Source organism: Styela clava, chromosome 10 (genome assembly GCF_964204865.1).
Source record: "Styela clava chromosome 10, kaStyClav1.hap1.2, whole genome shotgun sequence".
Taxonomy (NCBI): domain Eukaryota; kingdom Metazoa; phylum Chordata; class Ascidiacea; order Stolidobranchia; family Styelidae; genus Styela; species Styela clava.
Window position 1 is genome coordinate 11,480,766 of NC_135259.1, and position 143,266 is coordinate 11,624,031.

The window sequence follows — 143,266 nt, forward strand, 5'->3', positions numbered from 1 at the left end:
ATGTTGGATACGTATAGGGTTATACACATTCCTTGTTTGGAGCGAAAACATCGTATCATTGCTGTCTTACCAGAAGTAGAATTTGACCTTTTTCTCTCTTGGAATTTCGAATCGTAAAATCCAACTATCGCTCTGAAGTTTGAACCAAATTTTAGAACCTACATGTTGAATAAGTTCCATCTCAATTTCGACTCTAAATGCTTGGACTATTTCTGACGAGCGTGGCGTATAGTTTAATCTTCACAGTTGAAAAATTATATAAACTATTAAGCACTATTGTTAAAATGCGTGCATTTGTTCTGATTTCATAATATTTTAACTTTCAAGAATTGTTTCATTTTCATTCACCTATCTGTCTCTTCGTATTTTCGAATGTTGTTGGTCACAGTTTTTATACTACTCTCTTTCTGAGAGTTACCTATATTACAGTAAATAATAAAACGCCATATCTATAAGAATATCCAACAAATAGTGCTGAAATATAATAATATTCTGATTGTTGTTTCTGACGATACATCGGAATAGATCCAAGTACAGTTATTAAATAATGAATGAGAGCGAAATCTGTTATGCTAACCTGATATAGATAATTCATATATATACAACTTCAGGAACGCTTTTCTTTTGTTGGAATCAGGATGTGACCTTTTATACGGTATGGAGTCGTGGAAGGATTTTGCACAAAGTTCAATAAAATCCTTCCAATTATCTTCGTTGTCGATGCAAAGTTCTAATTTCAATTTCATTACTTGCGAGTTTCCATGAATATACACAGCTGCACAGTTTGTTCTACTCATTGCCTACCTACAGAAATATAATCCTGAATATGTTTACTCAGAATATGGTGTAGGTAATAAACGGTGCTAGCACCTAACTATAATGTGGAGTGATATCGTGTGATCCAATGTGCGAGTAACACCAGAATAACTTATAAAGCCCGATCTCAAATAGTTCATCCAACGTTTGTTGCTTTGACTTTATTGCATTATCGCAGTAGTAATGAACATCGATGAGTCAGTTTATTCCAGTAATTACATACAATTTAATCTAATTTATGAACATCACTCCAAATACTGACAAAATAAATAAAAACAAACATGAAAACATAACTTACAAAATAGCAAATTCCAAGAGCTAAACGATGGAAGTGCGCTCACTAAAACCACGAAAAAAAGAGAGCGGCGTGGGAGAGGATTCACAGATGCCAGATTATTGGTCAGAATACAAAACCAAGTTGGCTCAATAAAATATCTATTTGGGACTCCTTATGTATAACCATGGGGATAATACTAGAATTAATTATTAGTATCAAATTTTGGATATTAATCACTTCATTTAACCGAATATGAATGTACTAAGCTTATAAAATTGAACGTTATCGCAAGACTGGCATGATTGCGAAAAATGTATATTACGAAACCCTTTTCTGGAACACAACCTAGTGCCCATAATTAAAATGAGGAAACATTTCTTATAAGGGGTAAATAATTATTTATCTATGGTGCTTAGAGTGGCGATGGATATTAGTTGTATGCAAGCAGATTTTGTGGTCGTACCAAATAGGAGCAAATAGACGCCATGTAGTATATCTACAATAATGTTGTTAATCCAGAAAACGTTAAATGTAAAGTAAGCAACTGAACTCTACGCTATCATTCAACTCTTACAAATTTGACTTCACACATACCAAAATTTCAGGCATATACATTAAATAAATTTGCATAAACATAATGACTATATGAGCCTTGACCTGACGGGGTAGCGTGTAGGACCGAAAACTAGGCTGTCCTATGCTCCGTATACTAGTAGATGCCTGTGCAGCAGTAAACTACTTATTTGTTGGAATCGAATATCTGAAATACTTCATATTAACTGTATGTTAATATACTGTCTGGAATTGAATGGAGGTGTTAAAAGGTACTATATCGACATTTCAGTCATTATGATTTCAAAAATGTTAATTTTTATCAAATTTTGTGTGACCGACGTTTTAGCTTGACGAAATATCTACTCAACCATTGATGACATGCTTATTTCATATCCTGCTAATCTGCGTGACTTGAATGAACTTTGAACCGATCGTTCGACGACCTTTGAGTTCACCCATATATCTGATATTCTACTGTTGTACATTCAATTTAATTATGTGGAATAGGTAATAACAGTTTTACATCATACACTTATGATTCGTTGAAAACGAGTGTGGCTTCGTTTCCCAAAGCACCCATTCCTAGAGTAACTAATGGTGTTGTCATGGAATAGAAAAGTAAGCTCCCGAGAAATGTAAACCATGTATATCCATGCCAATGTGGGCTAGGCAATTTATCGACAACTCCAATTGCAAATATATATACCTTACAAAATATTATTACACTGATTTCAATGTTAAAAAAAAGAACGTCAAAATATTGTTTATTTTAATCAAATGCATAAATGTACCAGGGGTTGAGGGAGGTTGTATCCGAATTCCCCTTTTTTCAGGCATTTAGTAAATACTTCGTTTTGGAAACAACTCCAACGCGTGGGTGGTTTGACACGAGCATTTCGCTACAGCTTGAGAAAGCGTGTACGGCTATAATCATCGATTCTTGTGGAAGTTTTGAATATTATATTGACGATAAAAATCGATTAAGCAAATTTGGACATCCATTTCCATTGATTTTGCCTATTTAATGCAAAACAAACTAATGTAACAGTCATTTTAAACAAAACAGGTAAAAAAGCCACCCAAAACATTTGTTTTAAAACTTTTTTTTTGAACAAATCGACCTTAATTGCGAAAAAAGCTATCAGGAACTCTATTCAAAGAATAGAATATATAAAAAACTAGTAACGAACTTATAACTTAAAATGTTTTCAATTATTCTATCGTTTGAAAATGTTCAGGAGAACAAAACCGAAAGAGAAACCAAATCACACATCTCAAACAACAATCTCATAAACTCCTGCATTAAGTTCTTCATATATTTTATTCATTTCAGTCATATATATTTATTGTTAACGGGGTTATGTCGACCATTTCTTTCTTCTTCCGTTTGTTTATGCAGCAAACAAATCGTTAGTTGCTTGGATAGCAACACCATATTGTCATAAGATTAATGCACGCGTTCTGGTATAACCTCCATCCATCTATCTATAATATTAACATCAATGATTCATCGGAAATTTTTCAAGTGTTAGTTAGTACATGATGCCCATGTATGTATTGCAAGTGAGGTGATTCACGCTTTAGACAGAATGGGTACTTTCTATGGGATTAGTGCAATATAGGTAAGAAAAAATGAAATAAAATTGTGGGTATTCCAATACAAGGCGTTCTTTATTAAAGAATATCACCACGTCACCGATAAATATTATTTGGACGTTCCAGTAATCTCACATCATCTATTGTTATAAAGCATTCATGATTTAACGGGTAAATTTCAAGCGTTTTTCAGTACATGACGCCCATGTACAATATAAGGTCAAGTAAAGTCATTTCTTCGAGAAAAAGTCGTCCAGTGGTTTCCAACCGGCGTTCCCGGTACCCTGGGGTTACGGCGGTACATTCCAGCAAGGTTCCAATCAAATCCGAGAGTCTATATTAATAAGTATATATTTCAAATATGATCAAATACCAATTAGTTTTGCCACTATTGTTAAACTTGCTACTCCTTACCGATCATTTTGTTTTGCCAGTAGTAATTTACTTTTGTAGAATTTATAGTTTGTACAATTTAGATGATAAACGACAATTAACCTATTGTACAAGTGTACTTCGAGCCTTCATAATGTCCTAATGGTTTAAATAAATTGTAGTTGAATCGCGAGTCGCTTTGACGGTAGCATTAGGCGAAATCGCTAACGTCAACCTTTTTTCTTTTCAACCTTATATTCATGCTTGACAGTATGAATTTTATTGCATTTAAAAATACGTAATAGCTATCATATCTATGATACACGTTATTTTGAAATCTTCACGTAATCTATTAGTCATTCTTATCCTAATTAAAATTATTAGTTACATGAAAATCATAAGCCAGTTAGTTGATCAAAAAATCTACCTGAAGCGGGACGACTAAAGACGAAAGAGATATACATATATTTAGACATATCGACAAGTTGAATAATATATATATCACAACGAGGTTCTGATATACAACCATTTGTTAGTTAGCACACCTTATCATATAGGCTTCTGACCGAGAAATTAAGTATATAGCGAATATAAGATATCATGTGATACAACACATAAAAGTAATAGGGAAGTTTATCGTCTCAAGAGCATAATATGAATTTTGTTTTGTACCAATCAGTTTGACTCGTGCTATGATATTATGATTCTTCATTATGAAAATATAAAACGTGAACTGAATTTGACGAAACAACGGATATAAATAAGCTCATTAGCCTTGTTGTTTCACATATTTATGCCTATATTGTTCCTAAATATTTGATTACTCACATCTGCCTATAGGTTTGCAGCTTCGATAGAGAGCATTCACTCATCAGCGAGGGGATTCTGGGGATAATCAGCAAAAACGAAACTTAGCAATACTTAGCAACATACATACTAGCATATGGGATCGGATTAATATGATTTTATTTTCATACTTATAAATAGAGTGTCTTTGTAAGTATTATAATCAACTTATTGATTAATTGTGAAGACTAAGACTGGGGAATTTAAAATTTTTTGAATATATGACTTATTATCACTGGGTCCTATTCAACGTTTGATATTTTGAGATATATTTTCTTATTTGTGAACGGCGGAAGTGAATGTTTCCATCATATAGTAGAAGGACGTAATCGGTTGCGCGTGCGTAAGTAGTATTGTCTTCTTGGTGCGTAAGTATTTTCAAAGACTATTAATATCATAGATTTGACTCAGTTACCAGTTGATATTTTTATTATAATTGATGTCATTAAGAGCTTTTCATAAATAGGAAAGTTTGGCTGACCTGAGGATAGTTCGACTCTTTGCCACAAGGGCGTGAAAATGAAGACAATCCACAAGTAGACAAACGCGAACTCAAAATTAAATGACAAGCTTATTATAACAAAAATATAATAGACATAAACGTAGTCAGACTGTGCGAAAAATGTATTCTCTGGTATCCCCAATCTCAGGAACTCAGCAATGGAGTAATCCAAAACAGTTAAGCTTTAGTGGGACTGCAAGAGCTCAAAGAATATCTGTTTCCTTACACGCGTCATGTATGTTTTAGATTTTTTTAAAGTGCGTGTGTGTGTGTTTTCTATATAGTATAACTAACTTTGGTTAGAATGTAAAGTTTCAATTTATTACATTTTACTGTGTGCGGTGAAATTGAATTTGCGACAAAGGAAACAGAATGAAAGTCGTTTTGATATTATTGGCAATATTGCATGCCACGTCATACGCAACTACTAACGCTCTAGTATGTAATGAGGGTTTCAACGCATCATTGGGAGGAATTCCACTTTATCACTGGTCTGAACGAAACTGTACGAGTTCTAGCAAATGCTTTGGACAAGATTTAAAAACCAGGATTTCCGCACTTGGAAATGTGGAGTTGAGATATGGCGCGTGTATTACAAGTTCTTATGCCAACCTGCTGAATTGTGAAGATATGTTTGGACCAGAAAGTACCGTTGACCCTTCTCAGCTATTAAATTTGGTTCCAGACATTGAGAAACGCTTCACTGATTTATATCTGGATTTTGTTTATGGAGGAATAAATGAATTCACAAAATTATTGTCAAGAGGGGAGAATATAGATGAATTTGTATCGGGTTTTGTCAAGTTTATGGAATACATTGGTTTCAACATGACCAAGTTTAAGCCTTTACAACCATCTTTGGGCAAATTGATTACTGCGCTTTTCAATGCGTCGGATAGAGTAACAATGAATTCAACAGCATATGATTTTTTCATTAAATTAAGCAATCTTGACACGGACAACGCGAGATTTTCTCGTAACATTTTCAAGTTTATGGAGAATTTTTTCCCTAAAGAATACTACATATTGGTAAAAAAAGATATTATTGTAAAAAATTCCGTCGAGAAAGTTCCAGGACTATTAGAATCAATGTTCCCAACTAACTCAAATCTATCATTATGGTATTATGTGATTTTTGATGTTTTAGGAAACATTAACATCACCCATCCAAAGAAAAGTGTAGCAGATTTCATATCGATCATAAGATCAGCCTACAATATTCCTGAAGAAGTGACAAAAGTCATAGATCCAGTATTAAACGCTTTACCAGATTTATTTCATCAATTGTCTTATCCAAATTCCACTTCTCTCATCACTTGGTATCTTGACTTGTTGGAAGCCTACACTCAAAGGAATAATGCGACCGAAGCTTTGGGGGTAGCACTTACAAATTTCATCATCAAAGCCGCTCATTGGACAATACCGTATGAACTTAAAACTACACTAGAGTGGATGCCAGGTTTTTTCTATGAATATGTTCCATCGGATAAATTGCTTCTAGAAAACACGTATCGCAAAATAGAAAACGGGCTCAAATCATTCAACTTCAGTAATCTGGATGACACAGCTAAACCTACAAAATTGAGTAACTTTGTCCTGAGCTTTGCACGAGTTATAGGAAATGGCTTCTTTAATACATCAAGGGAACGTGCATATGTTATTAACTTATCAGCAATGTTTTATGACATATTTTCCAATTATACGACTCAGTTAGATGATTTCTTTCAAATTCTCACTGATGGATTTCAGCATTTTCCGAATTTTGATGCCGGGAAAATTATTTCAAATTTAACTATCGCAATGGGTGGACAAATTCCTCAAGAAGTTCAGCCATTTCTGGATAATCTACAATTTGTCATAAATAAGACTTTCTTCGAAAAATCTATCAATGCAACAAATATAGTCAAATCTTACAGTACGTTCATCAAAGCATATACAAAATCTTTTCCTGATTCCGAATTTCCTTCTATTTTTCAAAATCTTATCGACAGTCTGGTGAACATTTTATTGCCAATCCAATCTCAGTCGAATCATGAGTACATGAAAATTCTTACTTTGAGGGTGTTATACTTCACGATAGACGTAGATTTTGCGTTGTTTAAAATTTACAACATTAGCATTTCGATTTCCAAAACCACATCTGCTAGTTCACAGAGCCATGGATTGTACCTTCGTTTAATGTCGGTAATAGACGCGAATGACGTTAAGCAACTCGCCAAAGAAATCCTTGAATGGAGTTATAATTTTAGTTCAACAGCACCTAGCCTCACTTCATTTGTCGATGCAACCCGCCCCTCTATCAGTGCTATAATATCGAAATTTACCAAAACCGTCATTGGAGATTTTCGGAGTATATTTTCTCCCGATATTTGTAAATTTGGTGTCTGTAACTCCGATTTGTGTAACACTCACACATACATTGACGAGCAAAATGAGTTTATCAAACCCACGCAGCCAACTACAACAACAAGTTTACAATCTACAACAGTACTCGTCACAAAAAGTAAGAAAAGTCATGTTCTAATTGACAGGTAATTCAATGTTGAATGTGAACATCTTTGTTAATTGATGCTATACAATTAATCTTTTTTTAATGTGATAGTATTATGTCGCTAATTTTTCAGAGTTCATATTAATCCACTTGACCCAATTATATAGTTTAAATATAATACAAAGTTGTTTTTAGCTTCACCGTGTACATATAAAGCTATCATATTTATACCTAACACGTTTATCGTTTTAGGAATAATTTTATCGAAATATTAACGATTTAAGATGAAATTTTTTTTCAGGTCCTCAGTTGAAATCATACTGCTTTCAAACGACTATTCAATCCTTGAATTATTCTACAATGGTATACACTTTTCCAACTACTGAAGGAAATACACCGTCCCGTTCTCTAGAGACTTGTGCAAATTCTAGTGAGTGTAATAATTTTAAACTCAATATTCTAGATCCAGACATCAATGAAAAAATTAAAAATGATTTAGACCAGGTCGTCCCACCAAGTATTCTAGAACATTTAAATATCTTTTATGGTCAGTTAGTGGTGACATAACAGTGAATACTATAGAGTGATAGACAATTGATAATTCTGATTAAATAATATTCTAAGATTACTCCGCTACCGTAAAATGCATCGCCACAAATAGAAGTTCATCGGGTTCGTTCGACATCAAGACATTAGAAGAGTACGCCTGCGAAGTTGACGTAAACAGTCTAATTGAAACGGTAAGGCAGCCTATTCGTGCCAGTTTCGATTGCTATTGATTTTATTTTATTAAACTTAGTCTAGACCTATATATTTCATTTATTTTCTGATCAATTCATAAGTTTTATCCACAAAGATAAGTAAATGATAAAATCTTAGAATTTATGATTGGGTTTAGTATTTCAGTAGGAATATTCGCATTATGTATTCATATCGGGTCGGATGTATTTATACCATTGTTCGTAACATATCTAATTATATGTTGAGTCACTCACCGATTAAGTAAATTAGGTTCCATTATCATTTGAAATATTATTATTCCCATTTCTCCTGTTCATTTGTTACAGATTCCAATGCAATTCATCTTTCCCATATTAAATTTGCTTTAGCGTAAAATAAATAAAACTATTCTTTAATGTTTGACACTGATGTAAGGCTAAAATGCCGGGCCTCACATCTGCTCGTCTGGAGTCAACTATGGGCGAACTCAGTTCTCTATCTTCGAAACAAACAAGCAAAAGTATCAAAGAAACAATTCAAGTCCTGGATGTCTTGAAGGAAGCTACGAAGAATGACAACATTAATGTACGTGTCATAAAACAATGAAATAGCAAATGACCCCTCTCACTAAACAGAATTATGCGAAGAGAAAAATATTTCCGTTATATTTATTCTTGTTATTAATATTGATCGATTTTTAACAGGATTAAACTTCTCAAAAAGATTATTTATACTTTCTATCGCTGTGTAATATTTATCAAAATCCCTAATTTTTGGGATAACTACAACACATTGAGTAGTATGAATATGATAGTAATTTTATTAACAATGACAGATATTTTGTGCTTCAATGTACGTAAATTGAGACGCAGTGGTATACGAATTCTCGACCTTTTCATATAAGACGAGGATTAGCGACCTTACGCGGAAGTAATTTGCATGAAGTAGAAACAGGATTGACTCTCGAAATTTGAAACGTATCTAATACTTATGTTTTGGCAGTAGACGATTAATAGTAAGCGAATTTGAAAAGGAAGTGAATCACCATTCTCCATAACCACCACTTGCTGTAGTTTTGTTTTTTCTTCGGAATGATTGTATCATTGAATCATTTATCTAATCTGTTGTTTTCTCGTTTCACTGCGGGAGTGAATTACTCCCACTTCCTATGAATCATATATTCTATAAATCATGGAAGATATTAAATCATAAAATTACTATGTAAATATCTGTGAACATTTTATATTGCTAAGTAGGTAAACTGTTTTACAAATTCCAAATAATACCCAACTTAGTCCTAATTCAAATAAATACACGAGAAATGTAATCTCAATATTTAAGTTTTTATCACAATTTTGTTGAAAAACGGATTTATGTTGTCAACGTCAATGCAATATTCAGATTACTGAAGAAGCTATGGTGTCCTTATTATGGATCATGGATGATATACACAGTACCGTGGAACACCAAAAACCCGGTGATCAATTTGAGGTTTTGCAAAATGAAAAACTGTTGCTTTTGGGAACGTTGGAAGTTTATGGCTCAAATCTAGTACTAGTTGATGAAGTGTTTACAAAAATGTCAGAAACTAATCTGTTTCAGGTAATTCAAATGCATCGTTATTCAGTGTCGTTTTATTCCTTGTTCCATTCTTTAACTAAGATTTTGTTTGCATTGCAGGCTCAAAAGATCAACTTTTTAACTGATAACCCAATTGTCTTTCATGGTACAATATCAAACAACGGCACCTTCCAACCAAGTGCCAAATCCTTCATTCCAAAATCTGCTATACCAAACGGTGTGGAAAAGAAAAATGCAGTGTTTTATTTGCACAAAGACGCTACGCTGTTTCCAACTCCGTCTAAAGATAATATAAAAGTTAATCAAGTAAGACCATCAATATTCTTTCTTTTCGGACACGAAATGTACACATATTTGGTGGTCAAGCGAAGTCGTGAAGAAACTGCAGTGCCGGAGCTTTACTGTGGAAGATTTCTTAGCCAGACTGCTTGGATTTGGCTTTTGTGTCTATATATTTGAGCATTGATCTAATGTTTCCTATTCATTTTTTTTTTATCTAAGAAAGGCCATAAAAATTGTGTTTATCACGTCACAGTTGTTTTATGTATTATTTAATTTGTTCAGGATAACTCACCATTTTCACTACTAGCAATTTATAATTTAGGTACTGAGTTCACAAATTTCAAAATCAACACTTAGAGATTTAAAGGAACCTGTTATGCACTCATTCACTCTGCCTTTGAGGAATTTTAGATCCAAGAAGGTGAGATGATTTGATATCTTCATCCACAGCTAATAATGCAAGTCGTGTCGCGAAATTTTCCTCTGAGAAGGTTCTCCTCGCTTCGTTTTATTTATATACTATATGTCGAACCGCTTGATTTGATTTTGACTCGGAATGATAAACATGAAAAATGAAACATGAAAGTAAACTAATGGATATGTCGATTTTAATGTTTCATAAAAACTTTTATATATTCAGTCTTACGCAGCGCGATATTTCACCAATAATATTACTTTTTTATTTTATTCACTCATAACTTCCAGTTAAGTTGGATTAAAGAATAAATATGACTACTTACCGTGAAAACATAACTTTGATTTTCTTTTAGAATTTCATCACGCAAAGATGCTCTTATTTGAATCTTTCGACAGGCGATTGGGAGTTTAATGGTTGCAAAACAATAATTATAAATTCAAATATTACATCTTGCACTTGTGATCATATGACGAACTTTGCAGTACTCGTGGTAAGATTTACTTCAGATATAAGTGTATATCAGTATATAGTGTAAAGGTATAGGTATGCAAATGATCGGTGTTAATTGAAAATAGACATTTTGTGTAATAACACGCATGGAGTTTAGAAATCATGACATTGGCAAAATACAAAAAAAAAAAAATTGATAGATGAAACGTAGAACTATTACTTTACTGCAATTATAGCTCAAATCAATTGTTCATATCTCTTTCAGCACACAAGTCCCAAAACGATTTTCATATTTATTTCAGCAAACACACGATGTGATGTCTAGCTATGCAATTCAAATTGTCGGATATATCGGCTGTTCCTGCTCAAGTGTTGCTTTAATTCTAGTACTGATTATATATCTGGGTTTCCAGTAAGTCTACGCTGACCATCCATGTAATGTTATAACAGACTGTTGTTTTTCTAAACTGAGAAACTACGAAATATTTCAGATTATACAAAATTTAAATGATAAATGGTCATTTTGATTTCATCGTTTTGCATTTTTAGGTTTTGGCGCCACAGCACTTTTTATTATTATTAAAGTGTTGAAATGTATTAAAACAAATTTATTTTGAAAATCAAACAAGGATTTAATCAAGTATCGCCAACATTTGTCTCTTCAGCAACGCTGACATTTTACTTTAATGTAAAATTATGCAGGAAATTGTGTGCATGGATTCTAATAACTGTATTTGTATTATCATCATCTTTATTAGAAAGAAAATGTCTGACGATAATCATGATCGTATAGTAAACCTTTCTTAAACAACAATCATTACATTACTTGCTGGCCAAAAATTTGCGAGTTTTTATCATAGAAGTCCAAAACATTTTTCAGGGGTCCGTCCGATTTTTGATTCACGAAAAGAAATATTCATTCGAAGAAATAACAGAGCATGTTGTGTTTGGACTAGACTGTTGTATATTTGTGTTAAATAAAATGCATATGCATTTTTATATTCATAATATTAATTATGCCATGTTTCAGGAAACTTCGCAGCAATCAAGTCAATCAAATTTTAATTCATCTCAGCGCTTGCCTGCTTGTTGGATATTTGACCTTTCTCATTGGTGTAGAACGACCACGTGACTATATTTCTTGCATGGCTGTCGGTGCCATTTTACAATTTTCATTTTTATCAGCATGGGGATGGATGTTTTCTGAATGTGTAACAATGTACAAGTGAGTTTCTTAATTTGGTTAACGATATACGAGCTTTGAAATGGCCAGATATGCATGCACATATTAGCAAACAGATTTTTCCCGTTTCACAAAAGCAACAACCTTCTCAACCCTTGTTTGTGCATTTGTTCTTTGGCATGAAGATAATTTGCTAATAATCACGAATCTCATAATTACATTCCCATCAGAATATAATTATTAAGTTATATCACTACTTCAATTTGAAAGATACTTATTGTAAAGTAAAATGGCCAATGAAGAATACTGAAAAATCAAACAACCATTTCTCTAAACCTACAATTTTGTGCTTTTTGTTTAGAAAACTTGTGACAGTATTTAATAATATGTCCAAAAATTACGTCATCAAAACAGCAGCTATTGTTTACATCGTGGCGTTCATCATAACTATGGCAACTTCAATAATAGCATATGTTATTGGAGATTCTGAACAGTACGAAGACTGGGAATTGGATACCGATAACGGTAAGTTAGTGACGTTTGTGAATTGTTTACTCTTTACAAATATAATGAAATTTGAGGAGTTGTATTTGTGACTAATTTGAAGTAATTTAGATCAGTGTTAAGAAAATAAATTGCCGTTTATTTTTACATCTGCGCATCTACGCACGCATCTACGTTCAGATGTGGAGACCTTTTGTTGGCAGATTTGACAAGAGTGCACCATATCCTTGTTATCAATGCCAAGTATCGTATATATAAATATATATGTATACGATTACGTCTTGGTTTAGATAAGAAATATTTTAAATATGTTTTTGTCCTTCTTTTTACGTGTAGATCCTTTGTTCTATCCATCCTACTACGTCAGTGATCGTCTGTGTTGGTTGCATGGGTATTCTCTGTACTTTGGTTTCCTGACTCCTGTTGCCTTCGCTTTTGTTGCAAATTTATTTGGATTTATCAGAATCCTACGAGTGTTGGCAAAACCTAATCCTAAGGTATAAGCGATTTAAAATATTCATTAATAGAATTCTAAAAAACGAAAACTTTTTTATGATTATTGACTTATTGTTCAGATTCGTTCCACAAAGGTTGAGAAAGATATGAAAGATCACGCACTACGAATATTGACAGTTTCTATTTTACTGGGTGTCACATGGGTTTTCGCTATTCCAATGACGATGACAGATGACGAAACGCTCAATGAAATATTTAGTTGGCTGTTTTCAATCGCGAACGCATTCCAGGTAAATATTGAATATATACATAAAAATATATCGGCTTTTTATATTGAAAAAATATATGTTAGTGGTAATTTGTCGAAGTTTTAAACGATGAATTATTAAAATGTAATTTCAGGGCGTCTTTATCTTCGTACTGTTCTGCGTCAGACGTGAAGACGTTCGCCAAATGTGGATGGAGATACTCCCTTGTACCGGTCAAAGTTCATCAGATTATTCTCAATCATTACATACCGTGTCTATATCGACATCTCATGGTAAGTTTAGTTAGTCCACGATTACTACACTACTTTAGAATTATATATAAGATGTTTTTCCATAATACCTGATATTTTGTCATATTTAATCTCAAAGTCGCAATTACTGTTGATATAAATTTGCATTAAAATAAAATAAGCAGCTATCGCAAATATCACGCCCATTGTCACTTTTACAGTGTGATGTAACAGTCAGTAACTATCTTCTTTCAATACTCGCCGTCCACTTCCTATTCAATTTTTTTTCTTCCATTTTGTAAACCAAATGAGATTTTTTATCTGACCAAACAAGGGATTTTACCAAGGAATTTTATCGAAATAACTTTATCGAAACTTTTTCCTTTTATTGTATAGGAACTTCGCAGAAAACTGACTTGACATCAATGGTGGAAGAACCAAATACTGTTGAGGAAAAGGAGCATGGCTCAATCGTGTAACAATCAAAAGGAATTTTTTTCATGGAGTTAGATTCCCATATACTTGTTATATACCCCAAAATAAACTGCACTGTATAAAGCTTTATTTTATACTTATTGTTAAATATGCATGACTATCTATTAAATCGTGCAACAGACAATGCTCAGATAAATCCGTAGACAATGTTATAAACAAATAGCCAACTACACTGTAATAATGAAGGGTAGTTTATACCGAAATCGGCCTCGCATTTTCAGACTTATCCGTGGCAAAGACTGTAAATTTCATAAAGATTAATCCTTTGGAAACTTACCTAATATTAAGATTTGATACTGTTATATTATGTTTATTTTCTTTTACAAATATATATTACCAGAATTATAATTACAATCGACGGTATATATGAATTTTTAAATTGTATTCTTTTACTGGCAAACTGTTAAATAATGAGAATGTTGTAATATTTAGGTTTGATTAAACCACAGAGTCTTTTCGCACCCAAAATATATTAGGTGTCTTATTGCACTTTTTATTCGATTTGTGATTCTATGCATATTTTGTATGAACGACGTATTTTTTCTATTATTCCGTAGACTTTTGATGTCATAGCTTGTCAGGGAGCTTATATGACTTTCTCCAAAGTAAGCTATTAGGCCGCCATACAGGTTGATTTATTTCAAAAAACTGTTAACAATTTATTATGTTGGGTATTGCTAATTGTGTGTGGGTTTCAGTGAAATAACAAGAGACAAAAAAATACTATGGACCTCTATAGATAATATAGTTTTTGCTTCGTTTTATTTCTTATATTTTTATCTGTATTAGTTGTAGTGATATCGTGATAAACTTTGTGAAAATGCAACATTTATTCAAACTATTGGCCTTCGTTGACATTGTATATAAAGCAACTGGATTATAATCAAATGCAATTGGGTGTGTGTATTTTTCAATATCAATTTTTAAGGCTGTCGGAAATGAATGCAATTTCCAGATCAATAATAATTGCTACTATTTCCGTAGTGCGTGCAACTAAATCTGTAAACTGCATTTTGATGTTCGGATACGTATTTGCGGTTCCCATGGCTTGATATGTTGAGAATACGCTGTGTGATGTATAGCGTTTAGAATTTCTCATTTCCAATGAAGTAGTATTCAGCAGCTTATGAATACGAAAACTTTTTATCCATAAATGTTGATAATAATATATGGAACAGGCTTGAGGGAATCTTGAGAATATGCATAGAGGAAAAAACAGAAGCTTATTTTGTTAGATAATTTTATTCCCACACATCGTGCTATTACTTATTAAATTTTGATAAAAATCGTTTTATATTGAATTTTGTAAAAATAATATAGGACCATCAAGAGATAGAATAGAAAATTTAGATTGAGTACAATTCGTTTTCCCGGTGCAGTTACTTACAATAAATACATCGTTCGTACGCGCGACGGTTTAGTGCAGGGGCGCACAACCTTTAATACCAGGGAAGTGCCAGATACAATTAATGTGTCACAAAAATTTTGGTTACTGATCCTACGACGTTCGTTGTCCCGCTGGTACAAATTAGCTATTAGGTAATGTAACGTCATAGCCATAGATAATAAAATGGACTCAGCTATGGACTCAGCTATGAGCTTTGCAACACAAAAGGATTGGAATTACTCTCACGTGCCAGATCAAACCAAGATTTAAAGTTGGCACTTCTCCGCGGGCCACACAATTTCTGCTTGTGCCAACATTTGGGTCCCCTGGCCGCAGGTTGCACACCCCTGGTTCAGTGGGTTATGCGTTGAAGCTAAATATGTTGGCGCCACAAGCTTTTGATCTCGTGACAATATTTTGTAATAAATTGGGCAAGTATTGCTAAACGAATGAGCTTGCCGTCCTTAATTACCAGTATAGTATTTTCTTACTTTTGATTAACTACTTGTCTAGTCTGGAGCCATTTTCAAAATGAATGTGCGACAACATTCCGCACAAATTACATCTATATGTTAATTAGCAGTGACCAATATCAGTTAAAATTTTGAGAGCTTGAATCTCTTTATAATGCGAGAAATTCAGCATAATACAGTATACGTGGTTGGGTATAAAGTATGGATTTTGTACTTCCTGACTTCATGGTATAGCCATAATTAGTTGTAGATTGTGGCCTAGATTGTATTTTAAGATGAATGATAACAGTAATATTATTGCATTTCCGCGCGTTTCCGGTGCAGTTTCCTCATTATACTATGAAACCCCGTTATCTGCTATTAACCGTTCTCTAACTGACTTTGGAATCTTACCTATGGTATTATACACTGTACTTTTTGTACTGTTCTCCAAGTCAATTTATATCAAATCAATTATATATATTTATATAAAAATAAAGTCCACATGTTTTTCGATATTTTTTGAGGAATTCTACCTCAAATATTCATAATAGGAAAATTAACGAAAATTAAAAGTTAACGGACAGGTGTGCAAAACTCGCTGTGGTTTATTAGCAATTAATTTTTAATAAAAGAAAGTACATTAACCATTCTTTAATGATACATGTGTGGTCCTAATCCTTAATGCACGTGTAATTGATAATTCATAAGAATTAGCAAAAAAAATGAAACTTTTCTGAAATGGAAAACCGAACACACAAATTGCTACACATTCCAATGGGTAAATATATCTTCATATTATGCTAGTGCATGCATGCTAGTGAAAATGCATGTTGGCTTATGTCATTTATGAGAAGTCATGATTCAAAATAGCACTCCTGAAGGATAAAATTTATTTATCAATATTAATATGAATTACAAAAACTGTCGACATTTTCGCACGAGAATTTGTTACTTTATTGTACTAATTGATTGTTATGCAATTAATAAAAGTTAATTTAGTTACGGTATATTATTATTTTTGAATACTTTTTTAGATATTTGAACTGTATTGTGTAGCCAAGAATGTATGCAAAATTTTGTATATCCGTCCGTCGAGTGGGTTCTGTCTGCTTCATGCTTCTGTGCATAAAACTGATGGCGAATGATTTCTTGTCAAATCGGGTCAACAGGATAAATGTGATTAAAGTACACAATATCATTTCTAAGCGTAAAACGGGTACTTTAATACTATATATGTTTTCTTCTTGCATATTCATGTTACTATTTCTTCGAAAACTATTTTTATTCGTATCTAGTTTATTTTTGACGCGCCAGGTGACAGACTACTCTAACGTAAAATGAGTTTCTGCGTTCAAATATAGTGGGGTATGCGAGCATGTTTAAATAAAATATTAGATCATGTGATTTTCGTAATGAAAAGGTCGTAAGTTTGAGGTTCCCCTCTTTCTATGCTTGATATATTACACACATCGTCATTATCAAGCATCTCTCTTTCCGTATAATGGTGTGACTTGTTGTAAATTCAAATGCATGGCTATTGCAAATGTTGTTCCATGCTTTTTTCTTTAAGACAACTTTTTTTCGAAATGATGCTTAAATTCTACAATTTCAGATAACAGGAATATCAAATCTACCTACGTTATTCTTAATAAGAATATTCCACGTGATGATACGTATAGCAGATACGAGACTATAACATCTTCTCCATCAATCACACACAAAATATCGCCAGATGATGCCAATTATGAGGATATGCCAGGACTTCGAAGTATGGATGAAGCTCTCGATCTTCCTCCACTATTGCTTTCCGCTAGTGGGCAACAAACAGCTCCAACAATTGAATATTCTCAAAGAAGGGATCATGATTCAATTATTTCACACAATGATACTTGCAATTCGCAAAAATCTGCTCAACAGAATGATGTGTTTCTAGTTTTAGCAATACGTTCTGTCTGTGAGTCAACTGATAGGAGAAAAGCCATTAGAATGACTTGGGGTAATACGACATACAGCACAAAAGTACTGGGTGTGCGTATCGAAATAGTATTTTTGTTAGGAAAATGTAAAACTGATAAAGCGCAAAATCTTCTTTTTGGAGAAGATAGCATTTATTCAGATATACTTCAATGGAATTTCGATGATGCTTTTAACACACTAACTCGGAAAGATTGTCTTTTTATGCAATGGTTTGTGAAACATTGTCGACATATTCCTTATGTTTTCAAAGGTGATGATGATATTTTAGTTAACCTTCCAAATATTCTTCAATATTTAGTGACTTTACCTGCAGAAAAAAGGAATGAACTCTTCGTTGGATCAAAATTAGAATACAGTCCAAGAATTACCAATCCAAATTCCAAATATTATGTGAGTTCTAATTTATATTCCGGAGAATATTATCCTCCATACGTATCAGGAGGTGGATTTCTTCTTAGTGGCAATTTGACTTTTAAATTTTTTTTGCAATCACTAAAAACTCGTATTATTCCGATGGATGATGCGTTCATGGGAATAATGGCAAAGACATTGGGCGTCACACCAGAAGATGACAGAGGTTTCAAAAATTGGGGCCTGAAAATCCTAGACTCTTGTCGACTTGCCAAAATAAAAACATATCACAAAGTTTCTCCACGGCAAATGTTATTGACGTGGAAAGCATTAATTCAAGTTGATTTATCACAATGCGGATCTGACTCAGATGACGTTTATGTTGATAGAATGTGAAGATAGAAATTCTAACATGCAAACCGAAGTAGACGGAATAGCCAAATAGACGAAAAAAAACGATTCATGCCAAAATACATTCGATATTTTTTGTTCATGTAACAGAACAACTTGCAATAACAACAAAAACAAAATGCAATCAAAGAAAATTAAATTGAATTTTACTAAAACGTTTCCGTCAGCGATTTACTAAGCATGAGTTATAACCAATTTGAATAAAATTAACTAATGTGTGTTAAGTTCATTTGACCGTTATTTAAAGTGTACACATATTATTTTAAATTACACAGATTATTCAATGTAACGGCTATTTATTTATTTGGTTCAATGAAGCAAATTTAACAGTAATTTCAATTATGTTTTTAGGAGGAAATGTTTATCTACCATGGGTGTATGCCAAATAAAAGTTTAATGCACAGAGTATATAATATTTTGCAGAAGTAAGTAACAAAAGGCCATAATTGTGTTTTTGTTTATGTAGTTGGAAATAAGTGATGTTAGCAGGCTGGTTTTAAATGATCAATTTAAAGTTTTGTTCTATAAAAAAACTAGTATGGGTAAATGGTTGAACACCACCATATTTTTGAATAAACGTTTTATTTGTTGGTTACTCCAATATGCACCAAGCGAAATCAAATGTTTTTTCTCGTAAATGAATATGCTTGCTTTTTTGTTAATGGCAACAGCTGTTGTGGATCGACTTCATATTATTTTTATATGTGTGAAAGTAAACAAGGATATCAGGAATTCCTGGGATAGAAATGATATGAGAATCAACATTTTATATTCAAACGTGAAGAGAATATTCGATTAAACTATATATCCACGCGTTAACCTTATAACGAGTATGCGCCATTTTATGGTGTGTCAAGAATAAAATCCTATATACTAGATTAACGATGTAAATTTTTCGATGATCTCACCTTACAACTCTACGCCTGTTTGTTGAGCTAATTCAATATTGCTTCCTATTAAGATACGCTCACTAAAACGCTAGAACTAAATTATTTCCACTGAATTGTGCACTTAATAGTCATCCAGTTCTGTATTTTATTCACTAAAGTAAATGAAACGATTGAACTCCGAAATGAAAAATAAATAAATCAAATATTCCGCACTTGAAAGATAAAACAAAAATTATATATTACAAATTGCTCATGACATAAAATGGAAAGCATGATATATATTAATAAATATAAAATTATTTGCAATGTTGAGTCATATAGAGATGCCCAGGACGATTCTGGCGCAAATTTGGCTGGCTTCTGACTAAAGTTTTGGTGTTTGTGAAAAGTTCAGTTTTTAAAAATTGAGTGCACTCACAAATATGTATCTTTATAAATACATAAAGCAATTTTCAACTAATTTCTACTTAAGTAGACATAAAAAAACTGCTAACGAATTATGTTGGATAGGAAGGATGGCGTGTCTTATTGAAAACTCGATTGCCCTGGCTATAAACCGGGTCAGTACTGCATACATTGTACCGAATATAAATGTGCGAGAAGGGATTGTATGTTCATAAGTTTTGATACAGATCTTCCTTAGACTTAAAAAATTCTTACAAGCTTATGACATTTAACAGTAATGCAAGATTGAAGCAATAATATTTTCTAAACACCTTTGGATTTTTCCCATTTTCTAAAATTTGCGAAAACAAGCCTGTAGTAATAATGGTATTATAAATTAAATTACCAGAAAAGCTCAAATACCCAAAATCTTGATTATATCATTCTTTTTTTTATCGAAATATTTGTTAAATATTCATTCATTGTTGCTTTTATTAGTGTTTCGATCAAATCAAATTGCATCATGTCATGGGATGCGATGGTATTTGATTCAATGAGATCGGCATCCATTTCGGAATTCCATCACTTTAAAATCGACGAAGATTATTTTTTGTAACAAATAAAAAACATTCTTCAATTTTCTCAGGACTGTGTTTTTCCTGGCTTATTCCTGTAGAAGCAACTCAGCAAACACAGTGCTGAAAACGCAAGAGATGATATCACAATGATATCTGATGTACAGGTCATATTACCCAAAAAAGGGCGGGTCGAACTTTCATTTTCTTTGTCTCCAACCTGTCTTTGCATCACGAGTCCTTTTGTTCTGATAAACAGTTTGCATTCATGTTCAAAATGTCCGTGAACAAAATTCCCATTTGTTGTTGGCACTCGATGTCGTGTTCTAACTGGAGCACAATATGAATTTCCCTCATTGACGGTGGTTATGGGCGTAGACGATGAACATATTCTTCTTGTTGCGACGAACGGTCTAATTGAAATTGTGCGACTTCCAGTTGAGGAACGGAATGCTGTGTACAACTTATCCGTTCTTTCTACTGTAGGGCATGGCTGTAATAAAACAATTCACAATTAACACAGTGTATATCGACGTCTGTGATATGAAACAGGTATGTGTTTGAAGACACCCAAATGGATTGCTTCAATAAAATTCTATCGGTTTTCAAACCACAGCACGAAAGTATGAAAATTGCTTGGTAAGAAAAAGGTTTTGTGCTGTAATAATTTTTGCTTATACTAAATTGATTGATAAAATAGTAATTATGCCTCGTGCTTCTTCCAAATATGAAATTTAAATCAAAATGACATTTTTTATCCAGGAATTGTATTAAAAACTGGGTAAAAATTTATGAACAAAATGGCGAAACTCATGGTCGCCATTTTTCTCTCGTTCCAGTTTTGGAAAATCAATTTTAAAATTGAGTTTAATTGAGAAAAAAAAAATTTATAGATTTGATTATAAATTCTAGTTAGAACAATATTTCGAATCAACAAAATGAATATGTTTTCTCTTTTATTTGACGTCCTGATTTCAGTGTTTTTTTACTGAGGAATTGCGGATTCTACCAGTGATTATCTGTGTCATGTGCCTGACAATGGCGCAATTTTGACAGTCATTTGTTTTTTAATATATATCTAATACTGATGAGGCGCATTGAAGTGAGAAGTTAAGTATTATATATACTCCAGTAAGACTTTATACCAACTGCTGCTTTGTTGTGAACTCTATAAATAAAATATCACAAAAAAACTATTTCAAATTTTATACGTCCAAACTTACGTCAATTCCAAATGCTTGACGAGAATATTCAAATCGTGGAATTTTTTCGTCGACATCGTCAGTTTCGTTCTTATTTCCTGCTATGGATCTTCGATTTTGTTGATGAAGTAGATTTGGTTTACTTCGTAATAAATTAATCCATCGGTTTCTGTCTTGTTCATTGGAAATTTCTGGCTCTTGAGAAGGGATTTTTTCGGGTAATGTACTTCCAAAATTTTCAGAGCCAAAATCATCTTTTGCTTTCTCTTTTGGAAATTGCGATGGTGCTGGATAAACCAAGTCCATACTTGCAACAATCACAGCTATTTTGAAATAAATAGCAACATTCATTTTTATATTACAAATTTATGGTATTTTATTGGGCAGAATGACAGTGTATCTGGAAATTGAAGAAATTGGTAACGTAAAAATTAATAATGTACATCATAAGAAAGCTTTTCAATCTAGAATTACCTTGTTGGAGATACAATATAAACCGTTTATGTTGTATTGATCAACGATCAAAGTTTTAAAAAAATGGTCTACGGCAACCTCGAAGGTAATCCGACCTAGTACCTGATTATCTGAAAGTGCATTTTAAACCCAAATTTTGTGGCCGCCTCAAACCTTATTCAGGAATTTAATTTTTGCAAGCTATCCATAATCGCGTTTTGTTGCTAAATATAGCACAGAACAATACACTCTTTTCGAATTTCACAGCTACTAGTAAAAAGTAAGAACATATTCACCCAATATACACAATAAATAATATTGTTGTACGACTACTTGTAATACATTCATAATTCGATCTTATCAAAGATAAATGCCAGACAGTTTGGGCAAATATTATAATAGTCTACAATTACTGAGATATTCAAGTCAAAAGCTAGTAAAAACTCGTTTACGGAGATTACATAGACAAAGCCACGATCAAAACAATGTCCCGTCATTAACGCCGTATTTCGCATTGTCACGCTAAAACCCTAGGCCTAGTCCCTCCTAACCTTATACCTGTGGTACTTGAGTGTCATGGCTAGGCCTAGTCTATCACATTGTTTTGCAGTTTAATAATTTAGATGAGATAATTAGATTGGATAAATATATTTTCATGCCAATATCCAAATAGGAGGCCTCGTGAGCAATATATCATTTCTGGTCTAAAAAACTGTTTCCCTTTTTATAGTAATAATATTGTTGTACATTGTCGTGTTTGTAAGACTGATAAAAATAAAATAAAATAGACTGCATTTTGATATAACGTTCACTTTGCAGAAACGTACGCTCCCATGTACAAATAATTTAAAGTGTCATAATAGGTTCGAGCTTATTTCTAGCGTCACGCCTGACTGCTGTCTAAATATCAGGTATCACCATTTTAACATTTCTGAAATTACCCTTTGCCCTGGATCTAAATTTTCAACCTCATAGATGTCACGACGTAAACTCATTAAAATCGATAGAGTTTACCATATTTCATAGTAACAAGATGATATGCATGAAACAATTTTGCTATTATTTATTATAGATTTGATCTAATGATGGTCGTAATACTTCAAGTTGGAGGCGGTCACTGAAAAGTTAAAATTCACAAAAATCCTAATTGAGATTAATGCTTTATAGACGAATCTGAAATTATTTTCAAAATCTCTTCCAATTGTAGTTCTGACATTATTTTTTGAAATTTCCAACTTTGCCTACTATACCTATATCTACTTCCAATAACTTTTATCCTCTAACGTTAAACGAAACGTCTTAAATCAAGTGCTTAGTAAAATGGCAGAGCCTGTCAAATTTATATATTTTCCATCGCGGGTGATGCAAACTAGTTTTATTTTCACTTCAATAAAAAGGGGATATTGCTTTTCTCGGGTAAATCGCTTTCGCGAAAAAAGTACAAACCCGTTCGGGGGATAGTACCACGCGGTATAGATTTCATCAAAAAAAAAGTAGAACAGTGGGATTAGAAAAAATGTAGAAGAACTGGAAAATTTGTTCTGCTCTTCTATAATGTCATTACAATATGATTCGCCGTTACAAAATTCAGAAAATTGATTACCAAAAGTGTGGAATATACTAATTTTTCATTATAAAATGTGGGACGGTGGGATTAGAAAAACATGTAGAAGAACTGGAAAAAATTTTCTGCTCTTCTATGGTGTCATAACAATATGATTCGCCGTTACAAAATTCAGAAAATTTATCACTAAAAGTGTGGAATATACTAATTTTTCATTATAAAATCAGTTATTACATTTTTGAGATTGCTATATATAATGAGCTGAATGACTTAGCGTTTTGTAGGTCATTAGTATATTCCTCGACCATTTGAAAACCAATAAAATGCAGTGCATGCATATTGATTCATATTAGAGCTGGATATATGAGTCTGCAAATTTTTTATGTTTTTTCAAATTACTCTGCGGTCGACACACTGGAATGGTGGCTAGTTTATTTCCTTCGCCGCAAATTTAACGGAAAAAATATATAGTCAGTTTAATTTAGAAACTCAATTTTTTGTAATTCACTCATCATTTTTGTAATTTCGACCTGTAATATTTCCCAAACAATATCTACTAACACCTCTCTCCAATATGTATATCTCTTTTCTACCAATCTAAGCTATTGCGTTTGCGATTGACAACTTTCTTTGAAAAAATATAAATCAAAAATAGAGAATACACCCTTTGAGAGTACTGTGTTATTTTGCTATTTCTTTAAATCAACAAGTATTCATAATAGGTTTATTGCGGTTCACTCTATCTATACCTGATACATAATATACTGCATACGAAGTAACAGATATTTTATCCTTAGTTGGTAACAATTTTTATTCCATTGTTAAAGATGTCATCTCTTGGTCACTACATATGTAGCCTATGTTCTAATTATTGCTGACGCAGATATTTTTAGTTCGCTTCAAATTGAATGCACATTTACCAATAACAGTCCATCTTGTTTAAATTAATGTCGTAATTTATTAAAAATGTTTTTATAATTATTTTGCGTGAGTAATATATTTGGACTCTAGTATTGTTTTCTTGATTTTGATAAACATTTATAGTACATATTCTAGAAATACAGGACAATATGATTTTTTTTAGTTCAAAGACACATTTGGCATCTGTATTCATTATACGGGAATATTTTTGCTACTGGGTTGTGCCATTATGTAATGTTTTTGTAATGTGAGGTATGTAATAATAGCAATTTGAAACAGAATTCGGGAAAACACTGAAAATTTCCTTTTTATATTTATGATAAATCAAAACTTTTTGAAATAATTTTTTATAACTGATGCAAGCGTTAATAATAAGACGTTTACTATCAAACAGTAGAAGTTATTTCAATATTCCATCCGCTACGGGACAAAATTGGTAGAGTTGATGTAACTTGAAGAGAAATCAGTGTCAAAATTATATAAAAGTATAATTGTATAATGATATGGTGGTATAATTTCATATCTGTGTCTATCCAAATTTTATAAAATTTTTAAATGCGTTATATTATTAGAAATAGCATTTCTGTTCGACTCAAAATTGCAAAATTTGCAATCATTATAGAATGTTTCTATTCCATTTTTGTTCATTAAAAAAGAGACTATGAATAAAATTTAAATATTGCTAGTAAAAAAAAAATTGTTTTTTCAAAATCAACTTCTGAACAACGCAATATTTTTATGTCAAGCATTTATATTACATGCTCATTTATAAAACATGTTCAAAGAAATAGTATAAAGGTTAACAATGTTTGGATAGGTGACAAAGTGAATTGATGCATAGATTATGGAATTTACAATTTTTATACCATAATATGAACCATAATATGAAACTCACAATTACCTCTCACTCAAATGTGCCTGCGCTATTCCGGTAAATGGGTTCAAAATACAATAAATTAAAATTAATTAACATATTCATCGTCGTCATCAATTTTATTCATTAAATGCTACAAAATAGATACGCGAGAATGATAATCTCCAAACTTAGTGGAAAATATTTCGGTTTCATTTGTTTCGTCTCTGGTAACATGCTGTTGCTTAGTCATAGATGAGGATGTAAATAAGGAAGTAGACGCACGGGAAAATACATGTTCGTTTCTCAAGGCCATTTTCGACATTTTTTTTTATATTAAAGTGAAGTAGACTTAAACATACTTGACGTCTATGAAAATAGCTTTCCTTTCGGGACTTTGTTTTCGATTCGCCAGCAAAAATAATATTTTTATTGATAACATATGATATTACTAAATGAAATTATTGTAGGGAAATGTTGAAGTAAATTCGTAACAATGTGTATAATGTATATTAAAGTTTAGAAATTACTTTTGGTTCTTATTTACCAATGAAGTATTTTTCAGCAATATTATTAATTATGGGGATTTTCTTGAAAAACATAAGTAGAATGAAATTTTTCACTGAACACACGTCACAATAGTGGCAAATATTTTGTCGATTCATAGTATGGAAAAGACCTTTTGGTTGACGTGTGTGATACATTCATATATTGTGGCATCAAGACCTTATTATTAGCTGAATCTGAATTTGAATTTTTTTACAATAATTGAAATCGTTAGCACTTTGTATAATATTCAAAATAGTTTGTGAAACATTACAAGTTTAAAAAGTTAGATTCTCAACCATTTTGTCATGGTAACTAATCAAATCAAAAAGTTGCGAATACTGGCCTGTTGAAAAATATACACATATATATATATATATATATGTTTAATGATTTTTTTTGTCTTAATTTTTGCAAGGCTGTTCTGCATTTTGTAATATGGTTGTGTAAACTGTCAATAAAAATCCGAAATTAATTTGGTAGTTTCGTTCTGAGTTGTTTTCGCACAAAAACGAAACAATATACACTATAGTTGTTCCTTGGAAAAGTTCGCTTTTAGATTCCCAATCGTATCAAAGTCATGGGAGTTGGGTAATCGATATGCTAGGAACAAAGTTGGGTTGGGGCCAGTTGAAGATGATATGAAGGAGTCCGTCTACTTTATCCATGCTGGAAGTAAATGAAAAGTAAATATAGGAAACGGTACCCTACATCCACAATCCTGGGACGATACTCGATAACCCTCTAGGTACATCGTTTCCTCACCAGATTGTGGAACATAGCGTATTATACGTAATAGGTTATGTATAATAATATAAGGTTCAATAATTCTAGTTCCAGTACAAATGGAATACTTGATTTATTTTGTCTAGTTATTATTTATTTCATATAAATTTTTGTGTTTATATTTGTAAGTTTATCAATCATCATAGCAAAAATTTGTTTTACCTAACTTGAGCGTTATTATTTATCCTAGATTTCGTTTTTCATTAAATTTGATTGATGACAACACAAATCAACCAACAGCCAATTGCGGTCGACGAAAATATCTTGAATGAAATTTTCTGATTCAATCGGCAGTTTTTACTAAAACATCGGGATTCGGAATTTTTAAATGTTGTTTTACATTCAAAATTTATTTTGTGTGGCAAAAGGATGACATGCGAATTACCTAAGCCTATTATATGATTTTGATATTTCTAGATTCGTATATGGATTCAGCCAACAGGTTGGTTACTTGAGTCAACGCTAGCGTAAAAGCTTAAAAGATCGTAACATTATTCTAAAAGCCTAGCCTTTAAATGAACTCAGTTTGTAAAAATCGGTGTCAAATATTGGTTTCAAATATTTAAAGCGCTTATCGGGAATCAATATCCTACCATGAGTCTCCGTATCAAGTGTGGAAATTATATATAGTTTCTCTCACAATCCCGTTTAAAGCGATAGGTAAAGGAAAATAATATTAAAGTATAAATAAAATTAATAACTAAATCATCCACTGCGAAAATACGGAATCTAAAATATTTCAACAGAACAAGGTGTTCCATCAATAATATATATCGTATCGTGTAAATAGAATAATATATTTTGAATTAAGGCTGATGATCACTATTGAAAATCCTGTAAAATTTGTGGGAATTCTCGGACACTTTCTCAATGTACTCAATCGAAACAACTGCGCTATTTAACATGTATTTGTCAACACACAGTTTGGTGATCCATCGGTGGATTGGATGTCTTTATTTTAAGAGCAGTGTTGGATAGGCGTTAAATTATAAATCGTTTCAATTACAAATTACAGTCCCAATTACAATTGAGATGATGTTAATATAAAAACTTGATGGGGGTATTTTTTGAAAATTGATACTTTATTTCACTTTCTAGATACTGTATCTCACAATATACCACGTAAATCCATTCTCATTGATAATCGCTCGCGTCCGCACCATTTTGGGTCCGAAATAATTCACTGATTTTGTTATCTTGCCATTAAAAGAAAACGAATAAAGTACTTTAATGTGGTGTTGGTGTCGCTTTACACTTAAATTCAGAGATTGGGATTAACGCCATAAAACGTCAACAAGCCTATATAACTCGTGCTGATTAAATAAAGATTTCTTCCAATTGTTTCAATTTATTACCGCGAGACCCGACTATATTAATTAATTGAAATATTTATCAAAACATTGACTTGTATAAAATGGCATCTTTCGGACGTTTAAAGTGTGGTTGTTGATAAAATTTGTGGAACCAAACACGTCTTGTGGCAATATTGCATTTGCACATGCCTTGGTTGACGGTACGTAACATACATATCAAAATTCTTTGACATGGCGTAACAAGTCTATAAATAGCTCATGGAGACACAGACATTTTGAACCGAAATTACCGTAATACGCCGTATGTTCATATCTTGAAATAAGATACAATAGAGAATGCGTTGCCACTCAAGCGTACGGGATACAAACGGGAAAATTTTCTAACGTATGGGGTGATGTTTACAAGGTGTTACGTCCAATTTCAAATATGTACAACGCAATTTCAGCTGCTAGAGTAAGAGATAGAATATTTCATGATAAATTCCCCATTACAAATTATTTCGAATGCCATACCATGGAAATATCTAATTTTATTAGTATACACGCCAAGTCTGATGGTGACGGTTTTTATGAGGAATTTTTTAAAGATAAATTGCTCGAAGCAAGGTTACACGCTCTCAGATGTGAAGAACGTATCTTCAATCGGAATTACGTGCGACTACTGAGGGAAACTTAATAGATTAAAGGTGATGTAATACACGCCAGCAATAAAACTAAAAACGATAGGATATTATCATGTCGATTTGCCGTCGCATTTACCATCTTGCCAAATGATCTAATCTGATTACGATTGTAACGGATTTATGTTCAATGTGTTCGAAAATTGGTTTTGCAGTGTAGTTACCGTGTTTTAATTTTTCATAAAAATTTTATTTACAATCTATTAATTGTTATGCTATGTCGCCAATTATATAATGATCTTTACAATAAATAATAATCTTTTACTTGCTAATTGTTGATTGTGCGCAAAGTAAGCTTACATTTACAATGCAACAATTATGGTCTATACTTTCACATAACTTGGTGCCACTCGGACTCGAATATATATTACAGAAAAATTTGAAACTTGCATCCAAAATAATGCATTTTGTTTAGTTGTGCGTAGCAAGTGAAAGTATAAATTTAGGGGAAATCTGGCAAAAGAAATTTTGCTGCGGAATGTAACTGCAATCGTATCTAATCAAGTGGTTATGTTGTGTCTAGATGGAAAGTCCGGAACTTTTTAATTCCAGTTAACCTAAATAGTCTATTATTCAAAGACTTGATGAAAAAAATTTAAAACGATAATTTGTGATATTTAAAAAATCTCCCCCAAACTTTTGAAAGCAGCTTAATGCGAAATATTATATTTTTACAAATATAAAATGTTTCAAACAACAATCTTACTTAATTAATAGATTGTTTTTGTGAGTTACTATTTCATGTTTTCTTTTATAATAAAAATATTAATTGTATTTTTGTTTAAATCTGCTCAATGGAATGAACAATGTCCTGTTAAGAAAGTGGCAAAGAATAATAATTTTTTGATACATTGTTGGTACGATAGAGTGGTTATAAAATGTACAAAACTAGATTTAATGTTATATTTGTCTGGGCATATGATCTGCCTGAAATGAGCTACAGTAATCATTTTCTGATGAAGCATGCAATGAAAAGTATCAAGCTTATGTATTAATATTTTAATATAATCCAACCCAAATGAACAAAACAGGGAAAATTTCAATAAACTTCGTTAATTGAACAGCCGAGTAATTCAAATCTGATTCCAGGATGATTCTTCCAGTCAAGAAGAACGACTTTGACAAAACGGACTTTATATACATCATCAAATATTATTCTTTTGTGAGAAGTTGAATCGTGATTTCCCTCAAAGGCCTGAAAAACATTTCTGCTTTAAAGATGTTATGTATAAACGTTTGCACAAAAATAGTATCGGGCACTTTGCCTCTTTTTAGCTTTGGCTTTGAAGTAAGCATACAAGCATTTTTAAGTATATTTGTAGAGCAGATACCAGGAATGAAAGCAAAATGATTTCAAGTCTTGGGTTTTACAAATTTTGTTCTGATTAATTGGGCATAAAAGGAAAAAGTTTTTTTTCAGACGATTGTCTCATGTACTGACAAAAAATACCTTTTATTCAACACTCAATGCCAAAACTTTTCAACCTCTTGCTTCTCTGTGAACCTTGTGGGCAACTTTTGTTATCTATATTACATTTAACGATACAACAAAAATATATCATATTGCAAAAAATTTTGATGATATGCATTGTCTGTAGTTTTTTAAAAAGTAAAATTTCAACCACAGACCTCTTCAATTGTTTTCCATACAATATTGTCCAGACTATATTTTACTTGGAATAATTTTGTGTAAACGGAGTATCGATAATAATTTCCCCCTGAAAGAAAGATTGAAACTTGATAAAAAAAAATTATCCATTTCAATTGCCCAATGTTTCATTGTTAAACCAAAAAAAAAATGAAACAGAAAATGAAAGCAAGCATATGCAAAGAGTACAAATGTATAAAATAAAAGAAACAAAAATGCAAGTAAAAAGACTTATTATACATTACTGTTGTCCCTAATCCACTGGGAAACCCCAATTGTAGATATCGGGTTCATTTTATATTATTCACCTTCAAAAGTCCCACTCCCAAAGTATAGAAAATTTGTGAAATTTTTATCCATACATCAAGTAGCTTCGTTTAGAGATTTGTTCCATGCAATTATGGAATATCGTGGATAATTAGGTTGGTAGTATAGGAACGAAGTGAAAAGTTCAGAACATAGAAAATCACTTAAAATGAGACAATTTAGTATTTGAGCAGTAATTTTGTGGAAGAATACCACAGGCCGATAAGAGACAGAGTTTTAGTGACAATGATTTTTTTCAACATTGCAAACAAAAGATATACCTTGAACGATGATTCCATTTATGTATTGTTCTATTAGCAGATCAACCGTTATCCAAGGTTCAAGATCGTTCTTATCAGCCATCCATAAATTAAAGTCGGCGTATTTATTTGTCGGTCCATCCAATCTTCCAAACCGTGGCCATGCTGCTGTGTAAGAGGAACATCGATCACAATTCAATCCGTGGACGGAGGAGGCAGTGATTTGATCGTCGTGAATATAAAAACTCTCCATTCCTAATTCATTGCAACAATCTTAAAATGAAAATAGCTTTTCTAATGAACTTGCAATTTTATATAAATATTAACTTTAGCTTTTATAAATATCAGTTCAATCAACGTTATAATAAAACGCAATTTCCAACACTAATTACTGTCTGCGAATTACGGTTCGCAACAATGTACTTTGAGTCACCTTAGAAGAAATGACAAGATAACCGAGAAACAAAGAGTAAAATAACTTTAATATTCCAAAAAGATATGTTCAAGAAATTATGTTTGTACGAAAATTTTACAAACGAAACGTCTAAATCGGAGCGCACTGCAAAACTTCACAGTAGCTTCTCAAAAGTCGAGGCGAAAGAGGTATATTTACAAGCACCATTGTCTTGAAAGAAAATGCAGACCTACTTACCACAAGAAGAACAACCATATAGTTCTATTCTTACGGCTGGTCTAATGTGATACTTTTTTGGGTGTATTCGGAAGTAACAGCCTTCTACATATTGTTTGAATATAATTTTTGAAGACTTCATTGCATTGGTATTTCCTTCATATATTTCATTTTGCTTGTTCCATTTATTTCCATCTTTGCTCGTGGAAATAGAAAATTCGGTTGTCCAGCTATTGTATCTGTTCCAATTTGCTCCCTAAATTAAGTAGTATTTGAATGTAGGCTAAAAAAAGGGAAAAGTTTTAAGGTAAAATTTTAACACTTACTTGAATAGAAATACCAGTAATACGCATCGAGTCCAAAAACAAAATTTGTAACCATGGATTTTTGTCATCATCTCGCGGAACCCAACTACCACCCCTGTAAATAAAGGAAAAAGAAGCTCATTTATTTCACTTTTATGCATACTTAAGAGTACATTTTATCTGACATTATAACATAAATCTATATTTGAACAGATTTCTTATAAACCTAACACCCAGTTCCTTAAACGCGCAATGGGTACCGAGAGAATCACGGTTGAGGTTGGCAACCGACCGATCTCAAATTTAGCCTTATTACTTTTTAAATAAGCAATGATTTCAAAACCTAAATATATCATGTAGCGGGTACGTTTCAGTTTGCTCTTTTAAATTGATTATTTGATTCCCGTTCACGAAATCGGTATGTAGTCTACATCTTGTTTTTTTCTTCTTACATTTGAATAACAGTTTCACCAAAGATGATTGAAAATAAGAAATTCGTACTAACCATCCACGTTGGTTGAGCCTTCCGCGAGTAGCAAGATACGATATGTACCAAGGCATACCAGACTGATATTCCGAAGAAGCAGTTATTTGAGAATCAGATATGAAATGTGATTCAAGACCAAGTGGAGTAATGCATTCTGAATTGTATCAAAATATATATAACTGTGCAAACTTCAGATACGCTAAACTAAACAGAGCATGGTGGAGACATAAAAATGAGCGGTTGGCCTACTTGATACAATATATCTACAGAGACTCTCGGATAAGTTTTTTATCTAAAATTTCTAATCTGTTAAATTAGAAATCAGAACCTTGGGTGTAGCTGATCGATAACAAGATTTGGTTCTTCGCGGCTTCTCTTCCCCAGTAAAACTATAAATATCATTTCCTCGTAAATTGTGTACGATTTTTTTTACTGATTGGAAAAATCGGAAAATTAAACTTGACTTGACTCATTACTGCTAGAAAACAAGGGCTTACTTTTTTGGCAAATATTGCCAACATAGCCTTGTGGACATTCGCAACGAAAATTACAAATTTGGTTGACACATATACCTCCGTTTGTACAAGGATTATTTTCACATTCGTCTGAAATGAAAACAAAAAAGTTAGACTATTTATATCCCAACGAATCAGTGAATAAAACGGCGACCCGACCAGACATGATTAAAATTTTGATTAATATATAATCCGCTCGACCTGCTCGAGTTAAACGAAAAGGGTACCAAATATTAAGTTATGTTAACTGTAACTGTAATGTACAGTATAATATCAACCAGTATTTCAAGGACAAACGTATTTTCACACACCAACAGATACCATAGTTTAATTCTATATCTAGGAATAAAAAAATTGTGAAAGGATGCAAATAAAACTTAATATAATTACTTATATCAATTTCACAATTCTTTCCTGTGTATCCACACTTACAATCACATCTATATTCAGTTCCATCAACTGATTCACAAATTCCATCATGTTGACATGGACTGGACATGCACGGATCATCAAGATCCAAGGTAAATCTAAACAAAGGTCAACAAAATTTCGGTATTGTTTAATTGATTGTATATGATATAATACATTTGACACAACCAACCTACACAGTGAAGCATACGCGCTTTTCGCTGTGTCAACTTCCGCGGTAGAATTTGCTCTTAAAACATCTTCTATGCATTGCAGTAGAATTATATCTTGATTGTTTCCAAGACCTTCTTTGCAGACTTTATTCTGGAACAAATTTTCTAGATGTATTTGGCATGCTTTCTTAGCCCAACTGGTTTGAGTGTCATCAGCATATGAAAAGTATGTAAAATCCAGTAAGCTGAAAATATAAAGTGGTACAAAATGAGTTAGAAAGATTTTATTAATGTTGAAACGTTTGGAAAAAGTCAAATATTGTGCAATGTGCCGGTAACAATGTAGTAGACTAGCATACGCTCCTTTATTGTTACAAACCCAACTGCAAGGTATTGTCTCAATAGATACTTTTCTACAAATTTTCAGTGTTTGGCCAATTGTGTTTATTAGACCTTTATATATGTTTTTAAAATACGGAATATGTGAAACAGTCTATATTTACCTGTTGAATTCACATGAATCTGAGAATTGTTGGCATAATGGAATCACAGGGGCGTTTGAAGGTGTCCAAGAGATTATTCGATCTTGTTTCAAGAATTCGGAGTTTTCCGTTTTTATATGAATATCAGGACCGCCTGTTTGCAATATTGGATTAAATTATATTGATGCTTTATTATTTATGATGTGATTTTATTGAATCGTTGATAAATCATATAAAGACGATACAGTTTATGACAAGCAGCGTTAAGTATAATTTCCCTGAACCCCGAGTTTCGAGTAAAGTTTGAATCCCAGAATAGTCACAAGTATAGAGTATTTTATAGAAAGGAATGAATATGAGACTTGAAACTTTCATCTTGTACCCGGCCAATATAGTATTTTACAGCAAACCAGGATATACTCTTGTATTAACAATATTTACTCGGAATTAACACGGCCTATTTTACGTTATTGCTACAACAAGCAAGTCAATTTTCAATTTTTTCAATACAACACTAGACAATATCGTATTTTAAATTTTCTAATAAAAGCCCCTTTTGTTAAAACATATAACAGCATTTCATAAACGATTCATGTCAAATCTGTCATTCAACAAAGTTTTTGATATCGTTGTTGTATAAATAGATATGAAATCAATTATTGAAAATATTTAACAAACAACGGTAATGAGTACATATGGTATTGATCAGTATACTGATATACATATAATGCTTACCGGGTATTAAGTTATGTATGATGTCTCCGTGACCTTCATCAAAATTCCATAAGGACAATAGCTTTGGTTCGTATGAGTTTTGATCATGTCGTATACTGTTAACTCCAAAATTAATTCCGAAATTTTGTAAGGTTTGAAACTTGGTTAAAACCCTATCCCATATTCTGATTTCATCTATTGTTCCACTGAAACCAATCAGATCTTTTGAAGGGGTTTGATTTGTATCTGCAAGAAGAGGAAAACCAATATATCACTTCAAGAATAAATTAATACCTCGTAAATTTTGCTATTTTTTCCTGTATCCATGCATCATGAACCAGCATGCTCAAGGAAGAATTACGACGTTGCACAACCATATTATAATTGGGTCATATTTTAAGAGCACATTCAATAAAATGTACTTTTTCAACCTTACATATATATACCTCATTGTTACAGAGAGCCGTGCACATACATACCTTCGCTTCCTCCGCCTATTGTGATATATCCAGAAGGTGTGAAGCAATCTATCCCAGTAAATATGTTACTTTCATAAACGATTCCCGTTCTAGTTGTATAATAAAACCAAATGTATTTGCCAACATCTTTACAATTTATTGATAACATTATCCAATCAGAACTTGCTTCGTCTTTGAGTATACCAGTTTCCGTCCAATTCTGACCGTTAATTCGAATTTTGATGATGCTCGCGTCAAAGGAAAGATCAAATTTACCTCCTTTATCAGAACCTACAAAATAATACACAAATTTTTGGGTAATATGTTTCTCATGAAAGGATAAGATGAGATCGTTTTGTAATATTGGTGGAGAAATCGTCGTCAATTAAAAAAGAGAAGAGAAATTGTCTCAAAAATTTTTTTGGCGCTTTCATATCAGTTACATTATAATTTAGTCATAATTCTGTAGACATTATGTTTTTTATACCGTTATTCCGTAAATCTTTTTGTTGCATTTTTCTGTTTGTTTGGTATTTTGTGATAGAAGCGAATAAAACTTGGGATTATCAACGAAGGTTGGAGTGACGTATGAAAATAAATATATGTAAAAGTTGATAAATATAAAAAACTTTATTTTGTCACCTGAATGATAGGAAAAGAAATTTCCATCAGATTCTTTCTTAACATACATTTCATAAGTGATTCCATCATTGTTTCTCGATTTCACATAGTTTTCTATTTTACCGGAGTTTACCAAAATGTAGCCGCCTTGTTTCTTTGTTTCTAATCCCTGATGTTGGGCGTGGATTCTAATAATTATTGTATCAAGTGATTGTTAGTCAATATTAAACGTTAAACCAAGAAACATCCAGTACCGTCAACAAATTTCCTTGATTCGTAATTAATATCTGCACAAGTGTTCTTAAAAGTGCTTTTTATTTTTCTGAATCTTAAATTGAAAATACCTCAAACTATTTCCAGCAAAAGTAAGTGTTCTCGACTCCACATCGCCATTTTCTTTGTTGTAAATAAAACCTGATTTTTCTTTGGCTGATAGTGAGCACGACTTAACGATATCTTTGAGAATGTTACGACGTGAACCGTTTTCAAACTTATTAACATTTAAATTACTCAATGTATAGTTTCCATTGATATTTGCAAATTTCACGTTGCTTTTGTCACATGTGACGTATAGAGCCAGTCTATTGTTAACCATATGAATCCTGACATATTTGCAGAATAACTTTTTTCTTGATGTAATTTTCTTCGAATTACTTGCTTCCAATTCAATCCACGAATCTGAAATCCTCCATAACAAAACATCGTCATTGATGGGGATGCCCTGTTCTTTCCCAATTTGAATATCAACTGATTTGCCACCAATTTTAATGGTTGGTTTGGAGCGTTCAATTGATGCATCAATAGTGATATCAAGCCCATTGAATAGTATCCAAATTTGATCAATGTAGAATCGCAATTCGCCTCGAATATCTGAACGTGGAATCTAAATATGTTTCAATGTTGCGAATAATTAGTTTGTGATTTTTGCACAGTCAGTCACGTCGCTGCTTTCCGCGACATTTTTCTGACACAATGTCATAACAATTTCTGGAAGGTATGCTGTAAGGCAGGGGTCGGCAACCTTTTGTCGCTCGCGGGCCAAAATCAAAGGTTGCAAGTCATTGGGGGACCGCACATGTTTTTAGAAAAAAAAAATTAAAAATTGAATGGATGACCAATGAATCACATTTTATCACACAGATCAGAAGTTAGCTTTTGGGGAAGGCGCGAAGACTGACTATTTGAATATTTTTTGCACAATTCAATCATTCGCACTTAGCATCAACTTTTCTGCTTTTTGTTGCCATTTGTCTAAATTATAATTAAATTATAGGCTCATTGAACGAGTTATTGTGAATTATATACTTGGTACGTTATAATATAATTTAGTCTACACGTAAATTCTTTTGCGTAAAGAACATAATCGACAAAACAGCTATAATTTGTTACTATAATTCAGTGAAGCGTCGCGGGCCGGATTATATTGCTCCGCGGGCCGGATCCGACAGGGGGCCGTAGGTTGCCGACCCCTGCTGTAAGGTATTGCTGTAACGATATTTCTGCGCATTTTCCAATAAGGGAAAAGCTGGATTACTTCGTTGACATATATATTCCGAGTTGATTTATGGTCGAATATTTTATGATGATCAATTGATTATAATTAAACAACTAACTAAAAATTAGCAGTCAGGTATAAAAAAAGATAATCAGATTCTTATTTGATAAGTTGTTCAAGTTTAGGGAAAAAATTGAAAGGAATTTTAATAGAAACCACATAGATCGGGCAAATCTAGTAATAACCTAGAAAATAAATTTGTTAGAATACACAACTTACTCAATCACGGTTGTATTTGCACCAAGTTTCCTTATGTTGGTATTGTGTTTTGAGCATTGTACACTCATTTTTTATGGGAATGATAATGAATTTTTATGGAATAAGTCACATATATAGATGGCAATTAACGATCTCTATATAGTGATAGAACAAATAATAGCTAACTAGTTTACATTTTAAGAAGTCATTTACAGTAATATTCATCATATTTAAAGCTTACCTGCCTGACATACACAACGAAAAGTTCGACTTCAACAAATTTGAATTCACCGTAAATTGGTAGATCGTATACAACTCCATCAAATGTAGTATAGTGACCATACCCATACCCTGATGATGTCACATATTTTAATTTTTTATTGAGTTCCAAAATATACAAGCTGCAATCTTGCCCGACATATGCAAGAGCACATCTAGTACAATTGCTCGTGAAATCATAATTCATTGGACAAGAGCACTTTCCAGTTGTTTGATCACAAACGCCAACGCCTCCACATGGACGATCAACTCCTCCTGGACAAATATATGTACATGCGTTGCCGAACCAACCCCGGTCGCAAATGCATTTGCCTGAAATAAGATAAAGAGTAATAAGGGTAAATTGAAGCTAAAATTTTTTATTTTTATTTGCCATACCCTCTTCAGAAGTCTTCCCTGCGTAGCATGGATGGTCAGCATCCTGATGACACAAAGGTGGTGCCATGTCTCGAGGCATCGTGTCACAGACGAGATGTATCGGTGAAAAACTCGAGCACAGAGACTTTTGACAATAATTAGCATACTGTTTAAGTGAATTCACCGCTTTATACACATCCCCACTTCTGATACAGTCATTCAAACACGTTATAAAGTAATACTGTAGCACAGCAGGAGCAAGCTTATTGCCACATTGAGATAAAATGCCGTCGTGGTAAATAATATCCTGGCACATTGATTCTGCTTCGTATAAAAAGGTAATGTTTGGTTCGTAATATTTCGTGGCAAATTGCGCTCTTTTTGAACTTTTAGGGCATATTTCCCAAGTTGGTGCTGATTCGTCATATCCAACCAAATACAAGTAGTTTTCAGAAGTCAAATCAGCAGCAACATGACCTTGACCTAAACATATGAAGAAAGAAACTATGTTAAATAGGGTTTGTAATTTGCAACTTTGTATTGTTCAATATTTGCATTTGTGTGCGCCTGTCAAGCAATAACTTTTGTCTCGTTATCTAATCCAGCAAAGTGTTGCAAAATAGTTGTAAAGTGATCCGTGATATATACTTTTGCACGTAATGATTTAGTATTTCACTGATCTTTTTTACCAAATACTTTCGATTTTTGTTCCCCTAGTACAATTTAAGGTCGTTCGTAAATTCAATAATAAGCCAAATCTTATTTATTTATACAAGTAGCAAATTTGCGGTTTACGGAGGTGTCTTTCAGTTTGAATATACAAATTTCACCTTCAGAAAAATAAAAAATCGAAAATATATCTTCGTTATTTTCCTGATTGCTGTTGCTCTCGTCAGAAATCACATCTAGAGCCTTTTTCCATATTTTAATTTCGTCAATCCAAAGTTGTATTTCTTTTGAATAAAATCTATTTTGGTTTATTTGATTCAAATCTGTTCCAAATGATATCAAATTGATATCATTTTTCGAAACAGAGTCGCCGATATCGTTTATATCTACTCCTCGACGAATTGTATCCCCATTTTCTTCAAGAGTATAGAGCACGAGCTGAAATATTAGAAAATATAAACATCTTGTTATCAGAATTTTGTAGACATTAAACGATATCTAACCAACAAAGATAACTGATTCAGTGAATTAACAAGATCGAATAGAACATGGGGGACAAAATACAGTAAAAACAAGCAATAAAATATCATAATATATTCAATATTTGAAGGTTTCTGGCAGTTAGACACTAAAGTCTATAGATGGAGCAAGTATTTCTATTTTGATATGTATCTTAAATACGCACTCATATCGTAATGAGAAGATCTACACGTTTTATGTGTACAATGAAGTTTAGTACGAATCATTAGTTTGTGGTAATATTCAAATATACGGTGTGGAACATCAAATAAAAACCTGCTGCGAGTTATCAACTTAGAAATTTTTCATGCCACACTGTAGCACCAGAATATCACAAACCTGAATAAGCGATTCAGTTTTCTTCCATACGATAGCAGCGTGGTACCATATCAAAAATCTCATCGGGTGTTCGAAAGAAACACGCTTATCCTTCAATCCAAGTTTTTCAGTAATTACTAATGTAATCATTCCTGGGACGGGATTTATTCCATTTGTAGAATTAACACAGGCTTGTAGACGTAATTTAAATGCTGCACATTCATAGGTAAATATATTCAGGCAGTTAGGTGATGGAACACGCAGTTTGAAGTAGAACTCGATTGTAATGTCTCCTGGCGGCAAGGACAAGTTCTGAACACATATATATTTCATTATTTAATAGTGTTAATTCATGTCCAAACGATTTTCCACCATTTGGATGGTATTACTGTAGATATATTTATATATATACACCAGCGGGATGCAAAATTTGAAAAACAGATTATCTTTTGTGTCGGACCGAAAGTCATGCCAAAGGCAAACAAAAACAAAACAAGAACGGGTATAAAAAACTAAATTTTAAATAATTTAAACGTTGTGGAATGCACATTGTAAATTTGATACAATAAAGAGGGGTGTGCAACCTTTAATACAGAAGGGCCAGATACAAATAACTAGGTGAAACTTTGGTCCGTATCTTCATTTCACATAGGCTTTCTAGTAGTTGCAAGCACAAATATTTTGGTTACTGATTTTATTACATGCTTCCTTCGCACTTCGCTGTTAAACCATCATAGACCTATATATTTATTAACTTGAACTCAGAATGAGCATTAGAAATAAACTAAACTTGTTTTGCGGACCATTCAAAAATTGCACTTCTCCGTGGGCTGCACAATTTTGAGTGGGTCATTGTGCCCGCGGGCCGCAAGTTGCACCCCTCTGCATTAAACCACCCATCTGTTTACAAATGTGTGTTACATGATTTGGGATTTTCAGATTACTGCTTTTATTCAAAAAATTTGCAAAATTCTGATACATGAGATAAACTTGTCACCTTGGATAAAACAGAACCTCTTCCTTCAATCTTTGTGCAGTGGTCAACCCCATCTGCAACTGTTTCAGGTAATTTACGATGTGGACTTATGCATTTTTCTCTCAAATCGTTCATGACCTGATTACCCCATAATTCAGAAATTTTTCTCTTTTCTCCTGGAATACTTTGGACGACTGCGCTCTGTAAAAATTGTCGAATTAGTTAAAATAATATAACTACATCGCTAAATTTCACCAAAAGCTTTGATACTCAATCCAGAGATTCAGTCAGCATTAATTTTTAGGCTCATTTTATTATATGTTAATGGCATATGCGATATGCAATCATTCTGACAAACCATCTATATAAACCTCAGATATCTAAGATTCGGCGATACATCGCGCTTAGTCATGCAGTCGCCCTCACAATAACTTAAAATAGAAAAAGGGTATACAAATCACAAGCCACTCACCATTGTCACTATTCCGATTAGAACCACAAAACAGCATTTGAATATTACAACTAACGAAAACATCACTTTAAACCTATTGAATGTTACCTGTAACTATTTTCTACACAAAGTTACGTTTGTTTTTATGGGGAACTCCCGTGAATCAATGGATTAAGAATTATCACATAGCCCGGGGTGAAAACGAAGCAGAGTACAAAATGTACATTTTCGTAGATTTTTCGTTGGTATTCGTATTAAATTAAAGCATCCATGAATATAACTTTGATCATGGTTTGGTTTTCTCTTTTGGATTAAAATATTTAGCATAGTTACAGAGATGTGGTCAATCACGATGAAAGAAACAAAACAAATATATCAAAGAGATTTTTTTCATCCGAGTTTGATACTATTTTGATTATGAATAATCATGTTACTATCTTTTCGTCCTTGATCAAGACAACAAAACAGAAGCAATTAAAGTGAGGAACGAATCCAATATCACCTATTGTTCTGTGTTATTGACCCAGGCAATGCGAATTCAACCTGATCACTTTCAAGCTCATACGACCATTCTTAAGCAGATAATAGAGAAAGTAATCTGTTCTGAATAAGTTAAGTGCTTCAAAAGCCTTTTTTGCTATAATAAATATAATTTGAATTTCAAGTTCCTAAAAAAGTAAGTTACCCATTTTTGAATGTTATCCAACAATCCGACGAGTAAAAGTACTGCAAATAATTGAACGGCTTCTCATATTTACTGATCGATAATACAATATATCCGAGCTATTGACAAAACAATGTTGAGTCGCTGTGCGAGATCATTATTTTTACATAATATCTAGCATCTATATAATATTAATCATAACATAACTTAAGTTATTGATACATACTTCAACTAGTACATAATGACATTGATTATTTGATTAATGCTTCGCTTCCTAATTTGAGAATTCAAATCGTAATTAAAAATATTGTCACTCCATTTTCAGAGTTCATTCGGTGTGATGTACAGTACACGATACATCTTCTGAGGGCTCCGTGCAGGACGAATACACATAACTTAGATATGGACTTGAACAAACTTTTGGAGAGAATAAATTATGTTGGATCTATCGACGAAGTGAGTCTTGAGCTGTTGAATGAACTTTGTATATCGATTGTGTCTTCAATACCTTACGAGACTTTGGATAACTTTGGAGGCAAACAGCAACAGTTTGGCTTACAGATCATTTATGATAAAATTGTAAACGACCATAGAGGGGGCAATTGCATTGATCTCAACATTATACTTCACTGGATGTTGTCAAAAATAGGATTCAATGTGGAAATGTGTATAAGTTATGGTATAGACAAAAAAAGTAACAGTTTCATAGAGAATAGCCCACATATGTGTTTGCTTGTGACTTTTGATGACGGTCAGCGTTGGCTAACAGACGTAGGTTTTGGTGGAATGGGATTTGTATTCCCGCTTAAAATGAACCAACTCGCAGTGGAACAGTATCAACCAAATGGAATATATAGGATACGCAGATATGATGATGACATTTTCTTCGCGGAGAAAAAACGACAAACGCAATTAGATTTACATGGAAGTGTCATCTCATCCCGACGCTTCTCAACAAATCGGGCAGATAGCGAATGGAATATACTTTATGGATTCTCGACAAAGGCAATGCAACTAGAAGACATACGAAACATTTATTTATTACCGGGAAGAGAGCATGCTTTTACAAGTGTCAACTGCGTGGCAATATTGCAAGACACACATCACAGAAGATTTCTAACTGGAAGTACTTTTATAAAGAAACAATACATCGACCCAATGACGATACAAGTTGTCCATTTACGTCAGTTAGATAAAAATGAACTGAATAAAATTCTTCAGTCTGAATTCGGAATTGTCCTAAACTTTGAGCTTCGGCCCAGAAGCGAACTTACATGGATTGCGGGATGAATGTAATCTCGATCAGTGCGCTGAATTGATATTAAACTACTAACTGATTTCCGTTTCCTGATAATTTATGTAGGTACATGTCCTGTGCTAGCGCAAAATATGTTTAACTTTAAAGTAAGCGAATGACGTACTTGTTTATTGTCTATACTATAGTAACCTACGATATTTGGATATAGACAATATAGACAATAAATATATATATTTATCTTAACACAAACAGTATTTCTGACATTTTTTTATAACGTATGGTGTGCGAGGATCACCATATGGAATTAACCTGATTTTTAAACCAGTGTAACTTGTGTTGAAACGTGGATTCCCAAGGAACCGTATCAATGTGTGACCAAGCTTAAATATTATGACGTCTCCACATGACTTATATTGCCAATAAAACGCAAGTATGCAGAACCCTTGCTTGATGAATTAATTAAATGCTACATGCTATAACAGAGTTTCCCCAAAACATCCGTTCATAAATACCCCTTGGAAAATTTATAGATCGCAATTTTGTTCTTATTTTGATGGCTAAGCCCAACTTGCTCGGATGCGCAACTTATTTTTTATAGCTAAGTTAATATATCTTTCAAATAGGCTAAGTAACTTTAAAATTGATTATTCTAATTGAATATAAAAATCTGTGTGAGATTAAGCAAAAACTACAATCAAACTAAAATGATGCCGGCTGAATCAATACTAGCTTTGGCGATGAATGAGCCATCATTTCAGCAACAAGCTAATTAGTGCCAGGTGAAACATTAGCAATATTTAATTTGATTGTTAAAAAAATCCCAGCAGTTCTTTAAAAAGCTTGTATACACATTTAGTAACATTTTCTCTGGAAAATAGTAATTGATTGGCAAGACTAGTGCTCTGTTGATTTTATTTTCAATATGGAGTAGAGACGTGAATGTTGAGCAAAGGGGCCCAAACGCACATTTAACACATTTTTCTTGCTCGTTTTTTCATCAAACATTTTTTTGGTCTGTTTTCTGTCGTCTATTATTTAGCTAAGGAGTCTATAAACTTAAACTTTCGATGTTATGTTCAACTACGTCGTATTAAGAAGAATGGTTGTCGTTATGTTCACTTTCGCGGATGCCGTCTGCATTTTTGGGGGTTTGAATTACAAAAATCAAAACTATCTGTATGATCAATTGGATTTCAATAAATGTGTAGTGAGAAAACTTTATAGAGAGAAACAGTGTTCTAGGATTCTTTGGTATATTAATGGATAACATAGACATCATTAATGATAGCACTAAGCGGCATGCAGAACAGCAAAATAGATATAAACTAGAGTGAGAGCTCAACAGTGACATCAATCGACATGAGTAAACGTTAAAAATTACATCATAAAAACCATCCTAAATAATGCAATCACAGAAATTAAAATTAAAATTACGACCAACCAGAAACGGTACAACGGTACAAGAAGAACAAACAACTCTTGATCGAGAGCAGCAATACGTCATCAACTTTTTCGGATAAAAAGCTGCATGAAAACACTAAATATGAAATGAAATCGGGCAACGACCTTGTTTATGCCAAATATCATTAGGTATTAGAAATAAGTGGTTAAAAGCATTGAAATTCATGGTGCCGTACCTATCAGTATGTACTCGCTACGTTGTTTACTTGTTCAAATTTTATGAATGCCGAAAGATCCCGGGATTGTTAAGTGAATGATAGAATAAAACCATGCAGATAGGAACTCACATTCACTCCAGTATTATTATACATACGGAGTAAACCCAAACTGACTCCTTCAGAGGTCAATAAGCATACAATATATTGTGATGCCAAATATTCGTATATTGTAAAGTTGTACGATTCGATGAAAATATACTATTTTGCCCACCCTTGCGATCTGTAATCACGCCAGTAATCTAGCGAAACGAAACACGTGGTAGTCCAAACACTGATGCAGCGAAACTTAATAAAATCATCATTAGGAAATTGACTAAACTGCTGCAAGGGTTCAGATCTACTGTTACGTAACAAAGGTAAAATGAAGTTATTGATTCATATACACATCGTTTGAAATAATGATAAAAAATGAAGCATTTAGATTTAGAATAAATAAACTATGTAAAATATTCAATCATATATTAGTTAATATTTAATACAAATCTTTTAATTTTCGAGGCACACTTAGCAATTCGTCTTCGGGGACCGCTGGCTTAATGATTGAAGCCGGCATTGTTATGCAAGCACGCGCAAATCGAGTTTCGCGACCAAAATATTATTGTGTTGTTAGGCAAGCGCGATGATTCTACCCTGTTTGCCCCAAAATAAAACAAATCCCCCAAACATAAGAAAAGTGAAGACAATGTGTTACTTAAAAAAACACGGTATGGTGAATATTTACTCAGAATCGTGAGGTTTTTGTTTAAAACTAGTTCTAAGCGTTTCGAATCGAGTCTAAATATATAAATATATATAGTAGTTTTTTTAAAATTGGTGTTTTTTTTGCGGCCCCTAAAAATCGTTTCGCGGCTCTTTACCGGGCCATTGAAATGGGTTGAAGTGGGGAATTCCCCATCTATATTTGTTTATATGGCTCATTCACCTCTACTATATAATCTCTGGTAAGCGGTGTTGGTTAGATATTTCATACGCTACCCACCGCCAAAATTAGTAATATCAAAACTCTAGAATTCTAACTTTGGAATTGGATATTAGAACCTCGGGTGTCGCTGCTCGATAATTGCAGCTTTGGTTCCCCGCGACATCCTTTCCCCAGTATAACTTTGTAAATTATCATTTTCTTGTAATTTGTGCTTGTGATTTTTTTACTGGTTAAATTTTTTTTTCTAAAAGCTGTAGCGCAATGCTCGTGTCAAACCACTCAAAAGGGAAATTTGGATACAGCCTCTCTCAACCTCTGGTACACTTATCAATTTGGGGAATATATAAATATTTTGAAATTATTTTTTTTATAACATTGAAATCAGTGCAATATTATTTAGTAATATATACTAGCAATTAGAGTTATCGATAAGTTGCCTAGCACACATTGGCATGGATATACATGATTCACATTTCACGGGAGCCTAGTTCCCTATTTCATGACATCATTAGTTTAGTCTCGGAATGGGTGTATGCTGCTTTGGGAAATGAAGACATATTCGTTTTCAACGAATCTTAAGTGTATGAAATACAACTATTAATACGTATTCCACATAATTTAATGAAATGTACACACGATAGTAGAATATCAGATATATGGGTGAATTCAAAGGCCATCGAACGATCAGTCCAAAGTTCATTCAACTCACGTAGATTAGCGGGCTATGAAATAAGCATTTCTGCAAAAGCAAACGCTATCACATGGGAATGTCGTTATGCAAAGTCCACTCCGAGAGATTATATTTATAATTTCATCCCCTATCATCAGTGATTAGATAGATATTTCCGTCCAGCTAAAAATTTGGTCACACAAACGTTTGATAAAAATGACTAAAATGTCAATAAGCAGGCTACATTTTCGATTTTATTTATAAACTCCAATGCCTCCATTCAATTCCATACAGTATATTAACATACAGGTATTATGAAGTGTTTCACATCTTCGATTTGATTCACATCCACTGGTATGGGGAGCAAAAGACAGCACTGTTTTAGGTCAGTTTACTTCGTCAGACCAAGGATCACATTATGTCATGTAAATTGATTTAATGTCTGTGCTATTATTATGTTCGAGCACTATTTGTTGCTAATTTCTTATAGATATGGGGCTTTGTAATTTTGTTAATGTTTTTATCGTAATATAGGAACCTCTTGGAAATAGAGTAGTACAAAAACTGCACACAAAAAGATCCGAAAATACGAAGACACGATAAGAGAGCGAAAATGAAAACAATTCTTGAAATCTAGAGTTTTATAAAATCAGAACGAATGCACACATTTTAACAATAGTGTACACTGTACAATATTTTATATAATCCTCCAACTGTGTATACGTCACGCTCGTCAGAACTGTTTCTACGACTCATTGTCTAAGGCTAAGCATTCAAAGTCGAAGTTGGAATGGATCTTATTCAACATGTACGTCCTGAAATTGAGCTCAAACTTCAGAGCGATAGTTGGATTTTACGAGTCGAAATTCCAAAAGAGAAAAGAAATATATTAAAAACAATTAAGTATTCTTAGTAAAAATTCGTTTTACCTGCGTCATGCTCCTGAGTTGACTACAAAATGCTTCGAATTATAATAGAATTCGAAATAATTTAGAAGGATTTTGGATAGGTTAAATTCTACTTCTGATAAGACAGCAATGAGACGATTTTTAACTACAAACAAGGATTTCATATGCGAAGTTTTGGTAGCGGACTCTTTTCTCACCGGCGAAAACTTTTGCGGACTCAAGCTGCGTTTATTGCAACCGTAATCTCTGTGAAGTAGCAATAAAACCAAACATAACAGAATTTTAACAAATTTCAAAATCGGAAATTCGCCGCAATTCACGCGTTCGTTAAAATAGTGTATAATGGCCTTTTCCGTCGCACAATATTCAATCCATGACAACGACGAGAGTTTAAAATGTCTTGCTATTTTAATTTAATCGTGGTAACTCGCGGTTGCGACGACTTACGAAAAGATGAAAACATTACTTCTTTAAAATTCCAGGACAATCTGCGAATATACTAATGTGAGAATATGTTACCAGATTATATTATAAGTTTTGATACATATTTTTTGCGAACTTGCAAATTTGTTATCGCTGTTGAAAAAATCCTACTATCTGCTATAAATTTCCAGAAAGTACAACTTGATTTAGTACTCATTAAAAATATATTTAAAGTATATTAGTTAATCAAAGGTATATATATTCGTCGACTTGCTTTATTATTAATTTAATTGTGATCATTTTAATCTGCGGTTGTGTTGACGAAATAAAAGCAATACTAAGGAAATAACATGACAATCCGTAAACACAAAATGCGTAGTAAATTGCCCGGTTATATTTTGTTTTGATTCCTATATTTGTGAATTCGACAAATCTGAAACAAAACTTACGGCGCTCCAGTACTGTAGCCTACATAGCAATGTGGAGGCAGTAAACAAAACTTATGGTGTTCTCCGTGTTATTTTTAGTATTTTGTATTGCCGCTGTTCAATTTAGAAAATTGCGGTTGCCACCATTGACACCTACCAGAAAAATATTTATTCCTGGTTGTTTGCAGCCGCGAAAAACACCACTCAGGTAACTATCGACGCGCGTGCGGACTGGTATTTTCGTCGAAAATCCGCAAATGAGTTGTGAAATCAAATCGTTTGATTAGGCGACGCGCAAGTGACCTGTCACGCCACTTGTTGACAAATTTTCGAAACGCAAATTGCTATTCCAATAGTTGAATATTGGAATATATGCCAAGCTCTACTCGATAACCAGTAATTATTGACTGGATTAAGTTATGTGAATAAACCTATTTTTTTATGTTTTATGTAAATTTTAACGTAAATCGTAACTTGGCTGATAGTTTGGTCTCGCAAAAACGTTTGCGGCTCGCAGTGAATTTCTGGCCCGTTGCGGACTCATTCAAACGCTCCGGGGACTCATTTGAGACCGCGGACTCAGGTTTGGAAACACTGGTCCAACCTAAGGTAACCAACAACACTTTACCCACTACCTGGAGTAAGGTAACAGAGTATGAACCGAATGACTTTAATCAGCGAGTCCATCATATTTTGTTCTAACGCACTAACCCACAAATCATTTTGAATATGTGGATGTTTTTAATTTGTCATTTCAGTCTGAATTGTCAAATGGACAGGCTGGTCTGGTATGTGAAAATATTCGCAATGCATTTGGAAAAGATGAAATGATTTATGGATGCTGTTGTCAATATGGCTTTGCACAGCACAAAGGAGATGACCAGACATGGTATAGTTTCACCTTGATATAAAAGTGTTTTTGACAGACCAGCATTCCCATTTGTGGGGGCCCATATTCTGGTATACATACTAGAGATGTACCAATACCACTTTTTTCGCCGATACGGTTACCGAACCGATACCAACGAAAAAACGCTGATTTCAAAAAGCTGATATTTTGTAATTATCATCTTAATTGTGAGGGTCAGACGGAATAATATAGTTGTCTGCCAATTTTATTTACAGTGAACATTATTTCAAATTGAAAAAGAGTTATTTAAAAAAATGAAAAAATTATATTTGATTACGGGTGAAAGGAGGATACATACTAACGGTTTGCAGTACTCGAATCGCTAATTGCTTCGCAATATATTGCGCATGCAAAGGTGGGTATCATGTGGCGGTTCCGCTTTCGAGTAAGTATATCGAGTGATCAGGTCAGCTGCAGTACGGTACCGGCAGTCTACTGCGACAGATTGCATCCGCTCTACTTCGGCGTGATCTTCGCGTAAATATATTTAGACATCGCTCTCTTGTTTTAATAATAGGAATAAACCATCATTTGTCTCTGGAACTTTGAAGCAGTGAGTTTTCAAACGATTATTCTCCATGAGATGTTTTTGTCTCTCGTTATTCCATCAATACCTAGTAGCAATAGCCAACATAATAAATGTTAACATTCTCATGACATGGATCAAATTTGTATGGCGGCCTAATAGCTTACTTTGGAGAAAGCCATATAAGCTCCCTGGCAATCTATGACATCAAAAGTCATTGCAATAATAGAAAAAATACGGCGTCCATACAAAATATGCATAGAATCACGAATCGAATAAAAAGTGCAATAGGACATTAAATATCACTTGGTTGCGAAGAGACTCTGTGGTTTAATCAAACCTAAATATTACAACATTCTCATTATTTAACAGTTTGCCAGTAAAAGAATGCAATTTAAAAATTCATAGATACCGTCGATTGTAATTATAATTCTGGTAATATTTGTAAAAGGAAATGAATATAATATAACAGTATCAAATCTGAATAACAGGAATAAACTATCTTATCTCTCTGTTTCATTGCGATTATTCTTTATGAAATTTACATTCTTTTACCTATATATACAAGTCTAAAGTCCGATTTCGGTACAGCCTACCCTTCATTATTACAGTGTCGTTGGCTATTTGTTTATATCGGGGGTGTGCAGCCTTTAATACAGCAGGGCCAGGTACAAATACAGGGCGGAACCGCGGGCCGCACCTGTATTAAACACAGGCTTTCTAGTGGTGGCAGGCACAAAATGTAGGTATGTATTAGTCATATGACACGCGTTGTTCGCTTCGCACAAGCTAGCTTTTTAGGGCATTGTAACATCATAATCACAGATAATGAATAGGGCGCGAGTATGGCTTTGCAATATAATAGAATTGGAATTACTGACATGTACCAGATTAAACTAAATTGAAAACTCGTTTCACGGAACGCATATCATTCAAAATTGGCACTTCGCCGCGGTCCGCACAATTTTTTCGTGTGGTCCGCATTTGGTTTATATCATTGTCAACAGATTTATCTGAGCATTATCTGTTGCACGATTTAACAGAAATTCATTCATATTTAACAACAAGAGAGCTATGCTCAAATATATGGACACGTAGAGTCACATAATTTTTGATGACGTCATAGCGAAAAAAAAAGTAATAGCCTTCTGGAGAAAATTTTTATCTTTAACCACTGAAAATTTCAAAGCAATTGGTCCAGTATTCGGAGAGAAAAGCGACTTTTTAAAAACGTGTCAAAGAACAAGAACAACAACAAGAACAACAACAACAACATAATATTGAAACGATCGTTATGTCCACTACGTGTCCAATAAGTATAAAATAAAGCTTCAACAGTGCAGTTCCTTTTAAGGGTAAAAATTAGTACACGAGGATATAACTCGAAACTGAAAAATTCATTTTGATTGTTATACGATTTTACTATGCTTCTGATCCTCAACAGTATTTGGTTCTTCCATCATTGATGTCAGGTTAGTTTTCTGCGAGGTTTCTATAGAGCAGGGATGGCGAACCACTGACACGCGGGTCACAAAGTGACCCACCGCGTTTAATTCGTGACCCGTCAAGGTACAAATAAAATAAATGCAAACATATCAGTGACAGAAATTAATAAAACCGGCCTTAAGTTAATCTAACAATAAATTTTATAATGTACCGTCAATTGAGCAGTCAGGGCCGCGATCGTTCCTATTCAAATTGGTAATTATTGGAGCCGATACGGTAATTTTCAAAACCCCTAATCCTGGAGCCATGTCTGCACCCATGTCTGCACCGATATGTAACGTTATTCTGCTATTGACTCTGATATCGCTCATGGCATAACAACGCAGTCAATATGTTCATTTGTCGCTACGTCTGGTCTCTTTCTGAAGTGCATCTAAACTTTTTGGAACCTTAAAATAATTTGCCGCATTGTTCTAAACGTTTTTGGTAATTCATATGCGTGTTTTCGTAAAATTGATTGCCATAAAAAATTCCGAATCGCCGGATCGAAGTGCTGCATAAGTAAAGCCCAAACTACGCCAACACCAACAGAAGCTTATAAGATTTGTTTCAGAAGTTTCTTATAGATAGAAACATTGATCAAATATCTGTGACCCACTCTCTTCTGTTCCGCGATAAAAATATATTTTTTGACACATTCATTTAAGAAGGTTCGCCATCCCTGCTTTAGAGAAAAAGAGAAAGTCGAGACGAAATTTGTAAAAACATCTTAATCATTATTGCCAAAATTCAGCGAGGCACTTTAAATGCTATCAATGCTCTTTATTTGGTAATTAAGAACCTCAATACTCTGACAGACTGGTCATAGTCAAATAAAATGTCTTAAATGCTATTGCAGATATCATAGCAAAATCTGCTCTGTATTTGATCAGATAAAAAATCTCATTTGGTTCACAAAATGGAAAATACAAATATAAATAAGAAGCTGACAGTATTCGGTAAGTATTATTAGAAGATAGCGACTGCTACATGACACTATGAATGTGAAGATGGGACGTGATACTTGCGTTAGCTGTTAATTTTATTGGACACGGTAGTGGACATAACGATTGTTTCAATAAAATGTTGTTGTTATTGTTATCATTTTCCCTCAGATATAAAGTTTCAAGACTTTGAGATATCTGATGAAACTAGGTGTTCGTTTGTTTATTATCATTTGTTAACAACCCGGTATTTATTTAAACTTATTTGGTCCTTTCATGGCATATGGCTATAAAGAAATATATTATGACATAACAACTGAGTGAGCTCTTGACAAATTTTGTCGAGAAGAGCGTAGCATTCATTCGGCTACATTCTTACATAATATATATAGTTCGTCTGTGTATTTTCTCTGTTTCTACTTCATGTATGGAGTTTCACATCTTATGTTGGTTAGAGTTACTTGCTAACTTACTGTTATACATTAATTTAGAAAGAAATATAAACGATTACGAAAGGGAATACAATAGAGAAGTGCAAAAGACGACAAATTGCGTGATTGGGACGTCATTCCCGAACATATTTCGTGCCCTCAAAAATCTTTGCTACTACATTACTGTCCGTGTTTTGTGGTACATAAGTTTGTTGATATCTGTTCTCAGCTATGAACTTTATTAAATCTCGTAACAGAAGTAGCCGCGTAACATGAAATCAGTATGTTGTGTTTTTCTTCGAAATTTACAAAATATAAACCCAATGTCCAATCTCTATTAGCGGTAATGCAGCTGCAGAAGTCTCACTGATATAGAATAAGAAAAGTAATCACATATATTTGTCAGACTGATATTTTTCCAAATAGTGAATCTGTCTTTACATGTTTAAAGGATTTATTATTGTGTATTTTTGCTTTGAAAGTAGCAAAGCGTTGTTTTTAATTTTGGTCGGCACGCGAGAGAATTTTGTAATTAAATTTAGCCGATTTTTGCACGCAAGCCATAAAAGGTTGCCCAGGCCTGTTTTATACCTTGCACAAAATTGACTCCCCTTACGTTCTGGTTGCACCCCTGGTTTCAACAGTTCAAAACTTTGGGGTTTGACAAAATCCCCTGAGTAATAAAAGAGTTCTCTGATGGCTCGAAGAAGTTACGAATCACTGATATAAGAGTTTGCTAAATCAGGGCTTCCAAAACTTTTACAATTCGATGCAAGCCCGGCGCTTCTCAGATCCTATGCAATTTTTCAAAATGGTGAGATTTATACGTTTCACTAGTGTTAATAGTTGTGTTTTGAATCAAAAGTATGAAATGTACATTAGATATACCGGTAGTACTCTGTGTGTGAAATTCGAGTATTCTTTTCAACCCCAAAGCTTCGTTGCTGCGTCTCACCTGCGGCGTCGATACCCCAGTTTGTGTATCTCTGCGCTAAATATCTAGTTTTTATCAATTGTTACTATCGGTCTGCACTTGTCTTGAAAAATTAAATATGATTTTCACATGTAGCTCAATTATATTGCTATGAATGTTATGTCTCCAACGTTTTGTTTGGACGGAGAAATTAGTGCAAACTGGACATTCAAACAATCACAAGTAATATTAAGCAAATGCCGACTGTCATCTGCATTGTTTATATTATTTGTGATCACGTGTCAGAAGCGTGATCGGCTCATGGCGATCCAGAGTTGACCTGGAATACCTGCACTAATTAAAAACGTAGATTACTAATTAGCGTTTTCGTCCACTCTTCACGCGGAAAGCCACAAGCGACAACGCCCCAGTAGCAAACGTACTTGATGGAGTGCGGTCGATTTTGTGTGTGGCTGGTGCTAGAATATTACGCCAATTCTTTATTACGTTGTCTCTTCGGAACAATATTCAGGTGAGCTTAATTGTAACTAATGTTTCTACTTTCTACTGCTTTCATTTTTTGTCTGTATGAAAGATCAACTTTTGGGGCCCAGTACAATGCTGTTGCTCGCTGTCTCAATTTTTGTCCGTATTGTTTTTATTAAAATTGTTGTAAAGTCCTGTTGATTTAGGGGGAAATCTCATTTTACTTTTAAAGTGGAATACGAATGTAACCCAATCTGAGATTCATTCTAACTTGATGAGTTAGTAAAAAATAAAAAGTTGATAGAATAGCTCTGCTGTTTCATCCATAAGGTCATGGATATTTTTGCAGGAGCATTCACATATTATATTCTAGAAAGGAGATCATCGCGTCGCTGCACTCCCCACGTATACTAGTACCCGAACGCCATGATCATCACTTTTATTACATTTTCAAATCCATGGATTTATATATACTTACCATTGCTTTTATATTTTAGCTATTGTGGCTAGATTTAGTCTCGTTTCCGCCATTAGAAGTGCTAAAGTTCTGCAACAGTTTATTATTAATTAATATCTCAACTTTTCATATGCAGAATTTCAAAAGTGGAAAAAGTAATGAAGATGAGAAACCGAGGAAAAGTCTACAAGTAAATAATATTTAAACATTTTTTAATTTATATAGTAGGGTACAATATTACAATATTTGAGGCGATGTATCTATACGCATTTATTTTCAGCTTTCTTAAACACTTGTTGAAAGTTGACAAAGCATCATACTACTTTATCAATAAGAGAAATTCGTCTGAGTGAGATGGAAGCCTATCGAGTCTGACCAGCAAAGCAAGTATGTAATTTAAAATATTTTGATTCTTTCGATTTAATTTTCATATTTAGGTTAAATCTAAGAACATTTCGTACAAACTCCCATTGTTGAAAACAAAACGCCTCCGATAACGATCAACATAACAAATTAGTAATTTTCTGGATTGGGTTTGGGTTAGGAATGCAGATTGCGCTGGATATTCAGATTTTCAAATTGTCCTTTAACCACAGCTATAGATAATTACGTATTTGTTATTTTGAAAATTGGTGGAGGTGTTTTTATCAAGTCTCATATTTTGGGCTACACCTGAAGTACGCGTACTATGATGGCGGACAGCCGAACGTAGTATGTGTACCAGGTTAGGGTTAGGCTATAATTTTATTCTAATTTTCCTTATGTTAGTTTTATTATGAGTTCGAGGACTAGCCAAGTGACTCCCGTAGTATTTCTATCTAAAATTATGGCCTAACTGTAACCTTGTATACATACTACGTTCCATTTTTGCATTATTGTCGAGTGATCCTTACGAAATATCCCAATATAGTATGCTAAAACAGTGCTCTTCAATTTTTCACTACATGTTACACCTGTTCAATTTTTTATTTTATTCGTATATAACTCGCAAATAACAGAGGGTATTTAATAATATAAAGTAGAAAAAGTTGTTTGCTGAAGTCATGATAGAAGTCTTACTCTGTTCACAAAATATTATGTGTGCTAAATTTATAACTATAGCTCGTAATCGGAAATTTGCGAATATCGTAGTCGCAGAGTTTCCTGCATATCTTTCCACCAATTATTTTTTTGCATAGTATGGTTCTATTTGCTCATGTAATTCATCTCGCAAATTTTGTGGCCGGGGGCACCCAAACACCCGTTGAATTAGTAAATCCCGGTGTACACTGCCCGAAAAATATATTTGAATTTTGCTATAGCTGTCTACCGCGGGTGGGCAAATTACGACCCGCGGGTCGGCCCAACCTTGCTGAAAATCACCGTATACCAATAGTTATTTGCATGCTCGGGATCCGACTTGGTATACACTGGGGTATGGGTATATTGTATTCTCGGTTAAATATCCCTGCAATGAAAGATCATTCCAAATAAGCACTATTTGTATATTTTGAGGAAATCTGCGACAAATTATCTTTTTGACAACGATTGTCCGCCTCGTGGCCCATCGTTGTCGCGCGTGTTTATTTTTAGAAAATTTGATGCTGCTTGGGACCAACGTTGTCAGGCTTAATCCTACACGCACAAATGTGTTTCCTGGATTTCTAACTCACTACTGACTTTTATTAGCAATATCCAATAAATTCAACATGAAAATGTTCTATAAATTCTCCATGCTACAAGTTCAACCACAAGCAATGTATTTATAATAATGATAAGAGAATATAGAATTGAATAGGAAAATTTGTTTTTACGTGTAGAAGGTAATTTAATTGGAAAATGCTGCTTAACTGCTCAGTTGGCTGGACACTCGTGCGATGCAGGTACGGTACCGTCTGACCGTACCGGTACCCATGCAATCACTCATGAAAGAATGGGAGATACGGATAATCTCGTAGAATATAGACTACTGAAACACTCTCTGCGCCTGCCCCATACCGTACAGCCGTAACGTACCGATCCAGACAAATGATGAATCGCCCGTGCTCAACCATTTATTTCAAGCCATGCCTCGACTCACTATATTCTACTAGGATCGAGGTATGGATTGAAATAAATGATTGAGCACGGGCGATTTATCATTTGTCTGGATCGGTACGTTACGGCTGTACGGTATGGGGCAGGCGCAGAGAGTGTTTCAGTAGTCTATATCCTACGAGACTATCCGTATCTCCCATTCTTTCATGAGTAATTGCATGGCTACCGGTACGGTCAGACGCAAAGCGACTATAACCGACTACAGGTATTTGGTAAGACGGTACCGGCATCGCGAGTGTCCAGACAACTGAGTAGTTAACCAGCATTCTCCAATTAAATTACCTTCTACACGTAAAAACAAATTTTCCGAATTTTCGTATTCAATTCTATATTCTCTTATCATTATTATAAATATATTACTTCTTGTTGAACTTGTAGCATGGAGAATTTATAGAACATTTTCATATTGAATATTGCTCGAGAAAATCAGTAGTGAGTTGGAAACCCAGGGAACACATTTGTGCGCGTAGGATTATGCCTGACAACGTTGGTCCCAAGCAGAAGCAAATTTTCTAAAAATAAAAACGCGTGACAACGATGGGCCACGAGGCGGACTATCGCTGTCAACCTTTTTATTTTCTTTTTATTCAATTTTTTTTTTTTTTTCTCCAATTTTTTTTTTAATTTTTTTTTTTTTCCTATTTTTAATTTTTTTTTTTTTTTCAAATTTTTTTTTCATTTTTTTTTCAATTATTTTTATGTTTTTTCACAACTATTTTTTTATTTTCGGTTTTTTATTTTATTTTTATTTTCAATTTTAAGCGTGACAACGATGGGCCACCATAGAAGTCTTACTTTGGTCACAAGATAGTATATGTGCTAAATTACTGGTAACCAAAAAAAACGTAAAAATTGACGTTGATTTATAACTATAGCTTTTGCTCAGAAATTAGCGATACTAAAAAACTATTCCAAATAGGCAATATTTGTGACATTTGGGCAAAGCACCACTGCGAGGTCATAATTTTTATGGCAAAGTCCATAGTCTATTGGAACCACACCGTTTTCATTTCGTAGAATCGCACCATCGATTCAATTAGTCTGCAATACTGTTATTTGGAATTTAAAAAGGTAGAAATAATCATTCTGAACAACCCACTGACCGGACCAATAAACAGAGAATATGGTGTAATGAGTATGGCAATGTCAATAGCGGTGTTTCTTAACTTGGGTTCGATTGTACCCATAGGGTTCGGGTGAGCTGTAACCGGGGGTTCGATGAAGGTTCTCTGAAATAATTTTACGAAATCTTTTCTTTACTCTTGCTTTTTACTTAATATGTAAAATTTACTATATTCCACTGCAGATAAGCAAACTTCCACGTTTAGCTGCTTAATTGGGAATTCGTGATAGGCATAACAATTAGAAATTTTTATTATTTTTGCGCCTCAATCCAAAGTCGCCAATGGTAGGAGCTATAGCTGTCATACCATCGATATACGCCACTGATAATTTGAGAATGAACTAAAATAACATTTATTTTCAGCTTTCTTCAACACTGATTGAAAGTTGGTATGGCAGTACATCATTTCACCAAAAGAAATGCCTCGTCATTTATCTGGTATTCATCACTGAGTGAGATGGAAGCCTATCTAGTTTGATCAGCAAAGAAAGTATGTAATCGAATTCTTTTGATTCTTTCAATAAAATTTGCATATTTGGGTTCAATCTACGAATCTTTTGAACAACTCCTATATATTGCGCAGGTAAATACCAAAGTTTCAATTTATTCTTAACTCTAACTAGATAGTTACTAATTTAAAACTTGATCTAGGTGTTTTTATCAAGTCTCAGTCTTGCATTTTTGTCGAAGGCTCTAAACGAAAGATCCCAATCTAATATACTAAAATATTGCTCTTGAACCTTTTATTACATGTTACTTAGTTCTTAATTTTTATTTTTTTCTTATGTACCTCGCAAATAACAAAGGATATTTAATAAAAAAAAGTAGAAAAAGGTTGTGAAGTGAAGTAATGACAAAAGTCTTAGTCGGGTCGCAAGATATTATGTGTGCTAGGTATATTAACAAACTACGTCAAAATTGAATTTCGTTTATGACTTTATCTTGTGCTCAAAAATTAGCGAATAACGTAGCCATATACTTTTCTATATATTTATCCGCCAACAATTATTTTTTGCATAGTATGGTTTCTACTCGCTCATTTAATTCCTCTCGCTGAATTCGTGGCTTAAACAGACAAACACTTTATGAATTTATTGAGTCCCAATGTTGAACGCGACTTATGCGCTTTTATAAACTCAAAACGGGCCGTGATATTTCATCGAATCAGACTATAGCTGTATACCAATTGTTATATGTAGGCTATACCCGGGATCTGACTTGGTATACATTTGGGTATATAGTATGCCCGGTCGAATATCGCTGCTCTAAAAGATCTTTTCTAAAGAGCAATATTTGTATTTTTTTGGAAATCGGCGTCAAATTATTTTTTTGTGTATACTGAGTATAAGTTTATCGTCTAGCAGAAAAATTGCATTTATTCGTTCCCCTTTAGGCCAATTAAAGCACCAATGCGGGCTCATAAATTTTTATGGCAAGGTCTGCCCAACAAAACCTTAATTTGGCGTTAAAAAAAGGTAGAAATAATCATTCTGAACAGCTCACTAACGGTACCAATTACCAGTGAATATGGTGTTATGAGTACGGCACTGTCTATAGCGGTGTTTCTTAACTTGGGTCCGACTGTATCCATGGGATTCGAGGGAGCTGTTCCGGGGGTTCGATGAATGTCGTCTGAAATATTTTTATGAATTTTTTTCTTTATCCAGCTTTTTACTTATGTGATATTTACTATATTCCGCTGCAGATATGCAAACTTCCACGTTTAGCTGCTTAATTTGGAATTCGTGATAAGGCACAAATATTTTATTGTAACAATTTACGATTAGAACTTTGCCAATGGTAGGAGCTATAGCTGTCATACCAATTGTTATATGTAGGCTATACCCGGGATCTGACTTGGTATACATTTGGGTATATAGTATGCCCGGTCGAATATCGCTGCTCTAAAAGATCTTTTCTAAAGAGCAATATTTGTATTTTTTTGGAAATCGGCGTCAAATTATTTTTTTGTGTATACTGAGTATAAGTTTATCGTCTAGCAGAAAAATTGCATTTATTCGTTCCCCTTTAGGCCAATTAAAGCACCAATGCGGGCTCATAAATTTTTATGGCAAGGTCTGCCCAACAAAACCTTAATTTGGCGTTAAAAAAAGGTAGAAATAATCATTCTGAACAGCTCACTAACGGTACCAATTACCAGTGAATATGGTGTTATGAGTACGGCACTGTCTATAGCGGTGTTTCTTAACTTGGGTCCGACTGTATCCATGGGATTCGAGGGAGCTGTTCCGGGGGTTCGATGAATGTCGTCTGAAATATTTTTATGAATTTTTTTCTTTATCCAGCTTTTTACTTATGTGATATTTACTATATTCCGCTGCAGATATGCAAACTTCCACGTTTAGCTGCTTAATTTGGAATTCGTGATAAGGCACAAATATTTTATTGTAACAATTTACGATTAGAACTTTGCCAATGGTAGGAGCTATAGCTGTCATACCCAAAATCGAGAATGAACTAAAAATACATTTATTTTCAGCTTTCAGAAACACTGATTGAAAGTTAGAAAGACAGTACATCGTTTTATCAAAAGAAATGCCTCGTCATTTGTCTGGTATTATTCACTGAGTGGGATGGAAGCTGGTCGATTCTGGTCAGCAGAGGAAGTATGTAATCGAAATCTTTTAATTTTTTTTTTTGTTTGATTTGCATATTTAGGTTCAATCTAAAGATCTTTTGCACAACCCTATAGATTGCGCAGAGAAATAATAAATTCTCAATCTGTTCCTAAAACTAACTAGATAGTCGCTGATTTGAAAATTAGCGTCAAAGTTTTTGTACGAAAGACCCCAATCTAATATACTAAAATAGTACTCTTGAGTCTTTTACTGGATGTTACAAATTTTGCGATATTTATTTTCTTCGTATATACCTCGCAAATAACGAAGGTTATTTAATAATATAAAATAGAAAAAAAAGTTGTTTAGTGAAGTCACGACAGAAGTGTTACACTTGTCACAAGATATTATGTGTGCTTAATTACTGGTAACAAAAAACGTGAAAAATGGCATTGATCCATACCTCTTTTAGCGAATTAGCGAATAACGTAGCCGCAGACTTTTCGGGGTTCTCCCGTAGTATATAACCAAGATGGCGGACACCGGATTAGGGTTGGGCCATAATGTTGTTCCAATACCCTTATTTTAGTTCTATTACGAGTTCGGGGACTAGCTGAGTGACTTCCGTAGTATTTGTAACAGAAATTGTGGCCTACGTTTTATCGAATATCACATATTTGCATCAGTTTTGACGGCTTTGTACGAAAGATCCTAATCTAATACACTAAAATTTGGCTCTTGAACATTTTACGACGAGTTGCATCTTTTTTAATTTTTATTTTCCTCATATGTACCTGAAAAATAACGGAGGGTAATTTAATAATACATAGTAGAAAAAAAATGTTTAGTGAAGTCATGATAGAAATCTCACTCTGTTCACGAGATATTATATGTGCGGAATGAATGAAAAACGTAAAAATTTACATTGTTGACTTATATTCGAAAAACGTAGACGCAAACTTTTCTGTATACTTTTATATAATTTGGATGGTTTGGTTTCTATTCGCTCATGTACCGTAATTCATTTCGCAAATTGCATCGACGTGGGCGAACAAACACTTTAATTAGCAGACTTGTGAATGGATGGGACAGCACACATTTGTATTTCAAAATATCACGAAATATTTGAGACACCCAATTTTATATAAGATTACGTTTTGTGTGCCAACAAAATTACCGTTACGTCTTTACTGTTGCTATCCCAACATGATGTTATTTATTCCTATATTTTATATGAATCCTATGAGATCTAATATTCCATCAAAATTTCGATATATCATTTTTTACTCATGAGAACACGGTTTTAAAAACTGAATAATGTAGTAGACTTGGAAAAACTAGGACAGTCCGTTTATCGTTACCTGCACGTACTGGTAAGGTACGCTCTTCAAATTCGTTCAGGATACCGTATGATTTTAGGGAATTAGATAGTAAAACATCTCGTTATGGACTTTGTGTCCTTGAGTTTGGGCATAGCTCTCTTGTTAAATATAAAATAGTTCTAATTTTTTTTCAAGTTAACAAAGTCAATGAATTTTGTCTTTTTGCATGTTTCTTTTCATATGCAGTCCTGTTTAGTAAACGCTTAACCTAAATTTAACAATTTTTATTGAATTGTGTTTCATTGGGAATCCCATGGACATGCCTGTGAATTAGTGAGTCTCGATGTTGAACGAGACTTGTGTGCGTTCAAAAACACAAAACGGGCCGGGATTTGAATCAAGCTATCGCTCTGACATAGGCAATCTATGTTCCGCGGGCCAAATCCGACCTATTGGGTAATTCTGTCTTGCCGGCCAGAGGCTGCCACAACGGATCTAAAACAAAATTTCGAAGTTTTAGCTGAAAATAACTTGAGGAATTTATGAAATTATGACTAAATTTAGTGTTGGCACCGGGGTCATTGTTTTCCACTTCATAAAATGTAACATTTACGTCACACGTACATGGCCCGCCAGCAAAATTTCTGGCACAAGGTTCAAAACCTTGCCCGCCCCTGCTAAGTATTGCTGTATACCAATACAATATTTATTTGTATACCCGTGATCTGATTCTGTATACACTTGGGTATCTAATATAACAGATCGAATATTACTGCTCTGAAAGATCTTTTCTAATAGGTAATATTTGTATTTTTGGGGGGAAATCGCGTCAAATTATCGTTTTGTGTATATTGAGTATAATCTTATCGTCTACCAGAAAAATTGCATTTCTTTGTTCCTTTTTTTGCTAGTTTAAGCACCAATGCGCTTATATTATAATTTACTATGGCAAAGTCTGTTAGAATCAGACCATTTTAACTTCGTATAATCGCACCATCCATTTAACTATTCTGCCCAACAAACCCGTAATTTAGCGTTAAAGGGAAGCAACAATCATTCTGAACAACCCACTAACGGGACCAATACCCAGTGAATACATTGTAATTAGTACGGCACTGTCTATAGCGGTGCTTCTTAACTTGGGTCTGATTTTATCCCTGGGATTCAGGGGAGCTGTTCCGGGGGTTCGATGATGGTTTTCTGAAATAATTTTACGAAATCTTTCCTTTACCCAGCAAAAATTCTACTGCAAATATGCAAACTTCCACGTTTAGTTGTTTAATTTGGAATTCGTGATAAGGCACAAATATTTTTTGTGACAATTTAGGATTAGAACTGTTTATTATTTCGCCGCAATTCAAAGTCGCCAATGGTAGGCCGAGCTATAGCTGTCATACTTTAGATACGCCACTGATAATTTGAGAATGAACTAAAAATACATTTATTTTCAGCTTTCTGAAACACTGATTGAAAGTTAAAAAGACAATACATCAGTTCACCAAAAGAAATGCCTCGTCATTTGTCCGGTATTCATCACTGAGTGAGATGGAAGCCTATCGAATCTGGTCAGAAAAGCACGCATGTAATCGAAATATTTTGATTCTCTCAATATAGTTTGCATATTTAGGTTCAATCTTTTGCACAAACCCTATAGCTTGCCATGGAAATTAAAAAAGTTCAATTTGTTTTTAACCCTAACTAGATAGTTATTATTTAAAACTTAGTGTCAAAGTATTTGTACGTATTCCGATCTGATATACTAAAATAGTGTTGTTGAACCTTTTACTACGAGTTAGATATTTTTCAAATTTTTTTCTGTATGTACCTCTCAAATAACAAAGGTATTTTATTAATATAAAATAGGAAAAAGTTGTTTAGTGAAATAAATCATGACAGAAAGCTTACTCTGGTCACAAGATATTATGTGTGCTAAACTAAACAACTATGTCAAAATTGACATTTTCAATGTATGACTATAGCTTGTTCTCAGAAATTTGTAAATAACGTAGCCGCAGATTTTTCTGTATATGTTTTCGCAAATAGTTATTTTTTTCCATATGTACTATGGTTTTTACTCGCTCATCTCGCAAAATTCGTTGGCGTGTGCAGACGAACACTTATGAATTAGTGAGTCCCGATGTTGTACGGGTGCATTCAAAAACACAAAATAGGTCGGGAAATATTTTCGAATCATGCTATAGCTGTAGTGCATCGTATACCAATTGTTATTTGTATACCCGGAATCAGACTTAGTATACACATATATTACAGTATAGTATACTCGCACTACAGCACTAAAAAATTACTGCACTAAAAATTATTCCAAATAGGTAATCTTTGTAGTTTTTTGGCGATATCCGCAACAATATTACTTCTTTCTATTTTGAGTATAGGCTTACCTTATAGCAGAAAAATTGCATTTCTTCGTTCCTCTTTTTGCGGTTTAAGCACAAATACGCACTCATAATTTTTTACGGCACTTGGGTATATAGTATACCCGGTTGAATATCACTGCACTAAAAGATCATTCCTACGAGTTAATATTTGTAATTTTGGGAAATCTGCGTCTAATTATTCTTTTTGTATATTGAGTATAAACTCATCTTATAGCAGAAAGATTGCATTTCGTCATTCGCTTTCTCCAGTTTAAGCACCAATACGCACCTATAAATTTTTATTGGCAACGTCTGTTCGAACCAGACCATTTTAATTCCGTATAATCGCACCGTCGATTTAACTATTCTGCCCAACAAAATCGTAATTTGGCGTTAAAAGATAGGAACAATCATTCTGAACAACCCGTTAACTAGAGCAATATTCCCTGCTGTGTCCTATAGTCTGATGTGGAGATGTACCGATGTTTCGGTATCGACAATTACGGTCAATTTTTTGGCATTGGTATTGTATCGGTATCGGCTAAATGTATACCGATATTTCCGATATATTTAGCTTTTATGTAATTAAAAATGTTTTAAAATTTAAGTAGATTTGAACTATGAGCCATGCACGTCCCCACCGCCGCGAGTATAAACGGGATTCTGACCTGTTTTTAGCTATTTCAGCCAAACTAGTTCAACTAATTCGGATATTTTGCTGCCAAAATTTTATATAGAAATTTTAAAAATTTCATGCATGCAATTAGAAAGAAATTTGAAAATTCGTGGCTTTTTGAATATGTAAAATACAAAATACGACGTTGTGAGTTTTCAAATCGAATACCGAGATCACTAGCGTCAGTTTACAAGGAACTCGAACCAATTAACGCTTCCCGATCGCAAACATCAATTTCTTTTTATGTAATATATTTCTTTTTCAATTTCAAATGATGTGTATTATGAATAATGTGCAGAGGAACTTTGTGAGGCCCTCGCTACTAATGCAAAAATGTAACATTTGAGAAAAACACCACGTTTTAAAAAAAATTCGGGGGAAAACGGAAATTTCCAAGAAACTGTCCGCCGCACTTATACAGGCCACTAGGCTTGCACGTAATTTACGGATTTACGGAATTACGTAATTATTTAGAGTTACGGAAGGGAAGTTACGAATTACGTAAAGTCGTAATTTTGCATTGAAACGAGCTTTCTTCAAAGCAGTCAATTTCGTCGATTGCGAAAAATGAAAGCTCAACAAGTAGAAGAAGTTAGCTTTCCGGTATTCGCAGCTGTTTATTTCTCTTTTCTCTCTCTTGTTACATAGGTGAAGGAAGGCATGACGCGTTGCCATTTACTAACCTATTATCAACTTATCTGGCATGGCCAATGTAAATTATTAACGTAGTTAAGGGGGAAGAACTGAGTAGGGCCGTTTGACGCCAACACACCTGGTTTTAACTTCTCCCGCAACTTAACCGTAGATAAGGGATTGCGTTGAGACCGATTGACGCCAACACACCTGGTTTCAACTTCTCGCGCATCTCATCTAGCATGGCCATGGCCAATGTACATAATAACCGTAGATAGGGGGAAGAATTGTGTTAAGACCGATGGACGCTAACACGCCCGGTTTCAACTTCTTCGGGTGAAATGACTAATGAACGCGGGAGATCAATCTATCAAACATTTGTATCCATTTTATTTACTTGTTCCAGTTTTCCGTTACTTATGGTATATATGTTCCGTTTCTATTTTATTCTATTTTATAGTCACGCGGGGAATAGTGGGAAATTCCCCACAAAGTGTGGATTAGCAATGCTTAACCATTCTTTATTGTTAATATCAACACTTGATATATGAACATGGAATATCATACTGTTTTTGGCTGTTTTATTTCGGACTTGGGGTATAAACAGGAAAATATCCATAACCTTTCAACACGACGATCTTGCGAAATTTAACGAAGAGCTTTCGCGAAGAATTGGAACCAAATAAACGAAAAGAGCGATTGATCACTCGCGCCAATACCTCGCCGTGATAATTAATGTCGCACTTATCAAATAGCAATATGACGACAAAAGAGAGATTGCGTAATGAACCAACGCAACTTCGTCTTCTCGGCATCGGTAAAGCGATTGAGACGGCAGAGAAGCAACAAAACGACGGATTCCTCGAGGACCGCTAAAAATTTAACTGCTATCATATATAATCAAATATGAGCCAGTGTGTTTATTCTGTGCGAGATCCATTTTCTATTACAAAATCTTGATGTTCTGTTAATGGTTTTATCGTTATATATCAGTCCGGACTTGGCCTTGCTCATGATGTTTTTCACAATTCCTCTCAATATTTCGGCCATATATGATTAACTGTCTTACCAAATGCGGCAACTTATTTTGATTTATCGTCGACTTTAATACCACCGGCACTAGACCAAACTTGTGTCAATCTTGGCCGATAGGATCGCCGACTTGAGTTAGCAAATAAATGTCGTGAGTGTAAAATAAATGTCACAAAATGCATTGTGTTGCGATATAACTTTGTATTTTCGGAGAAGGCATATCATATAAGTTCGGTATTTAATATACGCAAATAAATAATATTTGATCTAAATTTATCGCAAATAATGTTATAAACATTCAGTCCGCGAAATGATTAAATGTAAAATGAAGCATGGTAATCGGAATATCGTCAATAAGTCGACATCAATAATTATTATTATAAAATGCTAACAAGGCAGTAATGTCGGATAATGCAGAAGACGCTGCAAAAACAAGTCTTCGTCGCGAGGAAATCGCAAGTATAATCAAACGAGAGAATACGCTCGTCGTTGGTTAATAAATTAGAAACCCGTAATTTTTTTTCAGTACTAAGGTGGTTTTAAAAAACTATCGTTTCCATAAATATCCGTATACCAGTGTCGCCGTGTCGGTAATGATAAAATAAAATTGATCGCATAAAAATGGGACGGTTAATTTGCGAAGGGGATAAAGGAAAACCAAAGCTAACACAAAAGATAAAAATCAGAATAAAATTAATTTGAATTCACTCCTTGATATTTGTCTTTAACATCTGCCGCCGGCGTGTAGTACTGCCAAGAATATGAAAACCCAACTTCAATGTCCCATTCGGAAAAGAAGTGGATTCAATTGGTTGTTATGATAGGTTTAAATGCGTGAAAAAATATCGCAATTACGGGGTCATTACGTAATTGATTTTGCCGTAATTACGGAATTGAGTTTTGTCAATTACGTGCAAGCCTACAGGCCACATACGAAAAAGCCTACTTTTCCAATGGATAATGTTTTTTTTGTTATGTTGTCGGGTAATGATTTTGTAGTTGCCCAAAGTATTCAATTGACGACTTATCAGAGTCTATTTATAATGTCTTGCTTTAATAATTTAATTGTGTGTTTAATGTAACCTGCGGTAGCGCCGACAAAAGCACATTTCTACAAAATATCGCGGCAACCCACGGCCATAAAAAGTGTTTCAAACTAAAGTTAAAATTAATTACTATTATTTATGTCATAGTTTGTTCCTTCTATTATTGCGGAGCACTGGCTAAGCTTGTGCGTGCACAGAATAAAAAACAGAATGAAACAAATTCATAAAACATAGGAAAGAGATGAAATTATAATTATATGACAAAATGTGCGCATGTATTAAGCTGTGGTTGAAATTCGATTTGTTAATTTGACAAGTTTATTCGCAGGCGTTTCTTCATAAAGTTCGTTGCGTTTGATACTACTGTATTTTAATTATTTTTTGGTGTCAAGACGCCTGACTGGTTTTTACATTTTCATTTTTGTCGGTATAAAACAGTGTGCTGGTGTGAATGATTTAAACTCGTTTTCCCAATATAACATCTTTCATTTTGTCGCTGTCGCATTTTTTTTCTGTTCCTAATATCAATTGATTAATTGGAATAAAAGAGTGAAAGTTAAGTGTAACGTTTAGAACACAACAGGTCTATTCTACTTTTAAGTTATTTAGGCAAAAACTATTTTACTATTCAATATACTTGCTCACACCGAAATATGTTAATTAAAGCTCGTAAATTGTTTATGGGTGTGTTCGCTGTTTATTTATTCATTCATGTTGGCTAGCAATAAGCACTTTCAAAAACTTTTATGCAATCTTTGGGCTTTGAGGGGAGTGTATATTTGTTAAAATAGATTTGTATATAACGAATATATTGACGGGATTTAGTGTAAAGTCTGATTCGTTCGAATCATCTCTTTAAATCATGGATGTAAAACTTTTTTCGCAGGCGTGACTGATATCAATACCTGGGTAAAACCGCGGGCCGCATCTTAATTTAACATACCTAGGCTTTCTATTAGTTGCAGGTACAAAAAAGTGTGTTTTTGTTACTGATCTTAATGCATCATTAGGAGTCCTTGCAAAAATTATGATTTAAAAAGCATAAATGTCTGAACACTCTTCTTAAAATTGTCTAAAAAAAAATTCTGTGAGAAATTTGCTGCTAGAATTTTTTGTCGACTATTTTATACAAATTTGCTCTAATGGAAGTGTTAGCAATTTGATACCCATTTTTTAAGTCTTCTTCTATCAAGCGGTTTCATGACGCCCATCTAAAAATAAAAAAAATATTGAGTCGAAAAGTGCCGTTTTTGAAGCTATGACTTTTTTCAAGTGTGAAAAGTGTTTTTTTGTTTTAATATGTTTTCGGTAAAAATCGCCAAGATTCATTTCCAAATATTTGCTGTTGAATCTTATTTTAGATTAGATTTAGACAAAATTAACTAATAGAATATCATTTAGCTATTATATCTTGTATCTATTTTTGTAAATTTTTTAAACTGCTTTATTATTGCCTAATCTCAATTGCATATTTTTACTAATTCATTAGATAGATAATATTAATTCATTCATGGACATAGTTAATAAATTGAACATAAGCTTTGCAACGCAAGGAAATCAGATTAAACTAAATTAAGTACTTGTTTCTCTGGCCACGCACCATTCAAATTAGCACTTCTCCGTGGGCGCACAATTATTTGGCCCGCGAGCTGCACTTTAAATCATCTTTCGAATATTTTTTTTGAATACATCAAGGATTTCAAAATTTATTTAATAAAAAAGTATTGCTTATACCCGTCAAATATTATGAAATTCATAAAAAGTATTTGAAATCAAACATTTGCCCGTACCGAACGAGCATTTGACCATAACAATTCGTTACAACTTACGAAAACTTTCAAATTGTCCTACTTCATATGAAATTCATGTAATCCAAATTTTAAAACGTCCGAAGAAAAGGAAGGATTCTACCTTTAAAATTAGAAGATGTATGAAGCATGCCCCAATAAGATGGAAATTTTGTCCCCATTGTTGTTCGGTTGTGAATTGATTCAATTATTTGCAGTTGCATCTTTGCACCCTTACTGTCGTCAATTGATAGTAACTGGGGAAAATGGAATGCTTAATTTTAGATGTAGCTTCTGCTAGTTAATTAAACAAAATCTTGAGAGTTTATTTTGTTCGTCCTTTCAGTTTCGTCATGGTTTGTCTGTTTCTTTGTCCGCAATATTGTTCCGCCATGAATTGAATTAATTAATTGCAGTTGCAAATTTCTCTTACCATCGCCCATCGGTAGCAACTGGGGAAAATGGAACGCTTGATTTTAGATGTAGCTTCTGTTAGTTAGGCTAAAACAATCTTGAGTAATGAACTTGCTTCGCTCTTTAAAAGTCGTTGTGTTGGGTTCATTTTCTCTAAATCTGACTTTTCAGAATTCGCAGTCCGTATGTCGGTCAGTCGCAAATTTAGGGGTTCGAGGTATTTTTCGACTTGTCAAGAGTAAGAAAGTATATATTAAAAGTAGGAAAGTATATATTGACTAGTTGTCTGTTGACTCACCTATAAATTTGGATTAAAAATGCGTCAAATTAGTCTTAACTGCTCGACCCAGATTTGTTTGGTAGCAAGTAAATTCGAACTTTTATTTATATCATTCAAATTCGTACTAAAGTTAAATTTTTCAAATTCAATTCCAAACTCCGTTGCAAGATAGTCAACATAGCAAACTTCAATTAAAATGCCATACAAAGAAGACATGATTATGAAACATAAGAATGTCTAGTGGGATAATTCTGGGAAACGAGTCATTCAAAAAATAGAGTTATTACAATTAATTTTACGACTTTTCGTATCTTCTTCGTGGAAAACTTTAAAAAGTCTTTTGTAAGATTTCTTTCTTGAGTAAGACGACCAAATTGAGTTCACGAGTTGACGCAGTCTTTGCACACTGCCTAAAATTTGTCATCTGATCTGTGTGAAAAAAATGATTCATCAACCTTCCGCTTTTAACTTTATAAAACTATGTGCGGCCTTCCAATGACTTGCAACCCCTAATTTTGGTCCGCGAGCGACAAAAGGTTGCCAACCTCTTCTGTAAGTCCATTGTTTGAGTACGTTACTTCATTTTCACTGCAGCCCTTGAAAAAAATTAGAATGCTATCACACGGGATCAATCAATACCCTATCTCGTGCCTACATTTAGAAGATATTTTCAACTACTATAACTACGAAGATTTATTTTCTCAATTATATGAATGCAAAAAAGAATTCTATGCCATTGACATTATGATTAATTGTATATATTTTTTCTACAGATTTTCTCAATTAAAAAACTTGGAATCTGGAATCATAAAATATAGTAAATAAAACTTGAGTGTTCAAATCTGAAGGAGAGTTTTATCAAACATATCTGAGAACTATTTGCAAACGAATGAATTGAGCGCACTTGGGAATATTTTAGACTATACCCCATGCCATGAGACCATGTTAGACTATATCCAATGGCATGAGACTATTTAGATTAGATTATACATAAAGGGATCAGACTATTTATTTTAGACTATACCCAATGGCATGAGATTAATTCAGACTATACTCAATGACATGATACTATTTTAGACTATACCCGATGGCATGAGACTATTTCAGACTATACCCAATGGCATGGGATTAATTCAGACTATCCTACCGAATGACATGATACTATTTTAGACTATACCCCATGCCATGAGACTATTTTAGACTATACCCAATGACCTGATACTATTTTAGACTATACCCAATGTCATGAGACCAATTTAGACTATACCCAATGGCATAGGACTGTTTTAGACTATACCCAATGGCATGAGACTATTTTAGACTATACCCTATGTCATACGTACTTTGATCCACTAGACAAGAACAAATCTACAAGAATTCTATTTAGAACATGGGTCGACAAATCAGGTTTGTGTGATTTTAATAAATGAAAACAGACTCTTGATCGAACGATTGTTAAGAACCCAATCCTCTTTTTTGTATTCTTTATTACGCTACAATACAATTTCTATATTTGATTTCATATTTATGAAAAATTAAGAATTTATAGTTCATGTATTTTGTAAAATCAAATAGTGGATAAATTTATTATACCCAAACATCATTTACATTTGTATTTCAAATTTTCCATTCCATTCTAAACATACATTCCTGTGGTTTCTTAAATAATTTGGCATCAAGGAGGCGACCGCATTCAACATGTTTGTAATATAACTTGATGATACAAATACTTTTCTGATTAATGAGGAATCAGCATTCAAAATATATTGCTATGATATCTCATTATTGTCTTATTTACTAATTTTGATACCATTTGTAATCCAGATAAAGTCTATTCATGGTTGTCAATGCTACCAAAACACAAATCTATTACCGATACTTTATCAACACTGATAAATCTATGTTTGGAATCATCTTCGGAAAACAAGCCAGGCCGGCATGGTTTGTCTCTTCTGTCGATGAATCTCCATCAAAAAAACAAAAAACACACAAATATAATACAATCACATATACAAGGGTTGGGCGGGGGTTGGGGGTTCTGGGGATTGGTGGGCCCATGACGGGAGGGAATACACAGCATGGCAATCATAGTTAGGCAATATTTGTTCGGCCAATGCTAATATAAAAATGACCACAGAATCTGGCAATTGGTGGTCAAAATTATCTGTTTTTATTTTAAATTTTTTGAATGTAAACATTATAATACAGTTGAATGTCGGAAACTTCTTTTCAAACCAGAAATTAAATGACAATCAAAGCATTTCACAATGTCCGAGTATGTGTTTGACAGGCCTCATTTTGGTGGCGCCATTCCTACTAGCTATAATTTCTTATAGTTTAAGAAAATAGGACAAATTCAGATATACCAAAACTTCTCTTTGTATTCCAATTTCCATTTTTTCCCTTTGATTTCCGATAAATATATCCACAATGTATTAATTTTTGCTGATAAATGTTTATTACTTATGGTACTTTGTTAAGAATATTGGATTCTTCAGAGATTAGTTCTATTTTTTTCTGATAATAGCTTTGTGTGTTACAAATTCAAATGTACCAACCTGTCAGCTAAAACTTGATTGAGATATTTATATTCAATTAGCACTGAAGAAAATGCATTTTTGAAATAGGCTTCATATTTGGCTATCCCATTTGCGAAACTTGTTGATTAACAACCAAGAAAGTAACTAGATTTGTCATAATACACATTTTGATACACCTTTTTTCATTTTTTGTCGAATATGCTAATTTTTAGAGTACAATCATACTAATACTGTTTTATGTATACTTCTGATATTGCATATTTAAAAATGAATCATTTTCTGTAATAGCCTCTATCTATATATTGCTATCTCATTTGTCATAATTATTATTCCCTATTCTATTTTTCTTGAATTGTTTTCAGTAGGAAACAAGATATCGAGAGAGCGACAAAAGAACGAAAAGTTAAACAGGGCATGCGACGGCTTTTTTGTTTGAATAGTTTGAATAGTTTTTGAATAGAATTGAATCTATTTTTGTTTGAATAGTTTGAATAGTTTTTGAATAGAATTGAATCTATATATTATTTTTGATAAATTTACCCATTAATTTTTATATTATTTTTGATAGATTTACCCATTACGACATACCCACCATTGGAGGTTAGAAGGATTTGATTAGGCCTAGCTATTATTATTGTATCCCAGTTTTTCAGATATACAAATATAAAGATTGAGAAATGAAGAACAAACCAAGGACAAATATACCAAGTAAATTTTTCATATCGATTTAATTAAGCTTAGTTTTAAGAATGTTCATTTAGCTTTTCAGATATCGGAATATGAAGATGGAAATTTTTTATAAAGATTTAATTAGGCCTAGTTTATTAATGTTACATTAGCTTTTGAGAAATAGGACTTTGAAGATGGAAAAAATAGAGAACAGAAGGAAGAACCAAGGACAAATATACAAAGTAAATTATTATATAGATTTATTTATGCTTATTAATATTATCTTAGTTTCTCACATATAGGACTCTGGAATATGAAGTAATGAAGAACAGAATGAAGAACCAATGACAAATATACAAAGAAAATTGTTATATAGATTTAATTAGGCTTAGTATTATTAATGTTATCTTAGCTTTTCAGATAAAGGACTATGAAGACGAAGAACAGAATGAAGACTAAGGACAAATATACCAAGTAAATTTTTTATATAGATTTAATTAGGATTAGGTTCATTAATAATATCTTAGCTTTTCAGATATAGGAATATGAAGATGAAGAACACAAGAACATAGGGAAGACTAAGAACAAAATACCAAGTAAATTTTTTATATAACTTTTAAATAGACTTAGTTTTATTAATGTTATCTTAGCTTTTCGGACATAGGATTATGAAGATGAATAACAGAATTAAGAACCCATGACAAATTTATCAAGTAAATTTTTAATATAGATTTAAATAGACTTAGTTTCATTAATGGTATCTTAGCTTTTCAGATATGGGACAATGAAGATAAAGAAATAAAGAACAGAAGAAAGCACTAGAGACAAATACACCAAGTAAATTTTTTTTTTATATAGATTTAATTGGGCTTAGTTTTATTCGTTTTATCTTAGCATTTCAGATATAGGACTATGAAGACGGAGAAATAGAGAACAGAAGGAGGAACCAAAGACAAATATAGCAACAAAGTAAATTTATCAATATATTTTAAAAGAGGCTTAGTTTTATTAATGATATCTTAGCTTTCCATATTTAGGAATATGAAGATGAAGAATGGAAGGAAGAATCAAGGACAAACATACCAAATCCCTAGCATTTCAGACATATCTTGAAGATGAATAACAGAATGAAGAATCAAAGTCAAATATACCAGGTAAATTTATCAATATATTTTGAAAGAGGCTTAGTTTTATTAATGATATCTTAGCTTTCCAGATTTAGGACTATGAAGATGAAGAACAGAAGAAAGAACCAAGGACAAATATACCAAGTAAATTTTTTATATAGATTTATTTAGACTCAGTTTCAATAATGATATCTTAGCCTCACAGATATAGCTATATGAAAATGAAGAACAGAAGAACATAGGGAAGACCAAGGACAAATATACCAAGTTAATTTTTCATATTCGATTAATTAGGCATAGTTTATTAATGTTATCTTAGCTTCTCATATATAGGACTATGATGATGAAGAACAGAATGAAGACCAAAGACAAATAAACCAAGTGAATTTTTTATATAGATTCAATTAGACTCAGTTTAATTAATGTTATCTTAGCTTTTCAGAAATAAGACTATAAAGATGAAGAACAGAAGAAAGAACCAAAGACAAATATACCAACTGAATTTTGTATATAGATTTTTAAATAAACTTAGTTTTATTATTGTTTTCTCAGATTTTAAGATATAAGACTATGAAGACGAAGAACAAGAGGAAGAACCAAGGACAAATATATCAAGTAATTTTTTTTATAGATTTAGTTAGGCTTAGTTTTGTTAATGTTAATTTAGCTTTTCAGATATAGGACCATGAAAATGAAGAACAGAAGGAAGACTCAAGGACAAATATATCAAGTAAAATTAATTAGGTTTAGTTTTAATACTGTTTTCTTAGCTTTTTAGATAGAGGTATATGCGGATGAGGAAATGAAGAACAGAGAACAGAAGGAAGACCAGGGACAAATAAACCAAGTAAATTGTTCATATAGATTTAATTAGGCTTAGTTTTATTTATATTATCTTAGCCTTTCAGATATACGACTATGAAGATAGTCGATTTAGTTTTATTACTGTTTTCTTAGCTTTTCAGATAGAGGTATATGCGGATGAGGAAATGAAGAACAGAGAACAGAAGGAAGACCAGGGACAAATAAACCAAGTAAATTGTTTATATAGATTTAATTAGGCTTAGTTTTATTTATATTATCTTAGCCTTTCAGATATACGACTATGAAGATAAAGAAATAAAGAACAGAAGAGAGCACCAGAGACAAATATACCAAGTAAATTTTTAATATAGATTTAAATAGGCTTAGTTTCATTAATGGTATCTTAGCTTTTCAGATATGGGACAATGGAGATAAAGAAATAAAGAACAGAAGAAAGCACTAGAGACAAATACACCAAGTAATTTTTTTTTTATATAGATTTAATTGGGCTTAGTTTTATTCGTTTTATCTTAGCATTTCAGATATAGGACTATGAAGACGGAGAAATAGAGAACAGAAGGAGGAACCAAGGACAAATATAGCAACAAAGTAAATTTATCAATATATTTTAAAAGAGGCTTAGTTTTATTAATGATATCTTAGCTTTCCATATTTAGGACTATGAAGAGGAAGAATGGAAGGAAGAATCAAGGACAAACATACCAAAACCCTAGCATTTCAGACATAGGATCTTGAAGATGAATAACAGAATGAAGAATAAAAGTCAAATATACCAGGTAAATTTATCAATATATTTTGAAAGAGGCTTAGTTTTATTAATGATATCTTAGCTTTCCAGATTTAGGACTATGAAGATGAAGAACAGAAGAATGAACCAAAGACAAATATACCAACTGAATTTTGTATATAGATTTTTAAATAAACTTAGTTTTATTATTGTTTTCTCAGATTTTAAGATATAGGACTATGAAGACGAAGAACAGGAGGAAGAACCAAGGACAAATATATCAAGTAATTTTTTTTTTATAGATTTAGTTAGGCTTAGTTTTGTTAATGTTAATTTAGCTTTTCAGATATAGGACCATGAAAATGAAGAACAGAAGGAAGACTCAAGGCCAAATATATCACGTAAAATTAATTAGGTTTAGTTTTAATACTGTTTTCTTAGCTTTTCAGATAGAGGTATATGCGGATGAGGAAATGAAGAACAGAGAACAGAAGGAAGACCAGGGACAAATAAACCAAGTAAATTGTTTATATAGATTTAATTAGGCTTAGTTTTATTTATATTATCTTAGCCTTTCAGATATACGACTATGAAGATAAAGAAATAAAGAACAGAAGAGAGCACCAGAGACAAATATACCAAGTAAATTTTTAATATAGATTTAAATAGGCTTAGTTTCATTAATGGTATCTTAGCTTTTCAGATATGGGACAATGAAGATAAAGAAATAAAGAACAGAAGAAAGCACTAGAGACAAATACACCAAGTAATTTTTTTTTTATATAGATTTAATTGGGCTTAGTTTTATTCGTTTTATATTAGCATTTCAGATATAGGACTATGAAGACGGAGAAATAGAGAACAGAAGGAGGAACCAAGGACAAATATAGCAACAAAGTAAATTTATCAATATATTTTAAAAGAGGCTTAGTTTTATTAATGATATCTTAGCTTTCCATATTTAGGAATATGAAGATGAAGAATGGAAGGAAGAATCAAGGACAAACATACCAAATCCCTAGCATTTCAGACATATCTTGAAGATGAATAACAGAATGAAGAATCAAAGTCAAATATACCAGGTAAATTTATCAATATATTTTGAAAGAGGCTTAGTTTTATTAATGATATCTTAGCTTTCCAGATTTAGGACTATGAAGATGAAGAACAGAAGAAAGAACCAAGGACAAATATACCAAGTAAATTTTTTATATAGATTTATTTAGACTCAGTTTCAATAATGATATCTTAGCCTCACAGATATAGCTATATGAAAATGAAGAACAGAAGAACATAGGGAAGACCAAGGACAAATATACCAAGTTAATTTTTCATATTCGATTAATTAGGCATAGTTTATTAATGTTATCTTAGCTTCTCATATATAGGACTATGATGATGAAGAACAGAATGAAGACCAAAGACAAATAAACCAAGTGAATTTTTTATATAGATTCAATTAGACTCAGTTTAATTAATGTTATCTTAGCTTTTCAGAAATAAGACTATAAAGATGAAGAACAGAAGAAAGAACCAAAGACAAATATACCAACTGAATTTTGTATATAGATTTTTAAATAAACTTAGTTTTATTATTGTTTTCTCAGATTTTAAGATATAAGACTATGAAGACGAAGAACAAGAGGAAGAACCAAGGACAAATATATCAAGTAATTTTTTTTATAGATTTAGTTAGGCTTAGTTTTGTTAATGTTAATTTAGCTTTTCAGATATAGGACCATGAAAATGAAGAACAGAAGGAAGACTCAAGGACAAATATATCAAGTAAAATTAATTAGGTTTAGTTTTAATACTGTTTTCTTAGCTTTTTAGATAGAGGTATATGCGGATGAGGAAATGAAGAACAGAGAACAGAAGGAAGACCAGGGACAAATAAACCAAGTAAATTGTTCATATAGATTTAATTAGGCTTAGTTTTATTTATATTATCTTAGCCTTTCAGATATACGACTATGAAGATAGTCGATTTAGTTTTATTACTGTTTTCTTAGCTTTTCAGATAGAGGTATATGCGGATGAGGAAATGAAGAACAGAGAACAGAAGGAAGACCAGGGACAAATAAACCAAGTAAATTGTTTATATAGATTTAATTAGGCTTAGTTTTATTTATATTATCTTAGCCTTTCAGATATACGACTATGAAGATAAAGAAATAAAGAACAGAAGAGAGCACCAGAGACAAATATACCAAGTAAATTTTTAATATAGATTTAAATAGGCTTAGTTTCATTAATGGTATCTTAGCTTTTCAGATATGGGACAATGGAGATAAAGAAATAAAGAACAGAAGAAAGCACTAGAGACAAATACACCAAGTAATTTTTTTTTTATATAGATTTAATTGGGCTTAGTTTTATTCGTTTTATCTTAGCATTTCAGATATAGGACTATGAAGACGGAGAAATAGAGAACAGAAGGAGGAACCAAGGACAAATATAGCAACAAAGTAAATTTATCAATATATTTTAAAAGAGGCTTAGTTTTATTAATGATATCTTAGCTTTCCATATTTAGGACTATGAAGAGGAAGAATGGAAGGAAGAATCAAGGACAAACATACCAAAACCCTAGCATTTCAGACATAGGATCTTGAAGATGAATAACAGAATGAAGAATAAAAGTCAAATATACCAGGTAAATTTATCAATATATTTTGAAAGAGGCTTAGTTTTATTAATGATATCTTAGCTTTCCAGATTTAGGACTATGAAGATGAAGAACAGAAGAATGAACCAAAGACAAATATACCAACTGAATTTTGTATATAGATTTTTAAATAAACTTAGTTTTATTATTGTTTTCTCAGATTTTAAGATATAGGACTATGAAGACGAAGAACAGGAGGAAGAACCAAGGACAAATATATCAAGTAATTTTTTTTTTATAGATTTAGTTAGGCTTAGTTTTGTTAATGTTAATTTAGCTTTTCAGATATAGGACCATGAAAATGAAGAACAGAAGGAAGACTCAAGGCCAAATATATCACGTAAAATTAATTAGGTTTAGTTTTAATACTGTTTTCTTAGCTTTTCAGATAGAGGTATATGCGGATGAGGAAATGAAGAACAGAGAACAGAAGGAAGACCAGGGACAAATAAACCAAGTAAATTGTTTATATAGATTTAATTAGGCTTAGTTTTATTTATATTATCTTAGCCTTTCAGATATACGACTATGAAGATAAAGAAATAAAGAACAGAAGAGAGCACCAGAGACAAATATACCAAGTAAATTTTTAATATAGATTTAAATAGGCTTAGTTTCATTAATGGTATCTTAGCTTTTCAGATATGGGACAATGAAGATAAAGAAATAAAGAACAGAAGAAAGCACTAGAGACAAATACACCAAGTAATTTTTTTTTTATATAGATTTAATTGGGCTTAGTTTTATTCGTTTTATATTAGCATTTCAGATATAGGACTATGAAGACGGAGAAATAGAGAACAGAAGGAGGAACCAAGGACAAATATAGCAACAAAGTGAATTTATCAATATATTTTAAAAGAGGCTTAGTTTTATTAATGATATCTTAGCTTTCCATATTTAGGACTATGAAGATGAAGAATGGAAGGAAGAATCAAGGACAAACATACCAAAACCCTAGCATTTCAGACATAGGATCTTGCAGATGAATAACAGAATGAAGAATCGAAGTCAAATATACCAGGTAAATTTATCAATATATTTTGAAAGAGGCTTAGTTTTATTAATGATATCTTAGCTTTCCAGATTTAGGACTATGAAGATGAAGAACACAAGAAAGAACCAAGGACAAATATACCAAGTAAATTTTTTATATAGATTCAATTAGACTCAGTTTCAATAATGATATCTTAGCCTCACAGATATAGCTATATGAAAATGAAGAACAGAAGAACATAGGGAAGACCAAAGACAAATATACCAAGTTAATTTTTCATATTTGATTAATTAGGCATAGTTTATTAATGTTATCTTAGCTTCTCATATATAGGACTATGATGATGAAGAACAGAATGAAGACCAAAGACAAATAAACCAAGTAAATTTTTTATATAGATTCAATTAGACTCAGTTTAATTAATGTTATCTTAGCTTTTCAGAAATAAGACTATGAAGATGAAGAACAGAAGAAAGAACCAAAGACAAATATACCAACTGAATTTTGTATATAGATTTTTAAATAAACTTAGTTTTATTATTGTTTTCTCAGATTTTAAGATATAGGACTATGAAGACGAAGAACAGGAGGAAGAACCAAGGACAAATATATCAAGTAATTTTTTTTTTATAGATTTAGTTAGGCTTAGTTTTGTTAATGTTAATTTAGCTTTTCAGATATAGGACCATGAAAATGAAGAACAGAAGGAAGACTCAAGGACAAATATATCAAGTAAAATTAATTAGGTTTAGTTTTAATACTGTTTTCATAGCTTTTCAGAAAGAGGTATATGCGGATGAGGAAATGAAGAACAGAGAACAGAAGGAAGACCAGGGACAAATAAACCAAGTAAATTGTTTATATAGATTTATTAGGCTTAGTTTTATTTATATTATCTTAGCCTTTTAGATATACGCCTATGAAGAAAAAGAGATAAAGAACAGAAGAGGGCACCAGAGACAAATATACCAAGTAAATTTTTAATATAGATTTAAATAGGCTTAGTTTCATTAATGGTATCTTAGCTTTTCAGATATGGGACAATGAAGATAAAGAAATAAAGAACAGAAAGAGCACTAGAGACAAATACACCAAGTAATTTTTTTTTTTATATAGATTTAATTGGGCTCAGTTTTATTCGTTTTATCTTAGCATTTCAGATATAGGACTATGAAGACGGAGAAATAGAGAACAGAAGGAGGAACCAAGGACAAATATAGCAACAAAGTAAATTTATCAATATATTTTAAAAGAGGCTTAGTTTTATTAATGATATCTTAGCTTTTCATATTTAGGACTATGAAGATGAAGAATGGAAGGAAGAATCAAGGACAAACATACCAAAACCCTAGCATTTCAGACATAGGATCTTGAAGATGAATAACAGAATGAAGAATCAAAGTCAAATATACCAGGTAAATTTATTAATATATTTTGAAAGAGGCTTAGTTTTATTAATGATATCTTAGCTTTCCAGATTTAGGACTATGAAGATGAAGAACAGAAGAAAGAACCAAGGACAAATATACCAAGTAAATTTTTATATAGATTCAATTAGACTCAGTTTCAATAATGATATCTTAGCCTCACAGATATAGCTATATGAAAATGAAGAACAGAAGAACATAGGGAAGACCAAGGACAAATATACCAAGTTAATTTTTCATATTTGATTAATTAGGCATAGTTTATTAATGTTATCTTAGCTTCTCATATATAGGACTATGATGATGAAGAACAGAATGAAGACCAAAGACAAATGAACCAAGTAAATTTTTTATATAGATTCAATTAGACTCAGTTTAATTAATGTTATCTTAGCTTTTCAGAAATAAGACTATGAAGATGAAGAACAAAAGAAAGAACCAAAGACAAATATACCAACTGAATTTTGTATATAGATTTTTAAATAAACTTAGTTTTATTATTGTTTTCTCAGATTTTAAGATATAGGACTATGAAGACGAAGAACAGGAGGAAGAACCAAGGACAAATATATCAAGTAATTTTTTTTATAGATTTAGTTAGGCTTAGTTTTGTTAATGTTAATTTAGCTTTTCAGATATAGGACCATGAAAATGAAGAACAGAAGGAAGACTCAAGGACAAATATATCAAGTAAAATTAATTAGGTTTAGTTTTAATACTGTTTTCTTAGCTTTTTAGATAGAGGTATATGCGGATGAGGAAATGAAGAACAGAGAACAGAAGGAAGACCAGGGACAAATAAACCACGTAAATTGTTTATATAGATTTAATTAGGCTTAGTTTTATTTATATTATCTTAGCCTTTCAGATATACGACTATGAAGATAAAGAAATAAAGAACAGAAGAGAGCACCAGAGACAAATATACCAAGTAAATTTTTAATATAGATTTAAATAGGCTTAGTTTCATTAATGGTATCTTAGCTTTTCAGATATGGGACAATGAAGATAAAGAAATAAAGATCAGAAGAAAGCACTAGAGACAAATACACCAAGTAATTTTTTTTTTATATAGATTTAATTGGGCTTAGTTTTATTCGTTTTATCTTAGCATTTCAGATATAGGACTATGAAGACGGAGAAATAGAGAACAGAAGGAGGAACCAAGGAAAAATATAGCAACAAAGTAAATTTATCAATATATTTTAAAAGAGGCTTAGTTTTAATAATGATATCTTAGCTTTCCATATTTAGGACTATGAAGATGAAGAATGGAAGGAAGAATCAAGGACAAACATGCCAAAACCCTAGCATTTCAGACATAGGATCTTGAAGATGAATAACAGAATGAAGAATCAAAGTCAAATATACCAGGTAAATTTATCAATATATTTTGAATAAGGCTTAGTTTTATTAATGATATCTTAGCTTTCCAGATTTAGGACTATGAAGATGAAGAACAGAAGAAAGAACCAAGGACAAATATACCAAGTAAATTTTTTATATAGATTCAATTAGACTCAGTTTCAATAATGATATCTTAGCCTCACAGATATAGCTATATGAAAATGAAGAACAGAAGAACATAGGGAAGACCAAGGACAAATATACCAAGTTAATTTTTCATATTTGATTAATTAGGCATAGTTTATTAATGTTATCTTAGCTTCTCATATATAGGACTATGATGATGAAGAACAGAATGAAGACCAAAGACAAATAAACCAAGTAAATTTTTTATATAGATTCAATTAGACTCAGTTTAACACTTTCGATGCCAAGATCAGTTTTTTCAATTTTACCGTTCCGTGCCAAGGTGAAAACGAGAGAGTTCTCTCCTATTCATTCTCTCTCGTATTTAGTTTTTGATTCATCGGGAAAGGGGCGAACCCAGTGGTGTCATCAGTTATCGTTCATTCCGACACTTCAGTCGTAGGTGAAAGAACTCACCTACACACGCGTATCTTGTCGGAATTGCTCTCTCATGCTATTATAACATAAGTTGATGATAACTTGTCTTGATCTCTCATTGCCGATGAAACCATGATTGCATATAAAGGAAGAGTTTCATTCAGAAGATGTATGCCAAACAAACCGGTTAAATGGGGCATCATTGCTAGATCGATTGCTGATTCAACAACTGGATACATTTTCAATGTAAAAATAGATTATGGTAATCTAAACTTGGAACAACTTCCACCCGGCGTCACAAAAACTTCGAATTTAGTTTTGCAACTAATGGAAAGTCATCTGGATAGAGGATATCACGTATTTGTTGATAGGTATGTTGATTATTCGGTATTGATAAGACAAATTAGATAATTTACGTCTCGGTGCTATACTGCGTTCTATTTTAGATAACGAATCATTGTCGGATATATCAATCAATTGCATAAACTGTTTTATCACAACCAATTTTTAATAATATTCATTTTTAATTTAGACTTTATAACTCTGTCGCATTAGCCGAGGAATTGCAGCGAAGGAAAACATCGATAACGGGAACAGTCATGGCAAACCGGAAGGGACTTCCAGCAGAAATAAAAACAAAACTAAAGAAAGGGGAAATCATCTCACTACGAAAAGGACAATTACTCGCACTACTATGGCAAGATAAGAGGCCGATTTCAATACTTTCGACGTATTGTAATGGCGACGAGGTCATAGAGATACATATGTGTTACAGTTGTATGAATATGCAATGTGACTACTTTGTTTATTTTGCAATATGTTATCCTTGTGAGTGACAATAATTGGCCAATATTAATGTTATTGGAATATGTAGCGAATGAAGGATATATTTTTATGCTAGTAAACGATTTTGTTTTCTGTGTTCGAATTTGATATTTTCGTATAATAAAATGATTCTGATTGCTGAATAAAATGTTCGAATTGAATCTTTATCGCAATGAGAGATCAAGACAAGTTATCTCCAACTTATGTTATAATAGCATGGGAGAGCAATTCCGACAAGATACGCATGTGTAGGTGAGTTCTTTCACCTACGACTGATGTGTCGGATAATACCGAAACATGCGTAATACATTTCAGGTGCGTTTGTATCTTAGTATTGCTCCTGAGTTTTCGTCGGGCGCTTCCAGATTTGGTGGGTTCAGTCAGTAAACGATGAAATTCGAAGTCTTTACTTGCCTCGGCAAACATTTCATTCAATCTGGTATTTATAGATAGCAAATACTTATTTGTGTGGATATTTGAACTAATATTGGCGTGCAAATGAAGTATTTCCAAATGCAATTTCAATATTCATTATACGCATTCGGTGTCTCTAAGTTGACATAATAAAAAGGTTTAAAGCTTCATCGAAATTCGTCAGTTGATCTGTCAAGAACACGATTTTACGAAATTGTCATCTCACGCAATTTGCTACGCAAGTCGTCTCGACTGCACGTAGTCCCGTCTTCGTGGCGCCAGACACGTGATCGCTATTGCGTAGCTACGTAATCAGTACGCCATGGCTGCTTATTGAACTTGTTCATCCGACACAAAGTCGTAGGATTGCATATTTTGCTATAATTATGGTTATACAATAGCTACGGAAGTAATTCAATATGAGCTGAAAGCATACGAGGGGCTCTGTGTTATTGGTAATATATTTCCCACTAAATTACTATATCTCGGATCATATCTCACTGACAAGTAGAAAAATATATGTTCCAAATAATATCAATTTCTCACTTTATTATTTCAAAATGTAACATTTCACCTCTCAGGACGATAAAATTTGCTTTCGTTGCAGATGTCCGTCAATCCGTTACCCAAAAATGATAAAAAATTAAAAAAACGTTCAAAAATACCAACATTTTGAATCATTTCATCGTCCTGCCAATAAGACGACGATCATGCATATAAAAATATTCGAATTATTCCCCGGTTTAGTAATGTTTTTCTACATCTTCGTAACATGATTGATAATATTATCATCTCTCCTCACACCTTTCAATCATTTCACCGTAAAAAGTTGAAACCGTGTGTTGGCGTCAGTCGGTCTCGTACAAATTTTTGATGATAATTTGCGGCTAATATGTACCTCGGCCATGCTAAATAAGTTGATAATTTACTTCATGGCAGACCCTCCTTCCATCTTGGTATTTCTTGAATGACGCGATTGGCTGACGACGTCATTCTTTCCCCCCAACTTGACAACAAGAGAGAGAGAGAGAAGAAAAAGACGGCAAATACCTGAACTCGACCTTCTTCTATCTATTAAACTTTTTCCTTTTCGAATGACGTATATATACGTCATTTTGCATTGATGGCACGGAACGGTTGGCGCCAAATGACGTATATATACGTCCTTGGCATCGAAAGTGTTAATTAATGTTATCTTAGCTTTTCAGAAATAAGACTATGAAGATGAAGAACAGAAGAAAGAACCAAAGACAAATATACCAACTGAATTTTGTATATAGATTTTTAAATAAACTTAGTTTTATTATTGTTTTCTCAGATTTTAAGATATAGGACTATGAAGACGAAGAACAGGAGGAAGAACCAAGGACAAATATATCAAGTAATTTTTTTTATAGATTTAGTTAGGCTTAGTTTTGTTAATGTTAATTTAGCTTTTCAGATATAGGACCATGAAAATGAAGAACAGAAGGAAGACTCAAGGACAAATATATCAAGTAAAATTAATTAGGTTTAGTTTTAATACTGTTTTCTTAGCTTTTCAGATAGAGGTATATGCGGATGAGGAAATGAAGAACAGAGAACAGAAGGAAGACCAGGGACAAATAAACCAAGTAAATTGTTTATATAGATTTAATTAGGCTTAGTTTTATTTATATTATCTTAGCCTTTCAGATATACGACTATGAAGATAGTCGATTTAGTTTTAATACTGTTTTCTTAGCTTTTCAGATAGAGGTATATGCGGATGAGGAAATTAAGAACAGAGAACAGAAGGAAGACCAGGGACAAATAAACCAAGTAAATTGTTTATATAGATTTAATTAGGCTTAGCTTTATTTATATTATCTTAGCCTTTCAGATATACGACTATGAAGATAAAGAAATAAAGAACAGAAGAGAGCACCAGAGACAAATATACCAAGTAAATTTTTAATATAGATTTAAATAGGCTTAGTTTCATTAATGGTATCTTAGCTTTTCAGATATGGGACAATGAAGATAAAGAAATAAAGAACAGAAGAAAGCACTAGAGACAAATACACCAAGTAAATTTTTTTTATATAGATTTAATTGGGCTCAGTTTTATTCGTTTTATCTTAGCATTTCAGATATAGGACTATGAAGACGGAAAAATAGAGAACAGAAGGAGGAACCAAGGACAAATATAGCAACAAAGTAAATTTACCAATATATTTTAAAAGAGGCTTAGTTTTATTAATGATATCTTAGCTTTCCATATTTAGGACTATGAAGAGGAAGAATGGAAGGAAGAATCAAGGACAAACATACCAAAACCCTAGCATTTCAGACATAGGATCTTGAAGATGAATAACAGAATGAAGAATCAAAGTCAAATATACCAGGTAAATTTATCAATATATTTTGAAAGAGGCTTAGTTTTATTAATGATATCTTAGCTTTCCAGATTTAGGACTATGAAGATGAAGAACCGAAGAAAGAACCAAGGACAAATATACCAAGTAAATTTTTTATATAGATTCAATTAGACTCGGTTTCAATAATGATATCTTAGCCTCACAGATATAGCTATATGAAAATGAAGAACAGAAGAACATAGGGAAGACCAAGGACAAATATACCAAGTTAATTTTTCATATTTGATTAATTAGGCATAGTTTATTAATGTTATCTTAGCTTCTCATATATAGGACTATGATGATGAAGAACAGAATGAAGACCAAAGACAAATAAACCAAGTAAATTTTTTATATAGATTCAATTAGACTCAGTTTAATTAATGTTATCTTAGCTTTTCAGAAATAAGACTATGAAGATGAAGAACAGAAGAAAGAACCAAAGACAAATATACCAACTGAATTTTGTATATAGATTTTTAAATAAACTTAGTTTTATTATTGTTTTCTCAGATTTTAAGATATAGGACTATGAAGACGAAGAACAGGAGGAAGAACCAAGGACAAATATACCAAGTAAATTTTTTATATAGATTTATTTAGGCTTAGTTTCATTAATGATATCTTAGGTTTACAGATATAGAAATATGAAGATGAAGAACAAAAAAACACAGGGAATACAAACGACAAATATACCAAGTAAATCTTTTATATATTTTTAAATAGGCTCAAGTTTTATTTATGTTATCTTAGCTTTTCAGACATAGGACTATGAAGATGAAGAACAGAATGAAGAATCAACAAATATACCAGGTAAATTTTTTATATATATTAAAAAGGCTTATTTTTAATAATGTTATCTTAGATTTCCAGATTTAGGACTATGAAGATAAAGAACGGAAGGAAGAACCAAAGACAATTATACCAAGTCAATTTTTAGGTAGATTCACTTAGGCTCAGTTTAATTATTGTTATCTTAGCTTTTCAGATTTAGGACTATGAAGATGAAGAACAGAAGGTAGAACCAAGGACAAACATACCAAGTAAATTTTTTATATAGATATAATTAGACTTAGTTTCAATAATCATATCTTAGCTTTACAGATATAGCTATATGAAGATGAAGAACAGAATGAAGACCAAGAACAAATATAGCAAGTCAATTTTTAGGTAGATTTAATTAGGCTCAGTTTAATTAATGATATCTTAGCTTTTCAGATTTATGACTATGAAGATGAAGAACAGAAGGAAGAACCAAGGACAAACATACCAAGTAAATTTTTTATATAATTTTTAAATAGGTTTAGTTTTATTTATGTTAACTTAGCATTTAGGACATATGACTAGAAGATGAAGAACAGAATGGAGAATCAAAGACAAATATACCAGGTAAATTATTAAATAGATTTAATTAGGCTCAGTTTAATTAATGTCATCTTAGCTTTTCAGATTTAGGACTATGAGGATGAAGAACAGAAGGAAGAACCAAGGACAAACATACCAAGTAAATTTTAATATTGATCTAATTAGAATTATTATTAGAATGTTATCTTAGCTTTTCAGACATAGGGCTGTGAAGATGAAGAACGGAAGGAAGAACCAAGGAAAAACATACCAAGTAAATTTTTTATATAGATATAATAAGGCTTAGTTTCAATAATGATATCTTAGCTTTACAGATATAGCTATATGAAGATGAAGAACATAGGGAAGACCAAGGACAAATATACCAAGTAAATTTCTTATATTTGTTTAATTAGGCATAGTTTTATTAATGTTGTCTTAGCTTTTCCGATAAAAGACTAAGAAGATGAAGAACAGAATGAAGACCAAGGACAAATTTACCAAGTAAATTTTTTATATAGCTTTAATTAGACTCAGTTTAATTAATGTTATCTTAGATTTTCAGATACAGGACTACGAAGATTAAGAACGGAAGAAAGAACCAAGGACAAATATACCAACTGAATTTTTTATATAGATTTTTATATTAACTTAGTTTTATTATTGTTTTCTCAGATTTTAAGATTTACGACTATGAAGATGAAGAACAGGTGGAAGACCCAAGTACAATTATATCAAGTAAATTTTTTATATAGATTTAGTTAGGCTTAGTTTTGTTAATGTTATCTTAGCTTTTCAGATATAGGACTATGAGGATGAAAAAATGAAGGGAGGCCGATGACAAATACACCAAGTAAAATTAATTAGGTTTGGTTTTAATAATGTTTTCTTAGCTTTTCAGATAGAGGTATATGCGGATGAAGAAATGAAGAACAGAGAACAGAAGGAAGACCAAGGACAAATAAACCAAGTAAATTTTTTATATAGATTTAATTAGGCACAGTTTCAATAATGATATCTTAGCCTCACAGATATAGCTATATGAAGATGAAGAACATAGGGAAGACCAAGGACAAATATACCAAGTTAATTTTTTATATTTGATTAATTAGCCATAGTTTATTAATGTTATCTTAGCTTCTCATATATAGGACTATGATGATGAAGAACAGAATAAAGACAAAAGACAAATATACCAAGTAAATTTTTATATAGATTTAATTATACTTAGTTTAATTAATGATATCTTAGGTTTACAGATATAGAAATGTGAAGATGAAGAACAAAAGAACACAGGGAATACCAAGGACAAATATACCAAGTAAATCTTTTATATATTTTTAAATAGGCTTTAGTTTTATTTATGTTATCTTAGCTTTTCAGTCATAGGACTATGAAGATGAAGAACAGAATGAAGAATCAACAAATATACCAGGTAAATTTTTTATATATATTTAAAAGGCCTATTTTTTTTAATGTTATCTTAGATTTCCAGATTTAAGACTATGAAGATAAAGAACGGAAGGTAGAACCAAGGACAAACATACCAAGTAAATTTTTTATATAGATATAATTAGGCTTAGTTTCAATAATGATATCTTAGCTTTACAGATATAGCTATATGAAGATGATGAACATAGGGAAGACCAAGGACAAATATACCAAGTAAATTTCTTATATTTGTTTAATTAGGCATAGTTTTATAAATGTTATCTTAGCTTTTCAGATAAAGGAATATGAAGATGAAGAACAGAATAAAGACCAAGATCAAGTAAATTTTTTATATAGATTTAATTAGACCCATTTTTATTAATATTATCTTAGCTTTTCAGATATAGAACTATGGGGATGAAGAAATGGAGGGAGACCGATGACAAATATACCAAGGAAATTTTTTATATAGATTTATGTAGACTTAATTTTATTAATGTTATCTTAGTTTTTCATATATAGGACTATGAAGATTAAGAACAGAAGGAAGAACCAAGGACAAATATACCAAGTAAATTTTTTATATAGATTTATGTAGGCTTAATTTTATTAATGTTATCTTAGTTTTTCATATATAGGACTATGAAGATTAAGAACAGAAGGAAGAACCAAGGACAAATATACCAAGTAAATTTTTTATATAGATTTAATTAGGCTTTGTTTCAATAATGATATCTTAGATTTACAGATATATGAATATGAAGATGAAGAACAGAAGAACATAGGGAAGACCAAGGACAAATATACCAGGTAAATTTTTCATATATGTTCAATTAGGCATAGTTTTATTAATGTTATCTTAGCTTACCAAATAATTGACTATGAAGATGAAGAACAGAATGAAGACCAAGGTCAGGTATACCAAGTAAATTTTTTATATAGATTTAATTAGGCTTAGTTTCATTAATGATATCTTAGCTTTACAGATATAGGAATATGAAGATGAGGAACAGAAGAACATAGCGAAGACCAAGGACAAATATACCAAGTAAATTTTTTATATAATTTTTAAATAGGCTTTGTTTTATTCATGTTATCTAAGCTTTTCAGACATAGGACTATGAAGATGAAGAACAGAATGAAGAATCAAAGACAAATATACCAGGTAAATTTTTGATATATATTTAAATAGGCATTGTTTTATTAATGTTATCTTAGCTTTCCAGATTTAGGACTATGAAGATGAAGAACGGAAGGAAGAACCAAAGACAAATATACCCAGTAAATTGTTATATAGATTTAATTAGGCTCAGTTTAATTATTGTTATTTTAGCTTTTCAGATTTAGGACTATGAAGATGAATAACAGAAGGAAGAACCAAGGAGAAACATACCAAGTAAATTTTTTATATAGATTTTAGTTTCATTAATGATATCTTAGCTTTACAAATATAGGTAGGCTATATGAAGATGAAGAACAGAAGGAATAACCAAGGACAAATATATCAAGTTAATTTTTTATATAGATTTAATTAGGCTTAGTTTCATTAATGATATCTTAGCTTTACAAATATAGGTAGGCTATATGAAGATGAAGAACAGAAGGAATAACCAAGGACAAATATATCAAGTTAATTTTTTATATAGATTTAATTAGGCTTAGTTTTGTTAATGTTTTCATAGTTTTTCAGATATAGGACCATGAAAATGAAGAACAGAAGGAGGACCAAAGGACAAATATATCGAGTAAATTTTTTATATAGATTTAACTAGGCCCAATTTTATTGATATTATCTTAGCTTTTCAGATATAGAACTATGAGGATGAAGAAATGGAGGGAGACCGATGACAAATATACCAAGTAAGATTTTTATATAGATTTAATTAGGTTTAGTTTTGATAATGTTGTCTTAGCTTTTCAGATATAGGTTTATGCGGACGAATAGGTTTAAAAAAATACCCTAACAATTAATTTCAGTTAAATAATTTTTTTCAGTAAAATTCGGAAAACTGATTGCATTTTTTATTTGAAAAAAAAAACTCGCCAATAATGAGAAAAAGTATGAACAGAAATTTTTTTTTTTGGCACGTACATGGTCAGGCAACAAATATTATCAATGACTGAAAATTTTAATACTTGTAAAATTGAGTTAGGCATCTTTGCTGGCTTCCACCAATTTGAAAACTATTATATGAGATATATCTAGCCTACACTACGCATATATTTATTTTCAGCTTTCTTAACCAGTGCATGGAAATTGACAAGACAATTTATCGTTGCATTAAAATTTATACAACATTGTCAATTCTCTGATCACTGAGTGAGATGGAAGCCTATCGAGTCTGACCAACAAAGCAATTATGTAAGAAAATTTTTTTGAATTTCCAAATCTTAGGAAATATTAATTGATATATCATGTTTAAACACTCTTAGTCGTGTATTATGCGTGAATTATCTCATTCAAACAGTTGTTGATATTTGAATGATCAAGCTTTAATATGTAGCCTATAAACATATTTAAATTTAAAGTCAAAGTTATGCAATGGATTTAATGAAATAGATGTTTTTACTTAATCATCATTTCATTATCGCTATTGGCTATATAGTTTTCACTTAGATCGGGAAGTTGTGGCATTGTCAGAATGCAACAATTATGAATCAATGTAACAATTTAAATCATGCGCTGTATCCTGTTAATAATTTCAGTTCGCCCCTACATGTTGTAAACTGAACCCGATGTAGGCTGCTAGGCAGATTAGTATCTTATGAATTCGGGTAGACAGCATCATCTCCGGTTTAGCTCTGAGGGCATCAAATATTTGTTTATCGTATGTCTATATTATTCTATAATATGAAAGCAAAAGATGCCATACCACCTGCTTCATGAATTTTTTGTTTTATATTTACAGGTTTTCTCAATCATTAAACTTGGACTTGCCACACCAGTTTATCAAATCTAAGCATGCAACTATAATGATAACTAAGATGTTTTCACAGACAAACGCATTGCAGCGATCTTGTGAGACCCAAGGCTTTAATATAAAAAAGACTGAATGTAACATGATTTGTATTCAAACGCTTCTACAAATCACGTATATTAACAATTTATAATTTAGTAATTTTTGATGGATGCGAACAATAGGAAACCGCATAAATGATCATTGATATTTGTTTTCATTATATCCACCACATTTTTTTTATTTCGACTGCATTTTGATTTCTGCATTCCTCCATTCCATTTATAAACAAATATCTCTGTAATATTAAAATAATCTGAAATGACTTATTAACAATGTATTATGTAAATTCTTATGTAATTTTTAATAAATGCCAATGAATGAATAAGACGCATATCTGATTGTTATTTGTTTTCATATCACCAAATTTTGTTCATAAAAGTATTGTTGATTTTATTTTATTTTAATTTTCCCCCATCTCTCCATTCTAGTTAAAAGAAAACATCTATTTCCGTAATATTATAATATTCTGGCATGAAGGAGACAGCGTCAATCATCACATTTGTCATATAGCTTAATTATACAAGTACTGTCCTAAATCATCTTCAGAAGACAAACCAGGCCGGCATGGTTTGTATCTTTTGTCGATGACGCTCATTCAAAAAAATAAAATATATTACACTTACATACACGGGGGTTGGGAGGGGGGAAGGTGGTTCTGGGATGAGGTTGGGCCCAGGGAGGGAGAACACAGCATCGACATCATAATCAGGCAATATTTGTTTGGCCTATACTAAAATAAAACCATTGGCAGAATGACAGAATCCGCTATATTTGAAATAATTTATTTAGATTTCTGCAAATTCTTCAATATATAAATTACAGTTGAATGACGGTGCTACCTTTCTACAATCAGAAATTGTATGACGAACAAAGCGTTTTACTAATTAAGTAGTAGTAAACCTTACGAGCCTCATTGTTTGACAAGCCGCTGTTTGGTGGCGGTAATCATTTTCAAAGACTCATTCTGTTACCAAATTTCCCGTAATGTCTAAATAAGAGATATTGTCAGTAAAAAAACTCAAAAGCGCGCTTCCCATGACCATTCCATAGAGTTCATTCCCATTTTATTTGATAACTGATTTTCTAACGAATCTATATGCACGTAGTTTTTCTTACTGATTGTGAAATATTACGTTTTCCCTCCCTGATGAGTAATCTTTTTTGTGTACAAATTCGAATATAGCTAAATTTTTGGGTGTGTTTAACAAGCCACAAGAATCTTTTTAACTCGTCATGATGATAGAATTAATGCTGTGTTCCTATATACAAAATTGCCTAAAATGAAACAATTGTTTGGCACTAAAAATAAACATTTTTCTATAATATGCTGTCTCCATTTGGCTATCCCATTTGCCATATTCATGATGAATGATGAATCACCACGGACAGTGACTAGTATTTTCATTATAGAAATTATGCTTCACGTTACGCTTTTGTATTTCCATGACCAAAATTTGTTTTGATTCTTATTTGATAACCTATTTTTTGCGGAATCCTGTGCACAGAGTTTATATTTCACCGTGTCAAATCTCCCTTATCAATGTGTTATATCTCCCAGAGTAGTCTTTTTGCGTGTACAAATTCAAATAGACCAAATTTGTAGGATGTGTTTGACAAACCACTATTTGTTGGTTGTTAACCTTTTTGACTCTCCATGTTGGTAGCCCTAATGTTGCGGTTCTAAATTCCAAATTTCCTAAAATAGGAACATTCGTTTGGCAATCACTTTTTGTTGGCAATCAAACTCTTCAATTATCCATACTGCTCTTACTGCGTGATTCCTCCTTACCAAATTCCCTAAAATTAATAGTAGTATTCGTTCGGCACTAAGAAATGGGCATAGGGCGTTTATCAGAGTTTTCTGGAGCGCGATAGGACCCCATCAACAAGTCCTAACGAGTGGGTAAACCGACACCACTTGGGTCCACTTGGAAGCTCTGTAGAATATTTAGAAAAGTTTTATAGGAAAACTATTTTATATACAAAATAGTTTCGTGATTGTTGGAATATGCAATGTTAACTACTGTGTAATTATTTTGTAATATGTGTTTTTTGTGAAAAGAAATAAATGTGTTTTTTATAGAAAAACTACTTTGTTGTCTTTGTTCAAATTTGAAAGCATTTAATTTATATCAAAATGACAGATCGAGTCGGGTTATCATTAAATTACGTCTTCCTTTCAAAGTTGAACTGTCCGTATTAGTCAGCTATATTGAACAGTGCTGAAATAATTAGTCATTAAGCAAAATAGGACGTGCTCCTGGCACCAAGGGAAAGGGGGAATCACAGAAATTTCTGTAGAAGACCTACTTGACATTGATTTGCTCAGTATTGGCGTAGTTTCAGAATGAATAGAAAGATACATCACACGCGCAAATTACAGCGTGCAATATTTAGTGCCTGCGGTAGCATCTTTAAACGAGCATTGGCACACCAATTTCAACTTTTTCTTATGGGTGTTTTATATATTTAGAGACTGTGAACCAGAGATAAGACGGTCAGTCAGATCAGATTCACGCAAAGAAAATGTGAAAGCAATGATTTTTCATGTTTTTCTCATATTTTAATTTCAACCAAATGGAATTTTCGGTAACGGATTACACATAAATACAAACATTTTTACGTACCAACTCAAATTGTGCGATGCAGATTGTAAAATAAATTAATTACATTAAATAAAATTATCTAATGAATAAATAATTTTGAAGATTAAAATTTTGGCTCTCCTAATGTCATGATGTTGTGGTTTGAGAATTGCCTAATTTCACGTTCTTTTGCCTATGTCGATTTTGACCAAGTTGGGCGTATCCAGTTACGGATTGCACATCAATGCAAATTTTTGTCTCAAACAATCCTAACTGAGTAACTGTATGATGTAACACATATATACTATTGTATTTTCGAAAAGACATGTTGTTGTAGTTTGAAAATAGTGAAATTTCATGTTTGCCGCCTATGTAAAATTGGTACCCCCGTATTGTGTGTACAAGGTTAGGGTGGGACCATAATTTTATTCCGATTTTCCTTATTTCAGTTCAATTACAAGTTCGTTGACTGTCTGTGTTAGCCAAGCGAATATACCACCTGCCCATATGCTTCCTTTCTTTTACACGACTTGATGTAAAGTAGGCAAACAAAATTAGTTACCTCCATATCGGTACACACACTTTTGATAGGCCATAATTTTATTCCGATTTTTCTTATTTCAGTTCAATTACAAGTTGAGTGACTGTATGTGTTAGCCAAGCAAATATACACCCTGCCCATATGCCTCCGTCCCTTTACACAACTTGATGTAAAGTAGACAAACAAATATAGTTACCTCCATATTGGTACACACACTTTTGGAGCGCCGTCGAATTTGACGAAATATGACTTATTCAATAACGGATAATACATATTTGCAAGATTTGGTTCCATACAATTCAGATTGTGATGAAGAGTGCATATATTAAAATATATATCAATAAATAAAATCTCGCTTCTCCTAAACGTATTAATATGTTGTCATAGTTTGAAAATTGTGATACTTCAAATTTTTGGGTATGTCGATTTTGAATATATATATAGAACATTTTCAGTAATGGATTTTAATGCAAAATTTTGTTCCCAACAACTCAAATTGTATGATGTGCGACATATATACTACAATAGTTTTCAGTATTAAATGCTCCCTCCTTTTAATCGATAGTAATTGCTGCTGGTGTTTGGGAATTGTAAAATTTCTTGTTATATGCTTATACCGAGTTTTATGATGTAAATTATTTTCCACAATCAGTTACACTTAAACGCATTTATTACCAACAACTCAGATTCTCGTATGAATAGTTGATATATCTGAATCATTTCCACTAATAAAATTTTTCTCCGCTTGTGCGGAAGCAGTGTTGACAAGGTTTGTATTTTGACATTACTCATTTTAGTATTGTTAGGAAAATTTAATTTAACATGCTCAATTCGTAGGCCTATTATAGACTTTTAAATGCTAAATCCTTGAATAATATGAATGCGTTTTATTTGTCGGCGCTGATATTTTCGTTTGAGGGATTTTGTCATATAGGACAGGGATTCTAAAACTTTTGGTTTTACAAGGTCATTGAATGGGTTAATTAATATTCACGGAGTCCACAATGAATTTTAAAAATAAAACGAACAAAACAACACATTGCCTGTTACCTGACGATTAAGGTTCGTGGGTAGTTGAAATTACTTTACCTAATTCAAAAGCTAAACCTTTTTCAAGGAAAATGCTAACATAATTCAAATTAGTGAATGTGCAAATCAAATTTCTGACTGTCAGCGTAGGAATACTAGTTTGATCCTTTCTGCCTCTTATGCTAACTGGCCGTTGTATCCCTGGTTTACTTTTATAAAACATCTCAGATCAAAATTGGCGCGGCGTTATGCCCTTTTATAGATTGAAACGATATCATACACACTAAAAAAAATGAAAAACACCGTAAATTTTGTCTGAAGAGCCCCGCGGCAGGTAAAACATGCTACCCCAGGCACTAAAGATGAAATGTGATAAATTGTGCGTGCTGTGTGTCTTTCTATTCTTTCTACTACGTCAAGGCCACGCGTCATATTTCCCCGGATTCAGATGAAATATCGGCTAATTAATGTGAAGGCTATGGTCAATCAGTCTTCCATTTTATTATAAATTCATTCATTGCGGTTCGTAATGTAAATATATAATTTATCTGTGGAATTTAGATTTATTTATGACTTGTATTTATCGTATTAAAAACTGAACTGAAATGAAACACAAATTTAACACACATTCAATAGCTGAAGCAGCGCACACGATAGTCCCAGATGAACGCTTTCAACTGAGGTATAAATACCTGCTTCGAATCAACAAAGCATGTTCAATGAAATTTTTTGAGGGTAATTAGCCTCGCCATAGGCTGCCAAGCGTGACGTCGTTAATTAAGTATGATTCTAATCCAACGGTCCTCACCAGTAGCGGTAGCTCAGGGGAAGCGTTGGGAGTTGGGACATTAGGACCGTGGTTCGGACCCCACATGGCCCGTGGTTGTGGGGGCGCACCAGCAGACAAGACAGGCGGTCGAGGGGGAAAGTGGCAGGCAAGAGGGAGCCAAGATAGATCAGCGGGTAGGCCAGGCGATCAGGGCGGAGCAAAAAATGCAGCGAGGAGACAAGTGAGAGTGAAATATCAGCGAGGCTGAAGATAACGAGCGAGAGTAAACATTGGCCCGGTAGGGCCAAGGATAATCAGCGATCAGGTGCGCAAGATAAGAGCGATCAGGCTAAAGTTGTAAAGTGAAATGGGCAGCGGGACAAGAAAAAACAGTCCAAGGAAGAAAAGAAGTAAATAATAAAAAAATCAGCGAGGGGCCTAGGGAAAAATTGAAAAAAAATTGAAATAAACCTAGAAGCAGTCAATCAAAAGATATTCGGGCGAGTAAAGTGAAACCGGCAGCGGAACAAAGAAAAAGAATAGACAGAAAAACAGTCAGATGAAAACAAATAATAAAAATTCTGCGAGGGGCCTAAGGAAAAATTGAGACTGAAATAAAGCCAGAAGCAGTCAATCAAAAGATATTCGGGCGAGTAAAGGGAAATCGGCAGCGGAACAAAGAAAAAGAATAGACAGAAAAACAGACAGAAAACAAATAATAAAAATTCTGCGAGGGGCCTAAAGGAAAAAGGACGGAGGGTTAGGAAACTTGAGATGGGATGAGAATAGAAAACAAGTTAGGTTAAGGGAAAATTCAGATGAAATAAAATAGAGAAAAATATTTTATATATTCATAATATCACAACCATATAAAAAAGTCGTGCGCGATTGCATTCTGTTAAAAATGTTGTTGTTCCACGAACATAACGATAATTACTATTTTATCCAAATTTCTTGATTGAAAAGCGGCATTATACAATATTAAAAAACCTAAAACGGAAGATAACACTATAATTTTTGTTCTAGCATACTCGTGACAGATTAAAAACGATTTTTAGACATTGTAAATCACCAAATTTGATGCTATTAATCCGATTGTCGATGACATAAATAATGATACCCAGGTGGGTATGAATTATATAATGTTGAGCAATTCCTAAGTGAATTTTAAGGCACTCCGGAAGTATTCGTACCAAGATGACGCACATTCTGAACCTGGTACACATACAATGTTCAGGTTGTGCACCATCTTGGTAAGAATACTTCGGAAGCTCCTTTTTGTTAAAAACAATTATCCCATAACTACATAGGTTAGTTTTGGATACATAGTAACATCGAATCTCTTTACAATGTCAGAAATTCAATTTGGGTACAATAAATGGTAGTTTATTTGACTAATATAAGAATCTCTGAAAGTTTTCCAAACGGTGATCTATATCTTAAAAAAATAACTCAACCAGTCATGATTATGATTTAATCGGGCGTGCAGAATCTTAATTAAACTACCGGTACCGGCAGTATATAAGTATGTTCTTTTGTGGGCAGTACGACATTGCTTCTAATACCTTATGATGACAGCGATGTTCAGCTTCGTTTACTTGACTTTGTTTCTCATTTCCTGCCCGCGGGTTGACGTGGTAATTGGACACGTAGTGGACATAACGATCGTTTCAATATTATGTTGTTGTTGTTCTTGTTCTTTAACACGTTTTTAAAAAGTCGCTTTTCTCTTCGAATACTCGACCAATTGCTTTGAAATTTTCAGTGGTTAAAGATAAAATTTTCCTCCAGAAGGCTATTACTTTTTTTTTCGCTATGACGTCATCAAAATTATTGCCATTGGGTGGCGCTACGTGTCCATATATTTGAGCATAGCTCTCTTGTTTTGATAAGTAATGATTTTATATAGCCGTTAGTATGAACAGCCTCGGTCATGAATTGCGCAAGTGTAAATTTTACTCATTGAGATTTTAACGCCGACCTTGGGATTTTTGCAATGGCGATATCTTGTTAAAAAATATTCTTGATAATACGACGAATCAAAATATCGCGAAAATACGATTTTAATCAGCACGTATTTGATGTTATTTTAGAATAGTAATCTTTCATTTCAGCAGTGGCGGCGCGTCAATAGGGCCAACCGGGGCAATGCCCCGGTTGTTTTTTCGGTATAATAAAAAATATTCGAAAAATACCTCAATATCGGTTGCACAGACTGTCTACACTAGCCATATTCTCCCGACATGGTTCTTTTTTCGCTCGCAAAGCCCTACGCCGAACGTCGACGGGGCGACGCCGATTTTGCCCCGGTTGCTTATTGTATATCGTATTCTCTCTTTTATCTTCCACTCGCCGCGTTTGTCTCGTTTGTTTTCTGTTTCTTTTACTAAATCATCGGGGCCGATCGGGGCTAGCCCCGAAATTATGACGACACAATGCCGACGTTTCTTACAACAACGTGTTGACGTATTCACGCATTCCTTCTCGTTCGTTGGTTGCTTGAAGAGTTGATAGTTTCCTCGCCTTCGTTTTTGTCGCTTGTTTCGCTATTTGAATCAGTTAGAGACCTTTAGTCCATTTGCTTTCGATTTTCCACATTCCTTTTGAGCTCCTCACTTCTTTCCGGCTTCGCATTTCTTAGCCTTAGTCCTCATAATGAATAAGGTTGATGCACTACTTCGCACTCCGTTTTCGCAGCTGCCGCTGGAACAAAAATTAGAGGTACAACGTCTTGGGCTTTATCAACCAAAAAATTGTTCACTGAAACAATCCCATGACGGAGGAAAGCGTCGGCGTACATTCTGCGCAGAAACTTGGTATAAAAAAACACGAATGGTTGTGTTACAGCGAGGACAAAAATGCACTTGTTTGTTTATATTGCCTACTTTTTGCTAGCGCCCGTGACTCACGTTGGTGTAAATTTGGTTTTAGAGATCTTAAACATCTTTCCGAGCGTGCCAGGGATCATCAATCTTCTATGGAGCATCTGGACAATGCAGTAAAATACCGAACATTCGGAAATGTTAATATTGCAGCACAGTTGGATGAAGGACGCGCGGTTTCTATTCGTCGGCACAACCGAAACGTCGAGAAAAACCGCCATGTTCTCGGTCGATTGATAGATGTTTTGAAGTTCATTGGTTGTCACGAGCTGTCGCTCCGTGGGCACGATGAATGGGCTGGCTCTTCTAATAGAGGGGTATTTTTGGATATGGTGGAATACACCGCGTCCCTAGATACAGTATTGAGAAATCATCTTAAACTGTTTCGAAAGAGACATCTAAGGACATATGGCTGTGATTTTTCGGTTTGTGAAAGATGGTAAACCTACCGAGAGATTTCACAGCTTTGTACCAATCGTTGATCGCACGGCTTGCGGGATATCGGCTGTACTGAAAGAAGTGTTACAGCCTTACAACGCGAAGTCAAAATTGATAGCTCAAACTTATGACGGCGCGGCAGTCATGAGTGGGTCGAAACATGGTGTTCAAGTTTATATAAAAGAAGATTTTCCTAATGCGCATTTTTTACATTGTTATGCACACCAATTTAACCTCGTTATTAAAAATATGTGTCTTGATACCCCTCTCGTCCGTATATTTTTTGCAAATGTTTCGGGGTTTTCTTCATTTTTTTCCGTTTCGCCGAAGCGCTCTGACCTCCTTCGCCAGATATGTAGCCGCCGTCTCCCAGCTTGTGCACCAACACGTTGGAACTTCCAATCTAGCGTGGTGCAGGGCGTGTCCGAAATTAGGTCTGAGCTCATTGAGTGTTTCAATGGCATTCAGAGCTATCCGGTTTGGGACGAACGCTCTGTGAGGGAGGCGGCAGGTCTAAAGCGTCTGCTAGAAGATGGTGAGTTTTCATTTTTTCTCGCTTTCTTCTCCACACTATTCTATCACGTAGATGTATTATACGGCGCATTGCAGTCAAGGCTAATGGATGGAGCGTCTGTGCAGTCGTGTATTTCAGACTTCTGCGATGCTGTATCTCGTATCCGGGAAACAATAAAATACGACGACACATGGAGTGCTTCTTTACGCCGCGGGCAAACAACACAGCGTTTGATTTTGTCTGCAAAGCAATGCTGTGACATTCTGGTGAATCAAATAGGCGATCGTCTGCGCACTGAACACCTTGCCGCGTTCTCTTTGATGAACCCCAAAAATTTGCACGTCAATTTCCCATCCATTTGTTGGCTACTGTCTCCAAATTTTACCCCATGATAAACGTGGGTAAATTGGAAAATGAATTGCGATGTATATACACCAATCAAACTTTTTTGAACATCACATCAACTTGCGCCCTCTATGGGTTCCTCGTAGATAACACTCTAGTAACTACCTTTGCGGCGTCTGCAAAATTTCTGGACATCATTTTGACGACGCCTATTTCTTCCGCCGACGCAGAGCGAACATTCAGCACGCTGAAGCGTATTAAAACGTATCTCAGAAACACAATGAAGCAAGATAGATAAAATTCCTTGGCTGTTTTATCCATTCACAGAGACGTTATTTCTGGGATGCATGACTTTAATCAGCGCGTTATTGAGCATTTTGCTTCCAAGAAACCACGGCGTGTTGCATATATGTTCAAGCAGTAGAAGTCTAGCAGCATATATATCTATGAGTGAGCGACGCATGTCCTTATCTTTGCATTAACTTTCCTTTCTTCATAGTAACGTTTTAAACCTTATTTTAGATTTTGTCTGCTTTCCCGAGTTTCTGTTAATATGTCATTGTATTTATCTGGGTAAATATTGTCTTTCCTTTTGAAAGAGGTTTCAAAATAAACTATGTATATATTTATTAATCCCTTGACTTGGACTGGTTTTAAAGACACTTTCTTATCGTTAAAAATTGTCGCTTTTGCCGATTGGTTGTTACCGATGGAATGGTTTTTATACTCATAAAATGATGGGAGAACTTACAGCGCTCATCCTGTCCCCGTAGATGGGGGTGACTTGGTCCCGCAGTAGCTTGCCCCGGTTGTCAAAATGACCACGCGCCGCCACTGCATTTCAGGTATCGTAATAGTAAATCTCAAATCAAAGGCGAGTAACCATGAACACAACAAAATTATTATGACAAGACAATATAAATGTTCGCTTCGGCCACGGATTGAATATTTTATGCAACAGAAAACCAGGGCTGCCACTTTTGCCTGTCTAAAAACATCCAGATTAAAAAATAAAACATCTAGAAAGTACAACTAGATATATATGAAATCCTTGAATTTAATGAAAAGTAACCATAATACAGTAATACTAGATGTCGAAGAAGCTAACATCATAACCTAGAATTCAATTCCCACCTGCAGAACTTACAAAAGACCTTGTTCTTATCATCTGAAGGGGCAAACCATTCTTAAGCCAATCTTTTCCAAATTTTTGCTGGTAGTGTATACACTATGGCATTTTGAAAGGTTGATGTTTGAAGAGAGACACATTCAATAGCACTTATAGACTTGAATACCTTAATAATTTTGAAACCCCTTGGCAACAATATCATCGGACCAACGTCGTCCTTACTATTTAACGTTAATTAAAGTGTCACATGTTTTAGACATGTTTATATCGTTATTCAAATATTTTAAGTACATATGGTTGTATGGTACCGCTGGACGAATACAATATGAATGAGTTCTATCAAATCTTACATCAATACTTCTAAATATTATTCATTCACCTATCACAGTATTATACACATCTTTATTTCCAACTGAATTTAGAACCTTGAAAAAAATATATCTAGATTTTATAGCTAACATCTAGGCTCCAAATTTTACATCTAGATCTTGAAAAAAACATCTAGATCTAGATATAAAACATCTAGAGTGTCAGCCCTGCAGAAAACTCGTTATCCGCTGAAAAAAAGTCTTTTTTCAACGAGTGGCCTGATTCCCGAGCTAATTGAATGTTGCGCGGGAATTTTCGATTCCAAATTTGACCCCGCCTCCATTTTTAAAAATCCTGGATGCGCTCCTGCTAATAAATATTGTCATATATATATTTGAATTGCCGCATTGTTGCAACAGTTGTCATTGCTTCATTGGACAGTTACAAAATTTGCCGATCAGTAATCGAATAGCTCGCAGAGCCCCTAGGTTTCTCTCACGGAGCCCTGGGGCTCCGCACGGAGCACTTTGGGAACCCAGAGTTTCCTAAACCTCGGACCCCATCCAAAGCTGTATCAGTTTCTGTGCCTAATCAACGAGTATGCTCCATTTGCAATACAACAACATTAATGTGATGGGTGAGGTTGTTTTTCACTGCACAATTTCTGGGAGCAATTTGTGACAAGCAAACTCGTAAAAATTTTGTCCTCATATTGGTAGGAGCTGAAAATACTGCCTCACAAGTGCAAGTCGTTGCAAATAGGCAATACAATTTTTATTGTGGCCCGCGGGACTGCGTGGTTTGAACCACCCTGAGTAGGCTGAGCTGAAATCCAAATCAGTCAGTAACACCAAACATGAAATACACTATATTCTTAACTCTCCAATGGGGTACTTCACAGATTGGTCGGTATAGAGAAAGTTATGCACGAAGATAAGGACAACCGCTACGATAAATAACCATCAGGGAAATTGACCTATTTTCATTGAATTCATCATGCTATTAATTTAAAGTGGTTAAATAACAATAAAATCCATAGTTATATTTTACATCCGGCACGAAATCCAAATTCCGAGATTTCTTAGTCACTCCCAACGACTAACGCTTTGTCACGAAATCTTAATCCTATTTTGAGCGTCAAAGGCAAGGGCGAGTGAGCAACATCCATTACCCACATATTTTACTGACAGACAAAAACCCGTATAATCCCTAATCTGCCACGCTTCGACCGCATTTCGCCATCCCCAATTTGACTTTTCAACCCTATTTTGCCATCCCTAATCTGCCACCTTTCGACCGTATTTCGCCATCCCTATTCTGCCATCCCCAATATGACTTTTATGCTACCACCACTATAGGACTTGGAATGTTAACCGGACGAGAGGCCGTGGTTCGCCATATGGATAGGCCGTCTTATCGGCTTTTCTCTCCCCCGGGATAAATTAGTAAATCCTATCCTATCCAGTAGGCTATATTAATAACACCACTACTGGCTTTTTCGAATCAGATAAGAAAGAATAGTAATAACATGAAATGCAATGGGTTCTACACTGAAAAAAAAATCGTAAGAATACTGTCCAATATCAGAGAAACTGGCGAATGAGTTGACGTTATACCTGCCCGATTACAAAAATGGAATCATTTTGTCCGAATCCGTTAAGTTATGGAGTATAACAGTCCAACTCGATAAAGGAGAATGAAAATCCACACAGCGCCCTCCGCTGTTGCGACGGAGCAATATGTTCCGCGGAGCGGAATACGTCGATCCATTCATTTTCGCCGGATTTTTTTTCGCCAAAATCGCTGCAAATCAGATCTTAAAACCATCAGTTGTTACGTCACTATATAGCCTGAAATTTGAAAATCGAAACTGGCGCTGTTTGCTATTGACCGTCTTGATCTGTGTAGGTCTTCATGTCAAATTTATCGGGCATCGGCAAGAGAAATCAACAATATAGCGTTAGAGATGAGTTGTATAGGGGATTCGCAATGTTTTTCACACTGATAATGGGATATATTCGCAACCGTGAAGATATTGAGGTAAGTTACCATGATTTTGTTTGGTCTACAAAATTCTGATATTTCTGTGTTGATAATTAATAATATCACAATATTTTTTTTTTCATAATAACATAATCTCACATGGAGCCGATTTCAATAATGTAATGTATTTTTTTATTCTAATGATTTTTCCAGGTACCGGTATACGGTTTTGTCACTTATTATAGCCTGAAATTAAGTCTTTGCCTCAGTAGTGTTTTGTATTGTTCTGCCACCTTCAGGTCACTAGACCGCATACGTGAAACAAACTGCATACGGACGTTGTTCGCTTTATGAATGATAATCTATATATGCATTTCTCTCTCATGGGATAATTAGCGAAAAAAACTTGTCAAGTTATGGGTTTCTTTATGTTCTAAAATGTGTTAGCGAACATGATGAATTTGCGTAATACCAGATGCGTCCTCCACCCGGCGTAATAGCAGCTGACTTACTACAGAAAATGCCTTCTGTTCATTTTAGCTTTTCGTGAAAAAAATGCCAAATTATGTCTCAAGGGAAACTGCAAGTCTAAAGATATGGATTTGTGAGATTAGCGCCCATGTTACAAAATAGAACATTTCGGTCTTGCCCAGCGCTTCTATCTAAAACACATCCATAGTTAAGTATTTTTTTATTTCTGTTTAAGCTAGGCGATACGAATAATGCTACAAACATCGCCGGATGAGAACAGAACAGGCCTACGTCACAATTTCGAGTGTTGAGAAAAACGCAAAAAAAAAAAATTTTGAATTCCGTTATTTTTGAATTTCTAGATATTCACACTTAGTAAGACCTGAGCTCTGGTTATTTCAATGTGGATGAGGAAATCTTTGTAATCGATTTATGTTGGCACTTCCTTTCTGTTTTTCACCCCCCAAAAAGAACTTTAGCCCATTCTGTTTTCAACAACTTTCGAATTTTTTTGTATGGGATGCAAGGTAAAACAAGGTGACTTGAGCCTAAGTTGCACTGAACAAATTCTTAGAGATGAAAATTTCGAAATTTCTCAAAAATGTGACTTAGGCCGCTTCTGTTCTCATCCGGCTATATGGTAACACATAGCATGAGCTACGGTTTTTTGAAGATGGCAACATATTTTGGGTTGTTGGGTTCTGAACCCAGTCCAAGCAGGTGAAATTCTAACAATTTGTATAATTTACCTGCTAGGACCGGGTATGCAGGATAGCTCAAATTCAACACAAAATATGTTGCCATCAGTGTGAGCAACCCTTTGATAACATCTTCGCTGTCGACTTGTACAAAAGTTTTATTGTCTACTACCACAGCAGGCATGCCGGCAGCTTCTCGAGTTCCGGGAAACGCGAGGTAAGGCTGACGTTGGGTTGCCTTAATGCCATCTTCGCCAAATTTGGCCACTGCTTGGAGAGCGGGGCCACTGTATAAATGTTCCATCAGAGTAAAGATGTTTTCGGCCGCATTTTGGTGACCTATTTTAGCTTCCGCAGCTGCTTCAAAAACTCTGAATCTTTTTTTGGTAATGGTCACATATTCGTCAATATTTATGACCTTTTTCTTTACCAAGTAGGCCATATCTTCGATAAGCTGTAAAAATATGAAAACCGTTATTAATATCCAAATACTTATAGACGTATGACACACCTAATAAACTGAAATTTACTATATCAGACGTACAGAAATCTTCTTAAAATTTGACATCGTATTTAAACAGAATTATTGAAAAATAGACTTTAATAGCCCTCTGATTTGTGACAAATGATTTTCATTCATTGTGGATATTGGATAAGTGGACAAAAATATGCACTCACCACATAATAGTTTTGGTATTCTGGAAAAAGACTTTTTGTGCGCTCTGATCTTTTCCTTCCATCAAAGGCAGAGATGGCTCCGATTCTCTCCATGATTCTATTTGTTTTCGGTGTCGACTTTTCTCTCTTTTGTCGACTCTCTGATAAATGTTTTAAATTTTGTAAAGTTGCCTCTTGGCTGTTAGCCCTCTTTCTTAAATGGTATGCCAATTCGAAGAATCCACCTTGGTGGATACCATCGTCTATTTTCAGGATCGGATATTCTAGCACCAAGTTTTGTGCTATGCCAAGTCGTTCCTGTCTGTTTGGCTTTCTGTCCATTAATTGATAGCATATGGAATATATATGTCTTGTTACGGCTAGATACAAGGCTTTGCTCAGGGGCGATTGTGCGCTATTGAGGCAGTTTTTAAAATCGGTGCATATAGGAAAGGGGGTAGGAATTGGACTTGGGTAATGGATAGGAGAAGAGCTTGGAATTTCGATATTATCAGGTTTTGCGGGTGTAGAGGTGCTTTGGTGAAATTGCTCGTCAATTGCTGGGATGGGTGTGGGTGGTGTGAAATTGCTGCCTTCCGAAGAGTTCTGTTCTGGATTATCTGAGCAAAGGTCTAGAACCGGCAGCGTGTCATCCGAGGAATACAAGAGATCTAACATCTCCCCCCGCTGTTGTGGAGTTGTCTGAAATATCAAAATTTATATTTATTGCTTTGAAACAAACGTACATTAACCGACATCAACTTGTCATTGCACAAATGTATTGAAATAGCCTATTCTGAAAATCGGAGACGGAATCCATCCAGGTGGCTTCTTTGAAATGGCGTATGATTTGAAGGGAGTCACAGCCAAAAGTTAACTTGAGAAAATTTTAAGGATTCGTCAGAGATATGGAAAAGTCGACACCGAGCACAAATAGAATCGCGGAGCGCAAAAAGTCTTTCCGGAGTACCAAAACTAATATATGTGGTAAGCGGTGGCGTATCTAGGGTGTGGCCGCCATGGCTCGTGCCATTGGCGCCATTTGAACAGGATCGTCAAAACGGCAAAAACTATTAGCCATGATAAGTTTTAATAAACTAACTTTAAATTGAGAATAACAGAAACTCGTATTTTTCCTCAAATAATAACGTACAATTATCTCAATTCAATAATAGTCATTATAAATTGTCCAACAACTGTGTAGGGGGCGCCTTTTTAGAATTTGCCATTGGCGCGATTTTACGTAGATACGCCTCTGGTGATAAGTGCATATTACACTTCCAAAGCGAAATTACGGTCAGCAAAATATATTGGAATCTGCTATCCACAATGACTTGTTACATGCCGGGAGACTCGATATTTTTAATAGTTCTGTTTAATACGATGTCAGTTTCCAAACATAATTAAACCAGTGTGGATTACCTATTTTGTGATGCGATTAAGCATATCAAATAATGCCTCTATTATTTCCAGGGCGATGAAAAGGGAGTCTGAAATATTATATACATCTCACATTACAAAATCAAAGTAGCCTACCTTGGGTGGTTGGCATAGGCACTCTTGCAACATTCGTCTGTCTCTAAACGGCAAGTCGCTAAAAAGACCGTACACTTTCTGGAGGTTTAGAGGTAAGTCCTCGATTTCAATTCTGGCATCTGAAAATGATGTTCATCTTATTACTTCTGAATGCCTCGTTTAAAACTGACATAGGCGCGACTCTCCATAATTTTAATATTATACATTGCTTAAAATTAAATAGGAATAACAATAATCCACCTTTAAATGTTACTATTCTTTTCGAGAGTTTTTATTAATCACTTTCGTTGTTCTGTCAAAAAATGTTACTTATTTTAACCTTAATGAAGTTATTTAAAAGTATTGTGGGGAGATGGTTATAAATAGAAATTACGAGAAATATTTTTGCGCATTATAAATATCGTTTTAACTTTAATTCGGAAGCATGGTAATAAAATAGAACTTCCTATTGAAACTTCGCTAGCATAAGTGGTCCTTGCAATGTACTAAAAAAGGCTTGTATACGCGGAAGTTTTCGTTTTAATAATTTATTTTATCGGGCTTCGAAGTTTAAATCGCTTGCAATGCGGAGTTGGAACAAATTTTTTTGTTTTAAGTACCGTAAGTTTTAATAACAAATTTTTTTGACCGCGCAAAACCCTGCGAGCGCAAGAATTCATTATAACCTGACTCACCTTGGATCCTACGAACGAAATCCGGGCTGAGCCCACAAGCGATGGCGTGTGCTTCCATGGCTAGAAAAGTTGAGAAAGAACGATCTATACCGCACGTGGTCTTAGTTCTAACAATCTATTGTGATGCAACTTGCTCTTGCGACACATTAACTTTGCTTTACATTCATACTTGTTCATGCAAAACTCGGTATTACATTTTTGAAGACGCCCTCTGTGACATAACAAGATGCTTTCGTCGCACGCGCTGGGATAATAAGATATCTCAAATTTCGTTCTGAAGTTGGTACACGCATTTGTAAATACGATTCGTGATATAAATTAATCAAGCACCTATTATGTACATCTCGATTTCAGTCTAGAATATTGTATTGGGGTGCTCCCGATGTATGTGTACCAAGATGGCGCACAACCTAAAAAATAGTATTGTACCAGGTTAGGATTCAGGTTGTGCGTCATCTTGGTACTCATACTTCCGGAGTAGGGGCATTAATCCATAATTTGATTTCTAATATATACAGTAACGTAAAATAGCTTTAAATTTATTATAAATATACCGCTATTCGGTAAATATTATTCATGGAACTATACAAGTGCCGATCGTGCGTTTTGAATAGAAACGAGGATTATTTTTCAACTTCTATCGTGATATACCACTGCCATCTACGTCAACACTCAAGAACTGGTGTTCCCTATATATACTATTGCCAACTGGATTTATGCACAAAATTTTTCTCATCATACAAAACATTGAAACGCCACTGCCAACGATCTCACGCGGACTTGGTGTGCAGTTACAAAGAATGCAATGAAGATCCTGATATCCCTGATAAATCTAACATTCAAGAAACGGACTCTGTGGCAGAAATTCATGATGTATCTGCAACTGGAACTATCGGTAGTTCGGATGAATGGCAGAGAGATGCAGCATTATTCATTCTACAAATTCGAGAAGTACACATTTTGACTGAGGTGAGTATGTTGACTGTTAATGTCAACGCTTCAAAATTCATTATACTGGGTGGATGATCCCAGGAGAGGACTCAATCCCTTTTATCGGGCTTCCTCGAGTATCTTATTATGACTAATATGGCTTGCGAGTTATTTGCTTTCACTTTGATAAATATTTTGTTGTATTTCTACCAGCAATTAGAAATGGATTGGGAAGTTGATTCATTTAGCTTATAATTATTTTTTTAACTACAGAAAGCGACTACCGATGTTATAAGAAAAACGGAGCACTACATGAAGTCTCTGTATCGACATATCATTGATCAAGTGAGGCAGAAGTTTCCACCTGACGTATTCGACAGATTCAAGCAAGTCGTCGATGAGGCAGCCGGGCCAATAATCAACCAGTTTTCCTCAGTTTCGACGTCTTATATGCAAGAAAGATTCCTGGTAAACAATTTTAATATGATTCTGCCAGAATCAGTGGTCATAGGAACGTCATTGGATTTCAAAGAAACTCAAAAAGACAGGCGAGTTATTGACAGGCCCCACATTATGCAATACATTTCTCTTGAAAAAACGCTGAGAATTCTATTCCAGGATGCATCATTTTTTGAAATGTATGAATCCTACAAACTGCAGGATAATGTCACGGGTATCTTGACGGACTTCAAAACAGCTATTGTCTGTCGTCGCCATAAAACATTTTCCGCGGATGTAGGAGCTATACAAGTTCTTTTATATTTCGACGACGTGGAACTCTGCAACCCTCTTGGCAGTAAGGTCCGCAAACATAAAATATCATTTTTCTATGTGTCCTTTGCAAATCTCCATCCAGAATTACGATCCCGTTTTTCTGGTATACACCTTCTAGCTATTGCGCTTACAGATGATCTTAACAAGTTTGGTATTGATAAAGTACTAGAACCGTTTTATTCTGAAATTGAACTCTTGAGTGAAAAGGGAATGAAATTCGTTACTGCCAATGGAAAGATCAAAACTTTGAAATGCGATTTGGCTTCTGTAATAGCTGATACACCAGCAGCGCATCAAATTTTAGGTTTAAAAGAGGGAGTGGGATTCGCCTATAGGAAATGCAGGAAATGCATGGCTATAAACGAAACGATACAGACATCACATAGAGAGTGTGATTTCACTCTTCGGAGTTGTGCACAGCATTTATCTCAATGTCAATACCTCAACAAAACTACATCGGTAGCTTATGGTATTAATCGTAAATCGACTATTTTTGATCTCAAAAACTTCGACCCATTCACCAGCGTACCGCAAGATGCAATGCATGTCATCTTGGAAGGGTGCATTCCCTACACTCTGCAACAATTATTACAACATTTACTCCGGGAGAAACAATTGACATTGCAATTTATAAATCAGCGCATAGAAAAGTTTCCATATGGTTATCTCGACCGTACCAACAAGCCTAGTCCTATTATCGTCACAAGGCCAAATGGGGAAGTGAAGCTACGACAATCTGCTTCTCAAATGTGGCTGCTCGGTCGAATTTTACCGTTTTTGTTAGGCGATACTGTTGATCTAGAATCTGAGCCATGGCAGTGTTTTGTAACGCTTTTAGAGATTACCAGCATTGTTTTATCTCCGGTTATTTCCGAGAACATTCTTCCTTATTTGGGACATTTAATAGCACTGTACTTGCAAGATTTTCGAAGTTGCTTCCCGGAGGCCAATCTCATCCCAAAACAACATTACCTTGTGCATATTCCTTCGGATATATATAATCTTGGACCATCATCCAGAATGTGGTGTATGAGATTTGAGGCTAAACATTCGTTTTTTAAGGGACTTTCGAAGTCGAAAACGGCATCTTTCAAAAATATCACCAAACATCTGGCTTTCAAACATCAAAAAAATTTTGCTATGTTACTTGCCAGTGGCCAAGCGTTTTATCACACTGAAACTCTCGGACCTACCCTAAAAGTCGATTGGTCAATGTCCGATGAATTAACATCGTATTTAACTGAGAAGCGAATAACTAATATTGTTGCGTGGGTTAAGCCGAAAGGTTGTATTTTTCGTCCTGGATGTTTTGTCGTGTATAGCGTATTGAACGATATGCCCGTTTTCGCCGAAGTGTTAGCAATTTCAAAATTTTCAACGATTTTGTTTGTTGTTCGTGAATATTGCACTAAAGGGGTGGATGAAAATTTGAATGCATATTATATAGAAAAGGGACAAACTTTAAGCCTTATTTATTATCGAGAACTATTATATTTCGATGCTATGATGTCGTACAGTCTGCTAGAAAATATCTTTTTACCTATCAAAGTTGATTTATCAGGATGCGTGGATCAATATTTGAAACAGCGTCTTCTGCTCTGAATCACAAATAAAAAATTTGTTAACAGAGCCCGAACATGTTCTATGACTATTTTTATCAATTTTTTAACTGTTAAATTTTATGACTTCTAATCTTGAAGGTGTGTTTCGTAAAATCTCGAATGGTGTAGTCATTCAAGTTGAACTGACGTCATATAGTTTCTATATCGATAAAAATTATATGTAAACGACTATTTTTCGTGTACGAGAAAGGGAAATATTATTGTCCCGATTGTTTACTTTATTCGCAGTAAACTTTATAGCCACGTTCGTAGCATATCAATTTCAGATAAATTATTGTTAATCGAGGCGGATAATTAATAACCGCAGTGGGTGACATTGTGACGCACAGTACACCCGGTGTTACGGCCTATAATTTGCCACGTGAGGCGCGACATCAAATGTCCATATATATTCCAATCGGTGTGTTATTGTGACGATTACAATTGGATTCTTGTGGCTAATAAAGTGACGGCGAATTATCGTTTAAAATCGCGACAAAATATTTCCATTTTTTTGGAACGTACTTCACCGTTATTTTTTTCAGTGTAGTGACTGCTATGCGTATAGAGTGTCTATAATTCTTCCATTGTATAATGGTGAAAAGTGGTTGGAAGAATGCTTGAATTCTGTTCTCGAACAGACTTTTGACCAACGGATTCAACTTTGCGTCTATAACGATGCAAGTACAGATTCTTCAATGAATGTTTTGAATGCCTATTCTGGACGCCTTGCGAAGAAAAAAATTGAATTGGTATTGACACAAGGAGACATTGAAGGGGGACCAAAAGGTATTAAGTGAGCGACTGTATGACTATCAGGCTGTATGATACTAAAGAGACCTTCAGCTCAATAAATTATGTTACTGCCTTACTAGTTTTTTCGTCTTTGTTTTGTTGTTCATTTCACAGACATGACCATTACATGGTACTTCCCTGTGCAAGAAACATTCTGACATACCTATACTCATCACTATACAGTTATACTTCGTTGTGGTTCAGCTGCCAAAGCCATGCTCATTTATATTAAAATTGTCCTAAAAACGTAATTTCCTTAAAAAATAAAATTAGATATTGAACCTCAGGTGTCGCTGCGCGATAACCATTCCTGGTTCCCCGCGACTTCCCTTCCCCCCAGTAAAAATGTGTTTTCAGTTTTGTATTTTGTTAATTTTGTATGTTATTTTTTACTGAATGGGAAAAAATAAACTTGACTATGACTATGAAATTACTAAAGATTTAATACTGCGGTATCTAAGAAGTGAAGATCATACAATAAAATTTTGATAAATTTATTCTTGATTGTTCATTATATTATATTTTTCCCAAGGTTGCGGCTATGCGAAGAATAGAGCAGTTGCATCAAGCTCAGGAGAATATTTATGTTTTCTCGATGCTGATGATATTATGGAGAAAGAAAGAATACATGAACAACTTATTGCAGCTATGGAAACAAGTGAAGATACTTTGATTGGTTCAAAAGTATATTTTAATTTTCATTCATCATACTCGATCGAAAGCTACGTTTTGAATTGAAATCTTAATAACTTTTGTGTAAGGTTCAGTTTATGAATATTTAGAAGGCCATGTTCCATTTTTCTTATCAATAGATCATGGAAATAAAAATCAGAAGTTCTTATAGTACAGGAAGTTTTATTGTTCTTTAATGCTAGAATTCTGTAGCCAATGAAAATATTATCTGGCTTCAGGTAATTCAAAATACCTGGTTCAACGTTGACGAAAGTTAATGCTCAAAATGTGAGCATAATTAAAATATATTTTCACTTGGCTTTTGTTTTGAAAAAGCTCAATCATTGAACTTTGAATCATACCATTCGAGCCGTTTATATGGAGCTAGAGTAGTTCAGAGGTATACGATTTGCTCACGTCCATTTCTGGTTTTTGTTCATACCCGTTTAACTTTAACAGATTAATTGTTTTGTAGGTTAAACGAGAACCTGAAGGCTCAACAGTTCGATACACTAAATGGATTAATGAGATTTCCCAGGAACAACTTTATACACAAATTTATACATCAAATGGACCATCAGTTGTTATGCCAACATGGTTTTGTCACAGAAATGTTTATGATAAAGTTGGTGGTTTCAATGAGGGAGGAAAAGGAGTACCAGAGGATTACTTGTTCTTCTTGGAACATTTGAAATTGGGAGGAAAGATACTTAGAGTGGATAGAGTTTTACTTATGTACAGGTTGGCTCACAAAGTTTTCAATATTCTCCATAGTTGGATACCTAGTATTGCTTAGGTCATTGCTATTGAGTGATCCACTAATTTGTTGGTTAATGATTTTGCATAAGATGACTTGTACTCAACTAACTGCCACAGAGAATTAGCTCAGTCCTTCAACTCGAGGTTTGTGTACTTATACCTGACACTCGTCATAACCATCTCTCGATCGCAAGTTATAAACCATATGCGGATATTTATTTGTGATGAGATGAATTTTTTGCCTTGCAAGCGCTCGCTAGTTGCAGTATCACCCACTACCCAGGATCAGAAATATTCAAAGTATTTATTTCCCCATCAGACCGGATTATGGATGAAGTGTTATAAATCATATGATTAAGTTGAGACTCCAAATCCATATTTGCTTATATAAGACCTTTGCTGGGCTATTATTATGTTTGCTTGAAATAGAAATACTCAATATAAGTTTTATTGTTTTCCAGTAATATTTATCAAAAGCTCTATACTGTCATTGGTAACTTTTTTCTAGACACCATCCAGATGCTACTACTGCATCTGTGTCAGAAAATACAATTTGGAAGATTCGAATTGAGGTAATTCAAGAAAGAGTATTGAAAGACTGGAAGCAATTTACAATTTGGAATGCTGGGAAGCAAGGACGTAAATTTTATCGGGACTTGACTGATGAAAATCGAGAAAAAGTTTCAGCATTTTGTGATGTTGATACAAAAAAGATAGACAAGGGAGTTTATATTTTCGAAAATTCCCCTTTGAAAGTGAAACCCAGAGTACCTATTTTACATTTTTCTAAAGCGGTAAAACCGTTCGTTATCTGTATGAAATTGGATTTGACAGGTGGTGAATTTGAGAAAAACTTAAATTCTTTGAATCTTGTGGAAGGCGTGGATTATTTTCATTTCAACTGAATCTTTGGAAGTTTTGCTAACGTAGTACATTTATTTTCAGTGGCAATACTTTTTTTTATATTTTTGAGATACTCATTTTAACAGTTTTATGGTGCATTACTTAACAATTTTAAATCGAGAGTTAACATGAGTTATTGGGTATAATCTCCTTATTACATATTTTATAAATGTTTATGTGAGCACTTGTTGCTGGCATGGTCCTGTGTTCCGGCAAACAGCATCTTCATGACCTATCAAATGTAATTACTATAAGACCATAATGGTTTGTTTACTTTATGCAAAGCAAATAAATGTACGGGCATGAAGTGTCTTAAAGTATATCATCTAATTCTATCGTACTCACACCACAGTTATTTTATTGTAAATAAGTTAACTAAATAGAGAGGATACTTACATCAATGCAATCAGCAATTTCTTTCAGCATTTTTCAAGATATCCAAAGACAAAAACATGACACATATATCATCCATTTCAAGATGTAAGTGGGTAGTAATTTTTATTGGTCTTGCCTTGCAGGTTGTCGTTTACGACTTTGTAGACGTTCTTCCAGTCTTACAACCACAAACTATGCAGCTCTCTAGCCAAGTTTATTAGCTTTTGTGAAAGCATTCAACAAAATATATAGACGCATGAAATCCAAATTGGGCTAATTCCATTTTTCTAGTTTTGAGAAAAACGCAAAAAACGTTTTTTATTTCTCTAATACCTTACATCGAGGATGTCTAGTTTTTATGGTCCACCTAAGTTAGATGGTATAAAAAAATTTGTGCTCCGCCCCAATTTTTTTTGGACTTGACCCTTTTTGGCTCTCAATTTTATTGGACTTAGGGTCCCTTTATTATGTTATTATAGAGGCTGGTATGGACTTAGCGCTTTGTATTATATTTTTTCAGAGGAGCTATGTCCAAAAAAAGGACTTAGCCCCAACTTACAATGCAGTTATCCAGAGCTAAGTCCACTATAGTAGACACAGCTCTGTTTAGTTCTCAAATGCCCTAAAAAAAGCAGGGTTATGTCCATAGCTGTCTTGAGACCTAGAGATAAGGCAAATAGACCAAAATGTAGAGCTAAGTCCAGGAAAATCAGCAATTGAAAAATGTCATTTTTTGGAAAAGTGGACTGTTTGGTTTTGAGGTGTCGATATGTTCGAGCGATGGGGTTCAGCATTGCTCGTTATCCCTCAAACAGGGACATAGGTTTCTTAATCTTTTGCAGCCCAACAAGTGGTTCAATCATTTTTCTGCTCAATAAATTGCCTGTTACGAATATGTATATTATGTGGATCATTTTTATTTTCATATTTCAGAATTTGTCAGCCGGCCGATATCAAACTTGATGAAAAACAAGCAGAAATTGAGATCTATAAATCCATGTCAACATTGCATGGGCAGGTTAGTAGCCTTAATAAGCCTAACGTGGTCATCCTTGTTTTTAGCACAGACTCCCATAAAGTGAAACAAATTTTTTTGCTTTAGGCTGGGGTTGCATTCAGTCGAGAGATGGTGGAATACAATGAGACAGAAATGACTGGTTCAATTGAGATTTCAACAAAGGCGGTTTCAAGATTATGGGGTGCTCTCACATTGAAGAGTAGTGTAGAAGGCGGCAGATGTGCTATACGAGTCCTCAACATAGTACCTCATGTATAACAAACACTGCCGTAACCACAGTATAATAGCAGGAAGAACAATGCCACAATGAAAAATTATGTGGTTGATTGTATTTGGAATAAAAAGACCATGATGTATACTGAACTTATTTGCAATATAGTATTGGAAAGAAATATGATGTTGATTAGGCTAATTGCATAGGACGATATATTCGCACATGGAATAGATATCACATGTGATGTCCAAGAATGTTAGTTTCAATGATTAATCATCTGCTTCTAATAAATTTTATAATGTTGATAATTATCTCAATTCATTTCATCTACTTCGGGACGCGAGTTGTCTTCATCAGTGGTTGGTTGAAAAGAAATTTTTCAAACATCGTATATGCGTAACTCGGTGCCCATTGAGGAACCATATGTCCAGAACCCTAGAAAAGGTTTGTAAGGAATGAATATCACATAATCAGAAAGCCTGGTTATGTTGTTAGCTTACAGATATTTATTGATATCTGCGACAAATGCACACTAGTGTGAATTAAAATTCCATAAAAACTACAAATTCATTTTATTGATGGCTCCTGATTAGATGAATAGAAGATAATAATGCTTGCAATATTTACCTTAGATGAGTAAAGCCAAATGAAAATCCATATGCAAGACGTAGGGAGATTTTTTATAATAAAGAATACAATATAGAAAGGTTTTAAACCTATGAACTATGCATATACTTTTCTTTAAACCAGACTTGATATCAAATTTGGTACTCACTCTGATAGTAGTGTAGGTAAGTTGCTTGAATGCTCGAGTAAATCCGGCTACTTGTCCATCAACATACCATGGTACACGATCATGCACTGGTGGAAGTCCGAGAGAGTCCACGAACCACTCGTCTCCCAGGAAATTACAAGCCATATCAGTGTCTCCGTTGTACACTAGGCCACGTAGTCCAGGAACTGCCATAAGTTTCTTATATTGTGCCATCATGTCAGAGAATTCGCGTTTGTACTGAGATCCCACATCCTCACTAAAAACAAGGAGTTGAAATCATAATATGTGCTTCATTGCACTGGGATGTGGGATTGAAGGAATCAGATACATGGGTATGTTCAGCACAGTCCATGCACTGAAACAACTGATTAGCTATTCCGATACCAAACATGGACTGGTACAAAAGGTGGTGGTTCGACATATGAAGGAGCAAAATTGATCAGACATGATAAATGGCTGATACTAGATTGGTGACAGCCTGGGAATAACAATTTATTGGTTTTCAAGTCCACTAAGAAAGAAAGCATTTGGTTGTTTATGAAGCTTTCTACATTTGTAGAGAACTATTACTTGATATCATTTTTAAAATGTGTCAATTATTTTTCAATGCAAATTTAATTTAATATGTCTTTTTTACCTTGCACCAAATGTTCTTGAGGCTATAATGTTTACTTGTTTGTGGGCGAGTAATTGAGTGAACAGTTAGCATTCTGGAGATATATAACATCATTTAATCAGAGCTTCGCCTATGAAATGAACAGGGAATCTATATCCTGATTTTATCAAAGGCCACGCTCCTATACACGCACGCACTTAAACAACAAAAGAAAAAAAAACATCATTGAATTGTTATTGAATATACCCATGCAGGTACATACAAGTAATAAGGTAACACAGCTACGATATTGATGAAATATTAGACTCTGTGGTCAACACTATTTTGTACACTTGTACTTGCAAATATCCCATTTGGGAAGATGGCTTGGTATGTGAAGAGCTTTTCGGACATCCGGTTTATTCAGATAATTCTTTTGTGCAGTAGAATTTATGCATGGAGGAGTTTCACGAAGAAGTGAATTGGCATATGGCATCTGCAAGATAAAGTGAGGTGTTTGTAGAGATGCTGAATCAAGATTACTGGATTAAATTATCACGATTCAGAGCAGGAGCCTTGGAATTTTGGAGGAGCCAGAGCTACCAAAAATATTAGTGGCTCCAGCTCCTAACGATATAATTATTTCTCCACATTTACAATTTTGTAATACTTCAAACAAATACTAAACTCTATTCCTTTGATATTTCAATTTTTTATATTTGATTATTTATATAAATTTTTAGATTTGAAGTTAAATTTATACATCAATAACATCCAAAAAGTAATTTGGGCTAATGTTTCAGGGTGTGGTCATGCTAATAGGCTAAAAAATTAATTAAGCTCTAGAGCTGGAGCCTTCAGACGCAGATCCTATCATTCAAAAAGCACTACCTCAGTTTACCTTTGTTGAGAGCAGCTTCTTACGAAATCCTGCATCAAGATTTCGAAACAAATTTGCCATTGTAAATTTATATGTTTTCTGTCTCTGACTACCGCCATCACAATCCATGTATAAAGCATATGTATTCAATCCACTGCTGTAGACTATTTCCATGACATTTTGTACCTGTGAGAAACAACAACAATTATGCATTTAAGCAAGCTCAGTTCTTATCAAAATTCATGCACATAGCACACCAAGACAGAAATAGCCTAGCACAGTGGTTCCCAACCTTTTATGGGTATTCATAGTATTATTTTGATTGGTATATTCCAAATCCCATTATAATCAAACAATGAATGCACAAGTGAAAAACACACCCTGTGAAATAACCTCATCAGATAACGAAACTAAGGCGAACTGGGGATTTCCTTGTAAAACGAGCAAGGGCAAGATGTGTTTAAGCATCATTAAATCTTTTTACATTCCAGAATATTTTGTTCCTAAATTAAACAAACAATGTAATGGGATGCATTAGGTACTTACATAATCTCCACAAGCAGAATTTCTTGGCTCATGAAACGAGCAGTTATCTCTGGTAAATCCACCTACACAACATGTACTAAGAAGTTTATTCCACAATCTGAAAAAATAACAAAATACAATGCAACCTAGGATTGAAAAATATAAATATTCTTTTTTGAAATATTTTTGGCGAAGGTCGTTTTGTTTTTCAAATACCTCAGTTTTGAACTTTTGATATAGGAAGAGGAAAGTCTATAGGACGGCTTACCATATGGCGAACTACGGCCTCTCGTCCAGTTACCATTCCATGTCGGGTGCGGGATCAGTTAGATATTTGTTTTTAGAAGCATGAACTTGGTGGTGGAGGAAGCCGTGACCGTCCGGTGGTTACGTGAACCCTACTGCGGCGAGGAGTCCAGCAATCCTCTCGTTCATAACTATCCCCGCAGGGTAATCAGAGGTGTGGTGGCAAACGTATTCCTAGCGCTAAGTGCAATGAGCCACACCACCGTGCAGTTCATCGTGATCCACAGTTCCATGTGATCTAAGCTCATTGGCTTTTCATCTCCCCACAGTACATAATGAAATTATCTAATGTTCTCAAAATTGATATAACATGACTTGGCTATTTTCATGTACAGTATGTTTCTTTCATTATAACAATATCATTCTTGTCACCATAGATGATTATAATTTAAATACGTACACATCTCCAAGAAGTCCATGATAATATGCAAAATATACCAGTGATTCGTCATTCAACTTCATACTACTCAAGCCATTACCAACAGCAAAGCCCTGAACAAAATTATTTTTTTTCAATGTAAAACTATAAGCAAGCTCAAATGCTGTTAAATATAAATAATAGCAACGACCATGATCATACCCATCGCCCTATCAATGCAGAATTGGATATCTATAACATGTTAGGTACTCCTTCTAAAATGCATTATACTTTATAGAAATTTATACAAACGTAGTTTGCCGTTGGTTGAATACTGTTTATTAGAATCTATAAACATCAGATTGAGAACATTCCCATTTTGGCAATTTGAGAATAAAAGAATACTAAGAAAGGTGAAAAACATCTCTAGAACATACTTGTAATAATGACTTAATGTTCTGAATTTTTCACCAAAGCTATGTTTTTTTTTTCTGTTTTAGATTGAAATGAATAGTGAAACAAACATAACAATGAAATAAATGTGCCCTAAGGCCAGCATTACTCAATTCAAGAATTTTATACTCCAATCACATTATGTTCGCTTGAAACCAGTATATTAAATATATACTGGAAAAACAGTACTGGACATAAATAAAATCACCTTACTTGTGTACAAGTGCAATAATGCCGCTAGCAGTGATAAACAACACTGTTATAATATACAGTAAGCAAAAAACAAGCTGTTTCATTATCTATTTGAGCTGATAAACCAAAATTGTTATTACAGTAATCTGCAATTTTGTGGTTACAACATATCATGTGACTCAAAAGTGTTAGATGAATCATGTGATGTACAATGATAACAAATCAATACTTTCTGAATGCATGACATATTGATATGCCGCTAACATTTGAAATGACTATTACATCAACATTGTAAGGATCATATATTTTACAATCACATTGGGAATTTTGAACATATTTGAAATGGTTAGCTAAAGTAAATAAATCTTAAAACTTCCAAGAGGTAATACTTACTTTCAAGTTAAGTTTTTTGTCATCAGCAATTTGTTCAGTCAAAGTAGGAACATAAACACCTCCATAACTTTCTCCAGTTACGTAGAATTCATTTTTCAAATATTCAGGAAACTTTTTAAAAAAATCCAGCAATGCAGCATAGTTATGCGATGCTACCTAAAAAGAATTTGAAAAGAGTTTAGTTTAATAACATTTTTGGCATAACGAGTTCCCTAGGGATATTACATAGCACGCGTGCCACGACAACGAATGAAAACTATTTAGTAATGAGTTTGAAACTTCCGGAAAATAGGAGAAATATTACAGCTGGAGCCACATACCGATATGTATGGTTGAAGTATTTGTACTGATGGTATTCAACTGGACCCTAGAATATAATATGATAAACATCAAAATACTTTTGAATTTATAAAACTGAAGGCTTTATACAGAGGCATTTATGATTGAGATCCATTAAATTTATTGATATGGTATATAGACAACAAAGCGAACAACCTAGAAACAAGTCCAAAATCCGTTTTGAGTCGTATTGTAGAGCCAATTAAATATCGCTAAACTATTATAAGGTGTTTAAAATAACAAGAGCATGACAATGTTTTGAATTCACTAAAATAACTACAGCTTTTACTTTTGATTTCATACTTCTTTAAAATATCATAAATACCAAGAGCAAGTACTGGTTAAGGAGGTGATTTCGGCTTACTGCAATGTCATCCATGAACAAACATTCATTCCATCAAGTTGATGAATAACGAGGTGTATAATTTTATGAAAAGATCCATGGATGATTTCTGAACGACTGAGCTTTGATTAAAAGTGCAGTACCTCTGAATCTCCAGTCTTGACATTGTTGTTATCATCATAAGAGTATCCGACACCAGCTGGTGATTCAAGGAAAATTACATTTGCAAGTTTGTTCCAACTGTACGGGTTCATGTATAGAGAATTGCCATCATTATGTACCTATGATAACAATATTGTTTTAATAAAGTAAATAATATAAAAGACAATTAAAGAATATATATAAATAATAGATATGATTGAACATATTTTGAACAATATAAATAAATCCATTTTGAAAGTCAATCCATTTCAGTACTGTACCTATTCCCATTCATTGAAAGTGAAAAGCATATATATATATATAGTTGTAATTTATACCCTTCACGTAATCACTCTTTGCGTGTTTAAGTGAAATTTTACAAAGCAAGAAAATTATCATTTTGTGTTGTGGCTATATTGTTGCATTTATATCCCAAGACTTCAAAATCTAGATTTCAAACAAAGATGGCAGGGAAACTGTCAAATAATTTAAATATTATTAATACAAAATATATCTTCAATAAAAATATCACACATGAATAGGTCCATTTTCTGACAGCAATCCATCGAGTGAACTACATCCTGGTCCTCCATTCAACCATAACACAACAGGATCAGAAGCTGAATTGCGTTGTGACTCCACAAACCTAATAAAAAAGATGAAATAACACATTCACTGGTACCACTATAGCCACTATGAGGTCTACCTCTGTAATTTGTTACCGAAACGCAGCAGTTTGGATTGTTTTCTAGAATGGTTTGTTCATCGGTGATACATGACAGTGAACACAAAATGGTCCCAAAAATAATATTAGAGATAAGTTTGTCTTCTGTTATTTCAGTAGTTCTCTTCATACCCTTATCGTAAGCATGGGGGGCCCCCACTGCCGCTATGTTTAAAATTACTATTTTTATACATATCATGGTTGGCAAATGAAAATAGAGCTAAGATGAATCAATCCAGAATACTTTAATAAGAAATCTTGGTAAATACAGAATAACTATTTTATCTGGATATCTCCAATACTGATATACAACTAAACATAGGTCACGAAGGTTTTCAACTCAAAATGATAAGAAATCTAACAAGGTCATAATCAATTATGCTCATAGTTCTTCAAGTCCCATTGGGAAAAAGCATTTTACAATATATCATATGGTCCAAAATCTGTTATAATAATGTGGGATTTTATTTTGAGTAATAATTTCATTCAATTTCGAAGTATACAGCTGATAACTGAGACTTGAAAATTGAAAAACACTAAAATATCAATCAACAAAATCCACTTCAATTCAAGCGGGCAAAAAATTGCACTCAATTAAATATTCCCGATAAAAATCAATAGAAATTTCTTTACCAATAATGAAGATGCTTAGTTCCAGAAGCTTGCAAATATCCAGAATATTGTTTGAATTTTGGAAGAGTTGACAAACCAGGTAATTCCGTGATCAAATCTTCTTGAGGAGCTGCGTTTGTACAAGCAACCGTAAAACAAAAAATTCCAAACAAAGCCAAAGTATACCCACCCATCATTAGTTTAATATTTATTAAACAGAATAAACTTAAATATAAACTACAACAAGACAATGCATAAAAAATTATGAACATATGTGTTTTATTCATTACACATTCAGATGACTACAGTTGAGAGTGCTGACAAAAAATTGACATTTATTTCAGAGTTTCTCGTGGAGAAATCAGAAATAAGTTGACAGAATTCAGTCAGAGAAGCATAATACCAATAAATGACAATTAAATCAAGCTTGTATTTAGTTTCAAAAAAAGTTTAGGATTTTCAGAAAACTTTTTGAAAATACAGATGAATAGATTTATCAAATTTTGAGGAATTTTCTTATTTTATACTAACTTGTTAAAATAAAATCTGACATATTACCTATTCAAGATTAAGTATCGCCCAATGTCATCAAAATATACCTATTTGCTCATTTCCTATTTTTTTCTCACGATATTGTTCTTTTTCAAAAAGATTTGAAAAAAAAAGTGAAAAAGCATATCGTTTCGGCTCTCATAATGAATGGCAAAAAAGTTACATAAAAGAGATAGAAAATCTTTTATTATATATGTGTAAATAAAAAAGATATTGCAGACAAAATTACCATAATTGCTCTCCTTTATAATAAGTGGTATATAAAACAAAACTAATTGAAGTGAGTATTATATTAAATAAAAGATGGCCACAAGCCACAGCAAAGAATATTTCAGAATTCTAGTCCCAATCAATTTCATATTCAGTACTTTAATATTATCTATCTTCACCTACGGTAAACAAAACATATTATTAAACAAACTTTTTTTTCACTTTTGATACAATTATTGAATGTACTGAGTATCTTTCCCTTTGAAATAAGTATGATTACATTTTGTTCCAAATTTAGAATTTAACTTTTCAATTTGAAAATCAATAATGGGCCTACTTATTGTACCGACGCTATTGATAAAACTACCTACGATCCATTAGCACCAGTAGGCTATATATTTATCAAAAAACCTTACTAAGAAGAAATAAAAAGTAGAATGATAAATATGAAAAAACTTGTTGCACGTTACAAATCTAGCTAATCTACATAGAAAGAATCCTCAGTTTTACATTTTGCATCATAATTTATTTAGCTCATGAATATTTTAAATTTAAATTGGTTTAACATTGAATGTGTTTTCACTCAAATAATGCTCTTTTAGATTAATTAAAAGTTTTGAATACATGTAGAACTTTCGATAAAATCAGATAACCTTACTCGAACAAGTTGAAATTAAGCAAGATAAAAATATTCCAAATACCGTAATTTTAATATATTTTTCAAGTTTTTTTAAACACATAGAAAAAGCCAATTTGAAATCACATTGTAAAATTATGTCAATAAACCGAACCAATATTGATATGGAGTTTTCACAAAGATTTAAAGCATATGATGTCATTCTTGCTTATAGAGCACAAACATTCACCATACGAGAAAAAAATGTATGGCTATGCCTGTATAGAAATAAACGTAAGTATTCATATGAAGTATTGCGCTTAGAACAATAAATTTGCCACCTGCACAAACTTAGGAAAGTGTTAGTAATACAAAGACAATAAATAGCTGAATATAAAATAAAATGCTTGTTAGCATTATCATATTGAACTAACATAGTTTGTTCCACATTTTAATAAATCATTTCTGAAATTCTGTTATACACTACAATTAAATAAGTACTGGTGCGGTGACATTACATGCGTTTATAGCCAACAAATAATAGCTTTTACATATCGCAGCAAACAACCAAACATTTATACACAGTTGTTATTGTCAGAAAAGAAATTCATGATCATATGTACTTGATTTCATTGACATACTTACATCGATCAAAAAGATAAAAGATGTAAAACAATATGACATAAATCTGATTATAAATTACAACAGTAAAACATATTCACTTGTTGAATAAACAGGGATGTAAGGAAATCATTATCTGAATGGGGTTTTGAAAATATCTGTAAATGTTGCTTATTGTAAAAATAATTGACTGCCTAAGAGGCGGTAAAATTATGGTTGGTATCAAAATCTTAAAGATCGACCATATCTAAACATAACACATTGACACAAACTTTACAACAACATAACAAATGTAAACAATTGTTTCATCAACTTTTATTTGTTTGTAATTTACTAGAAAACCACGAGCTTAGAGATGTTTTAGCAGATCCAATAGCACTTCCAAGATATCTTCCTGTATTAACTATTGTATCATTTGCGTTTGATAATGCGCCCTCAATTTTTCTGCCTTGCTCACTGTTTTGCAATCGATGATGCAATCGTAACTTCATATCATTGATTGAATATTGTGCATGAAATGGATGTTGATATTCAGATTCACCATCAATCACTTTGTGATCTCCTGTCTTCCATATTCTATAGTTTTTTGTGCGTTTCCAAGATGCTAAAAATGCCTCATTATAATCTTGTAACAGTTTTGGGTCTATCTCATCTTGGATCGTAATTGAAAGCATTTTTTGTAAATATTCTTCAAATAAACTCCGCAGCCATTCGTCTCCTCCTTTCCACACTGTTGCCACATTATGAAAAACATCTGCATCATCATCATCTTCACAAATATTCGAAACAATATACTCCGCAAAACGCAAGTCGGCAGAAGACAAAGCAAGTTGTCTTTGAAGCGATAAATCATGGAAAATGATTTCAGAATTTTCGACGTCGATAACAACATCAGAGAGTTCTTTACGAGTTTTGAATAAAATATTTGTGGCACCCACAACAAATCCTTTTCTTGAACCTTGGTTTAATAGATCATGATGTTGTAATGAAATATATGGAAGACATAAATTCCCATCTGTAAATATATTCAGTGGAAATCCATAATCATCCAAATTATATGAAGCCGGTTTTAGGTTATCGTATAACAATGTATCCTCAACTTGTGTAGTTTGTAAGGTCTGTGGGCTTATCTTCTCCGGAGAATCCATTGCCATTTCAAGCCTTGCATTTCCCAGTTTAAGAATGTAATTTTCCTCATCATCATGCTCTGGATCTAAGTGATGATAGGCAGGTGAATCTTCCATTTGTTCATTGGTTTCAGGACTCTCTTGAGCAGGTCTAAAAAATCCGAGTTTGCCGGCAATTCTAGTAGCAATACCACTAGATCGTTTGATACTCTGCCCATCTAGTGGAGGCTTACTAATATCTGTATCATCTGTTTTTAGACTTCCCAAAATTACTTCATTGGGAAATTCGTCATTATCAAGTGGTTTTTCAAGTAATTCAAAGCCTTGTTCGTCTGCTTCAGATTTCTCATGACTTTCAGATTCTTCAGCTGTATTCAATACAATATCCTCTTCCATAGAATCAGAACTACTTTCATCTTTTATTACATTTTTGAGCAAGCCATTAACACTGGATGGATTGACAGTATCTACAACAATTTCCAGTTTTGATTCACTTTCATCCTGAATATTTTCATCTTTGGAGATATTTTTGTTGTCAGGGATCACAGTGCATTCAGAAAGACCAACTTCAATCATGCGAGGAAACAGTGAAAGGAGTGATAATAAAGCGCCAACTAATTCACTGGCAGGTGTTGCATAAAATACAACACGTTTTTCCAGTAAAATTAGTTTGAATAGAATGAGCAATTTGTGTTTAAAATTAGTCAGTAACTTTCTTACAGACAATCCAAAAAATAAATGTGACTCATCGGGTACGCTGAGTGACGCATTGATGTGATCATACAATTCTTGCAAAACATTTTTCTGTGAAAAATTTTCCAAAAAGGCATTTGTTATGACTGGCAGTTGTAGTTTTGCGTGAATTAAGCCAAATGCAGGTACTTTACTCAATATGACAACACTTTTCTGTACTGTACCACGAGTGATGTCAGCGTCCCTTTGGGTTAATTGGTTGGCGTCTACCTGTCGACAATATGACACACAGTACACTGTTTGCTTCAACTCAAACTCTTTTCTTGGTGGCAAGTGAAAATAAACAACGTCCTCTGGAAAGTTATGCGCACCATCCGGCATGGCAAGATATGGTAGAAACTTCCATTCTTCGGGCAAAAACAGCTTGTCCCCGGACTCGCAACTCTCCTTTAAAGGCGGATACGCATACTCCAAAACGCAACCCTTCTTATGATGAAAGCCGATCAAAAATACATGGTGAAGATTGCCTTGCTTCGTGAAGACTCCGCCCAAATCTTCCGCCATCACTAACTGACTGACGACAGGCGGGCACGAATTTGAATGCTAACCTAATGCTTTACCTAATGGGCTCTCGTACAAAACGCTCAACTAGACAAGTGAGTCTCGTGACCGCCAGTCGCTTATTTGTTTGTCCGCAGCCGTTGAGGGGATTTCCCTATCTATCCCAGCATGGAATTGTTCGAAAAGTATATTCACTTTGGAAACCATAAGATCCTACTTCGACTATGAAATTTCTGTGTGTTTGTTGGGTACAAAATATAACTATAGATCCCTTTGTTATTATGTTGTTATTGGCGAAAGTATTCGTTTTCTTGTTGTTATGGTTGTTGTGGAAAGATCGGATTTCCCTTCAACTGGATCGATGGACCTTTCCCCGAGCATCGACTTTCTTGTTTACTACGTGACATTTGCCAATCAGCAAGACGCACAAAGTGACGTAACAATTCTCCCTCTGTGCATCCGATCCGTTTTCGCACTCTATTCGTTAGTTTTCGGTTGTGTTTCGAAAATTCAAATATAAATCAGATAATTTAATGATCACTTTGTCTTCATAAGAGTTTTAATTTAACTGCAGTAAGAAAATAGTGTAGAAATAGCTGTGATAGACTAGGCTAAAATTCTTTATCGGTACTTTTAAAAAACAGATTGTTGTATGCGGTGAATCATAATGACGATTTGAAACAAATACCCAATTTTACAGCCGCCAACTCGCAAAACCACACTTAAAATGAGCCCCGAAAATATTGCAATGGTAGATGGGAGGAATTTTTCGGGGGTCATAGCTCGGGGAAAATTCCATTGCTTCAAATTTATCAGTGGTTGAAGATTGTTGCTATCGCTAGAAGCGTAAATATATACTACTACGCTAGAAGGCTATTACAATCTGTAACCACTGAAAGTTTTAAATCAATTGGTCAAGCAGTTGATGAAAAATATTTTTCCATCCAACAAGAACATGCAAAATAATTCTAACAACAACATACCGTTATGGATGTATTCCCGACCCTTCGCACCACAAAAATTTTACGACACGGCGGTGTGGCTCATCGTGCTAAGCGTTAGAAATACGCTCACCACGGCACTTCTGATTACTTTGCGTGGGTTCGCGGGTTCGAATCCCATGCGGGGATGGTTATGTGCGAGAGGATCGCTGGACTCCTTGTCGCGGTAGTGTGGTTCACGTAATCGCTGGTCGGTCACGGCTTCCTCCACCATAAAGTCCATGCTTCCGAAAACAAATAACTAACTACCCCATACCGGTACCCGACATGGACTAGTATCCGGACGACAGACCGTGGTTTGCTATATGGTTAAGCGGTTTTATTGGCTCTCCTCTCCATCGGGATAAATATGTAAATCCTATTCTATGCTATACTTTACTATTGCAATTCTTTGGATGCTTATTGGACACGTTAGTTGAAATAACGATCGTTTTGGGACACGTTAGTGGACTCTTTTGATTACTGGACCAATTGCTTTGAAATTTTCAGTGCTTGAAAATTAAATTTTTCGCGACCAGGCTGTTACTTTTATTTATTTCAGGTATACCGGTGAGCTGCATGGGATTCGTTTTTATGTGCTATGACGTCATCCGAATTTGTCAATATGTGTCGCTACGTGTCCATATATTTGAGCATAGCTCCCTTGTTCTTTGACACATAATTTCATCGATAATAAAAAAAAACTTTTCTCATTGATTACTGGACCAATTGCTTCGAAATTATCAGTGGTTGAATATGGAATTTTTCTCTAGGAGGCTGTTACTTTTATTTTATTTTTCAAATTTTTCGTGAATCCTATGAGATTCAATATTTGATACAAAATTTTGCTGTATTACTCTTTAACCATTGGAACACGATTTTTTAATCCGCCAAGCGCGACAGCCGATTCTGGGAATTCTTGCTCAAGTAGAATTTTGAGGTTACCACTTACCAGTACTGTACTGATACCCAACCCGCAATGTTGCGAAGGTAAGGTAAACTACTGCTTCGCTTGATGTTCATATATTTGTAGACAGCGTTACTTACTGTTATAATACCGCAGTAACTCGAATCATTTGGTAAGTCAATTCACGTTAAAACAGAATCATCACAGATTCTGTAAAATTCGTGTACCGGTAACAGTGCCGCTTTACCGATATGAAAGCCCAAACTGTCTCTTGAAGGGGGGCTTGTAGTCACAGTTATATTTCATGTCTTTTAAAATGGGGGCTTCTTTGAAGTCATTAAACTGCGCTTGGTGTTAATATATTTGTAGACTGTGGTATCTGCTGTTACGTGTCTATATATTTGAGCCTAGCTCTCTTGTTTTGCGAGAGCGATTCATTTTCAATAAAATATACAACCACATGCCTCTTACGTGGACTAATACGGTAGCAAATTTTAGCCTAGTCTATTGCAGCTTTTCCAGGACTAATTTTTGATTATTGCAGATAAACTAGACTAGAGCTTATCGGAAGATATAATGACAAATAAAATAATTCATTTACAACTTATTTTTGAAAGCACAGCTGAAAACTGACAAATAACTTGTACTAAATCGCGATGCTTCTTCAATGTAGTGTAAATTTGAAGTGAAGTATTGTATTACATGGGGATGGCCGAATACTATTTGCATATTCAGATATTCCAAAAGTTTCCCAAAATCGAGAACCTACTATATCGGGCTGTCGATTTTGAGACCTAGATTTCCAGATCTAGAATCCCGGTCTCTAATGGACAATTTGCATATCTACATATTTCAGAATTTTTCTAAAATCTAGAATATACTATATCGGATAATATAAACTTACAATATGTTTGAATATTCAATAGGTAGTGAAGGTCAGACGTTGCGGTACCAGTCAGGGTTGCCAGATCCCAGCGATCAAAAAAAGCCAAATCAAGACACAAAAAAGCCAGAAAAAGCCAACAATTTTACCAAGTACAAAAGCCCCATGATTAGTCAGATTTTAAGCCCTTGGCAACGTACTGATGATGATGAAGACGTAAAGCCATCATGTCATTCAGTGAGGCACACAAATAGAAAGTAAATTTCCTATAGAACTGTAGAAGGTGAAATAAATATCAAGTGGACAGAATTATTTTACCATTCAATATACAAGACGGGGTGCCGCTTCAGCATGTAATATACCTACATGTTTCTACTTAAACTTGCAATATACCTTAAAAAATTCTCCCTATATTGTATCTTACTATAGAAAAAATTCAACTTTTCAAATTTATAAATCATCAATTTCATTAAAAATTTATCTAACGCCGTGCCTCTCACAGGTGAACCACTGATATCTAATTCAGTAATTTTAGCGTAGTTAATCACATCGTTCGTGAGACTAAATTTTGATTACTGCAATTGCAGAATTAAACTAGAGCTCACATAAACCATATCAGGCATAATGAAAATTGGGTGCTCCCGAAGTATGCGAACCAAGATGGCGGACATCGGAACGTAACATGGGTAACAGGTTAGGGTTAGGCGATATTTTTTTTTCAATTTTCCTTATTTTAGTCCTATTATCAGTTCGAAGACTAGCCAAGAGCCTCCCGTAGTATTTATACCTAAAATTATGGCCTAACCCTAACCTAGTACACATATTACATTCCGATGTCCGCCATCTTGGTTCGCATACTTCGGGAGCCCCGAAAATTGAGTTATACAATTACTTTTTGGAAACAGAGCCAAAAACTGACAAATAACACGCAAAACTATGAAAACCAGGCAATGTTTACAACCCCGCTTGAACATCTGTCTGAGCAGCTGCGGAAACTGCAATTATTTCTTATTGGGTATGGTTAAGAGTTAATGTAACAAACAAGGGAATCGATGCTCCAGGAAAGCCTGATGTTAAGTAGCTAAGTGCAGGTAATAGACTATTGTTCAGTTGTTGAACACTAAATATTGTATTTTATATGATTTTAATAATAGACACTAGAATAGACTTGAAAAAAGCCAAAAAAAACGCCAAAAAGCCAAACGGAAATTCTGACGCCAAACGCGTTTGAAAAAAGCCAAAAATGGCAAATTTGGCGTTAAAAAAGCCAATATGGCAACCCTGGTACCAGTTGTCCACTGTGGCCATATATAGAAAGGGAGTGTGCTTCTCTCTCATTTCTGCGGGATCAATTGAAGGCTCTCTCGTTTCGACGATAGACTTCCAACTTTTCCGTGGCCATAATGCATTTCTTACGATATTAAAAAATTGGGCACTCTGATGCCACTGCTACCATTGCAATGAAAATTTATAACACTACTTTTGGGTGAGACAATAACATTCGCTTACTGCAGAAATTATTGCAGGATTGTTCGTCAGTCAAGGCACACGATATTTGGCAAATTCATTTCTAAACCTTGGCTGCAGCGAAACTTGCATTTGTTACTAATATGCTCTATCAGGCTTGCCAGTTGCTAGACTCAAATGCTGCATGTGTATATGGTATTTTGCGCGTGTACAGTGCTGTATTATTGTATTGTTTTAAAACACACAACAAACGCTGAATGAAACTGGTTCAAGGCAATTCTGGTAGGTATGTTATTAACTTCACTCAACATCAGACGCGATCGACTATTCGAGACGTGGCGATCGACTTGTTGGCCACCCCTGGTGTACAGCATTACAGCAAATGGGCCAGATGATTGTGAAACAGATAAATCAAACCAAGACAAGAGCTGTTTTCTATGGAAAATAGCTTTACATGTTTTTATAGCTGTAAACTTTATTTTCAGCCAAAAGGTCATATCACTTTACCCTTGCTTTTGTAAACTGTTGAAAATTGAGAATCTGATATTTTCGATTAAAAATAACTTTTCAATTTAGCAAGACCAAATATATGTTTAATATAACTTATTGAAAGCAATTTTGCTTATAATATATATATGTTAAGGTAATTAGGCAAAATATATAGCAGCTCGAAGCAAGACAAGTAGCACTCACTTTTATAAAAAATGCGAGTGATGGACAGATTGACAAAGCTCTGTTTTTGTAAAAAAAAAACGTTGCAAATCTCTTTGAAAATGGTGATGGCAATTTTTCTACCAGCCGCTAGCTTCTGCTCCTTTGTCACGAGTGTCAGAAAATGCGTAGATAGCGGAAGAGTCACATTTGATTGCATTCACTCGGCCCATTTTACATGCTTCCTCCTGTAGAATACGATTGTTTGCGTATGATCAGAGTTATACATAGCTATATTGGGATGAATATACCGCAAAACTAAGTTAATACAGGAATGTTAAATTTTACCAGCGTAGAAGTCTAACTCGGAAGAATATTGTTAAAATTTTGAAATGAAAAAAAATATATTAGTTATTTAAATACAAACCTTGCTCCTTTGTTTGAAGATTTTCTAAGTTACAGATGAAAAAGTATCTACCAAACTTTACAATAGTAGAAAAAAAGCATCTTTGTAATTCCATGTGGAAGAAAAAAAAGACCAATACATGAGTTTTTCCTCTAGAATACTTCCTAGGACCTAGGACACGCTTTTTATCACATAGACATAAGGCTCAAAAGTGTCTAACTAGTTTCTCCCACCTGATCAATGTATACCACAATCGATAGTAAATTGTCTTTATACTCTAAAGCAGGGGTCACCAACCCGTTGCCCACGGGCAACAAGTCGCCCGTGAAGACCACATGAGTCGCCCGCGGGTCTGTTCCAAAATAAACTTAATAACGGCGCTGATAAGTAAGCTACAACAATTAATTTTTGCCATGTTATTCTTGTAAAAAATCACACTTATATAACACTATGTTAAATATTATGGTAACGATCAATATAACTTTTATTTGACCGCAGTAATGTGACGGATCATTTAATACTCTCCCAATTATGACATCACACAGATGGTCAACTTCCACGAACCTGCGGCTTTCGTATCCGTTGATTTGTGGAGCAGCAATGCCAATAATACAATTATTGATTTCAAAGAAAATTGAAAAAAAACCTACCATTTTTACGATGAACGGAAGGTGGATTTCCTTTTACCGCCGTGAAAACAGCTCGCGTATGTCTCATTTGCGTGGAGTTTATAGCGACGACAAAGCGAAGAGACATTTCACATCTTGTCACTATATATCCATTGGTCAGCGCAGTACGGGCAGAAAAAGCTGCCTTTTAATTCAAACGGCAATTCTATGTTACGAGATGGCTTGTACCAGTGTTTGGTACAAGCCATCTTAATGAATCAACATTTTTGGGCATGAACTTCACAAGGAACTAAGCACGGAATACGCCATACTGAGGAAGACCCGCTCAGAGTTGCATTGTCAAGTTACACGCTGGAGTACAACACACTGGTGGAAAGCATTAGACCAGATTTGTTCGATTTGGGTTTTCTCCTTGTTGAAAACAAGATATTCATATTAGTTAAATGTGTTTGTAAATGTAATATTCGGCAGTTCAACTGTTAAGTTCATTTCATCTTAGGGTTATGCAGGGTGTTTGTAAAAAAAAAAGTAGGTACACATTGTGGTTTCCGAAAATATTATTTTAGTGATCACTTTAAAATCAATTTGAAAAACACTTAGTTTGAAAATGGAAGGGTCATTGCTAGTAATTTATTTGCTACGTTGTGATAATTGTTTGATTTCCTGAAGAATCCTAAAGTTTATCAGTGTTTTTACTTGACTAAATATCAGTAATTATCAATAATTGAAGGTTAATCGAGCAAATTGACCCGAATTGAAAATTTTAAAGTGTGCATTGAACTGGTAGCCCTCGGCTTAATCGTTACCCAGAATGTATCCCTCGGCTTCGAAAAGGTTGGTGACCCTGCTCTAAAGTCTAAACAGCGTCAGTAGCCCCGCTGTGCGTGATTTAATTCCGGTGGTATCAGGAAAAATGATAAACACAAACTAATATTTTTGTAAATACTTCAGCACTAATACTACTAACTGCTTATATCCATGAACTATTGAATCCCACAAAACCTGGCATATATATTCGAACAGCAAGGGTTTGAAGCATATAATAACCTCATGTTCTTGGGAAAGTGTTTTTATTTTGTACTAAAATAAAAGCTGCTATCGTTTATTTATACTTGGCAATTTTATTATCCAATTATTCAAATGAATTCAATAATAATTCATATATATATAATATATACTTAGAAACTTACAACGTTGTGTCCCATCTCTTTCAAGTTTTGAATAATATCACCATCGAAACCAGCTTCGTAATAAAGAACATCCGGTACCAAAAAATCATGAAATCGTTTGTCTTTTATTGCATCACCAATATCATTTATACCAAAATACAAGGATCTGAAAAGTATAGATGAACAAGTAGAAGTGTAAATGTTCAGCTATACGAAAACTTGCATCATTGTTAACTGAGAATATGAAATGTATCCATCAACTGGCGAAACAAGTCGGTTCACTGAATATCCGAGTTTTGAGCTCGAAGACCGGGACATTTAGATTGTCAAAATAGGTATAGTGACTAACAGTTTCGAGTCGTATCTGTTTTTTCAAATAGACCATTTGCCAAAGGGGAATTTTTTCTTCCTTCGCGGCTATCGAAAAACATCAATAGTATATATAACAAAAAAACTGCAATAATCAATCTAATATACCTACTTAAGCATAACATTGGCCACTGCTCCTGGAATTCGGAAACCTCCCGAACCCCCAATGATAAAAGCTGGATCGCCATTGCTGTCCAGAAATATAGCAGGCGTCATACAAGATAATGGACGTTTACCTCCCTCTATTTGGTTTGTCGCAGACAAATGAGAATCATGTTCATTGTCGCCATCTTGAGGAATGTAGAAAAGAAATTTATAGTACTGATTCAATGTTCCATACATCAGTGAACGTGATATTTATGCAAATACGACATACTAAGAAATGAAAATAACATGAATTCATTTAAAAATAATTAAATACATACTTGGATACGAAAAATCTGCCATTTCGTTGTTAAATACGATTCCTGTAGAAGGCGACATTATTCGAGATCCCCATATAAAATCTATCGTTGAAGTTAAAGCGACAGCGTTTTTGTCTGGGTCAATCACTGATATATGCACGGTGGATGACATATGAGAGTCCAAAATCTTTGCACCATAATATACAGGATCATGAAACGTTCTATCATCAAGAATTTTATTCCGAGCAGAACGCGAATAATCTCCTGATACAATTTGATTTTGAATATTCAATACAGTTTGATCATAATCGGGATCCCCCATGCTGTATTGGGCACCAAAAGCATGTCGGAAGGCTTCATCAGTACGATGACACTGCAATGCAGGGTTCCTTTTGTAATCATCCGGTTTCATGTTAAATAAATCCATAACAGAAAGGATTGAGCCCAACACTGGTCCACCTGAAGGCAACGGCGGCGCATGCATTGTATATCCAGCGTTAGCAAGTTTCATCGTGATTGTAGGTTTTTCAAGCACTGAATAATCCTGAAATGAAATTTTTTTCTACATCCATCAAAAGCGATTAAAGTAAATACTGCATAATACTACTGAATCTGCATGTGGTTTTCATCCAAATCAGGCATCGTTGCGTAATACCTCGCACCACTGTCTTTCATAATTTATTAAAAAAAATGAACAAGACTTACCATACTTGGATATTCAATTAAGTTTATACTAAACACGAGAATAGATTTTTTAATTAATACAACAAATACTGACCTACAGAAAAATTTAGTATAACTCACTGTTAAATCTTGCTTTGTCAGAATTCCCCCTTGACATTGAATTTCGTGAATCATATTATCAGCAATTTCACCATTGTAGAAAACATCTATGCCTTGTTTTTGTATCTTTTCTAGTGTATCAGCAAGTAGAGGATTTTTCACTGTATCTCCTTCTTGTTTAACCTAGAAATATATGATGAGTCATTTTTTATTACTTTATCAATTATTGTTCAAATTTATGTCGCTAAATCACAAAAGTAAGTTTATAAAAGTAATTTACTGATGTAAACACTATGCTACAGAAATTATGGGAATAAATTTTTATTTGTAAAAAATGGATTAAATGTGCCACCTTACTCTAACACTACTAGTGGAAATTTAAACGTTCACTGCAATCTATCTGATATGGAATAAGTTTTCATTCCATGTATCCAAACCAATGCAATAGTTGAAACATAGTAACTAGACATAAAATAGACCAAGGATTGTTTTTGTTATTTTTGTAGTAAAACCGCATTTTTCTTTATGAGATGAAGTAGGTATCTTATGCAACGTTTTTAATTTAGAAATTTCTTCTGTGGTACGAGCCGTACCACAGATTTGAAAATAGTTGTATATACTATATTTGTAATGAAGGACAACATTTTAACATTCGCGGGCAGGAGTGCTAACAGTATAAGTTTGTTTCTCACAAGCGCACCAGTCACCCTCTATAGTACCATCTGCTGTTTTATTGATGCTACTTACTCCAGTTTTATCTTCAGTACAATAAACATCACTAAATGTTGAATTCGGATCCTTTTTTATAACATTGTCGTAAAGATTTTCCAACATTATAGCCATTTGCTTACTAACTTTGAACCCATTTCTAGCTTTATCAATTGCAGGTTGGAATAACTCTCCCCAAGATAAATTTCCTCCGTATTTCTTAAATGCGTACCTGTAGTATAAATGAATTCTATCGCTTATCGTGATTAAATTATATAGGCCCTAATAAAATTTTCTTCGACATCTCTGTTCAATGTAATAACAAAATGTTTTACAACATTCTTGATTTAAACATATGAAAGAATTACCAAATGTTTCGTTAAAGTTTGCAAATAGTATAGATATATAGACCACTGGAAAACTTCGACATTCGTCCACAAGTCAATCTCTAATTTTTATCGGATCTACCAAAAGCAATACTGAAATGCTACGTGTTAAAAATCATAAATTAAAAATCAGGGAAGGATTAACAAAAACGGGGAGGATTAACAAGAAAAATTTATTCAGCTAAATAACTTACTCCAGGCCTTTGAGTTCCCCTGGTACCGCAATAAACTTTGCACCTCTGATATAATCTCCCATTTCCAAAAACATTTCACGAGTTGCACCCGCGGGTGCCTTTTCTCTGGCTATGATGGATGTGGTTGATTTTGTTGACGAATTGTAGATAGTCATTATACATCCTCCACCTGAATGAGTGTTGATAATCAACTGTTCACAACCGCTAAATCAATTTTGCATTTCTTATTACCCGAATCTAACAGCACTCATGCACGTATTTAGTTCCCTTTGTATCAGTATTTACATCAGAATACCGGTGTACACGAAAAAATGCAACGCACTTCCTTATGTTTTCTCTTACCGTGAATAATGAATTACTCTATTCCTCAAACAGTGCTTCCCAACCAGTGGCGTATCTGCATAAAATGGCGCCCATGGCAACGTTTGAAAATGCACCCCCTTGATCGTTGACTGACTATTTTTATTAACAGCTTTTGTTGGAATTACGTTATTATTTAAATACAAATTGCTGATATTTTTAATTCCGAATTATATTATTGGAACATTTTAAAACTAAAACTTTTCACCGTTTTTGCGCCCCTATCCAAACGGCGCCCATGGCGGGAGCCCTGGCTGCCATACCCTAGATATGCCACTGTTCCCAACCAGTGGATCGCGATGCATTTCCAACACTTTCCAAAATGGGTCGCGACGCACTTCCAAATGGTGTATACATTTTACAATTAGATCGGAAAATCGTGACATCATCATTACTTGACAATAATCTCATGAAACAATTAACAGTTGGAATTATTCGTTGTGTCTCGTTAATAATTTTAGTACGCCCCTACAAGTGTTGGAAAGTGTAGGTAGGCTACTAGGTTGATTGATAATTTGTTGGATCAGAGTAGACAATAGCAAATACGCCGGTTTATGTAGTTGTTAATCTTACGTCGAATGAGTTGCATTTTGAATACTGGGTAAACCAGAGGTAATATACTTTATTTAAATTTCATAATTTTGTTTGATTTTTGAAAGCCACAATTTTTTCAAAAACAAAAGGTAAGGGAGTAAAAGAAAAAAAACACAACGTTTATATTGTCAATGCTACGTTGTGTGTGAGCTTGTCTCCTATCAATCCTCGACTTGATCTGATAATATTCAATATGCGAGCTCACGTTTTGCATTAATATTAAATTGCACGTGGATTATATCTTTTCTCGTATATTAACATTTCATTGTGGGTCGCACAAAAAATGGAAATAAAAGTGCGTCGCGAACTGAAAAAGGTTGTGAAGCACTAATCTAAAATATTCATTGAAATACTCTGGATGTAACCATACCTATTCCAGAATAATACGGTTCGACGACACCTTGGCACAAAATAACCGCTATTGCTGCATCAACTGCATTTCCGCCTGCTTTCAAAATATCACGACCGACTTCTGAGCATTCAAGTTGACCTATATTAAAAAAGAATTACCGGTAAATGTTATACTAAGGACTTGATATACGCATTATCGCGTGGGCATAAACAGCGGTTAAACGCAGGTGTGTATACACTTTTCCCCGATTCGGTTGCCAATGGGTGTTCCCACAACATTTGACCAGAAAAATCATTTATTTTTATACTTTATCATTGAAAATATCGGATGCTTATTCCTAGAGTGATTACGCGAGTTGGCATAAAAACTGGTTGCGTGTTTCAAACTATCATTTTTATTCACTTGTCACTTAAAATTCCTGGTAGAAAAGTTTAGCCTAGTCTATCACGCCATTTCTAGACTAATTTTTGATTACTGCAATAAAACTAAAGACTCATAGAAAAACGAAATGATCATTGAGTTATTTAATCCTAGCCTAAATCTTGGAAACACAACCAAAACTGACAAATGGAATTCAATACGTGTACCACTAAAACGGGTAATGTTTACAATCATGCCTGAAAATCTGTCCAAATGATCAAAGGGTCTAATCGGCTTGTAAAATTCATGTTGCTAGGTCACGTTTTGCGTCTTTCTGATTAGCCATTATTACGGAAGTAAAAAAGGAAGTAGATGCTCGGGTAAACATCCAGTCTTCTTCTTTCCCCTAAGGCGGGTTGAATGTTTAAATTATCTACCTTCTATATACACGTTGAGGAACAACGGGAGGATAAAATCGATGGTACGCTATGCTGTATTAGCACAACAATACTTATAAGAGTTATTGCGTTCTTGATATATATTGGTCTAGTCTGCACACAAAATCTAGAAAATTTAAATATTTTACTGCCTCTTCAAATGAATAGACAAAACAGTTGTAGGCCTACATACTATGTGGAAACATGATGAGCGAACATGTTTACAATTGTAATAGATTCAAAATAAGTTGAATATAAGGATTAACTAATCTGAATTATGAATGCATTATTAGATGTTTTACAATCAAGAACTTTATGAATATCAAATGTAAACTAACATACCGGAAGCGACGGCAGCTTGATGGTATATGCCTGTTTGATTCATCTTCTTCGTTAGGTGCTATAGCCTATATATAATATTATGATTAGACGTTGTGTTGTAAAGGCAGACGGGAGCGGTCCAATCCTTAATCCTTGATCTCTATTGCACCCTCTTTCTGAGAATGCCTGATCTCCACTCCTATCAACGAATGCAAAGATACCAAAATTCACCAGCACACAATTGATTTTTTATTACCAATTTGAACGCCACGATTCTCCAGTATCTTACGGATAAATACTGTTACTTTCTGCCTCGACACTCCCCTCTTATCTTTTTTTATACAAACCGTGACGTGCTTATATATAATAAATTGGGTCACTGAGTTAATGTACTATCAAGCACGGCTGGAGATCCAACCTTGATTGTACGGTCAAAACAACATGTTTTGTCCTCGGGCTGTGGCCTGAGACACGAATGCCGCACCATAACTACGAATTGTTATCACCAACTCGTTTTGTCCTAGTTCAAATTATCTGAGTTAAACCCGATCCAATCCAATGCGTGAGCCAATTTTATATGGTCTGTGGGAGCTAATAGACAATAATTGAAGGTTCAACTTATTCGATAAAAGATTTTATGTCCTGAAACTCGTTCTGGGATGTCTTCTCTGTATACACTGCTGATTTCCTTCAGAGTAGACGTAAAGTTATATCTCGAAATTCTCAATTCATACCAACGTATTATTGTCTAGGATGCAAATACGTGCAATGCATTTCCTTTAAAGTATGCTTGATCAATGTTTCAACACTTCGTCAGCAGAAATGCACTGAGATAAGAAACAAGTAACTTATGCAGATATATATGTTATGTATTTGTGGGCTACAGATAATACGAATACACAGACAACTACAATGTTTATGAATGTTTCTTCTGCTTTTGTCAGAATTTCAGACCATACTCAAATTTGTTCCACTTTCACTCTAGTTAAATTTTTTACGAGGTTCAATGTGAATTTGTTTGTTAAATGATAATTATCCCTTTGTTGGCAAAAGAAATATTTTAAACTAAATTTGTGTGATTGACTGTTAGAATGATGAAGAGTATTAGTTTATAAATATATTCCACTAAGCGTGGAATTTCATTGACTAAATTTTTGTAGTTAAGTGCAGTGAAACTTTCAATCTCAAACTCGAACGACGTAAGAAATTTGTCTTAATAAAAAATTATCTATATTCGCTAATCGGTTGCTGTTTCCTCTACCATACAAGCTGTACACCACTTAAAACTAAATGGAAGTTATCCTTATAGTAAATATTTTCACATATTTTTTTTAATTTAGAAAAAAACTTGATTTGCCGCATGATTATATTGCAGCAACTTTGAAAGTCACCATTCATATACCAAAAAAACATTCTTGAAGTTTCCTAGCGCTGATAGTTCCAATTTGCCGAAATATTTTGTCCTCGAAGCATCAAGGAAACATATATGACCCCAGGACCAGATTATGCCTTTTAGAGGCCCTAGGCACCTTTGGTGCCCTATATTAAAAAAAAAGTAACAATAATGAAGGATTGGTTATAAGAAAGTTTCATTATTTATTACACTAATTCAGGGACAAGTTACGATTATTTTTGCATTATTCATTATTGGGAAACATTACTGCTCCGCCAGCCTCGCTGATTTTTCTATTTTCTTTCCCTCGTCTACTTGTAATTGCCCTTTGCTGATAATATATATTTTTTTCCCTTGACTGCTTGAGGTCATCGCAATTTTTTTTACCATTCTCATTCCCACCTTAGTTGTGTGCTTGTTTCGTTGCTGATTTCACTTCACAACTTGCTTGATTTTGTTGTCTTTTATTGCGCAGATTGGGTTACTTGCTGCTTTAATACTTGAAACTGCTTGCAGCTTGGTTACAGGCTGATTTTTTTGTACTTATGTACTATTTTATTTATTTGGTTATTGGCTGTTTTTCTCATATCCATCCATGGGACCTCGATGTTTTTCATTCTCATTCTCTTTACTGTTTGCGGATTTAGGTTGGTACTTGCTGTTTTTTTTTTTTTACCCTGAGTCAGTATACGTCGTTTTTCTCTTTCTCCATTGGGCCTTGTTTATTTCCATTTTCACAACCAGTCTTTTCTGATTGCTTACTGCTGCTGCTTTGTCTCTTAATTTTTCTTGACTGGTCTCCTTGGCCCCGCCGCTGGCCTCGCTGGTTGATATTTTCGCTCACTCCCCCATGTTTATTCTTCTTGACTGGTGTGCTTCTGACAACGCTACTCCCGCAACCACTTTTATTGTCTGCTGGTCCTTCCCTATACAACTTGGTCTACCCTATTTGGTTTGAACTCACCCTCATACCTGACCTGATGTTTGCTCATGTCTCTACGCTTCCCCTGCGCCCAGTGGCGTGCCTAGAGGGGGGCGAAAGGGGCAGCCTCCCGGGCAGCACGTTGTAGGGGGCAGCAAAACCAAGCTGTAGAGTAGGCGTTATTATACATTTTTTTCTCGATGTGTTTTTATTAAATTAAAAGCCCATGTTATGTGTTTAGTGATGTGTGACTGACTGGAGAGTCCACTATGGATGCGTTCTCGGTCATTAGCCCTATCACAGGTATTTTTGTACTAATTTTCTGATTACTGCAATTAAAATATATGATAAGACAGTATAATCATTGGGTTCCATTATCTTTGCACCACGTACATTTGCACCCAGGTACAATTGCATTTTCATACTTTTGTACCCACGGACATTTGCACCCGCAGATTTTGGCACCCACATACAGACTGCACCCATGAACATTTAAACCCATGAATATTTGGACCCATGGACATTTGCATCAACGTAGCCCACATTTGCACCCGTAAACATTTACACCCATTGATACCATCTTCTTTGAAGTAAAAGAGATTCTATTGCCATTTGTGCCGAAATAAAGACATCCTAATGTTATGCTTTCTAATCAAAACTACCCGCAAACCCGAACGTAGCCTACATGGGTGCAAATGTACATGGGTACAAACGTCCACTGGTGCAAATGTCCGTGGGTGCCAATATCCGCGTGTGCAATCTATATACAGGTAGTAAAATCTATGGGTGCAAATGTCGGTGGTTGCAAAGGTATGCAAGTGCAAATGTCCTGGGTACAGGTAACGGGTGCAAATGTGCTGTCGCCCAATCATTGACTTATTTGATTTTTTCTGAAATTTTCAAAACACAACCAAAAACTAATAAATAGCATGTGAAAACAAGGCAATGGTAAAACCATGTCAGAAAATCTGCTTGTGCGACTGCTAAAACATCTAAGTAGCAATCGGACATATAAATTAGTGGCTTGCTTTTTTGATATATGAGTTTGATCTCATACATGTGAGTTTGTTGCTCAGTTTGAATATTTATTCAATAAAACAAAC

General features: G+C 33.8%; 11 protein-coding genes and 1 long non-coding RNA gene across 17 annotated transcripts; 6 read left to right on the plus strand and 6 right to left on the minus strand.

Moving 5' to 3' along the window:
• The first annotated feature begins 5,257 nt into the window (after positions 1 to 5,257).
• On the plus strand, positions 5,258 to 15,290 carry LOC120338317 (uncharacterized). The gene is made up of 15 exons (XM_039406295.2): positions 5,258 to 7,467; positions 7,757 to 7,885; positions 8,080 to 8,195; positions 8,611 to 8,760; positions 9,577 to 9,777; positions 9,856 to 10,062; positions 10,361 to 10,459; positions 10,809 to 10,946; positions 11,209 to 11,318; positions 11,937 to 12,131; positions 12,451 to 12,614; positions 12,930 to 13,090; positions 13,169 to 13,339; positions 13,452 to 13,590; positions 13,945 to 15,290. The coding sequence occupies exons 1-15, from the start codon at positions 5,337 to 5,339 to the stop codon at positions 14,025 to 14,027; spliced, it is 4,194 nt and encodes a 1,397-aa protein (XP_039262229.2). The 5' UTR covers positions 5,258 to 5,336; the 3' UTR covers positions 14,028 to 15,290.
• Positions 15,291 to 16,518: 1,228 nt separating this feature from the next.
• On the plus strand, positions 16,519 to 19,808 carry LOC120337562 (beta-1,3-galactosyltransferase 1-like). 2 transcript variants are annotated; one of them, XM_039405392.2, is made up of 4 exons: positions 16,519 to 16,663; positions 16,920 to 17,101; positions 17,498 to 18,252; positions 18,976 to 19,808. In XM_039405392.2, exons 2-4 carry the CDS (start codon positions 16,948 to 16,950, stop codon positions 19,051 to 19,053), a joined length of 987 nt encoding a protein of 328 aa, XP_039261326.2. In that variant the 5' UTR covers positions 16,519 to 16,663; positions 16,920 to 16,947; the 3' UTR covers positions 19,054 to 19,808. The 2 variants fall into 2 exon arrangements, with proteins under 2 accessions (XP_039261326.2, XP_039261325.2); XM_039405391.2 differs by having other exon boundaries at positions 17,498 to 19,808.
• A 370-nt stretch (positions 19,809 to 20,178) lies between these two features.
• On the minus strand, positions 20,179 to 22,071 carry LOC144428353 (uncharacterized). Its single transcript, XM_078117469.1, has 2 exons — positions 21,697 to 22,071; positions 20,179 to 20,966 (listed from the first exon to the last, which is right to left on the minus strand). The coding sequence occupies exons 1-2, from the start codon at positions 22,024 to 22,026 to the stop codon at positions 20,541 to 20,543; spliced, it is 756 nt and encodes a 251-aa protein (XP_077973595.1). The 5' UTR covers positions 22,027 to 22,071; the 3' UTR covers positions 20,179 to 20,540.
• Positions 22,072 to 29,737: 7,666 nt separating this feature from the next.
• LOC120337916 (uncharacterized) lies at positions 29,738 to 41,179 on the minus strand. The gene is made up of 20 exons (XM_039405823.2): positions 41,143 to 41,179; positions 40,692 to 40,871; positions 39,716 to 40,006; positions 39,019 to 39,295; positions 38,210 to 38,671; positions 37,794 to 38,143; positions 36,144 to 36,682; positions 35,821 to 35,987; positions 35,200 to 35,469; positions 34,742 to 34,966; positions 34,028 to 34,160; positions 33,545 to 33,769; positions 33,334 to 33,470; positions 32,926 to 33,033; positions 32,447 to 32,582; positions 31,963 to 32,056; positions 31,658 to 31,892; positions 31,027 to 31,278; positions 30,421 to 30,509; positions 29,738 to 29,986 (listed from the first exon to the last, which is right to left on the minus strand). Exons 1-20 carry the CDS (start codon positions 41,143 to 41,145, stop codon positions 29,831 to 29,833), a joined length of 4,329 nt encoding a protein of 1,442 aa, XP_039261757.2. The 5' UTR covers positions 41,146 to 41,179; the 3' UTR covers positions 29,738 to 29,830.
• Positions 41,180 to 42,141: 962 nt separating this feature from the next.
• Positions 42,142 to 43,572, plus strand: LOC120337693 (arylamine N-acetyltransferase 2-like). The gene has a single exon (XM_039405564.2). The coding sequence runs from the start codon at positions 42,188 to 42,190 to the stop codon at positions 43,073 to 43,075; it is 888 nt and encodes a 295-aa protein (XP_039261498.2). The 5' UTR covers positions 42,142 to 42,187; the 3' UTR covers positions 43,076 to 43,572.
• Positions 43,573 to 53,431: 9,859 nt separating this feature from the next.
• On the plus strand, positions 53,432 to 62,953 carry LOC120338326 (uncharacterized). Of its 2 annotated transcripts, none has more exons than XR_013478083.1 (4): positions 53,432 to 53,814; positions 54,362 to 54,415; positions 54,506 to 54,612; positions 62,777 to 62,953. It is a non-coding gene; the product is annotated as an uncharacterized LOC120338326 (long non-coding RNA). The 2 variants fall into 2 exon arrangements; XR_013478084.1 differs by lacking the exon at positions 62,777 to 62,953 and adding an exon at positions 57,788 to 57,887.
• Positions 62,954 to 103,798: 40,845 nt separating this feature from the next.
• LOC120338426 (queuosine-tRNA galactosyltransferase-like) lies at positions 103,799 to 115,217 on the plus strand. Its single transcript, XM_078117011.1, has 5 exons — positions 103,799 to 103,958; positions 112,284 to 112,525; positions 113,064 to 113,215; positions 113,679 to 113,944; positions 114,471 to 115,217. The coding sequence occupies exons 1-5, from the start codon at positions 103,951 to 103,953 to the stop codon at positions 114,865 to 114,867; spliced, it is 1,065 nt and encodes a 354-aa protein (XP_077973137.1). The 5' UTR covers positions 103,799 to 103,950; the 3' UTR covers positions 114,868 to 115,217.
• On the plus strand, positions 103,965 to 112,277 carry LOC120326666 (uncharacterized). 2 transcript variants are annotated; one of them, XM_078117010.1, is made up of 5 exons: positions 103,965 to 104,452; positions 104,936 to 105,781; positions 107,695 to 107,849; positions 108,950 to 109,400; positions 109,635 to 112,277. In XM_078117010.1, the coding sequence occupies exons 4-5, from the start codon at positions 109,008 to 109,010 to the stop codon at positions 111,735 to 111,737; spliced, it is 2,496 nt and encodes an 831-aa protein (XP_077973136.1). In that variant the 5' UTR covers positions 103,965 to 104,452; positions 104,936 to 105,781; positions 107,695 to 107,849; positions 108,950 to 109,007; the 3' UTR covers positions 111,738 to 112,277. The 2 variants fall into 2 exon arrangements, with proteins under 2 accessions (XP_077973136.1, XP_039248923.2); XM_039392989.2 differs by lacking the exon at positions 104,936 to 105,781.
• LOC120344647 (uncharacterized) lies at positions 105,524 to 108,994 on the minus strand. Its single transcript, XM_078117091.1, has 4 exons — positions 108,432 to 108,994; positions 107,758 to 107,876; positions 106,243 to 106,923; positions 105,524 to 106,018 (listed from the first exon to the last, which is right to left on the minus strand). The coding sequence occupies exons 1-4, from the start codon at positions 108,487 to 108,489 to the stop codon at positions 105,524 to 105,526; spliced, it is 1,353 nt and encodes a 450-aa protein (XP_077973217.1). The 5' UTR covers positions 108,490 to 108,994.
• A 1,335-nt stretch (positions 115,218 to 116,552) lies between the features above and the next one.
• Positions 116,553 to 123,661, minus strand: LOC120338425 (lysosomal protective protein-like). Its single transcript, XM_039406436.2, has 10 exons — positions 123,130 to 123,661; positions 122,307 to 122,418; positions 121,775 to 121,912; positions 120,950 to 121,105; positions 119,954 to 120,045; positions 119,269 to 119,365; positions 118,744 to 118,908; positions 118,202 to 118,338; positions 117,248 to 117,503; positions 116,553 to 116,907 (listed from the first exon to the last, which is right to left on the minus strand). The coding sequence occupies exons 1-10, from the start codon at positions 123,393 to 123,395 to the stop codon at positions 116,800 to 116,802; spliced, it is 1,527 nt and encodes a 508-aa protein (XP_039262370.2). The 5' UTR covers positions 123,396 to 123,661; the 3' UTR covers positions 116,553 to 116,799.
• On the minus strand, positions 123,346 to 127,842 carry LOC120338424 (late secretory pathway protein AVL9 homolog). The gene has a single exon (XM_039406435.2). It carries the CDS (start codon positions 127,489 to 127,491, stop codon positions 125,416 to 125,418), a length of 2,076 nt encoding a protein of 691 aa, XP_039262369.2. The 5' UTR covers positions 127,492 to 127,842; the 3' UTR covers positions 123,346 to 125,415.
• Positions 127,843 to 131,955: 4,113 nt separating this feature from the next.
• LOC120337619 (glutathione hydrolase 1 proenzyme-like) lies at positions 131,956 to 140,283 on the minus strand. 3 transcript variants are annotated; one of them, XM_078117000.1, is made up of 9 exons: positions 139,870 to 140,171; positions 138,749 to 138,868; positions 137,425 to 137,593; positions 136,884 to 137,076; positions 136,158 to 136,319; positions 135,375 to 135,897; positions 135,062 to 135,239; positions 134,602 to 134,746; positions 131,956 to 132,624 (listed from the first exon to the last, which is right to left on the minus strand). In XM_078117000.1, the coding sequence occupies exons 1-9, from the start codon at positions 139,910 to 139,912 to the stop codon at positions 132,517 to 132,519; spliced, it is 1,641 nt and encodes a 546-aa protein (XP_077973126.1). In that variant the 5' UTR covers positions 139,913 to 140,171; the 3' UTR covers positions 131,956 to 132,516. The 3 variants fall into 3 exon arrangements, with proteins under 3 accessions (XP_077973126.1, XP_077973127.1, XP_077973128.1); XM_078117001.1 differs by lacking the exons at positions 138,749 to 138,868; positions 139,870 to 140,171 and adding an exon at positions 137,656 to 137,760 and having other exon boundaries at positions 131,962 to 132,624; XM_078117002.1 differs by lacking the exon at positions 131,956 to 132,624 and having other exon boundaries at positions 134,612 to 134,746; positions 135,058 to 135,239; positions 139,870 to 140,283.
• Between the last annotated feature and the right edge of the window lie 2,983 nt (positions 140,284 to 143,266).

Coding starts and splice junctions, on each gene's coding strand:
- LOC120338425 (XM_039406436.2), bottom strand. CDS start 123,395: ATGAATAAAACACATATGTTCATAATTTTTTATGCATTGTCTTGTTGT. Junction 120,046..120,949: donor ACAAAAAACTTAACTTGAAA/GTAAGTATTACC, acceptor AATTTTGTTCAG/GGCTTTGCTGTTGGTAATGG. Junction 117,504..118,201: donor CCCAAATGGGATATTTGCAA/GTACAAGTGTAC, acceptor CCTTGTTTTTAG/TGAGGATGTGGGATCTCAGT.
- LOC120338426 (XM_078117011.1), top strand. Junction 112,526..113,063: donor CATTGAAGGGGGACCAAAAG/GTATTAAGTGAG, acceptor ATTTTTCCCAAG/GTTGCGGCTATGCGAAGAAT. Junction 113,216..113,678: donor ATACTTTGATTGGTTCAAAA/GTATATTTTAAT, acceptor ATTGTTTTGTAG/GTTAAACGAGAACCTGAAGG.
- LOC120337562 (XM_039405391.2), top strand. CDS start 16,948: ATGTATGCAAAATTTTGTATATCCGTCCGTCGAGTGGGTTCTGTCTGC. Junction 17,102..17,497: donor CATTTCTAAGCGTAAAACGG/GTACTTTAATAC, acceptor CTACAATTTCAG/ATAACAGGAATATCAAATCT.
- LOC120337693 (XM_039405564.2), top strand. CDS start 42,188: ATGGACTTGAACAAACTTTTGGAGAGAATAAATTATGTTGGATCTATC.
- LOC120338317 (XM_039406295.2), top strand. CDS start 5,337: ATGAAAGTCGTTTTGATATTATTGGCAATATTGCATGCCACGTCATAC. Junction 7,886..8,079: donor AGAGACTTGTGCAAATTCTA/GTGAGTGTAATA, acceptor TAATATTCTAAG/ATTACTCCGCTACCGTAAAA. Junction 13,091..13,168: donor TGGCAAAACCTAATCCTAAG/GTATAAGCGATT, acceptor CTTATTGTTCAG/ATTCGTTCCACAAAGGTTGA.
- LOC120326666 (XM_078117010.1), top strand. CDS start 109,008: ATGGAACTATACAAGTGCCGATCGTGCGTTTTGAATAGAAACGAGGAT. Junction 109,401..109,634: donor AAGTACACATTTTGACTGAG/GTGAGTATGTTG, acceptor TTTTAACTACAG/AAAGCGACTACCGATGTTAT.
- LOC120338424 (XM_039406435.2), bottom strand. CDS start 127,491: ATGGCGGAAGATTTGGGCGGAGTCTTCACGAAGCAAGGCAATCTTCAC.
- LOC120337619 (XM_078117000.1), bottom strand. CDS start 139,912: ATGAATCAAACAGGCATATACCATCAAGCTGCCGTCGCTTCCG. Junction 138,869..139,869: donor TCAAGCTGCCGTCGCTTCCG/GTATGTTAGTTT, acceptor TTTTTAATATAG/GTCAACTTGAATGCTCAGAA. Junction 137,594..138,748: donor ACCGTATTATTCTGGAATAG/GTATGGTTACAT, acceptor ACACTCATTCAG/GTGGAGGATGTATAATGACT.
- LOC144428353 (XM_078117469.1), bottom strand. CDS start 22,026: ATGAATGTTGCTATTTATTTCAAAATAGCTGTGATTGTTGCAAGTATG. Junction 20,967..21,696: donor GTCAAGCATTTGGAATTGAC/GTAAGTTTGGAC, acceptor GTTTTATTACAG/CCATGCCCTACAGTAGAAAG.
- LOC120344647 (XM_078117091.1), bottom strand. CDS start 108,489: ATGGAAGCACACGCCATCGCTTGTGGGCTCAGCCCGGATTTCGTTCGT. Junction 107,877..108,431: donor TTTCGTTCGTAGGATCCAAG/GTGAGTCAGGTT, acceptor CATCATTTTCAG/ATGCCAGAATTGAAATCGAG. Junction 106,019..106,242: donor AATACCAAAACTATTATGTG/GTGAGTGCATAT, acceptor ATATTTTTACAG/CTTATCGAAGATATGGCCTA.
- LOC120337916 (XM_039405823.2), bottom strand. Junction 39,296..39,715: donor AAACTGAATCGCTTATTCAG/GTTTGTGATATT, acceptor CTAATATTTCAG/CTCGTGCTCTATACTCTTGA. Junction 35,470..35,820: donor TTTCTTTTCCTATCATTCAG/GTGACAAAATAA, acceptor ATTATTTTGTAG/GTTCTGATAAAGGAGGTAAA.